At 48.0% G+C, this 144,179-nt stretch overlaps 8 protein-coding genes across 14 annotated transcripts; 7 read left to right on the top strand and 1 right to left on the bottom strand.

Annotated features, from left to right (window-relative positions):
- Positions 1-47,817: 47,817 nt before the first annotated feature.
- Positions 47,818-58,715, bottom strand: LOC125536941 (uncharacterized). Of its 5 annotated transcripts, none has more exons than XM_087544344.1 (3): positions 57,762-58,715; positions 57,594-57,668; positions 47,818-49,580 (listed from the first exon to the last, which is right to left on the bottom strand). In XM_087544344.1, the coding sequence occupies exon 3, from the start codon at positions 48,922-48,924 to the stop codon at positions 48,493-48,495; it is 432 nt and encodes a 143-aa protein (XP_087400470.1). In that variant the 5' UTR covers positions 48,925-49,580; positions 57,594-57,668; positions 57,762-58,715; the 3' UTR covers positions 47,818-48,492. The 5 variants fall into 5 exon arrangements, 1 of the variants encoding a protein (XP_087400470.1); XR_015616927.1 differs by lacking the exon at positions 47,818-49,580 and adding an exon at positions 51,578-57,018 and having other exon boundaries at positions 57,762-58,706; XR_015616925.1 differs by lacking the exon at positions 47,818-49,580 and adding an exon at positions 57,268-57,521 and having other exon boundaries at positions 57,762-58,706.
- Positions 50,697-51,450, top strand: LOC125536939 (heavy metal-associated isoprenylated plant protein 47-like). Its single transcript, XM_048700231.2, has 2 exons — positions 50,697-50,822; positions 50,972-51,450. The coding sequence occupies exons 1-2, from the start codon at positions 50,817-50,819 to the stop codon at positions 51,350-51,352; spliced, it is 387 nt and encodes a 128-aa protein (XP_048556188.1). The 5' UTR covers positions 50,697-50,816; the 3' UTR covers positions 51,353-51,450.
- Positions 55,295-55,845, top strand: LOC125536940 (heavy metal-associated isoprenylated plant protein 47). Its single transcript, XM_048700232.2, has 2 exons — positions 55,295-55,390; positions 55,510-55,845. The coding sequence occupies exons 1-2, from the start codon at positions 55,385-55,387 to the stop codon at positions 55,843-55,845; spliced, it is 342 nt and encodes a 113-aa protein (XP_048556189.1). The 5' UTR covers positions 55,295-55,384.
- LOC125541453 (heavy metal-associated isoprenylated plant protein 46-like) lies at positions 55,318-95,010 on the top strand. Of its 2 annotated transcripts, none has more exons than XM_087544346.1 (2): positions 55,318-55,390; positions 94,502-95,010. In XM_087544346.1, exons 1-2 carry the CDS (start codon positions 55,385-55,387, stop codon positions 94,832-94,834), a joined length of 339 nt encoding a protein of 112 aa, XP_087400472.1. In that variant the 5' UTR covers positions 55,318-55,384; the 3' UTR covers positions 94,835-95,010. The 2 variants fall into 2 exon arrangements, with proteins under 2 accessions (XP_087400472.1, XP_048560822.1); XM_048704865.2 differs by lacking the exon at positions 55,318-55,390 and adding an exon at positions 94,224-94,362.
- LOC125541455 (heavy metal-associated isoprenylated plant protein 47-like) lies at positions 64,611-65,416 on the top strand. The gene is made up of 2 exons (XM_048704867.2): positions 64,611-64,800; positions 64,946-65,416. Exons 1-2 carry the CDS (start codon positions 64,795-64,797, stop codon positions 65,321-65,323), a joined length of 384 nt encoding a protein of 127 aa, XP_048560824.1. The 5' UTR covers positions 64,611-64,794; the 3' UTR covers positions 65,324-65,416.
- LOC125541454 (uncharacterized) lies at positions 66,535-67,122 on the top strand. Its single transcript, XM_048704866.2, has one exon. The coding sequence runs from the start codon at positions 66,535-66,537 to the stop codon at positions 67,120-67,122; it is 588 nt and encodes a 195-aa protein (XP_048560823.1).
- Positions 94,224-129,294, top strand: LOC125533619 (heavy metal-associated isoprenylated plant protein 47). Of its 2 annotated transcripts, none has more exons than XM_087544345.1 (2): positions 94,224-94,362; positions 128,764-129,294. In XM_087544345.1, exons 1-2 carry the CDS (start codon positions 94,357-94,359, stop codon positions 129,142-129,144), a joined length of 387 nt encoding a protein of 128 aa, XP_087400471.1. In that variant the 5' UTR covers positions 94,224-94,356; the 3' UTR covers positions 129,145-129,294. The 2 variants fall into 2 exon arrangements, with proteins under 2 accessions (XP_087400471.1, XP_048552957.1); XM_048697000.2 differs by lacking the exon at positions 94,224-94,362 and adding an exon at positions 128,404-128,631 and having other exon boundaries at positions 128,764-129,293.
- Positions 121,067-121,856, top strand: LOC125533620 (heavy metal-associated isoprenylated plant protein 47). Its single transcript, XM_048697001.2, has 2 exons — positions 121,067-121,224; positions 121,357-121,856. The coding sequence occupies exons 1-2, from the start codon at positions 121,219-121,221 to the stop codon at positions 121,735-121,737; spliced, it is 387 nt and encodes a 128-aa protein (XP_048552958.1). The 5' UTR covers positions 121,067-121,218; the 3' UTR covers positions 121,738-121,856.
- Positions 129,295-144,179: the final 14,885 nt, after the last annotated feature.

The raw sequence follows: 144,179 nt of genomic DNA, 5'->3' as shown, positions 1-144,179 counted from the left end.
AGCGTATGTATACAAGTAGTGCAATAAGCAAAAATAGGACTATTTAACATGTCCTATCCAAAGGCAAGCTGCGTGTGGGTATGTAAAACAGGTATAGCGATCGTTATCAGAGACCACCTGGGGATTCCCTTGTACGTCAAAGCTGCTTGCTTCCTTGGTGTTTCCTTCCCGTGATGTGTCCGATAATCAGGCTACCGGAGAGGGCCTTCAGAGAATAGGGTCCTGAAAGGAAGAAAATGGTAAAGATATACGGGTCCTGAGGCGTTTGAGCCGCATTGTGGGTCGTGCCATAGCCGTGCCTCCGCCTATGCCCATGGTATCTTAAGTGCGTAATTATGTACGCGTGGCGTAAATTTCGCCACTTGACTCTGACTAGGACGGAGGCCGAATTGATAGGCGAGCTCTGAACGTGTCGGGCGATCCTGTTGCAGGGTACTCCTGACTCGCTTGAAGGTGTCCGGGGGCTTTATCACCGAATTGGTGGTTTGCCTCAGAAGGCTGCTTTGTACTTCTGTTGCGAGGGCCGCGATGTGCTCCTCCGTACGGAGCGAGCATTCTGTGTTTCCATTAACTTTTATAACCCTGCAAGGTCCTGGCATTTTGAGCTTGAGGTATGCATAATGCGGTACCACATTGAATCTGGCGAATGCGGTTCGTCCGAGCAATGCGTGATAGCCACTGCAGAAGGGGACGATATCGAAGATCAACTCCTCGCTTCGGAAGTTGTCCGGAGATCCGAAGACCACTTCCAGTGTGATTGAGCCCGTGCAACAGGCTTCTACACCTGGTATGACACCTTTAAAGGTGGTTTTTGTGGGTTCGATCCTCGAGAGGTCGATACCCATTTTACGCACTGTATCCTGATAGAGCAGGTTCAGGTTGCTGCCACCGTTCATAAGGACTCGAGTGAGGTGAAATCCGTCAATGATGGGGTCAAGGACCAATGCAGCAGAACCGCCATGACGGATACTAGTAGGGTGGTCCCTGCGATCGAAAGTGATCGGACAAGAAGACCATGAGTTGAACTTTGGGGCGAGTGGCTCCATCCCAAAGACGTCCCTTAGTGCACGCTTCCGTTCCCGCTTGGGAATATGGGTTGCGTATATCATGTTCACCGTTTTTACTTGGGGAGGAAATTTCTTCTGTCCTCCTGTGTTCGGCGGCCGGGGCTCCTCCTCGTCGTCGCTATGCATCCCTTTTTCCTTGTTTTCGGCATTCAACTTGCCGACCTGTTTGAACACCCAACATTCTCTGTTGGTGTGGTTGGATGGTTTATCGGGGGTGCCGTGAATTTGACACGAGCGATCGAGTATGCGGTCCAAATTGGACGGGCCCGGATTGCTTCTTTTTAACGGCGTTTTCCGCTGACCGGATTTAGAGCCACTGAATCCGGCATTGACTGTCGTGTCTTCGGAGTTGTCGCCGTTGTTGCGGCGCTTGTTTCTGTTGCGACGTGGCTTGCCGTTGCTATCTCTAGCATCTGAATTGCCAGGATTTCTTGATGTGTTGTTGCTGCGAGCCAGCCAGCTGTCCTCGCCCGCACAAAAGCGGGTCATGAATGTCATGAGGGCTGCCATGGACTTCGGCTTCTCTTGGCCGAGGTGTCGGGCGAGCCACTCGTCTCGGATGTTATGCTTAAATGCCGCTAAGGCCTCGGCATCCGGACAGTCGACAATTTGGTTCTTTTTAGTTAGGAACCGAGTCCAGAATTTCCTGGCTGACTCCCAGGGCTGTTGGGTTATGTGACTCAAGTCATCAGTATCCGGTGGTCGCACATAGGTGCCCTGGAAATTGTCAAGGAATGCGTCTTCCAAGTTCTCCCAACTGCCAATGGAATTTGCCGGCAGGCTATTCAGCCAATGCCGAGCCGGCCCTTTGAGTTTTAGTGGGAGGTACTTGATGGCATGTAGATCGTCACCGCGGGCCATGTGGATGTGGAGGAGGAAATCTTCAATCCATACCGCGGGGTCTGTTGTACCATCATATGATTCAATGTTCACGGGTTTAAACCCTTCCGGGAATTCGTGATCTATTACTTTGTCGGTGAAGCATAGGGGGTGTGCGGCACCTCTGTGCCGGGCTATATCACGACGCAGTTCATACGAGTCTTGTCTGCTATATTCGGCCCAGCTGGATTTGCTTTTAGTATATCCGGCGTGACGGTCATCGTCACGTGTTGGGGCGCGCCCCCGTGATCCGTAGATCGATTTGTATGTCCTGCTTTGTTTTCCAATACGTCTCGCAGGTCTTGCGTGTAGCCCCGGGCCTTGGTGTTTTTGTTTGACTGGTGACGGGGTGCGGGCTGGACTTCGGGCTGATATGCCGCTTTGTCTCGGCCACGAGGTGGCCGGTCAGCCGCATCATACGTTGGTAGTGTAGGCTTTAATGCTTCCTCCTCGAGTTGGGGTAGCAACATGCGCTTTGGGTAGCTTTTGGTTGGGCATTCGAGTTCGTATTCCTCGGCTACCAGGACCTCGGTCATCTATCCACTAGCAGATCTTGATCAGCTTGAAGCTGCTGCTCCTTTTTTTCAGGCTTTTTACTGTGGCTATAAGCCGGTGCTTGAAGCGCTCCTGCTCGACGGGATCCTCAGGCACGATGAATTCTTTGTCGCCGAGGCTCACCTCGTCTTCGGAGAGGGGCATGTAATTTTCATCCTATGATTCTCCGTCTGTCGCCTGTTCCTTAGGGCTATCTTGCCCATCCTCCCGCTCGAAGCCTGGCTGGAGGGGATTGTCTTCGTCTTCGGCACTATCCGCAGCGTTATTGTCTCTTGTGCCAGTATCGTTGCTTTTGCTATGGCGGGGCTTAGAGCGGCGTCGATGACGCCGGTGCTTACATTGCTTCTCGAGGGGATTATCCTCCGTTGCCTTATTGCCATCACTTTCTTTTGGGGTGTCCACCACATATATATATATATATATCATATGATGAGGTGGTTGTCCAGTTCCCTGTGGGCGGTGGTTCCAGTTCTTCTCCTGCATCGTCGTCCATACCGTAGATGTCTTCGGAGCCGAAATCAAGCATGTCGGTTAAGTCGTCGACAGTGGCTATTAAGTGGGTGGTGGGTGAGTAATGGATTTCTTCGTCCTCCGCTTCCCACTCAAGTCAGACATAGTTCGGCCAATGGTCTCCTAACAAGGAGAGAGACCTCAATGAATTTAGCACGTCGCCCAAGGGCGAGTGCTGAAAGATATCCGCAGAGGTAAACTCCATGATCAGTGCCCAATCAGATTCGATAGGCACGAACGCAAGCGGTTCGAAGCCTGTGGCCGAGGACGAATCCAAGGGTCCGATGACACAGGTCTCATAGGAGGTGAAATCAGTATTCACTCTATCGCCACTGAGTGTGCGGCCTCCGTGGCGGGGTCCACCCACCCGTCCTCGGACGACACGATCTGCTCCGGATTGAGGGCCAGAGTAGCCGCAGGTGTGATCTCCCAAACACCGTTCGACGGCAGGGCTAAGTCATGCTCGTCGTGATTGTGCGGCGCACCTGACAAGGGCTCGAATCCGTCGAAGATCAAGTCTCCCCGGATGTCGGCAGTATATTTCAAGCTTCCAAACCTGACCTAACGGCCAGGGGCGTAGCTCTTGATCTGCTCCAGATGGTCAAGCGAGTTGGCCCACAGTACGAAGCCGTCGAATACGAAGATCTGTCCGGAGAGAAAAACCTCACCCTGGATCGCGTCGTTGCCGATGATCGAAGGAGCCATCAAGCCATTATCGTGACGACACAGTGGAACTCTTAATGAAAGCACCAATGTCGGTGTCAAAACCGGCGGATCTCGGGTAGGGGGTCCCGAACTATGCGTCTAAGGTTGATGGTAACAGAAGGCGGGGGACACAATGTTTACCCAGGTTCGGGCTCTCTCGATGGAGGTAATAACCCTACTTCCTGCTTGATTGATCTTGATGATATGAGTATTACAAGAGTTGATCTACCACGATATCGTAGAGCCTAAACCCTAGAAGCTAGCTTATGATTATGATCGTTGTTGTCCTACGGACTAAACCCTCCGGTTTATATAGACATCGGAGGGGGCTAGGGTTACACAGAGTCGGTTACAGAGAAGGAGATCTACATATCCAAATCGCCAAGCTTGCCTTCCACGCAAAGGAGAGTCCCACCCGGACACGGGACGAAACTTCAATCTTGTATCTTCATAGTCCAACAATCCGGCCAAAGTATATAGTCCGGCTGTCCGAGGACCCCCTAATCCAGAACTCCATCACCCATCATGCAGGTGTGGCCTTCGTTGCCACGCGTCCTGTTTCAGGCGTCGTCTACAACTTTCCTTAGCCGGCCTTGGCGTGTCTTCCTTGGAGGCTCCGTCTTGTGAGCAAGGTCCTAGGTTGCTGGTTCCTGGGGTGAGTTTTGTGAACAACAACTTCTTGTTGTTGTGTGTCAGGTCCTTGCCTCGACGGTGGTGCTCCCGTGCGGAGCTAGGTTCGGCGAGGTGGTTATGCTAGAAGACCTCCCTTTGGTGTCCTAGCCCTGGTCCCCATCCGCGTTCTAGGGTGGTGAACACTCCATCGTCCGATGGTGCGGTGCCTCTCGAGCCGGGGGCTCCTTCGAGCGATGGAACAGGATGGCGCTAGTCTATTGGACGCCCAGGCGATGGCATTGTCATAACCCCCTCTGTCAGTTGATCTCTTTCTTGAGTTGGCTCCATTCGCAGCATTGGTCTTTCAAGTATGTGCGAGGGTTCCAGTATCTTCTCCTTTATCTTTTGATCCTTTTTTCTGCCTCTGGGCACCCATCTATCTTGCCGCAGCTCTTTCTTCGAGTTGTTCCTCTTTGTTGTACTATACCGTTGGTTGGTTGTAAGGACTATTAATTTAAAACTGAACGCCAGCCTTTTTTCTAAAATCTGATGAAAAGGTTGAGCCAGTAAATTTTAAGACTAACAAAATCACCTCAGACATTTGCGTCCTCATCTGTTCCTGCACAGTAAGGAATTTTTTGTCAACGCGTTCACTCTGAGAACAATTAAGTACTAGTATTAATTAGAACAAAATCATGACCGGTCTGCTCGGACAAATATTTTTGTTTATTTGCTCTCGTATATTCTTGTTGTTGTGTCCAACCCGTCGCCGAATCCGCAACCCATACGACGCAACCCCGAACTCGTACAAACACTGTCATTTCACACGGTGATCACCTCCCTAAACAGAATCTAAACAACTTCGACAGGAGGACACTCGACCTACTGAATGTACGTGACCCTTGGGACCTGGTTAACTACAACACGTGGCAAGGTGGTTTTCTGTCAACACGTCACTCTGCGAACAATTAAGTACTTCCTCCATTTGTTTTTATAAGACGTTCAGACAACTTGCTTTGTGCTGTTTTTGAACAGTGTCAACGTCTTATAAAAACAAACAGAGGTAGTACTTATCAAGTCGAGCAAAGCAGCTGCTGGTCTGCTCATCCATCGACAGGCTGAGGCCAACTCCATCGCACGACCCATTCTGTTCGGTCCCGTCTGTTTGGGATAAAACGGACAAACAGGTCGATGCAGCGCGCGACGGCTCGGATCCATCTGGTCCGTTTTGTGTCCGGACTGACCCATTTCGAGCGCAAACTTGCGCTGGGTTTGGGTCGTCGCGGACACCGAACGGACGCTCCGCTCGTCTGCGTCAGGCCGCGTGGCGGGGCGGCCACCTCTCCCACCCGCCAACATCAATGCGCATGGGAGGTCGGCCCCACCTGTCATCGGCCCAGTGGAAGGTCACCGTCCTTAAATGAGGAACCCGTGAACCGGTCGTCGTCCACACTGCCCCACTCCATCTCACGGCCTCCTCGAAACCCGACAGCGCGAAACCCTAGCCCTTCCCGTCCTCGAGCTTGCCGGCCGGCCACCTCGAAGCCACGGGCTTCTGGAACCGCAAGGGGAAGCACGACCGCGAGGCCGGCTCCTCGTCAGGGCGCCGCGCCGGCTCCGTGAAGAAGGAGGAGCCCGCATCACCACCACACCGGGCCCCCGCGCCGCCCGCGTTCTCCATCGCGCCCACGTTCGCTGGCGAGCGCGACCGGCACTACATCCGCGCGGATGGGTGTCGCCGTTATTGGAAAACGAGGACGCCGCTCCCCTGGAGCGACGTCCACCTCCCCAACAACTGGCACTTGTCCGCCGACTGTGTGCCCATCCCGCCGGCCCCGTTGAGCGGCCGTGCGCGCCGTGAGGAGATCGAGCACCACCGCCGACTCCTCCCCGACGACCTGTACTACGACGCCAGGTACGCCCCGGACTCACACCTCTGGGACACCTGGCTCAGGGACGAGGACGACGTGCAGTGTCGTGGATCTAAGACTGACAGTAGAATGGGGGGTAAGTATGAGGAGGCAAGATCCTAGCTATGGAGGAGTTGTACGCACGAGTTTACGAGTTCAGGCCCTTCTCAGAGGAAGTAACAGCCCTACGTCTCGGAGCCCTGAGGCGGTCGACAGAATATATGTGTGTGAATTACAGAAAGTGCGAACCCTTGTCCCAGAGGAGGGGGTGGCTTATATAGAGTGCGCCAGGACCCCAGCTCCCCTCCGTTACACAGGGTTCAATGCTCATAAAGGAAAGGCGTTACTAGTAACGTCTACAGTAAAGTGTCATGAATGCTCATAATTCTATGGTTTAAGTCCTGGCCGTTGCAGAGTGGAGGGTTCCTCATCTTCTGGTCGTCGAGTGTCTTCAAGGTGGTCGAGTGTCTTCAAGGTGGTCGAGTGAGCGCGCCTCCACGGTCGAGTGGATGATGGTTTCTCTTCGACTGCTTCTGATTCTTTGTAGAGATGTCCTTGGGGAGGGTATGTTGGACTGGTCCATGACCCTACCCCAGGTACATAGCTTCATCATTAGCCCCCGAATGGATCAGGGTTTGAGTGAGGAAGGGGTTGAGAACACTTCCGACCCACTCTTTGTGCTATGAATATGCCTTGTCCTGGAACAATGAGTTGAGGTGACGACGTCGACTCCTTTCTCAATCGCCTTGGTCCATTCTTGGTTGTTGTCGAGTGAATTTTCATGGTAAAATTCCGAATAACAATGTAGAGGGTGTTTGTCTTCAGTCTGACAGGTTGTTCTGCTCTCCGCGGATCTCGCGGGATTCAAATTTTGGGAAGTGCGCCAGACGGGCGGAACCGAGGTTATCGGGACGGATTAGGCAAGTCTCCTCGATCCCCGCGCCACCTTTTTCGCCACGTACTGCGCACGCGATTGTTGCGGGATTTGTTTAGATCGCTTGGGTCCACCAGTCAGACACTCGGTGAAAGGCCTTATAAAAGGTCCCGGGCTAGGCCTCAGCTCCACGTGCTTCCATTCTCTCTTCTCTTTCCCTCGATCTCTCCGCCACTCTCGCTTCTGCTTCGTCGCCGGACCTCTGTTCGAGCTCGATCCGTCACCATGGAGAAGGAGAAGACGGCGGTGCTGGAACGCGCGAAGAAAGCGACCGCGAAGGCGAAGGGCAAGCGGACCAGCCGAGGTGGATCCTCGTCAAGGTCCGGCCTGCCGGCGGGCTGGATCCAGGGCGACTGGATCCGCTCGGCAATCACGCAGGACGACCTCGACGACCTGGTGGAGGGGGATTGATCCCTCACAAGTCGGCTCGGCTCCCGGGGGACGAAACCGGGCCGCAGCCTAGAGAGGGTGAGTGTGTCCTCCTCGCAACCCACATAGATCGCGGATTCTCACTGCCTCCCCACCCTTTCTTCCGGGTTTTTTTGAACTTCTTTGGGGCTCAGCTCCACCATTTCACTCCGAACACCATAGTCTATCTGGCCGCTTTCATGTCCATGTGCGAAAACTTCTTGGGCTGTCGACCGCACTGGGGGCTTTTCAAACACATCTTCACTTGCCGCTCCCAGTCGGTCAAAAAGGCCAAGTCGAGTGACGAGAGGACGCGGGTGATCCAGATGTGCGGCGGTCCGGGGATCCAGATGAGGAGCAAGAGTACCTTCCCAGCCATGATCCTTCCTGACTCGGTCCGGGGCTGGCAGTCGACTTGGTTCTACTGCAAGGATCAGCCGACCCCTGGCCAGTCGACTGGACTTCCTCCTTTTTCCTTGGCTCGAGTGGAGAAGCCTGCTCCCCTGAAGGTAGTTCCAGAAGAGAAGGCATAGGTCAAGGTGCTGGTTGAATGGGTCATCCAGCTTGTCCGCGACGGAGTGACTGAGATGGATCTGCTGGAGGTCTTTCTCGGTCGACGCATCCAACCTCTTCAGGCGCGCGATCATCCGATGTGGATGTACTCTAGGCTCGAGGATACCACTCGGATCCACCCGGAGGAGGTCAGCGAGGATATCTTGGAGAACTGGTTGAGGGGCATCACTGGCAACAAAGACAACCCTCGAGGGTCCAGGAGGGCGATTCCATTCGACAACTTGCACCAGCCGGAGCAGGCATGTTTCTGTATTATCAAGTATCTTTCCGATTCACCATGTGATGTCTTGTTTGTGGTCGATTGAATTTCCTTTGATTGTTATCCTTTCAGGCCCTCACCAAAATGTACTCGATGCCCAACGGAGTGCATGACCCAGGCGCTGAGGAAGAAGGGAGCGGGGGCGAGAGCGGCGAGGAGCATTCGGAAGCCGAGGAGGACGAGGAGAGCGATGAATCGACTGATGAGGAAGAAGTCGACTCGCCTCCTCGCAGGGAGAGGAGGTCCAAGCACACTCATGACCCGGCAAGCGCTCCGGACTTGGTGGTTGTGCTGATCGGGCAGTCCTCGAAGCGCCCCAGGACGTCTTCCCCGACGCCGACTCAGAAGGCTCCAAAGCAACCCAAGGTCGCGCCGCTTCCAGCGCCGAAAGTGCCGAAAGCCATCTCTTCCAAACCGCCCAAAGCTTTGCCCCGGATCAAAGTGACCGTTCCTACTATCTCCGGGTAACCATCTGACTCGTCCTTTATGTGGATTCGATTAACTGGGTGTAACCGATTGAATGCGGGCCTTTGCAGTGCTGCTACGTCAGGGACCTCTTCATACCAGTACCGGGGCGAGGAAATGGAGGATGCGGTAACCTCCAACCCAGGTATAAACTCTTACAATTTTGATTCTTGATTCTTTTAGGGTCGAGTGGTTCACTTGGGGTCGAATGATCTGTCTTGCAGCTCCATGCAACATCATTGATCTTCCGGATGACGATGAAGATGTGGCTCCTAAGCCTAGGAAGAGCAAGAAGGTAGCAGCTGGCAGGGTGGCTCGGCAAGAACCAACTGCGACGCCTCCCGTCCGTCAAGATGAAGACGCGGGCAGGGTCACTGTGACGTTCGCTGCACCCTTGTCGAGTGGGCATCCCACACGGTTGACCGCACCTGTGGTTCCTTCGACTATCCAACTCCACGCCACGGAGCTTCAAACAGCCGCACCTGGGTCGTCTGCACACTTTTTCACCAGCTACCCCGTCCCAGACAACCAGTCGGAAGCGGCTGCGAAAGCCATCCGACAGGCTGATATGATGATGGAGCGGGTGAAGATAGTGCACGAGAGCAGTCAGGCTGCTTACGGCACTAGTGCCGCCCTTCGGGCCAATGTCCAGGTGAGTATACTTTCCGACTGCTTTTGTTCTCGAAAAATCTTCTTCTGCACAATCTTCTGTTGTTTGCGTAGAATTAGAGCACCCACTGGGTGTCGCTGTCATTTTTGGTAGCTTCATTCTTCCACTCGGTCTGGGCGAGTGGGACCAGAACTGGTGGGGGCACGCTAAGTGCACCCACTGGGTGTAGTCCCCGAGACCGCGGTCGACTGCTGGCAGTCGACTGTGGTCTGAGTTCTTCTTTCTTGACGGTGCAATTGTTCTCTCTTTTCCTCTTTTTTTTGCACTCGACTCCGGCGGGCCGGTCGAGCAGGATCAGAACCGGTGGGGGCACGCCAAGTGCACGCACTGGGTGTAGTCCCCGAGACCGCGGTCGACTGCTGGCAGTCGACTGGGGTCTGAACAGCTTGTTGCCCACTTCTTTAGGTTTTATTCACTCGGAAATGAACTGCCTTCGATCCTATCGGTTGATCTGTCTTTTGCCTTCTGCAAAAGTCTTGTACCCTTATTTCCAAGTTTGCTGAACTCGAAGAGAAGCAGAGGCAACTCAACTTAGACTTGGAAAATTGGCTCAGCAAAATCTGAAAAAGCTCAATACGAGGCCGCTAGTATGGAAGGTAACTGATTGTCGACTGAATTTCAATATATCTCTTTGACCTCTTCTTTGATTCGATTACTTCTTTTGCAGAGAAAATGAAGTTGGCTCTGGACAAGAAGGGCTCGGACCTCGCCGCCGCGCAAAAAGCAGCCCAAGACAAAACCGCTCTCGCAGACAAGAAGCTTGCTTCAATCGGAATGCTTGAAGGAGAGGTGAATAAACTGAAATCTTGTCTTAATGAAGCTAACCGAAAAGTGAACAGCCTGAAGAAGGACACGGTCGTCCTGAACGAAAAGTTGGAGTCTGCGATCCGCAAGAGGAATGACACAGAAGCTTATCTGAGGACCCTCGCCAAGAAGCTTTATCTCGCGTTGGAAGGTATTTCTTTTAATCCGACTATGCTGATGCTTGCAATCGGATTTTGCTCGGTTGATGAACTGACTTTTGGCTGCAGAACTTTGCCGAGACTTCGACGAAGAAACTGGAAGGGTCGAGACGGGTCTGGACCCTATCGCTTCCCCAGTCTGCGACGAAACTGCGATGAACATGCTCCGACTGGAGTCCCGTATCGCCAGCGCCACAAGCTACCTCGCACGCCTGAAGGAGGTTGTCTCTCGAATCGACTCGACGCTTTGGCCGGGGGCGACGCTTCAGAATGATCTGGAATCTCTGATGACTCGACTGAACGAGATCCCTGACTGAGTGCAAGAATGGAAGAAATCCTCCGCCCGATGTGGTGCTGATGTGGCGTTGTCCCTGGTGCGAGTCCATTGCAAGGAGGCTCGTGAAGACAAGCTGGCTGCGATCAAAGTCGCTAACACCAAAAAGCACGACTTCTAGTCCTTCATGGAGACTTTCATTGCTGCTGCCACTCGGATCGCTGATGGGATCGATCTGGACTCATTCGTGGAGCCTGCCAGCCCTCCTCCGGCCGAGTGAACAATCTTATGAAACTTGGATACGCTTTAAATTTGCCTCGAAATGCCGAGTGGTTTCTGTAACCGTTAAACTCCTTCAGGCTTGGTGCCCGAGTACTTTCGATTTGCTGCTTGAAACTTTTTTAGGATTTATCTGAATTTGGTTTATCTCTGAATGTGCTTGTGTTTGCCTTCGGATGGACTTTGCTTGCTGCACCTCGTCGTCCTTGCGGATAGGGATGGAGCGGACGTTGTATTTGTGCCGCAGCTCCGAAGGAGGAGGTTGCAGTCGACCTGCACCTCGTCATCCTTGCGGATAAGGATTGAGCGGATGTTGTATTTGTGCCGCAGCTCCGAAGGAGAAGGTTGCAATCAACCTGCACCTCGTCGTCCTTGCGGATAGGGATGGAGCGGACGTTGTATTTGTGTCGCAGCTCCGAAGGAGAAGGCTGCAGTCGACCTGCACCTCGTCGTCCTTGCGGATAGGAATGGGTCTCAAACTTAGGCGAGTACTGGACTGCAGCTAAGCCCCCGAGTGGGAGGATTGCTCTCCACTCGGTAGGATTTTTCCAAACTTAGGCGAGTGCTGGACTGCCGTTAAGCCTCTTAGTGAGAGAACTTAGGCGAGTGCTCGACTGCAGTTAAGCCCCCCGAGTGGGAGGATTGCTCTCCACTCAGAAGGGTTTTTTCAAACTTAGGCGAGTGCTGGACTGCCGTTAAGCCTCTTAGTGAGAGAACTTAGGCGAGTACTCGACTGCAGCTAAGCCCCCGAGTGGGAGGATTGTTCTCCACTTGGTAGGATTTTTCCAAATTTAGGCGAGTGCTGGACTGCCGTTAAGCCTCTTAGTGAGAGAACTTAGGCGAGTGCTCGACTGTAGCTAAGCCCCCCGAGTGGGAGGATTGCTCTCCACTCGGAAGGGTTTTTTCAAACTTAGGCGAGTGCTGGACTGCCATTAAGCCTCTTAGTGAGAGAACTTAGGCAAGTACTCGACTGCAGCTAAGCCCCCCGAGTGGGAGGATTGCTCTCCACTCGGTAGGATTTTTTTCAAACTTAGACGAGTGCTGGACTGCTGTTAAGCCTCTTAGTGAAAGAACTTAGGCGAGTACTCGACTGCAGCTAAGCCCCCCGAGTGGGAGGATTGCTCTCCACTCGGAAGGGTTTTCTCAAACTTAGGCGAGTGCTGGACTGCCGTTAAGCCTCTTAGTGAGAGAACTTAGGCGAGTACTCGACTGCAACTAAGCCCCCCGAGTGGGAGGATTGCTCTCCACTTGGTAGGATTTTTTCAAACTTAGGCGAGTGTTGGACTGCCGTTAAGCCTCTTAGTGAGAGAACTTAGGCGAGTGCTCGACTGCAGCTAAGCCCCCGAGTGGGAGGATTGCTCTCCACTCGGTAGGATTTTTTCAAACTTAGGCGAGTGCTCGACTACCGTTAAGTCTCTTAGTGAGAGAACTTAGGCGAGTGCTCGACTGCAGCTAAGCCCCCGAGTGGGAGGATTGCTCTCCACTCGGTGGGATTTTTTTCAAACTTAGGCGAGTGGTCGACTGCCGTTAAGTCTCTTAGTGAGAGAACTTAGGCGAGTGCTCGACTGCAGCTAAGCCCCCGAGTGGGAGGGTTGCTCTCCACTCGGTGGGATTTTTTCAAACTTAGGCGAGTGCTGGACTGCCGTTAAGTCTCTTAGTGAGAGAACTTAGGCGGGTGCTCAACTGCAGCTAAGCCCCCGAGTGGGAGGGTTGCTCTCCACTCGGTGGGATTTTTTTCAAACTTAGGCGAGTGCTCGACTGCCGTTAAGTCTCTTAGTGAGAGAACTTAGGCGAGTGCTCGATTGCAGCTAAGCCCCCGAGTGGGAGGATTGCTCTCCACTCGGTGGGATTTTTTCAAACTTAGGCGAGTGCTCGACTGCCGTTAAGTCTCTTAGTGAGAGAACTTAGGCGAGTGCTCGACTGCAGCTAAGCCCCCGAGTGGGAGAGTTGCTCTCCACTTGGTAGGATTTTTTCAAACTTAGGCCAGTGCTTGACTGCCGTTAAGTCTCTTAGTGAGAGAACTTAGGCGATTGCTCGATTCCAGCTAAGCCTCCGAGTGGGAGAGTTGCTCTCCACTCGGTAGGATATTTTTAAACTTAGGCGAGTGCTCGACTGCCGTTAAGTCTCTTAGTGAGAGAACTTAGGTGAGTGCTCGACTACAGCTAAGCCCCCGAGTGGGAGGGTTGCTCTCCACTCGGTAGGATTTTCTCGAACTTAGGCGGAACGGATTCGCGACTAAGCCCACCCACTGGGGGATTTGAAAAGCAAATAAGAACAACACAATCGAATGAGAGAACCATAAGCTCTTGTCTTTGATAAACGAATTATAAAAGGTGTTGCTTATTACATTTTATTCGAGCGAGTGTTTAAGTATAAAAGGGGCGGAGCAGCTCCGCGTTTCAAGCCCGTGACTCGTCTTTCTGATGCTCGATACTGTAAAGATGGTATGCTTCGTTGTGGAGAACTTTGGTGACGATGAAGGGGCCTTCCCAAGTTGGAGCGAGCTTGTGTGGTTTCTGCTGATCCACTCGAAGAACCAAGTCTCCTTCTTGAAAGGCCCGACCCCTCACATTCCTGGCGTGGAATCGACGCAAATCTTGCTGATAAATGGTCGAGTGGATCAAGGCCATCTCTCTTTCCTCCTCTAAGAGATCGACTGAATCTTGCCGGGCCTGCTCTTCTTCCGTTTTGGAGAAGAGTTCAACTCGGGGTGCATTGTGGAGCAAGTCACTTGGCAGAACAGCTTCGGCTCCATAGACTAAGAAGAAAGGAGTTCTTCCTGTCGACCGATTAGGAGTTGTCCTTAAACTCCACAGAACTGACGGAAGTTCATCAACCCAAGCACCTGTTGCGTGTTTGAGATCACGCATCAGTCGGGGTTTCAATCTTTTGAGAATTAGGCCATTGTCTCTTTCTGCTTGTCCGTTCGACTGCGGGTGAGCAATAGAAGCATAGTCGACTCGAGTGCCCTGAGAGGCGCAGAAAGCTCTGAACTCATCGGAATCGAAGTTCGATCCGTTGTCTGTGATGATGCTGTGTGGGACTCCATATCTGAATGTCAATTCTCTGATAAAACTGACAACGATGCTAGCGTCAAGGTTCTTGATAGGTTTAGCTTCGATCCATTTGGTAAACTTGTCGACTGCAACGAGGACATGAGTGAAGCCGCTTTTGCCGGTTCTCAGCGGTCCAACCATATCTAGTCCCCAAACAGCGAAGGGCCAGACGAGGGGATGGTCTTTAGGGCTGACACTGGCTTGTGAGACATATCGGAGTAAAATTGACAGCCTTCACATCTGTCGACTATATCTTTCGCCATCTCATTTGCTCGTGGCCAATAGAACCCAGCTCGGTATGCTTTAGCCACGATGGCCCGAGAGGACGCATGGTGACCACAGGTCCCCGAGTGGATGTCATTGAGGATCATTCGACCTTCTTCTGGTGTTATGCACTTCTGACCGACTCCAGTCACACTTTCTCTGAACAGCTGCCCTCTTATCACAGTAAAAGCTTTGGATCGACGGACGATCTATCGATCTTCTTCTTCATCCTCTGGGAGCTCTTTCATGAGGATGTACGCAATGTAGGGCACCGTCCAGTCGGGGGTAATGGCCAGAACCTCCATGATCAGGTCGACCACAGCTGGGACCTTGACTTCAGTCGGATCCGTGGCACTCTTAGGTTGTGGAGGCTCTTCGGTGAAAGGGTCTTCCTGAACTATCGGCGTGTGAATATGCTCCAAGAACACATTGCTGGGAATGGCTTCTCTCTTGGAACCTATATTTGCCAATTCATCGGCTGCTTGATTTTTCAATCGGGGGATGTGGTGGAGTTCTAACCCCTCGAACTTCTTCTCAAGCTTTCTCACCGCGTTGTAGTAACCAGTCATGGCTGGACTTCTGACGTCCCACTCCTTCATCACTTGATTAACTACCAAATCTGAGTCGCCATAGACCATGAGGCAACGGACGCCGACTGAGATGGCCATGCGCAACCCATACATGAGTGCTTCATATTCTGCTCATTGTTGGAGGAATCAAAGTGAATCTGGAGGACATATCTGAGCTTGTCTCCTCGGGGGGATACCAAAACTACTCCAGCACCAGAACTGTTCAACATCTTGGATCCGTCAAAGAACATGGTCCAGTGCTCAGAGTGAACTTGAGTCGGCAGTTGCTGTTCGATCCACTCGGCGATGAAATCTGCCCTTGCTTGGGACTTGATAGCTTTCTTTGCCTCAAACTTGATATCCAAGGGAAGGAGTTCAATCGCCCATTTTGCCACTCGACCAGTTGCATCCCTGTTGTGCAGAATTTCTGACAATGGAGCATCGTTGACGACTGTAACAAAGTGATCTGAGAAGTAGTGTGTAACCTTCTTCGTGGTCATGTAAACTCCATAGACAAGCTTCTGATAGTGAGGATATCTCTGCTTTGACGGGGTCAGGACTTCAGAAATATAATAAACTGGGCGTTGAACTTTGTACGCTTTTCCTTCTTCTTCCCGCTCGACCGTAAGTACTGTACTGACGACTTGTCCAGTGGCTGCTATATAAAGCAATAGAGGCTCTTTGCTGATTGGAGCAGCAACCACCGGCTGGGTGGAAAGCAGGGCTTTTAGCTCTGCAAATGTTGTATCAGCTTCTGGAGTCCACTCGAACTTATCTAATTTCTTCATCAGTCGGTAAAGAGGCAGCGCCTTTTCACCAAGGCGAGAAATGAATCGACTTAGGGCGGCCAAGCAACCGGTAGGCTTCTGGACATCATGCACACGCACAGGGCATTTCATTCGGAGTATAGCGCCTACTTTCTCTGGGTTAGCATCCATTCCTTGTTCGGAAACAAGAAAACCGAGTAACTTGCCTCCTGGAACTCCAAACGTGCACTTTGATGGATTGAGCTTAATATCATACCTTCGGAGGTTGGCAAAGGTTTTAGCGAGGTCGGTTAGCAGGTCGGAACCTTTACGTGACTTGACCACAATGTCATCCATGTATGCTTCCACATTCCGACTGATCTGAGTGAGCAGGCACTTCTGAATCATCCGCATAAATGTGGCCCCGGCGTTCTTCAAGCCGAATGGCATTGTGACATAACAGAAGCACCCGAACGGGGTGATAAAAGTTGTCTTTATTTCGTCGGGTCCGTACAGACGGATCTGGTGGTACCCGGAGTAGGCGTCCAAAAAGGACAAACACTCGCACCCAGCAGTCGAATCGACTATCTGATCGATGCGAGGGAGAGGGAAGCGATCTTTCGGGCAGGCCCGATTGATATGCTTGAAATCGATGCACATGTGGAGTGAGTCATCTTTCTTTGGGACCATGACAACATTGTCTAACCACTCGGAGTGGTAAATCTCTCGGATAAACTCAGCTGCCAAAAGCCGAGCCACCTCTTCGCCGATTGCTTTTCTTTTCTGGACGGCGGACCGTCGGAGATGCTCTTTGACTGTTTTCACTTTCGGGTCGACTCACAAACGATGCTCAGCCAGTCCCCTGGGGACACCTGGCATGTCAGAAGGCTTCCATGCAAAGATGTCCCAGTTCTCACGGAGGAACTGGATGAGCGCTTCTTCCTATTTGGAGTCGAGTGTGGTTGAAATGTGGGTCAGAGCTACGTTGGAGTCCGTCGGGTGAATGTGAACAGACTTCGTCTCGCCATATGACTGGAATGCTGAATCTGTGGCTGGCTTCTTGGCCCGCAGCAAGTCACTCGGGTCTGCATTTTTCTGGTATTCTTGCAATTCTACTATGGCCATCTGGGCATCAGCGATCTTTGAGCCCTTCTGGAAGCACTCTTCCGCCTTTTTCCGATTACCAGAGATAGTGATCACTCCTCTGGGACTAGGCATCTTCAGTTTGAGGTACATGTAACAAGGTCGAGCCATGAATCGTGCATAAGCTGGCCTGCCTAGAATTGCATGATACGCACTCTGAAAATCCACGACTTCAAACGCCAACTTTTCTTTGCGGTAATTTTTGGCATCACCGAAAACCACGTCGAGTGAAATCTGACCGAGGGACGCAGCCTTCTTGCCTGGAATGACCCCATGGAAACTCATATGGCTTTCGGCGAGTCTGGACATCGGAATGCCCATTCCTTTCAACGTTTCTGCATACAGAATGTTCAGGCCACTGCCACCGTCCATCAGGACCTTTGTCAGTCGAGTGCCTTCGACCACCGGGTCGACCACCAGCGCTTGCCTCCCAGGGGTGGCGATGTGCGCTGGATGATCAGACTGGTCGAATGTAATGGCAGTCTGTGACCATTTCAAGTAACTGGGTGTCGCCGGAGCGACCGTGTTCACTTCTCTGTTGATGACTTTCAATCGACTTTTGCTTTCAACATCAGCAAAAATCATCAGAGTGGAATTTACGTGAGGATAACCATCATCATCCTCTCCTTCACTCTCAGCCTTGTTTGCCTCCTTCTCCTTTTCCTTGGAATGTTTCTCTCGGAACTGCTGGATCAAGAGCCGACACTGTCGAGTGAAATGTTTTGGGTAAATGAAATTACCTTGTTCGTCTTTTTTGGTGTGGATATGGCACGGCAGATCCAACACGTCATTTCCATCTTGATCTTTTACTTTCTTGGGGTTCCACGGCCCTTTCGGCTTCCCCTTGAACTTTCCTTGAACCACAGCCAAGGCTTCACCCGGAGCAGCTGGTTCGGCCTTGCGTTTCTGTTTTCGACTGGAGTTCCCTCCCCCGGCTTCGTGGGCGACTGCTTTGTGTTTGCCACTCCGGAGTTGCTCTTCCTCTTCACCATTGGCATACTTGGTGGCAATTTCCATCATCCGAGTCAGGGTCATGTTTCCTGTCCGACCGAATTTCAGATTCAACTCTCGGTACCTGACTGTTGGAAATATGCCCTAGAGGTAATAATAAATTAGTTATTATTATATTTCCTTGTTCATGATAATCGTTTATTATCCATGCTATAATTGTATTGATAGGAAACTCAGATACATGTGTGGATACATAGACAACACCATGTCCCTAGTAAGCCTCTAGTTGACTAGCTCGTTGATCAATAGATGGTTACGGTTTCCTGACCATGGACATTGGATGTTGTTGACAACGGGATCACATCATTAGGAGAATGATATGATGGACAAGACCCAATCCTAAGCCTAGCACAAGATCATGTAGTTCGTATGCTAAAGCTTTTCTAATGTCAAGTATCATTTCCTTAGACCATGAGATTGTGCAACTCCCGGATACCGTAGGAGTGCTTTGGGTGTGCCAAACGTCACAACGTAACTGGGTGGCTATAAAGGTACATTACAGGTATCTCCGAAAGTGTCTGTTGGGTTGGCACGAATCGAGACTGGGATTTGTCACTCCGTGTAAACGGAGAGGTATCTCTGGGCCCACTCGGTAGGACATCATCATAATGTGCACAATGTGATCAAGGAGTTGATCACGGGATGATGTGTTACGGAACGAGTAAAAGAGACTTGCCGGTAACGAGATTGAACAAGGTATCGGGATACCGACGATCGAATCTCGGGAAAGTATCGTACCGCTAGACAAAGGGAATTGTATACGGGATTGATTAAGTCCTTGACATCGTGGTTCATCCGATGAGATCATCGTGGAACATGTGGGAGCCAACATGGGTATCCAGATCCCGCTGTTGGTTATTGACCGGAGAGTCATCTCGGTCATGTCTGCATGTCTCCCGAACCCGTAGGGTCTGCACACTTAAGGTTCGGTGACGCTAGGGTTATAGAGATATTAGTATGCGGTAACCCGAAAGTTGTTCGGAGTCCCGGATGAGATCCCGGACGTCACGAGGAGTTCCGGAATGGTCCCGAGGTAAATAATTATATATAGGAAGTGCTATTTCGGCCATCGGGACAAGTTTCGGGGTCATCGGTATTGTACCGGGACCACCGAAAGGGTCCCGGGGGTCCACCGGGTGGGGCCACCTGCCCCGGGGGGGCACATGGGCTGTAGGGGGTGCGCCTTGGCCTATATGGGCCAAAGGCACCAGCCCCAAGAGGCCCATGCGCCAAGAGAAGAGAAAAAGGGGAGAGTCCTAAAGGGGGAAGGCACCTCCGAGGTGCCTTGGGGAGGATGGACTCCTCCCCCCCTTGGCCGCACCCTTCCTTGGAGGAAGGGGCAAGGGCTGCGCCTCCCCCCTCTCCCTTGGCCCTATATATAGTGGGGAAAAGGAGGAGCAACCATACCTAAGGCCTGGCGCCTCCCTCTCCCTCCCGTGACACATCTTCCTCCTCCCGCAGCGCTTAGCGAAGCCCTGTTGGAATCCCGCTACTTCCACCATGCCGTCGTGCTGCTGGATCTCCATCAACCTCTCCCTCCTCCTTGCTGGATCAAGGCGTGGGAGACGTCTCCGTTCCGTACGTGTGTTGAACGCGGAGGTGCCGTCCGTTCGGCACTAGGATCATCGGTGATTTGAATCACGACGAGTACGACTCCATCAACCCCGTTCTCTTGAACGCTTCCGCGCGCGATCTACAAGGGTATGTAGATCCACTCCTCCCTCGTTGCTAGATGACTCCATAGATAGATCTTGGTGACACGTAGGAAAATTTTAAATTTATGCTACGTTCCCCAACACTGACGCCTTCCTTGAAAGCACAAATTGCCTGATGATCAGACACATCTTCTACCGTGTGGTGTAGGGTGATCCACCTCTGGATATAATCCCTCAGAGTTTCATTCGGTTTCTGGACGCAACATTGTAATTCTGTCAAACCTGCTGGCCGTTTGCAAGTACCCTCAAACGTTCTGACAAACACTCGGGCGAGATCTTCCCAAGTATAGATGCTGCCAGGTGCCAACTAATTCAGCCATGCTCTAGCCGAGCCCTCCAACATCAGAGGAAGGTGTTTCATGGCCACCTCATCATTGCCGCCACCAATCTATACAGCCACTCGGTAGTCTTCAAGCCAAGTGTCAGGCTTGGACTCTCCGCTGAACTTACTGACTCCAGTCGCCAACCTGAAGTTGGGGGGAATCACCGCAGCTCTGATAGCTCTGCTGAAGCACTCTGGGCCAGAGACATGCACCCTGTTGCTGGTTTGCAGGCCTCTGTCATGGCCATCTCGGTGAGCTCTGTTTCTGTCGACCAAGCCCTGCACGAGAATAGATCTCGCATCAAAGCCTGGCTCCCTGGGTCGACTGGAACACCTCTTCCGACGCTGTGAGGGCGTCTGTCTTCATGCGGCCGAGGCACGTATAACCCACTCCTGGGAGGAGGCGTGGGCACTCGACGGTGACCATCGCGATCGGCTCGACGATCATACTGCTCCTGGTTTTTGTACTGATCACGCCGCTCCCCACGTCCCTCACGCCTCGGGGGCGATCTCGGGCTATGGGCTGATTGAACTGTATCTGTGACCACGGATCTGCTATGGGTCCTATTCCGCGACTGAGACACGACCGTATTCTGCTCTCCCGCTGCCCGGAGCAAGGCCCTGATCTGCGCCAGACCTCGGCCAGCTTCTAACTGGGAAGGTTGAATCGACTCCGCTATCCGGGCAGCAGCTGCTAGGTTTTGGATCGGTGTTTGGTATACCAGAGTCGGAGGTGGAAAAAGTTGGCGTCGACTGGACTCAGGAGCACGTTGACGAGCGTGATCGTCGAGTGCGCGCTGGAGGTTCTCAAGCCGAGTGCGCTCAGCCAGATTGGCCAAGCGAGCCTGCTCCAAGGCCCGGGCCTCGGGTGTTTCTCCAACTATAGGAGTATGCAGGGCATCCACGTTTCGGCGACGAAGTTCCTCTCTCTACTGCGAGGAGAGAGGCTCGGGACGGTACTCCTCGTGAACGCGTGACGGATCGCCGTTCCCGTCACCTCCATCTTCACGATTGAAGCCAAGAGGACCGCGTGGTCCATTGACCATCAGGACTTCCGCTGCCGAGTCATTGCTGCCGCACTCGGATGCAATCTCTACGGAGCCAGTCGACAGATCGAACATGCCGTAGAGAGACTCGTCGGGCTCGATCGCCGCGACTTGATGGGTGGCCAACTGGCGGGCACCGCATGCTTCACCCACCGTAGAGGCTAAATCCTAGAAGCTAGTTTATGATTATGATCGTTGTTGTCCTACGGACTAAACCCTCCAGTTTATATAGACACCGGAGGGGGTTAGGGTTACACAGAGTCGGTTACAGAGAAGGAGATCTACATATCCGAATCGCCAAGCTTGCCTTCCACGCAAAGAAGAGTCCCACCCGGACACGGGACGAAGCCTTCAATCTTGTATCTTCATAGTCCAACAGTCCGGCCAAAGTATATATTCCGGCTGTCCGAGGACCCCTAATCCAGAACTCCCTCACCCATCATGCGGGTGTGGCCTTCGTTGCCACGCGGCCTGTTTCGGGCGTTGTCTACAACTTTCCTTAGCCGGCCTTGGCGTGTCCTCCTTGTAGGCTCCGTCTTGTGAGCAAGGTCCTAGGTTGCTGGTTCCTGGGGTGAGTTTTGTGAACAAAAACTTCCTGTTGTTGTGTGTCGGGTCCTTGCCTCGACGGTGGTGCTCCCGTGCGGAGCTAGGTTCAGCGAGGTGGTTATGCTAGAAGACCTCCCTTTGGTGTCCTAGCCCTGGTCCCCATCCGCGTTCTAGGGTGGTGAACACTCCATCGTCCGATGGTGCGGCGCCTCTCGAGCCGGGGGCTCCTTCGAGCGATGGAACAGGATGGCGCTAGTCTATTGGGCGCCCAGGCGATGGCATTGTCATAACCCCCTCTGTCAGTTGATCTCTTTCTTGAGTTGGCTCCATTCGCAGCATTGGTCTTTCAAGTATGTACCAGTATCTCCTCCTTTATCTTTTGGGCCTTTTTTTTTGCCTCTGGGCACCCATCTATCTTGCCGCAGCTCTTTCTTTGATTTGTTCCTCTTTATTGTACTATACCGTTAGTTGGTTGTAAGGACTTTATTAATTTAAAACTGGATGCCAGCCTTTTTTCTAAAATCTGATGAAAAGGTTGAGCCAGTAAATTTTAAAACTAACAAAATCACCTCAGACATTTGCGTCCTCTTCTGTTCCTGCACAGCAAGGAATTTTTTGTCAACGCGTTCACTCTGAGAACAATTAATTACTAGTATTAATTAGAACAAAATCACGGCTGGTCTGCTCGGACAAATATTTTTGTTTATTTGCTCTCGTATATAAAGTGATACAGACGTTGTTGCGTCCAACCCGTCGCCGAATCCGCAACCCACACGACGCAACCCCGAACTCGTACAAACATTGTGTCATTTCACACGGTGATCACCTCCCTAAACAGAATCTAAACAACTTCGACAGGAGGACACTCGACCTACTGAATGTACGTGACCCTTGGGACCTGGTTAACTACAACACGTAGCAAGGTGGTTTTCTGTCAACACGTCACTCTGCGAACAATCAAGTACTTCCTCCGTTTGTTTTTATAAGACGTTCAGACAACTTGCTTCATGCTGTTTTTGAACAGTGTCTGAAAGTCTAAAACCTTTATAAAAACAAATAGAGGTAGTACTTATCAAGTCGAACAAAGCAGCTGCTGGTCTGCTCATCCATCGACGGGCTGAGGCCAACTCCATCGCACGACCCTATTCTGTTTGGTCCCGTCTGTTTGGGATAAAACGGACAAACAGGTCGATCCAGCGCGCGACGGCCCGGATTCATCTGGTTCGTTTTGTGTCCGGACCGACCCATTTCGAGCGCAAATTTGCACCGGGTTTGGGTCGTCGCGGACACCGAACGGACGCTCCGCTCGTCCGCGTCAGGCCGCGTGGCGGGGTGGCCACCTCTCCCACCCACCAACATCAATGCGCACGGGAGGTCGGCCCCACCTGTCATCGGCCCAGTGAAAGGTCACCGTCCTTCTTAAATGAGGAACCTGTGAACCGGTTGATGAAGCTATGTACCTAGGGTAGGGTCATGGACCTGTCCCAACTGCCCTACCCAAGGACATCTCTAGAAGAAATCACATTTCAATCGACTTGGAGGTGTTCCACCCGACAGACTCGAAGGCACTCGTCCAAGAAGCAATCACTCGACCAAGATCCAACCACTCGACGGCCAGGAGACCTAAAGTCACTCCGCACGCTAACGATCGGTCATTAAGTAGCTTTTATGGTCATCATAGCACTTTATTAGGGGCGCTACCAGTAACGCCCGACCTTAATGTATTTAAAACGCTGCATAACTGAGGGCCGGAGGGATCCGGCGAACTCTATATAAGCTACCCTCCTCCTCAATGTAAAGGGTTCGCACCCCTGTAATTCATACACGCATAATCCAGTCGACTGCCTCCGGGCTCCGAGACGTAGGGCTATTACTTCCTCCGAGAAGGGCCTGAACTCGTAAACCTCGTGTGCTTACAACTACTCCATAGCTAAGATCTTGCCTCTCCATACCTACCCCCCTACATTACTGTCAGACTTAGAACCACGACAGTTGGCGCCCACCGTGGGGCCAGTATTTTAGCGATTTGTTGAAGGAGTTGCGATCTTTTCCGATCCAAATCATCATGGTTTCTGGCGGAGTCTTGGTGGAGGGCCGCGAGATCCGTCTCGGCGCGCTCACGTTCATCGCCGACGACTCCGCTTGGCTTCAGGAAGCTCCGCTCGACGTGGACGCACTCCCTGTCCGCGGGGCAACGCACTTTCGCGCGTGCGTCCGCGGCGTCCTCTTGCGGCAACCGTCGACCCATTATCGGTCGGCTCCTGTGTTGTCCTCCCTCCCTGTTTCCCGCCGGCGCAAGCGCTCCGGTCGGTCGAGACTTCAGCGGTGGGTGAGACACGCGGTGGCATGCCAGTCGGCCACCCCTCAAGTCGCGGCGATCGAGCCCGACGAATCCCTCTACGGCATGTTCGACTGGCTATGCAGAGACCGCATCTGAGTGCGACAGCAGTGATCCGGCGGCAGAGGTTCTGATGGTCGATGGACTGCCCAGTCCTCCCAGTTTTCCCCGCACCGACGGAGGGGCAGGTGGAGGCGACCCGTCGCGTCCCCATGAGGAATATCTCCCCGAGCCTCTCACGTCGCTGCAGAGAGAAGAACTTCGTCGCCAGAACACTGATGCACTGCACACTCCTATCGTTGGAGAAACCCCCGAGGCTCGTGCCTTGGAGGATGCGCGTCTGGCAAACTTGGCCGAGCGCACTCGACTAGAGAACCTCCAGCGAGCACTCGACGAGCGTGCGCGACAACGGGTTCCAGAATCCAGTCGACGTCAGCTCTTTCCGCCCCCGCAGGTATATCGAACTCCGATTCAGAATTTAGCAGCTGCAGCCCGTATAGCAGAGTCGATTCAGCATTCCCAGTCAGAGGCTGGCAGAGGCTTGATGCAGATCAGAGCATTACTCCGGGCAGCAGGAGACCAGAATTCCGCTGTTTCTCAGTCGCGGAACAGGATTCATAGCAGATCCATTGCTGCAGACACAGTCCAGTCGGCTCATAGCCCAAAATCGGCCCCGAGGCGTGAGGGACGTGGGGACCAGCGTGATCAGTACGGGAACCATGAGCAGTATGATCACCGATTCGATCGTGACGATCGACGTCGAGTGCCCACCCCTCCCCCGAGGAGTGGATCGTATGTGCCTCGACAACAGGATGACAGGCGCCCTCATAGTGTTGGGCGAATGTTTCCAATCGACCCCAGGGAACCAGGCTTTGATGCGAGATCCATTCTCGTTCAAGGTTTGGTCGACAGGAACAAAGTTCGCCGAGAAGGTCACGACAGAGATGCACCTACCAGCAGCAGAGTACATGTTTCGGGGCCAGAGTGCTTTAGTAGAGCCATCAGGGCCGCCGTTATTCCTCCCAACTTCAGGTTGGCGACTGGAGTCAGTAAGTTCACTGGTGAGTCCAAGCCCGATACTTGGCTCGAAGACTACCGAGTGGCTGTCCAGATTGGCGGTGGCAATGATGAAGTGGCCATGAAGCACCTGCCTCTCATGTTGGAGGGTTCGGCCAGAGCGTGGCTGAATCAGTTGGCACCCAGCAACATTTACACTTGGGAAGATCTCGCCCGAGTGTTTGTCACCACGTTTGAAGGAATATGCAAGCGACCGGCAGGGCTGACGGAACTGCGGTCTTGCGTGCAGAAGCCGAATGAAACTTTGAGGGATTACATCTAGAGATAGATCACGTTACATCACACGGTAGAGAATGTACCTGATCACCAAGCAGTCTCTGCCTTCAAAGAAGGCGTCAAGTACAGAGAACTGAATCTGAAATTCGGTCGAACCGGAGACATGTCTCTGAATCGGATGATGGAGATTTCCACCAAGTACGCTAATGGTGAAGATGAGGATCGACTCCGGAGTGGCAAACACAAGTCAGTCGCCCAAGAAACCGGAGGAGGAAATTCCAATCGGAAACAGAAGCGGAAAGCCAAGCCAGCTGCTCCTGGGGAGGCCTTGGCTGTGACTCAAGGAAAGTTTAAGGGGAAACCCAAAGGGCCTTGGAACCCCAAGAAAGTTAAAGACCAAGACGGAAATGATGTGTTGGATTTGCCATGTCACACCCACACCAAGAAAGATGAAGAGGGTAAGTTCATTTACCCAAAACATACCACTCGACAGTGTCGGCTCTTGATCCAGCAGTTCCAGGGCAAACAACCCAAAGATAAGGAAAAGGAGTCAGACAAAGTTGAGGACAAGGAAGACAGTGAAAATGGATACCCCCAGGTCAATTCCACCTTGATGATTTTTGCTGATGTTGAAAGCAAAAGTCGACTAAAAGTTATCAACCATGAGGTGAATATGGTTGCTCCGGCGACACCTAGTTATCTGAAGTGGTCTCAGACTGCCATCACATTCGACCAGTCCGATCACCCAAATCACATTGCCACCCCTGGGAGGCAAGCTTTGGTGGTCGACCCAGTTGTTGAAGGCACTCGACTGACCAAAGTCTTGATGGACGGTGGTAGTGGTTTGAACATACTATATGCTGAGACGCTGAAAGGGATGGGCATTCCGATGTCCAGACTCAGTACCAGCAACATGAGTTTCCATGGAGTCATTCCTGGGAAGAAGGCTGAGTCGCTCGGCCAAATTGCTCTTGATGTGGTTTTCGGTGATTCCAAGAATTACCGCAAAGAAAAGTTGATGTTCGAGGTTGTGGATTTCTAGAGTGCTTATCACGCTATTTTGGGCAGGCCGGCTTATGCACGCTTCATGGCTCGACCATGTTATGTGTATGTCAAATTGAAGATGCCGAGTCCCAAAGGTGTGATCACTGTTACGGGCAATCAGAAGAAACAGAAGAGTGTTTTCAGAAAGGTTCAAAGATCGCTGATGTTTAGATGGCAGTGGTGGAGCTGCAGGAATACCAGAAGACTGCAGACCCGAGTGATTTGTTGCGAGCCAAGAAGCCCGCTACAGAATCAGCTTTGCAGTCGTCTGGCGAAACGAAGCCGGCTCACATTCACCCGACTGATCCCAGTGCTGCTCCGACTCATATCTCAACAACACTCGACTCCAAATAGGAAGAAGCGCTCATCCAGTTCCTCCGTGAGAACTGGGACATTTTCACATGGAAGCCTTCTGACATGCCGGGTGTTCCCAGGGGGCTGGCTGAGCACCGCCTACGAGTCGACTCAAAACTAAAACCTGTCAAAGAACATCTCCGACGGTCCGCCGTCCAGAAGAGAAAGGCTATCGGTGAGGAGGTGACTCGGCTCTTAGCAGCGGAGTTCATCCGAGAGATCTACCACTCCGAGTGGCTCGCCAACATTGTCATGGTCCCCAAGAAGGACAAGTCACTTCGCATGTGCATTGACTTTAAACATATCAATCGGGCCTGCCCAAAAGATCATTTTCCTCTGCTCCGCATCGACCAGATAGTCGACTCAACTGCGGGATGTGAGCGACTGTCTTTTTTAGACACCTATTCCGGGTACCATCAGATCCGTCTGTATGGACTCGACGAGATCAAAACAGCTTTCATCACTCCATTCGGGTGCTTCTGTTATGTTACCATGCTGTTCGGCCTCAAGAATGCCGGAGCCACATTCATGAGGATGATTCAGAAGTGTTTGCTCACTCAAATCAGTCGGAATGTGGAAGAATACATGGATGATATTGTGGTCAAGTCACGAAAAGGTTCCGACCTGCTGACTGACCTTGCTGAAACCTTCGCCAACCTCAGGAGGTATGATATCAAGCTTAATCCATCAAAGTGCACATTCGGAGTTCCTGGCGGAAAGTTGGTTTTCTCGTTTCCGAATGGGGAATCGACGCCAATCCAGAAAAAGTCGGTACTATACTCCGAATGAAAAGTCATGTGCGAGTGCATGACGTCCAGAAGCTTACTGGTTGCTTGGCCGCTTTAAGTCGATTCATCTCTCGTCTCGGTGAAAAGGCATTGCCTCTTTACTGATTGATGAAGAAGTCAGACAAGTTCGAGTGGACTCCTGAAGCTGATGCAATGTTTGCAGAGCTCAAAGCTCTGCTCTCCACCCAATCGGTGCTTGCTGCCCCGATCAGCAAAGAGCCTTTGCTGCTTTACATTGCAGCCACGGGACAAGTCGTCAGTGCAGTACTTACAGTCGAGCGGGAAGAAGAAGGAAAAGCCTTCAAAGTTCAGCGCCCATTATATTATATTTCTGAAGTCTTGACCCCGTCGAAGCAAAAATATCCTCATTATCAGAAGCTTGTATATGGGATTTATATGACCACGAAGAAGGTTGCACATTACTTCTCTGACCATTCCATTACAGTCGTCAGCGACGCTCCATTGTCAGAGATTCTGCACAACAGAGATGCAACTGGTCGAGTGGCAAAATGGGCGATTGAACTCCTTCCTCTAGATATCAAGTTTGAGGCAAAGAAAGCTATCTAGTCCCAAGCAATAGCAGATTTCGTTGCCGAGTGGATTGAACAACAACTGCCGACTCAGGTTTACTCAGAGCATTGGAACATGTTCTTCGACGGTTCCAAAATGTTGAATGGTTCCGGTGCCGGGGTAGTATTGGTCTCCCCCCGAGGATATAAGCTCAGATGTGTTCTTCAAATCCACTTTGATTCCTCCAATAACGAAGCAGAATATGAAGCACTTTTATATGGGTTGCGCATGGTCATTTCACTCGGCGTCCGTCGCCTCATGGTCTATGGCAACTCAGATTTGGTGGTTAATCAAGTGATGAAGGAGTGGGATGTCAGAAGTCCGGCCATGACTGGTTATTGCAATGCAGTGAGAAAGCTGGAGAAGAAATTCGAGGGGTTAGAACTTCATCACATACCCCGACTGAAAAATCAAGCAGCTGATGATTTGGCGAAAATAGGTTCCAAAAGAGAAGCCATCCCCAGCAATGTGTTTTTGGAACACATCCACACACCATCAGTTCAGGAGGATCCCTTCACCGAACAAGCCCCGCAGCCAAAAAGTGCCACGGATCCGATTGAAGTTGAAGTTCCAGCTGTGGTCGACCTGATCATGGAAGTTTTGGTCATCACTCCCGACTGGACGGTACCGTACATCGCGTACATCCTAAGGAAAGAACTCCCAAAAGACGAAGAAGAGGCTCGACAGATCGTCCATCGATCCAAGGCCTTTACAGTCATAAAGGGACAGTTGTATAAAGAAAGTGCGACTGGAGTCAGTCAGAAGTGTATAACACCAGAAGAAGGTCAGATAATCCTTGATGATATCCACTCGGGGACCTGTGGTCATCATGCATCCTCTCGGACCATTGTGGCTAAAGCATACCGAGCGGGATTCTACTGGCCAAGGGCGAATGAAATGGCGAAAGAGATAGTCGACAAATGTGAAGGATGTCAGTTTTACTCCAATATGTCGCACAAACCCGCGTCGGCCCTGAAAACCATTCCACTCGTCTGGCCCTTTGCTGTTTGGGGACTGGACATGGTTGGACCACTGAGAACGGGCAGAAGCGGTTTCACTCATGTGCTAGTGGCAGTCGACAAGTTCACCAAATGGATCGAAGCTAAGCCTATCAAGAATCTTGATGCTTGCACTGCTATCAGTTTCATCAGAGAGTTGATATTCAGATATGGAGTTCCGCACAGCATCATCACTGACAATGGGTCAAACTTTGATTCTGAAAAATTCAGAGCCTTTTGCGCCTCTCAAGGCACACGAGTCGACTACGCTTCAGTCGCTCACCCCCAGTCGAATGGACAAGCGGAAAGATCAAAAGGCTAAATTCTCAAAGGACTGAAACCCTGACTGATGCGCGATCTCAAGCACGCAGCAAGTGCATGGGTTGACGAGCTTCCATCAGTTCTTTGGGGATTGAGGACAACCCCGAACCGATCGACTGGAAGAACCCCATTCTTTCTGGTCTACGGAGCCAAAGCAGTTTTGCCGAGTGACCTGCTTCACAATGCACCCCGAGTCGAGCTCTACTCTGATGATGAAGCAAAACAAGCCCGGCAGGATGCAGTCGACCTCCTGGAAGAAGAAAGAGAAATGGCCATGATCCGATCGACCATCTATCAGCAAGACTTGCGTCGATTCCATGCCAGAAATGTGAAGAGTCGAGCCTTCCAAGAAGGAGACTTGATCCTCCGAGTGGATCAGCAGAAACCACACAAACTCGCTCCTACTTGGGAAGGTCCCTTCATAGTCACCAGAGTCCTCCACAATGGAGCGTATCACCTTTATAATGTCGATCGCCAGATTGATGAGCCACGAGCCTAGAATGCGGAGCTGCTCCACCCCTTTTATACTTGAATTCTCACTCGGATGAGATGTAATAAGAAAAACTCCTATAGTTTATTTATCAAAGACAAGAGCGTTGTAATTTTCCCAGTGATTGGTATCGTTTTGTTTGCGTGAGAAATCCCTCAGTGGGTGGCTTAGCTGCGAATCCATTTTGCCTAAGTTTGTAAAATAATTTCCTACCGAGTGGTGAGCCAGCCTCCCACTCGGGGGCTTAGCTGCGAACCCGTTTCGCCTAAGTGTTTGAAAATCCTACCGAGTGGTGAGCCAGCCTCTCACTCGGGGGGCTTAGCTGCAGTCTAGTACTCGCCTAAGTATTTGAAAATCCTACCGAGTGGTGAGCCAGCCTCTCACTCGAGGGCTTAGCTGCAGTCCAGTACTCGCCTAAGTATTTGAAAATCCTACCGAGTGGTGAGCCAGCCTCTCACTCGGGGGCTTAGCTGCAGTCCAGTACTCGCCTAAGTATTTGAAAATCCTACCGAGTGGCGAGCCAGCCTCTCACTCGGGGGCTTAGATGCAGTCCAGTACTCGCCTAAGTATTTGAAAATCCTACCGAGTGGCGAGCCAGCCTCTCACTCGGGGGCTTAGCTGCAGTCCAGTACTCGCCTAAGTATTTGGAAATCCTACCGAGTGGTGAGCCGGCCTCTCACTCGGGGGCTTAGCTGCAGTCCAGTACTCGCCTAAGTTTGAAAAATCCTACAGAGTGGAGAGCGAGCCTCTCACTCGGGGGCTTAGCTGCAGTCCAGTACTCGCCTAAGTTTGAAAAATCCTACCGAGTGGAGAGCGACCCTCTCACTCGGGGGCTTAGCTGCAGTCCAGTACTCGCCTAAGTTTGAAAAATCCTAACGAGTGGAGAGCGACCCTCCCACTCGGGGGCTTAGCTGCAGTCCAGTACTCGCCTAAGTTTGAAAAATCCTACCGAGTGGAGAGCGCCCCTCCCACTCGGGGGCTTAACTGTAGTCCATTACTCGCCTGAGTTTGAAAAATCCTACCGAGTGGAGAGCAACCCTCCCACTCGAGGGCTTAGCTGCAGTCCAGTACTCGCCTAAGTTTGAAAAGTCCTACCGAGTGGAGAGCGACCCTCCCACTCGGAGGCTTAGCTGCAGTCCAGTACTCGCCTAAGTACGAAACACATCCTACTCCGCAAGGACGACGAGGTGCAGGTCGACTGCCACCTTCTCCTTGGCAGCTTCGCCACAAATACAACGTGCGCTCCATCCTACTCCGCAAGGACGACGAGGTGCAGCTCGACTGCCACCTTCTCCTTGGGAGCTTCGCCACAAATACAATGTGCGCTCCATCCTACTCCGCAAGGACGACGAGGTGCAGGTCGACTACCACCTTCTCCTTGGGAGCTTTGTCACAAATACAACGTGCGCTCCACCCTACTCCGCAAGGACGACGAGGTGCAGCTCGATTGCCACCTTCTCCTTGGGAGCTTCGCCACAAATACAACGTGCGCTCCATCCTACTCCGCAAGGACGACGAGATACAGGTCGACTGCTACCTTCTCCTTCGGAGCTGCGCTGCAAATACAAAAAGTTGTCTCGAGTGAAGAACGAGTTCCACTCGACGGAGAATTCATGAAGATATTCAACGATAAACCAAGTTCAGATAAAATCCTAAAGGGTCCAGACCACAGATCGAAGTGCTCGGGCATTCAGCCCGAAAGAGTTTAACGGTTACAAAAACCACTCGACATTCCGAGGCAAATTTAAGGTGGGGCATAAAAGTTTGTTCACTCCGTAGGAGAAGGACTGGCAGGCTCGACGAACTCGTCCAGGTCGACGCCGTCGGCGATCCGGGTGGCTGCAGCAATAAAAGTCTCCATAAAAGATCGGAAGTCATGCCTCTGGGTGTTGGAGACCTTGATTGCTTCCAGCTTATCTTGTCGCACCTCCTTGCAGTGGACACGAACCAAAGACAGAGCCACATCAGCACCACACCGGGCAGAAGATTTCTTCCACTCCTGCACTCGACCAGGGATCTCGTTAAGTCGAGTGATCAGGGACTCAAGATCATTCCGGAGCGTGGCCCCCGGCCAAAGTGTCGTGTCAATCCGTGATGTGGCGACCTTCAGTCGAGCCAAGTAGTACACAACACCGTCGATGCGGTATTCCAGTCGGAGCAGATTCATGGCAGTGTCGTCTTTCACGGGAGAGTTGATGGGGTCCAAACCTGGCTCAATCCGCCCAGTCTCCTCCTCGAAGTTCTGGCAAAACTCTGCATTCACGATCCAAGGATAAGTAAGTTTTCGTATGCTGAGTCGACAGAACAAAAAAATGTATACCTTCAAGCTTGTTGAACAACTTCTTGGCAAGGCTCCTCAGATAGCTCTCCAGATCGTCCCTCCTGCGAGCGATGCCTTCCATCTTCTCGTACAGGTTGAGATTGTCCTTCTTCAAGCGCGTGCACTCCTTGTTGGCTTCGTTCAGAGCAGATTTCATCTTGGTGTTCTCTTCTTCCAATTGGCCGACTGAAGCCAGTTTCTGTTCAGCCAGAGCGGTTCTGTCGTCAGCTTCCTTTTGAGCAGCAGCCAAATCCTGTTCCTTCTTTGCCAGAGCTTCTCTCAATTTTTCTGCAAAGAAATGGTGCTTGATTTAGAAAGAGCAGAAGGGTACTCAAGCCTAAGACAAACCAGTCGACAAGCTCGTCTTACCATTGGCGTCGTCCTTGGCCTTTTATAGCTCTGTCTTGGCCAATTCCAAGTCAAGGTTTAGTTGGATCTGCTGTTTCTCCAAGTCAGCAAAGCGAGCTCCAAGATCACAAGATTTCTGCAATCAGGGAGGAGAAGTTATTTTACAGCAAAAAACGACAAAGACAATAAATACTAAGACTACGGTCGACTGCCCGCAGTCCACCATAGTCTCGGGGACTACACCCAGTGGGTGCACTTTGCGTGCCCCCACCGGTTCTGATCCCACTCGATCGGCCCGCCGGAGTTGAGTGCAGGGAGTAAAAAAAGAGAGAAAGAAGAACTCTGACCATAGAACTCAGACCACAGTCGACTGCCAGCAGTCGACCACGGTCTCGGGGACTACACCCAGTGGGTGCACTTGGCGTGCCCCCACCGGTTCTGATCCCACTCGCCCAGACCGAGTAGAAGAGACAAACTACCATTTCGGTTTACACTCGACGTGGCCAGACCAGATCGAGTGAAAGAATCAAAATACAAAGACTATAGTCGACTGCTAGCAGTCCACCGTAGTCTCGGGGACTACACCCAGTGGGTGCACTCAGCTTGCCCCCACTAGTTCAAAAATTCAATCAACGCACCCAGTGGGTGTACAGATGCAAAGATTTTCGGAAAGAGAGTCTTCAGATAGCATATCCTAATAGAACAAGCGGTGACCAACTAACCTGAACGTTGCTATGGAGAGCTGAGCTGGCGTCGTAGGCGGCCTGACTGGCGTCCCGCACCGTCTTCATCTTCTCCATCATAATGCCCGCCTGGCGTATGGCTTCCTTGGCAGCATTCACTTCATCCTCTAGGACATGATGGGTCGCAAAAACTGAAGGTGGGTCGGCAAGGGCCTGAGCAGTCGACGAAGAAGGCAAGGCACTCGACAATGGTACGGCGAAGGTAACAGAACCCCGATTGGCATCACCAGCGTCCTGAACGACTGGTTCCGCCCTCGGCGTCGACTGTGGCACCTTGCTTGCAGGAGCTTGCCTATTTTTCCTTGTCAAAGGCCTCTCAGGCTCTTCATCATCATCATCGGGGAGGTCAATAATGTTAGGAGATGTTCAAAGATCAATCGCCAAAATCACATCACCCAATGGTACACATTGAAGTTGAGTCGACCAAATAAAGACAGAATGTCAGAAATCATACCCAGATTGGAAGTGACCGCATCCTCCATCACCTCATCCTCGTCCCTGTAAGCTGAGGTCCCGGAAGTAGCAGCGCTGCCAGTTCCAAAGTTCGTCTGGTTAAATTAAGAAAAAACAAACAGCACGGGGCGTCGAGTGAATACAAAGGGAGACACTCACGCAGAAGCGACGGGGATGTCAATCTTAATCTTCGGCAACGCCTTCCGAGGCTTCTGCTCTGCAACTTTGGGATGCTTTGACGCTTTTTCAGGGCGTCGCGCCAGCTCCGTGAAGGAGGAGCCCGCATCACCACCACACCGGGCCCCCGCGCCGCCCGCGTTCTCCATTGCACCCACGTTCGCTGGCGAGCGCGACCAGCACTACATCCGCGCGGATGGGTGCCGCTGTTATTGGAAGACGAGGACGCCGCTCCCCTGGAGCGACGTCCACCTCCCCAACAACTGGCACTTGTCCGCCGACTGTGTGCCCATCCCGCCGGCCCCGTTGAGCGGCCGTGCGCGCTGTGAGGAGATCGAGCGCCACCGCCGACTCCTCCCCGACGACCTGTACTACGACGCCAGGTACGCCCCGGACTCACACCTCTGGGACACCTGGCTCAGGGACGAGCACGACGTGCGGCGCGCCTCCTTCGCCGGCACGGCGTCTGGGCCACGGCGGCCACGTCGGGAGCGCACAGCGCCTGCTCCCCAGGAGCGCGGGCATAGGCGGGTGCGCGCCCTCACGCCGTCGCCTTCGCCATCTCCATCGCCACCACCACCTCCTCGCATGACTGCGGAGGAGGAGGCCTGTCTCATGGCGCGTGTCATGGAGGACTCCATGCACACGCATGATGAGCGGTAAATGGGAGGGCCTTGAGGAGATGATGTCCCACTCCGCCGCCGGCGAGGTCGCCATCCCCGAGGAGGTCATGGAGGAGGCACCGGTGGCCGCGTTCCACCCGGGCCTGGTGGGCCAGGGGTGGGGCTGGTCGTGCACTACGGAGGAGATGGCCGACGCCGTGGGCGTGAACTGGTGCGTCACGCCGCCGCGGTCACTGGAGCGGGAGGCGTCGCCTCGGGAGGAGGTGGTGCAGGCACCTCCCGCCTTCGTTTACCACGCACCGCCGGCCCAGCCGGCCCACCTCTGGACGCCGCCGGCCTACGTCGACCTCGTCAGCGACGACGACGACACCGGCGGCCACTGAAGACGGCGACGGCGACGGCATCGACGGGCACGGGCAGGAGCACGCGGGCGGCGGCCTTTTTTATTTTCTTTTTTATGTTTAATTATGGCACTAAGTTGGACGTGAAACTGGGTCGTTTTGTGGCCATGATCGTAACTTAAGTTTTAAGTTTTTTTAACTGCGTTTATTTATTTATTAAGTCATTTTATTTAAGTTTTTATGTTTTTTAATCACGTCCAACACGGGCAAGATTTGGGATGCGGCCGCGCTGGGCGCATCCACGACTCATCGGACAAACGCGGACATGGATGAATTCTTTACCGGCCCAAAGGAATAAAATCCGGCCAAACCGGACGTCTGTTTGGAGTCGTGCGATGGAGTTGGCCTGAGACGAGTTGCTCTCAACTACTGCTCAGCGTTGTTCGCCTACGCATGCCAATGCCACATTGCCAACCGTCACTCGGTTGCCCACTGGGCGCTACTGGCAGCGGCATGCGCGGCAGCCGAGATGAGACCGCACGAGGCGGACGCCATATTTCCACGGCCCCGTAGCTGTCTGCAGGGCCATGGAAGGGGGACTCCAAGGCCATGGCGTTGGCGCCTAGCTAGTAGAGGTAATGTTAGAACCAATGTTTTAAATAGCGGGCTATGGCATTTAGCGGCGACCCTTAAAAACAGCTATAGCTGGGTTATAGCGGGTTATAGTGGGGCTATAGCGGCAAATTGTACATGAAATCATTTAGCGACAACACCCTCAAACAGCTATAGCGGGGCTATAGCCGGCTATTTAAAACTATGGTTAGCACTCGAGTAATATTGTCATCACCCGTGGACCGTTGCTCTCCTCGTAGGGTCTCACAAAACATGCTCAACTCAATACTCAAATGCATACTGTTACTAGTTTCTTAAGCAAAATAGCAGGAGTACTAGCGGAGGCAGATTTTGGTCTATGGGCTATGGGGCATCTACACCCTATATGGAATTTTTTTAGTAATTTAACAAAAAATCAAAAAATCCTGAAAATATTTTTAAAATAAACTTGACCTTTTATTGTACTTGTGAGAAAAAATCCACAAAAAGAAAGTCTTCCTTTGACTTCTTTTCAAAAAAGACAAAATTTTGACTAAAATAGTGTGAATAGTGATCTATAATACAAATAAATTTTGTCTTTTCTGCTGTGAGGTCAACTTTGATTTTATTTTCATGAAATTTATATATTAGTGCAAAAGTAAGTCAAGTTTTTTTTTCAAAATAGTTCTTACCTATTTTGACTATTTATTAAAATATTAAAAAAATCCCCATATATTATGCATATACAACTAGAAACCAAAGTGCATTTCCCGAGTACTAGCAGTTGATAGCTACTTCTCTCCGCACGCCTATATATAAGAGTAATCTGAGGATATCACACGACACAACCTTTTTGGTTGCACTGCGTCTGTGCAAACGAGCCGATCAACATCTCCCAAGTCGCAACAAACACCACTCAGCATCTTTTTTACAGATGAAGGCAAGGCGCTTCGGTTTACTTACTGTTTGTAGAATTTTTTTTTTTTTGAAGCTGCTACGGCGGGCAAAAGCCGGCCTGAACCATTTTCATTTTCATAAACCAGAACAAGATACAATGCAACGACTACAAGATGTAGCACACGACACCCACAAGAAGGTACAAGGGAACAGAGAGAGAGAGAGAGAGAGAGAGAGAGAGAGAGAGAGAGAGAGAGAGAGAGAGAGAGAGAGAGAGAAAGAGAGAGAGAGAGAGAGAACCGAAACGAACTATGCCTAGCAGTACAAGTCTTGAACCTGGCCTCCAACAGAACTGGAACAAACCAAGAAGAGAAGGGAAGAGTCTTGTTGGATCAATCGAACGGATACTCAACGTCGAGACGATGGAGAGGAAAAAGTCCCTGGCCTACCCAGCGATCACTCTTGAACTTGAAGACCTAGGAGAGTCACAACACCGTCGAAGGGCATCCCATCACCGAGGTGACATCGCGAGAACGAAAGTCGCTGATGCCACCGAAGGGCAATGTTCCACCGAGACGAGCACTGCACCTCCTCTTGGTGTCACATCGACCACCTTCACCAAATGAGCAAACCTGGGCACCAAACAAAGCAACAAGAGCCTGCAACATCTTCGAAGGATGACGAACACCGAGACCTCATCGCCGCCACGAACATCCCTGAGAGGAGGCCAACCAGAGCTAGAGAGGGAACCAGAACTTAGCATGCACCGAATCAACACAGCACTTCCATCACCACCACCTACAGAACACATGCCCCCGCCGGCCACCCACGAACCCAAACCTCCCCCTACAGCCAGCCCCATAGTGACAGCCCTCCACAAGAACTCCACAAATGACGTCTCCAAGGAGAAAGTGATGGAAAACCAACACCGTCATCCGATCTGGCAACGCCCGATCTAAGGTTTTCACCCGGAGTCTGGATCAAAGTGTTGTGGGGTTGCAACATGCTCCTCGACGGCACCCCCAAGGAGGGAAGCGACGTCCACAGACGCCGTTGCCGCCGACATCGACAAGGTCTTTGCAAGATTTTCATCCGGATCTGTGCAACCCACCCCATCAGCTCCCAATGCAGCCGACGCCACCAAGGGAAAGCCGGAGCATACCGGTTCGCACAGCCGCGCAAATCTGGGCAGACAGCACGAACCCATGTTGCACTCGCTACAAGGGAACGCAGGCAACTCGCAGAACTCGCTGAAGGGAAGATCACTACCCACCGCTGCCTGCCTCCACCACCAGAGCCGGACGTGAGCAGTACATCCCCGCCGCCGCCGCCACAGGCCCGCCGGACCCAGATCCAGCCCGCTCGGACCCCAGGATGATGCCCTGCCGCCGCCCGCTCTCCACTCCACGACCTCACGCCCACCACCGCCGGGGATCCGCGCTGACTGCGGCCGCCGCCAACCTATGCCAGATCCACCGCCCCGCCCGCGCCAAGTTCGCGCAGCCACCCCCACATCTTCCACCGCCCGGCGACAAGTGCTGGAAGGGACAACCCCGCCGCCGCCGTCCGCTGGAGAGGGCTTTGCCCGCCTTGCATCCTTCGGCGGCGGCGAGGGAGCGACGAGGAGGAGGGGTCTCGGGTGGCGGCTAGGGTTTCGCCACCCGAGTCGCCCTGGGAGCGATGCAGGTGTCGGGGGGGGGGGGGGGGGGGCTACTGCTTGTAGATGAGCATGTTGAGCAGTCAGTGACTGACTAGATGTGCATGATTGATTAACCGGTTGTTGCTTAGCCTGTCCTTATTGTTGTTCTTGTCGTCCTCGTTGTTGCAGCAAAGGATGGTCATCAGGGTGAGCATGCCTTGCGACAAGTGCAGGTCCAAAGCCATGGAGCTTATTCGCAAAAAGAAAAAGAAAAAAAAAGCCATGGAGCTGGCCGCCAAGACAACCGGTATGCATTTGCACACGTTTATGTGCCGTTACTTCTCGTTGAGACGGGACTATATGGCTCTCGTAAATGCGCTTGTTTTGCTTCTGATTGAAGTTAAGGCTGCGTTTGATATTGCCGTTGATTATCATAATCCCGTTTGCCTCGTCTGTTTGCATATTTTAGGGTTTGTTGCACCACTTTTGACAGTTTTTATGGCTAATTTTATACGCATCACAGCTCAGCAACCGTAAATTGGGCCTAACTCAGCCTAGGAAACTTTATCGGGATTACTAAATCTCAGTCGATCAAGATTTAACCAAGTCTCAATTGATACTATATTCATGAAATTTTACATGAAAATCCGTGCAAAAAATTTCTTTTAGTTTTTTTTTTTACATGTTATATCATTTGACTTAGACTTGGTCAAGTCTCAGTTGACTGAGATCTAACCACACATAAACTTTATATTTTGTGGGAGTGCGACAGAACAGATGATCTAGTCTTTACAATAATGTTGTGTTAGGTTTGCTTTGTTATGCCTAAGTGCCAGGCATTACAATAATCCCGTCCCCTGGAAAAAGTTTACAAATTTATATGCAATCAACGATAGGGATTAAAATGTACCTTTTTTATAAAGAGCCTAGTTTAGTATGTTTCTACATGATCTTGTAAGACCTAATCGATTTCCCTATTACATGCGTCACACAAATCTCGAAGTCAACTTAGTGCTATCATGCTCAGAAATAGCAACTTGTCATGCCATGGCCGAAGAGCATGCCAGTTCGAGTGGCCCTACTTCTTTTCTCTGTAGGAAAAGACGGCACCTAGGAAGCGCTGAGGCACGCTTAGGCGTTAGGCAACGACCAAATGTCTCGTCTAGGGATAAACAAATCTCTAGACAAGGCAAGCAAGAAGTTGTCCTGAAGAAATCGTGTAATATTGCACATACAAGGCAAATGGGTCATATTCCAATTCAATAGATGGTAGTTTACTCACCTGTATTCTTAAAATTAATATTGATACACCTTGATAGCCAAACTCATAGGTCCACCTACGTTGTGCCTAGATTGCCTAAGTGCCAAGTGCTAGGCCAAGGCCAACCGTCTCGCTTATTTTTTTAGAAAGAGCCTTGGTTATGTCTCGGGATTTTTGAAACTACTTCTCCCCGACCCCCAGATTTAAACCATTACATGAACTCATCAATTGTTCATGGCCTTTTCACATACAATTATTTTTCCCCTTAAAAATGTTGGATAATTAGGCAAATTCATGATTAATTTCAAAACATAAATCATGATCTAAACTATTATTAGCACACAACAATCTAGCATACACTAGACCAATAGGAAATTATGATTAAACCATGTAGAATTCCTCGGTGCAGGATCACAAGAGCGACATGTTTCGAAAACCTGCTCTCTCGCTCTATATATAAGCGAACTCACATGTGGTGTTCTCTTTCTCTCTTTATACCGAACATTTAGTGGAGTGGTAGATTTCGTTTCTCACACCTCCTTCACTTTCAGGGTGGGACTAAAGATTGCACCTTCATTTGCCATTTATACATGGGCCTTTGTGATTTACATTAGGAATTTTAGAAAATCTTCATGTAGCAAGCCAAGCCCATTTATTCTAACAAAAAGACATATGATTAGCTTTTCCCGTGAACTACATTGTAATGTGCGCAACTCAAAATTTGACAATGTTACTTGTTTCTTTCTCTGCTCCGCCACCCCCCCCCCCCTCCGCGCCCAGAATTGCTTCTCGCTCAAACGGATGTATCTAAATGTATGAAGCTCATTAGTCACGATATTAATTATTGGTTGCTTGAACAGGGGTGATATCGATAAAGATAGCCGGTGATTATACTGACCGACTTGAGGTGGTCGGTGATGGCATCGATGTGGTCTGCCTCGTCAACCGCCTCCACAAGAAGCTTGGACGCGCCATGATTCTGGAGGTGGGGGAAGTGAAAGATAAGAAACCAGATCCAGATGAGAAGAAGCCTGAGAAGTGTGAGAAGAAGTTGCATGTACCTGCCCCACAGTGTTATCCTGGTTGCTACCACTACCACTGCCCGCCGGGGCCACAAGTGGTCGTCTATGAGGAGTCTGGCGCTTGCTCTGTCATGTAATTTTCCAGAGATGGTCTTGCCAACCAAACAAATCTAGCAGGTGGGAAGGGAAAAACATAATTATTGAATACTTCCTCCGTCTCAAAATAAGTGTCCCAAGTTAAGTATAATTTTCTACTAAAATTAATACAAAGTTAAGACACTTAAAAAAATAAGTTGACACACTTATTTTAGCACTGGCCATGTAAAACGTGCAAACTTGAATTGGAAAAGAAGGTATTTGATTCCCTCGTCATGAGTTCAAAAACTACACTTCTTACTTTCTTGCCAATTGCGATGGACGAGGTTTTCTTTGGTTAGGATAACTCCTCTTCAAAGATACCACATGAAGATTTGAACTTTTAGTGAAATCTTTTACTTCCAATTTTTATGTTATTATCCGCTGGAACCTCTGAATGCATTAGCACATTGTACATGGAGTCGACTGTAAAGGGCTTAGATGTAATTATGTTCCAACGAAACACATCCCGTCTTTGTGTCAATTTAATCCATTCCAATCGGCGTAAAAGATTTTACAATGACCTAAGATGAGGGCAAATAAATCCAGCCTAAAAGAAATATCCGATAGGAATGAACTGAGCACCTGCGCAAGAGTACCATTCTTATCGTGAACAATATGGACCAAAGCTAGATATGTTCTCGGAGGATGACATTGCCTAGTCAATTGCCCTTCTAGAAACGAATTTTCGACCCGTTTTTTATCGCGAAGGATCCAAAATGAAAAAGATATTCCTTTGTCGCCGTCGAGGCTGGATCGGGCTGATCCCTCGGTAGGGAATCCTAGCTAGATGACTTGGCTGGATCCTTGCTTCTGATACCATATAGCCAAGTCGCCTAATTAGGATCCCATATCGAGGGATTTGCCGGATCCAGCTCTGACACTCCCCTAATTAATAGCATGCCTACTATGAGCGCTTCTAATTAGTTTTGTCCTATCTAACAACAACATATAGTTAATATCTCATCAAATATTAATTTGCAATGTAATTAATATATTGGCTTAATATTAACATACATTGCATGTACACGATTATACTAGTATAAATAACATAAAAAGTTGAGCCACTGAAAGACATCACCAGTCACGTACATGGCCAGATGTTTTTTCTTTTTGACCCGAGGACCTGGCCAGATGTTTGGACCAACAACTATGGGTTTGTGCTTTGTGGGTTGTGCTCATGAGATGTGTCCATGTTGTTTTTAAGTCACGTGGGTAACTAAGAAGGCCCCCTATTCCGCAAAAAGGAAAACTAATAAGGCCCTCTGCCTTCTTCCTCAAAGAGAGGAGGGATGAGAGGGCATCGCTTTATCTATCTTACAAATGTATGTATTTTTTTAAATCTTTCACATGTTTAAAAATATGATGAAAACTAAGAAATATAAACAAAGAAACCCGATGAAAACTAAGCAATATAAAAATAAAAAATAGAATAGAAAAAACAAATAAAAATGAAGAAAGCAACAAAAGAAATACTAAAAACAGGGAAAACGAAAAAATAGTGAAAACAGAATAAAACAATGGAGAAACAAAAAACAAAAAAACATGAAGATATAAAAAATGGAAGAAAAATGAAATAAATCCATAAAAACGAGCAAAACGCAGCGAGTGAACGAGCCGTGAGTGCGCAGAAACAGGCCGGCATGTTAGGGCATGTACAATGGTTGATAAAACAGTCTTATCTTAAGTCTTGCATGTAATTTAAAGATGACAAAAGAGTATGTCTACAATGGGTTATATCTTAGCCTTATCTTCAATAACTAGCAATTCCTTAAAACATGGTGAGACAAATTGTGCTAAGAGATCATCTCTTGTTTTATCTTAAATAAGAGAAAAACAAGCTTTTTTTATGAGCTCTCTCTCCTCCACATCATCATTTATTCTACGTGGCACTCCTAAAATAACATCGCTGTACATACCCTTACTGTAAATACAACGGGAAATCCTACAGCGAGGCAGAAGCTAGTCTTGGACTAAGCGAGATATAGCTCTCGCGGAAGACATGCTGGGAGCACCTATTCAGCGTTTGAAGCGTTTGGCGCTCGTGCACATGTGGGCTGCAGTCCTTTAAATTTTGTGTCTTCTTGGTTCTTGGCGCTAGTCACTGCTCGCTCATAGCAGTTTTATTTTAAAATACTGCACGGTTAAGTAAAAAACATATTTTATTTTTTCTGCATTTAAAAAATTACATGGTAAAATTTTAATAGCACAGAAAATTATGAAAATTTTATATATTTAAAAAGTTAATAATTTTGAAAATGTCGGCAGATCTGGGAAAAGTTCACAAATTAAAAAAATCATGGATTGAAAAAAGTTAGTGCACTTCTAAAAAACTTTGTGAATTGGAAAATAAAAAAAATGCCGCTAAGAAAAATAAACACGTATTTGATAAAAGTCCGTGCATTTCAAAAAAAGTTCACAAATTTGAAGAGAATTCACAGATTTTATAAATATTCCTAATTTTTAAAAAATAGTACACTAATTTATAAGAATTGTAAAAATATTTAAGAAGTTGAAAGAAATCATGAATTCTGAAATGAAAAAAGCGAAAGGAAATAAAATAAAAAAATAAAAAAATAAAAACCACAAAAACAGAAAGAACCAAGAGAAAAAATAGAAAGAAAAACAAAAAAACGCTCATAGAAACTTCTAGAAACTTCAGAAAACCGGATTTTAGCTCCACAGTACACTTCCTATTACTGGGCCGGTCTACTTCTTACTTTAGTGTGCCCCGCGCTATATAAGTGCCAACTACTACTTCCTCCGTTTCAAAATATTGTGCACCCGCACTTCTCAAGGTCTAACTTTGACCATAAATTTAACCAACGAGACTGACTGCAATGGGAGAAAAAATTAGATAATTGAAAACTTCTTTTAAATACGAATTCACTGATATAACTTTTGCTCCCGCCGCAATTGGTCTTGATAGTTAAATTTACGGTCAAAATTAAAGCACGAGGATAGAGGAAGCACTACATCATGAAATGGAGGAAGTAGCATTTACCGCTTCGCTAAAAAAAGAAAGCATTTATCGCTTGCAGTTGTGGGACCGTGGGAGTACTTCGAATCCTGACGGACACATGGGCGCTAGCGAAGGCCAATCCTCTACTGGGAAGCCAGCGCCAAGCATCATCCATCGGCTAGCAGACGAAAATCTTTGCCGCAATCCAGCCGAATTATAGCTTCATCGGGGACTTGAACAGCAGAGCGAATTGGCTCTGTTTGCGCTGACCCCATAACCATTAGAGCAACTCAAACCCGACCTAAATGAACGGCGAATTTGTTCGTTTTTTGTTCATTTGGCTTGACCGCCTGTTCATCGTCTATCCTTTTAAAAAAAGGTAAATACATTAAAAGTCACAGAACTTGCACGCAATGTTTAATTTAGTGCATAAACTTGTAAAATACATGTTTCTGGTCATCTAACTCGTCATTTCGTGCATATACGGTGCTTCCAACCGTATCCTTACGAGTGCCAACGTGGCAGGGCCACCATCAGTGGCTGAGGCTGTTTTTTTTTAAGAAAGGACCCATACATTCTATTTATTTTTACACAAACAATCCTCAAATAAAATGAAAAAAGCTGCAGCGCATGATGGGATTCAAACCGATGAGCTAGCACGATCCGCCTAGCATAGAGAGCGACTAGACCAACTAACAGTTGACGCTTCCTCAAAAAAGAAAATCTAACAGTTGACCGCTAAAATGCACAATTAAACCTATTTAACACGTACTGCATAAAAAAATAGAAATTAAAACGACAAAAGGATTTTCTGAAAAGGGAAAGCCCCAGTTTGATACTATGGCATCGTGTACAAGTGCCAACCATCAGGCCACACTGACACTTAGTAACACAAACAAATTTTATCTTGTATATTGTTTTTTCTATGTAAGATAGATTTGATTTTAGTTTATCAGTGATAAATAGAGATAAAAATGATAAAAGTGTTATGTATTGTATAGTATAAAATTTATGTATTCCAATGGCAGTGAGCTATGTTTAATTTTTTTTACGCAAAGATAGATCTTTTTTTGCACATAGTACCTAACTTTAAATATATATTCCCGCAGAAAATAGTGCAGAATGAATGAATGCAAATTCTTTTGGACAAACCAACGAAAATTTTGGTTGAATTTGATTTTTTAAAATTATAAAATCTGGATAAAGGAAATAAAATGTAGAATGAATATACGTAAATTCTTTTGGACAAATCAACAAAAAATTTGTTTGAATTCGAATAATTCCAAATTTAAATATTTATATAAAAGGAAATATAGTGCACAGTGAATGTACGTATGTTTTCGGACAAATAAACTCAATTTACGTTTGAATTCGAATAAATGTAAATTTAAAAATCTAGATAAAAGAACGTACAGTGCAGAATGGATGTACATAAATTATTCTGGACAAATCAAATATTTTTTGTTTGAATTCGAAAAAAATTAAATTAAAATCTAGATAAAAGAAAATATAGTGTAGAATGAAAGTACATCCTCGAGCCCGAGGTCTGAACTTTTTCATAATAGTAGTCCAAGTAACTTTGGTTTTAGTAATGAAAAAATTCGGACAAATCGACGGAAATTTTGTCTGAATTCAAATAATTTTAAATTAATAATCTAGATAAGAGAAAACATAGTTCAGAATGTGTACTTTTACTTTTTGATATATATCTTAAGAGTCTCAAATAGGGTGCTATCTAAAAAAGTGCATGCGGATTACCACCGTCTCAGCCACTGACAGTGGGCCCCTCTATGTAGCATGCATAGGGATACGACTGGATACCGTAGAAAGCACCGTATATGAACAAGAGGACAAGTTAGATGACCAGAAACACGTATTTTACAAGTTTATGCACTAAACTGAACGTTACGTGCAAGTTCTTTGACTTCTAGTATATTTACCTCTTTTTAAAATTTGGAAAAAATTTGGATCGACAGTGCGCCCAATCGCCACGGCCCATTTCATGCCGCACGCAAATTTTAAAAAAGGCTTGCAGTCATACATCATGGTACCGGCACAATGCCAGCGCCGGCATACAATACCAGCTTTAGAAAAACACCACGCAGTTCAGCTGGCGCACTTGCAGCGACCGGCACACATGTCAGCACAGAAAAAATGTGGGAGTTCGACTATGCCATCACGGTCATGGTCATGCCAGCACACTTGCTGACATACAAAAAAGAATGACACTCATAGCCATAGATCATTCATCGTCAAACTTGAGCATGTCGGCCTGCATCTTCTCAAACCACGAACCCTTTCTTAGCGACACGGTATTGAGATCCACCTTCATGATCTTCACCCTGTCATCATGCTTAAGAGAGCCACTTCTTTCGCCTTGGTCTTGGCGTTGGCGGACTCGACCTCTAGCATCTTGGCTTGCTTCTCCACCTCCATCTCAAGCATCTTGGTTTGCTTCTCCGCCTTCATGTCAAGCCTCCTTCTTTTGATCTCCATGAAGTCGTTCATTTGTTCTTCCTTGTATCGCCAACGCTCCTCCTCCCTCGAATCCTTCTTGGTCATCATGCCCTCCACGCTTGCGATCAAGGCGTTCAACGCCGCATCCCGCTTGCCCTTCTTCTTGGAGTTGGTCTTCCCCTGCGGTCGTGGCTTCTCGCCGTATTTCTCCTCCACGGCCTTCTCCCCCCACTCGACTTGAGAGCGGCATATTGCGCCTTGAACTTATCCTCGTCTTTGATGACCCTCCAATAATGGAAGAGGTTGAAGCACTTGCCATCGTGTTGGACCTTGAATGCCTCCAAAATTTGAAATGTCTACAAATGAATTGCATGCAAGCATATTGGCAAATGGATATAGAAATGGACATGCAAGCATAAACGGAATGACACAAAGAGGGTCGCTTGCTAGCATACCATGTCTTGCATGCCGATGCCGCTCATGGGGCATGCCTTGATGCTCTCAAGAGTGGCACAAAACTTGTTGCACTCTTGTTGGATCACCTTCTAACGCTTCGAAATGGACACCCATCCGTGCGTGTTTTGCATTTAGTATGGTGGAAACTTCTTGCGCTCACGGAACTCACGATGGACACGAGTCCAAAAGGTTGATGCGTTTTGTTCGGCGCTAGTCTTGGGGTCTTGCCCAATGTCCCTCCAACACTCACAAAGAAGTTTGTCCTTGGCCGCCGTGTATGCCTTCGTCCGCCTGCTCTTGCGCCTTGGCTTCCCCCCAGCGGCTTCGTTGGCGAGCTCGTCCTCGAACAAAGACTCCGTTTCAATGTCCAACTCATCCTCTTCCTCGAGACCGTAATCCCCTGGAAACTCGTGGTCGAGCGGGAAGCCGTCCAGGTCCACGCTAACCCGATCATGCATGAAGGCGACCTGATCTTGATCAAAGGTGGATGGCATGAATGGTCCTCGGCCGTCCTGGCTTTCTGTTTTGTCGGGATTGTAGCCAACCCCGGCGGCACCGCTAGTGATACGTCTCCAACGTATCTATAATTTTTGATTGTTCCATGCTATTATATATTCTGTTTTGGATGTTTAATGGGCTTATTTATACAATTTTATATTATTTTTGGGACTAACCTATTAACCGGAGGCCCAACCCAAATTGCTGTTGTTTTGCCTATTTTAGTGTTTCGCAGAAAAAGAATATCAAACGGAGTCCAAACAAAATGAAACCTTCGGAAGCGTGATTTTTGGAACAAACGTGATCCAGAGGACTTGGAGTGGACGTCAAGAAACAATCGAGGAGGCCACGAGGCAGGGGGCGCGCCTACTCCTAGGCGCGCCCTCCATCTTCGTGGGCCCCTCATTGCTCCACCGACCTACTTCTTTCTCCTATATATATATTCATATACCCTGCAAACATCCAGGAGCACCATGAAAACCTAATTCCACCGCCGCAACCTTCTGTACCAAAGAGATCACATCTTGGGGCCTTTTTCCGGAGCTCCGCCGGAGGGGGCATTGATCACGGAAGGCCTCTACATCAACTCCATGGCCCCTCCGATGATGTGTGAGTAGTTTACCTCAGACCTTTGGGTCCATAGTTATTAGCTAGATGTCTTCTTCTCTCTTTTTGGATCTCAATACAAAGTTCTCCTCGATTCTTTTGGAGATCTATTCGTTGTAATCTTTCTTTTGCGGTGTGTTTGTCGAGATTCGATGAATTGTGGGTTTATGATCAAGACTATCTATGAACAATATTTGAATATTCTCTGAATTCTTTTATGTATGATTGGTTATCTTTGCAAGTCTCATCGAATTATCAGTTTGGTTTGGCCTACTAGATCGATCTTTCTTGCAATGGGAGAAGTGCTTAGCTTTGGGTTCAATCATGCAGTGCTCGATCCCAGTGACAGAAAGGGAAACGACACGTATTGTATTGTTGCCATCGAGGATAAAAAGATGGGGTTTATATCATATTGCATGAGTTTATCCCTCTACATCATGTCATCTTGCTTAAAGCGTTACTCCGTTCTTATAAACTTAATACTTTAGATGCATGCTGGATAGCAGTCGATGTGTGGAGTAATAGTAGTAGATGCAGGCAGGAGTCGGTCTACTTGTCACGGACGTGATGCCTATATACATGATCATACCTAGATATTCTCATAATTATTCGTTTTTCTATCAATTTTTTAACAGTAATTTGTTCACCCACCGTAATACTTATGCTATCTTGAGAGAAGCCACTAGTGAAACCTATGCCGCCGGGTCTATTCTCTATCATACAAGTTTCCAGTCTATTTTATTTTGTAATCTTTACTTTCAACCTATATCATAAAAATACCAAAAATATTTATCTTATTATTATTATCTCTATTAGATCTCACTCTTGCAAGTGGCCGAGAAGGGATTGACAACCCATTTATTGTGTTGGTTGCGAGGTTCTTATTTGTTTGTGTAGGTATGAGGTGGCTCGCGCGTGGTCTCCTACTGGATTGATACCTTGGTTCTCAAAAACTGAGGAAAATACTTATGCTACTTTGCTGCATCACCTTTCCTCTTCAAGGGAAAACCAAAGTAGTGCTCAAGAGGTAGCAGCCAGTGGCCGCCGCACCACCCTCGAAGATGACGCTCTGCATGTAGTCATCGTCACCGGAGGCCGGCATTTCGTCGAACAGGTTGCGTGTGCCCGGCAACACGTCCGTTGGCATCTGCCGCACGCGTTTCCTCGCCCCCCAGATGAAGAGCCACATGCCACCGATGTGGCGTTGAGGTCGATGGGCGCATACACGGGAGTGGAAGGCGCCACCACGCTCATCTCGGGCGAGCACTTCCCGGAGAGTCGGGAGGCCTACGGGTAGACGTGGAAGCCGGGCGTCGGCTGCGTCGCCGACGCGCGGGGCGACTCTGGCAGCACCATCCGAGGAAACGCATATGAGCCGGTGTTGGCCGCGGCCACGGCGGCGTTGACGAGGCTGTGCTGTCCAGGGTTTAACCCTAGGTACAACATCGCCTCCTTCGTTGCCGTCGCGACACGGGCGTTGGTGGCCTCCTGCGGCGCGGCCGCCGCGATGGCTTTCTTCCTCGCGTCCGCCGCGTGCCTCCGGTCTTTTCTCTTCGCCGACTCTCTTGCCCGCTCGTCGGCCGTCAGCTTCTTCTTCGGCTTGGGCGCTGCGGCGGTCTTGCGGGGGGTGCGAGGCTTTCCTTTGTCGGAGGGGGCGGACGCGATGCCGGACGAAGCGAGGGAGGCGAGGCCGACGGCGGCATCGAGGTCGGCGTCCATGGTGAGTGACGGGAGCGCGCTGGTTGGGGGGGGGGGGAGTGGACGGAAATGGTGGAGGCTGCCACCGACCAGTGCGCCATAGGGAATAGGCGGGAGCGCGCGCGTCCGCCTCTTGTCTACGCCAATGCAAATCCGACTAAAAAATGGGCCGGAAATGAGTCGGCAGATGGACAAAAAGCGGACGCGCGTCCGTTTAGGTCGACGCGTTGGACCGAATTTTCTGCCCGCGCCGACCAAAACGAACGAAATGGGTCGCCACGTTGGAGTTGCTCTTAGTGTTTAGTGAGTTTATTAATTAGTTGGAGGAAATATGAAAGGTTTTTTTTGAAAGCAAATATGAAAGGTTTCAGTTGGAAATCGAGGCAAAAACCGAACGCGTTTTTCAGTTTCTCGGTCGCCTCTTTCTTCGGCAAGTTCGTACATGTGACCTTGCGCTTGCGCATGTGCCGATCTCATGACCACTTGAGTCAAACCAATGTACTAATAACGATGTGATGTCCACTTGTGCCGATCTAAAGACTTTCCTGCTGTTATTGATATGGCCAGGTTGGCTCCAGTATAGAAGCGGCGATAGTGATGCGTTGACGGCTTGTTCTGGCGACGACAATGGTCGTTTAGTAATCCATGTATCTCCTGTAATTTTTATTATGTTTGACCTGCATTTTTTTATTTCAGATAAATCTTTATAATAGATCTGATCCTTTAAAAAAATAATAGTAGTAACAACATAACAAAGTCACGGAGGAGAGACGCATCATAACAAGAACAGGACGCTCAATATATGTAACATGAGTTTTACTGGGGCTATTTGTGCAGGTCAATGGCAACGTCTATGTCATGTCGATCGCTAAACTGACCCTGTAGGTACGTACGTACGACTCTTGTTGCATGGTACTAGTTATAGGTACATCCTTTCTTATTCATTTTAATAATAAGTACTAGCTTAGCACAATGTCTTTGGACTCATGAGCTCTGTGGACTAGCTTAACTACGGCCGAATTCTGTATGGTCATCATGTATTGATTATTTCGTAGGTTTGACTACTGGCTAAATACCCGCCCAGGAGTCCATGAACAGTCCCCTTTCAGCTTTGACAACGCGACGATTACTTTCGAAGGTTCAGTGGTTGAAAATAGCACAATACTATATAATTAAACACACACGGCGATATCGAACGTGTACACAAAGAATCTAAGAATAAATTACGACGAAATGTACAAAAGCGCAACTATATCTATCAATGCATGCATCCAGATCCAGGTTACCTGCTCAAAATAATTAATTAATTCGATTTGGTTCCACTTTTATTTTTGCGGGAATTAGTTTAACCTGATTCATTAGGTCAGATGTCACCTGTGAACGAGCTTTACATGGCGAGACCGGGCCGGGTCGCTGATATCGTTCACACCACCTGGTCATGGAAATAGGGCACCACATAAATCATTGAGGTCTTGCTAAAAGTTGATACTCTCTACTGTCTCTCCATGGGTAGGCTGCCGATGAGGAATATTCAACCGAGAGCTTGTGTATGATGAGGACGCGTTTACATGGATGGCTAGTACTACTTGCCCAGTTGCGCAGTTGTTTACTCACTGAGAGAGCTCAACTGCTGCCTGTCACCGTTGCTGCTACGAATCTTCTTACAGCTCGTTAGATAGTGTGTTGGGATCGCTCCTGATACTGACATGGCTCTACTTCTCCGCTCCCACACCCGCGCCCACTGCGAGCGTGTATATAAGGCGGGCAGGCGGCTATCCCCTTCACAAAATCATCACAGGCTAGACACTTGCATCTGCCGAAGATTGATCAGTAGCTACTCAAACCAATCTAGCCTCGCTCGAACACGAGCATCTCCCCTTGGCAGCTAGGCATCTAACAACCCAGTGGCAGCAATGAAGGTGAGGAACCCTACTCAGTTTCTGCTCCTAGCTAGTTTTTGTTGACTTCTCGTGTTGCTTCGTTTAGCAGCTCAATTTTGAGTCATCGATACAGTACTCTGAAGCTGGAGCATACGACTGATCCATCGTTTTTCTCTTTGGTGTTGCAGCAAAAGATTGTCATCCAGTTGAGCATGTCGTGCGACAAAAGCCGGTCGAAAGCACTGACGCTGGCCGCCAAAGCAGCCGGGGTGACGTCCATGGGGATAACCGGAGACGCCAGGGACCAGCTGGAGGTGGTCGGCGATGGCGTCGACCCGGTGTGCCTTGTCTGCTGCCTCCGCAAGAAGCTCGGCCACGCCCAAATCGTCAAGGTGGAGGAAGTGAAGAAGCCGGAGGAGAAGAAGAAGGATGAGCCGAAGCCGGCGCTTGCTGTGCCCGCGTACCCGCCGCCGTACTACTTCTACCCGCCCAGCTACTACCACCACCAGTACCAGGCCCCGCACATGCTAGTCTGCGAGGAACAGCCCGGGAACTGCCGGACCATGTAACTGCCAGAGATCCATTTTGACGTACTATTATACGCGTGTTTGTTAATTCATTGAAGGAAATGGAAATTAAGAAAAAACGAGGGATACTCGTATCTATATTTACGAACTCGCTTGGCTAATTTCCAGTGTGAAATCAAAGCAAACGCTATGGTTATATGAATCTCAGTCCTCACGCACTTGCTTCTTGGTGAAGGTGGTAGTTCCTAAACTACATGTGCGTCAAACAGGATAGAAAGATAGATAGATAGACAGTTCGTCACCTGCAAGAAAAGGTGGGACGTCGCACCATATGATGTCCTCAGCCCCACATTGTGACGCATGTCCTCCAATCATATGATCGGGTGACAATTCGAGTTGATCCATATATATATAAGCACGGTCCGTAAGAACTGGATAAGATCTGCACCGTCAAGTATAGTTAAAGGTTTGTATTCTCAAATTATCTGGATAAACATAGCACCGTGCAATGGTTGTCTCCAGTGTCAAAACATCAGGTGAAGGTCTGATTTCCTTTGTCGTTTTACATTCCATTTCATTTGGTTCCCGAACCAAACGCACGACTTTCTTCGTCTTACTACATCAGTCCACGACGGGAGTAGAGTAACCAAACTGCTGACCAGGAGTTTGTGACAATAACAAAAGTAGGAGTACAAGACTGTTGGTATCAGGCTGTCTACATCCCCACAATTCCCAATTCTAAACAAATGTATTGGCCACCAACTGCACAGATCGAGCACGGCAACCAGACTGGTGTATCGATCGGGATTTATGATCTGTCTAATGAATTGATTGTTAGAATTCTCTTGGACATTTGCACCGATATTTAAGTTTTTGCATATGAATGTTCACTCTGTAGAGTAAACTTCGAGCTCTTAATAGTACTAGCTTCACTGGTTAGTTGGAAATCCAAATACAACCAGAGCAACCAATTCCACAACACAAGGAGGAGCTGGAAAATGACAGACCGCACAATAATTAGAGTGCTACGCAGTTGGTCTAGGTTTACATTTACAGCAAAAATATAACTACATCCCAACAAATTAACCGTCGAAATGTCAGATTCTAAACCAGTACTGAAGTAGTCTCTAGTGACCTAGTCTGCATTTTTTTTTGTATAATCCTAGTAGTCTATTTACAACCGTATCAAGTAAGATGGTCAAAGTTGTGAATCAGCCAACTAACCTCAGAGCCTAAAGAAGAATTAATTCGATCATGCGTTCATGAAAATGACACCGCTGAACACAACGGCCCGCACAAAGGTCAATTTAATGGTATAGATGGCGTGAGATGGCAACGTTTCCTATTGTTTGATAACAACGTACCGCTGTTTGAAAAAGAATTGTGTTTCTCGACTATCAGAATTTGCAGATTATGACAGGTAGGTCATCGATCATATATTGATCATTTACAGACTATGACCGCTAAGTCATCATATATTGATTGACAATATCAGTGCCACGAGTCCAAGAACGGTCCATGCATGGTTATCTCACCGGTGATAACACAATTGCTTCAACGCTTAAATCATTGAAATAACACAATGATAGATAACTACACATGACACAATCCAGCATACAACAATGAATTGACGAATAGGTACTGGGGTATATGTACCCCATATACCCATGTACGAAAGGAAATGGCTTTTTTTAAGAAATGAGCTGCGGTATTTGTTTAACCAGATTTGTAAGATATATATTTATTTCTACGAGGATACGTGTTGATAATGCCGCTCTCTGAAAACAATATTCAGCTTTGTAATGTATTGCTCATGACAAAAATCATATGCTTGCGCAATTTTTGAGCACATTGCCGCTTAGGCCCCGTTCGGATGTCCTCCAGCTTCCAGCTTCGCGAGAAGCCAGCGAGAAGCTAGCCGAACGGTGCAGCTCCCAGAATCCTGCTCCTGGAGAACGAGCGGCCTGCAGTGCAAAAACGAGAAGCTGGTCGAACCCAACTCCCAAAATCAAAGGAGGAGAAGTTCGACATAATTACCCGATATATGCGACCTCCAAGTGACCCTGAGGCAGTGCTTCCTGGGCTGCCAGCCCATGCAAACGGGAGCTGGAGCAGCCGCTGCTGCCGAATGCAGCGCTGGCTCCCGCGAGAAGCCAGATCGCCCAGCTCCATGAGAAGCTGACTCGTTTCGGAAGCTGGAGAGCTTCGGAACGGGCCCTAATGTTCCTTTTCGGCGGAATTTGATCAAACTCCGCCTTGCGTCATGGCACACCCTTTTGGGGAGACTAGCGCGGTCCAGTTGACACAAAGCCAGGATGAATCCCGGTGGAACCTTTACTCGGAGATTTCAATATACTACTATTTCGGTAGATTCTACGTACATTCTATGTACTACTATTTCAGTAGATTCTGCGAACTTCGAGATTTCAATGGGCAACAGTAAAAAAATAAAAGTCAAAGGTAACAATATTTTTTTTAAATATGTGGTACCTTTGTCGAGGTGTGATCGTAAAGAAGGACAATCTCGCACGCCAAACTATTCTTAGGTGACTAGGGTTTCTTTTCCTTCCATCGGCGCCGTCGCCGGTCCACCTCGCCTCCCATGTCCTTGGGCCGTGGTGGAGCGGAGGACCTCGGCCCCTCGCCTGCGAGAGGGATCCCGCTCTCATTCTTGTTCGTTTCAGTGTCTCGGTTGAGGCTGTGTGGTGGCAGCGCTGTCCCCTAGTAGGAATAATATCTCCCACACCCAATCCCTGTCCCGATGGTGCGTCTAACGTCATCGGAGGGCATGTGGTGGCGTGTCTCCGTCAGATCTCGCGGGATTCAATCGGTGCTAGTCTTTGGTGATCTGCTTGGATCTTGTTATCATTATTTAAACGAATTCTCAATTCATAAACAAATTGTACTTTTGAATTGTGCCAAAACTCAAAAATGAGCAAAGGCCATGTCAATTTTTTATTTGAATCTGAATTCAACGATAGTATCGGTGATGTGGCAGATATGCACGAAGTTTCTTTTAAAATTAGCCCAAAGTTTGTATGCACGAATGCAACGCACATTCGAAAAAAATTTATTCCCGCTCTCGTCTAAACTATGGGTCATGACAGCCTCCACCCCTTAAAGAAATTCCATCCATGGAATTGTTGATGGCCTTTCCTTCCTGAAGACATCGTTGTGGTGCTCCTCTACGTGTCTGGGTTCCGGGTGAGAACCTTTGTTCATTGTGGACTTGACAGTGCCGATGTTTAGCACCGTTCTCCTTCCTGAGGCGTTATCATGAAGCTTAGGTGTTATAGAGCGTAGTATGGTGTTGTAATCAATTTCACATGTGCTTTCCCTGGACGGCATAGTCGCGTGCATCTTACATGGTCCGCTTGTCCTCGGAGGGTTATCATATATATGACCCTGTATCATTCGATCGTGTACTTCATTCGGTTGTTGATTTATATTTAAAAAGGGGCAAAAGCCTGTTTCAAAAACTAAGATAAAAAATGGTACTAGTAGCTGATCGAGGACCGCTGATCAGTTGAATTTGACGTATTGTATCCAGGTATTTTGTCTCGTTCATGCTGATATTGTTAACGAATCGATCGACTGGGTCTACGTGGGTATCTCCGCAGCCGCGTCTTCGGAGAAGACTGCAACATGGCCAATCGACAATAATTGGGTTGGTCGCGTCGTCCTGGAATTCAGATCTCGTCACAAGTCATTGTTTAATGTCTCTCCATTACTGGGTAGCCTGCCCATCGGAAAATTCAAGGAGCGCATGTGATTGTGATCAGGACGCGCTTACATCTACTTGCCCATTAGGGCACTTGTATTAGTCTACTCACTGCGAGCTCAACTGCCGCTGCAACGAATCTTCTTACGACTAGCTTCGTTGGGATCGCTCCTGATACTGATGACTCTGGTCTCTGCTTGCACACCCGCACCCACTGCGTGCGTGTATATAAGGTAGCATTGCATCTACTAAAGATCGATCAGTTGCTACCCCAACCATTCTAGCCTTGCCTCGAACACCAACATTTCCCCATTAAGTTCCCGGCCGTTTCTCCTTCACAGCAGCAGCAAGCAATGAAGGTGGGTTTCTGCTCCTGCAATTTGTTTACTTCTCGTCTTGTTTTGTTTAGCAGCTCATCGTCTCGTCTATGTACTACTCTGAAGCTGGAGCATACGATTGATCCTCCTTCTTGTTGCAGCAAAAGATTGTCATCCAGTTGAGCATGTCGTGCGACAAGCGCCGGTCCAAAGCATTGACCCTGGCTGCCAGAGCTGCCGGGGTGACGTCGATGGGGATTACCGGCGACGCCAGGGACCAGCTGGAGGTGGTCGGCGACGGCGTCGACCCGGTGTGCCTCGTCAGCTGCCTCCGCAAGAAGCTCGGCCACGCCCAAATCATCAAGGTGGAGGAAGTGAAGAAGCCGGAGGAGAAGAAGAAGGATGAGCCGAAGCCAGAGCCCGTGCACCCGCCGCCCTACTTCTTCTACCCGCCCAGCTGCTCCTACTACCCCCACCAGTACCCGCTCTACTTCTGACCATGTAACTGCCGGACCATGCATGTAGCTGCGAGAGAGCGATTTTTACGTGCTTTAATTTTGATTTTTGTCAGCAACTACAAATAGCTACATGCGCGCGTGTATATTAATTCATTGAAGGAAACTCTATCTATTTACGATCTCGCTTGGCTAAATTCCAGTTTGAAACCAAAGTAAACGCCATGGTTATCTAAATCTCAGTTCTCAGGCCGGCCGGTGCTTACTTCTTGGTGAAGGTGAGGTTCGTAAACTACATGTTGGTTTGGGGCTAGGGCATGTGCCGATGAGGCCGAGGAGCCTAAGAAAACAACACCATAGATAAATAGTAGCGAACCAACATGCGGAGCGCATTTTCAGTGCACGGCGTCAACGGTGCACTTTATCTGCCGCGTTCGTTGCGTGCATCGAGATGTAACTAAAGTCTGTCAGCCTGTTATATAGCTACTGCAACTGACAATATAGTATTCGTCCTACCGAGCATAATACCCGTGCCTTGGTCCAGTATAACATGCGCAGCTATATGTGTGCCGCCGTGCTTCTTAACCTATCCTAGGTTTGGAACTGGTTCGGGCTGAGAGTGGTATCTGTTCTTCGCACACATTGTGCCGGAGCTTAAATGCTGATATCGCACTGGAGACTGGACTCTGATAGACCCCACTAGTTTCGGGTGAGCAGTGGCACCGGTTCTCTATCTTTAGTGTGTGTGGTGGTGGTCATCGTCACAACACAAATAACACGCGAGGAGCGCCGATCTGACATTCGACAAATTTCAGATGTTAATGGAGTTTGTCGCCATGGAAGGAAATCTGAAGTACATATTGAAATTTGCAGTTGCTTAGTTTATAGTCCCAAACGTACTATCGATTGTCAATGATATGGCTTTTGTAGATCTCCTTCAAGCTTGATCCCGCACAGATTCACATCGTGCGATCGTGATCTGGATGTGCTCGCCACCCCAACAAAGTGCGCGTCCGGATCATCACGAGCATGCTCAGTTGCTGGAGTTGTTCTAGTCCGTGAAGAAATTTGCTGATTGATGGTGGAGAGGGTGAACTAGATGTCATGCGGGTAGCAATATCCAGGCTGCAGCGGCAACATAAGATGATGCTGTTCGCACTGCTAGCGTTTATAGTGATCAGCGCTAGCGTCCTCATCCATCTTGGAGACTGAAAGCTGATCTGGTGAATTTGTTAGAATATGTCTAGCCTGAATGCAATCGAACACGGTTGTTATCATGGGACTTGCTTGCTGTAGTGTATGCTTGGATTATATTTCTCAAGCATTGTATCCGTTTGAACAAAGCGTACCAATATGTATGTGTATGGCCCGTGGGGCTTGCTGGCTGTAATGTCTGGTTGAGTTATATTTTTTAAGCATTGTATGCGTTTGAACAAAAATCGAATATTGCACCGAGTTCACAGCTGGAAGAAAATGCAAGAAATCTTGAATGTTGTCAGGGACGGGCGTGACCAAAAATAATTCTGAAAAATATATCAAAGCCGACTAGGGTACATTCCTCTCCTGAATACTGACATTCTGAACTCCGAAAAAATGACCACAGAGTGTTTATAGATGATTTGATATGCTGCATTGCTGTGTTATGTGCATCGGATCGGTTCCGTTCAAGCTTCAGAATTTTGTGCAGGGTGGCGATGCGTGCCAATGCTATGTGTTTCCTATTGGAATGTATAATGAACGTGAATACTCTGTGGTATGGACATGTTCCAGTACAAAATTCATCTACATACCTTTGTGGTCGGGCTCTGAAGATTGTCGCCGTCGTATTTCCTCTGATGTAAATCGAACAAATGCCTGACTGCTCACTGCAGAGCGAGCAAGCTAACGTAAGTATATTCCTTCTTGTTTTATGAAGCTTGGTTAAATCACAAGATCAAAATGGGGGGTCTTGATATTACCTTGAGAACTTTTCAGTCATTACCGTGGGGTATGCTCTAGTCCATCCAATAGAATTGCAAGGCAAGCTAGAGTACATTGATTCCGCACATTTGAAAAATGCCCTGGGGGAATAATCCTACTACCTTGAAGCATTCGCAATTGACTCTGCTTGAATTCTCGTCTAATGGCTTCGATACTATGAATTCAGCGGCCTTCAGGTTGTGTACCCCTTTTGTACTAATGCTTGAGGCCTGTCTGTTGAACTCTATGCATACTTCCGATAAGTCTGTATGTCCTGGGGGAGTAATCCTACTACCTTGGGGCAGACCAAAGGCATCATTTATTTCTTGTTCGCGTTTGAAATTGCTAAACTGTATGCCCGCGTTTGAAATTGCTAAACTGTGAGACTACACAACAAAATTTCTGGATCGATATGCGAGAGGTAAGAGTTGCATCAGCAAGAACATTCCTGCCATTGATACCGGTCTGGGAAAAGGGGGGGGGGGGGGGGGGGGGGGGGCTGTGTTGAAATATTTTTGATTGAATCAAATTGGTTCAGAAAAACGCATCTATTCTAACAGATCGCTGGGTCAGCAAACCCAAGATTGTGATATTGTTGGTTGGCGGCCAGTGATAAAGCCATGACTAGGCACATCGATTTACAGATCTAGCAAAACAAATCTTTACCCAAAAAGAAACTACTCCATCTAGACTTCCACTTACCTGGTGGATGTGGAGCGGGACGGTGTGGGAGAGGTTGAAGGACTGTTGTTGGGAAGCTTAACGAGCCCACACAGGTTGCGCCCGTGGGAGATGCGCGCCGGACCTGCCGCTCAGCATCTGGCACCAGCTCGATCTGTCCTTCGGCGAGGCGAAGCAGTTCTTTGGGTAGGTGAAATGCAGGTGAGGGGGGAGAAGAACAGTAAATGGTTGGATAGCCGTGGGCATGGAGTTATCTGGAGCAGGCCCGGGCCATAAAAAGTGCTACAGTACGCACACCCATAACTTACAACAAAAATATGTGCCTTATCATGAGCTGTGTTAATTAAAAAAAATAGTGTTACGGGTGGGTTTATTAATACATTCACCATCATTAATGGTGGACAACGATGAGAGCCTGTGTTTTTTAGATTTTGAGAAACAAAAGGACGCATCCCCTGTTCTGCCAAAACAAATGAATGCAATGCTAAAGTGGCAAAGAAAAATGATGAATACATGCTCGGTAAGGGCACGCTTTCATGGTACAAAAAGTTACCTGGGGTGGCACTTGTTGCAACCAGTTCCAAAATGCTCCCCCTTAAGGTGCGAGCTATGCACTCTACAACATGGACGACCGCGGGGTCCAGGACCAAAATCAGGGCAATACGGTGGAAACCACGTGAGATACTGCAACGTGGAATGAACTGCAATGTTCTTATACACAGGCGCAGTTAATGCTTGGGGATGATCCACAGGGCCGTACCTCCAAAACTTGGGGCCCTGTGCAAATTCCCATGGATGAAAAAGCCTAAAATGTATTCTTTTTATGTTTGCCTACGTTTTTCAAGAATTGCTCCTTGCCAAATAAAAAATTTAGTACTATGACATATACTGTACTATCTTTCGATCCGAACATCTTTCTGTTGTACTGATTAAGGGTTCGTTACACTTTCATTGACCATTTTTTAGAATCAATTAACCCTTAAGTAACAATAGTACTACTAGCTTTTTAAAGGAAAATAATAGTACTGGTACTTAGGAAAAATTTGGGGCCCCTAATTTTTTGAGGCCCTGTGCCATTGCTCCAGTTGCACCTGTCCAGATACGGGCCTGGTGATCCACCTGCAAACAGGAGGTGCGGATACATACCAGTGGACGCCGTGCACTGAAGTCATTTTTCGACCAACATGTGGTTAGATGTATAGGATGACACAGCCCACCAAGTTAGGTTTAAATCCTGATGACCGCATTTATTCTGGATTTATTTCAGTATTTGCGGCGATGCGTATTTAGTGGAAGAAGACGTTTCCGTCGACTACGAAGCGGCAACGATGACTTCGTAAAATCTCAAAATGATACGACTCAATATCTGAGAGGTGCTTATAGGGATTGGTTGTGTGTGTTCATAGGGATACGTGTATGTGCGTATATGTAAGCGCTTGCGTCTGTACTGTGTTTGAAAGAAAGATAGATAGTACATTACCTGCAACAAAAGTAGGACGTCACACCATGATCGATACCCTTTGCCCCAAATTGTGACAAATTGTTGGGGAACGTAGTATAAATTCAAAATTTTCCTACGTGTCATCAAGATCTATCTATGGAGTCATCTAGCAACGAGGGAGGAGCGGATCTACATACCCTTGTAGATCGCGCGCGGAAGCGTTCAAGAGAACGGGGTTGATGGAGTCGTACTCGTCGTGATCCAAATCACCGATGATCCTAGCGCCGAACGGACGGCACCTCCGCGTTCAACACACGTACGGAGCAGCGACGTCTCCTCCTTCTTGATCCAGCAAGGGGGGAGGAGAGGTTGATGGAGATCCAGCAGCACGACGGCGTGGTGGAAGTAGCGGGATTCCAACAGGGCTTCGCCAAGCGCTGCGGGAGGAGGGAGATGTGTCATGGGAGGGAGAGGGAGGCGCCAGGGCTTAGGTATGGTTGCCCTCCCTTCCCCCCACTATATATAGGGCCAAGGGAGAGGGGGAGGGCGCAGCCTTGCCCCTTCCTCCAAGGAAGGGTGCGGCCAAGGGGGAGTCCCTCCTCCCCAAGGCACCTCGGAGGTGCCTTCCCCCTTTAGGACTCTTCCTTTTCCTCTTCTCTTGGCGCATGGGCCTCTAGGGGCTGGTGCCCTTGGCCCATATAGGCCAAGGCGCACCCCCTACAGCCCATGTGGCCCCCGGGGCAGGTGGCCCCACCCGGTGGACCTCCGGGACCCTTCCGGTGGTCCCGGTACAATACCGGTGACCCCGAAACTTGTCCCGATGGCCGAAATAGCACTTCCCATATATAATTCTTTACCTCCGGACCATTCTGGAACTCCTCGTGACGTCCGGGATCTCATCCGGGACTCCGAACAACTTTCGGGTTACCGCATACTAATATCTCTATAACCCTAGCGTCACCGAACCTTAAGTGTGTAGACCCTACGGGTTCGGGAGACATGCAGACATGACCGAGATGACTCTCCGGTCAATAACCAACAGCGGGATCTGGATACCCATGTTGGCTCCCACATGTTCCACGATGATCTCATCGGATGAACCACGATGTCAAGGACTTAATCAATCCCGTATACAATTCCCTTTGTCTATCGGTACAATACTTGCCCGAGATTCGATCGTCGGTATCCCGATACCTTGTTCAATCTCGTTACCGGCAAGTCTCTTTACTCGTTCCGTAACACATCATCCCGTGATCAACTCCTTGATCACATTGTGCACATTATGATGATGTCCTACCGAGTGGGCCCAGAGATACCTCTCCGTTTACACGGAGTGACAAATCCCAGTCTCGATTCGTGCCAACCCAACAGACACTTTCGGAGATACCCGTAGTGTACCTTTATAGCCACCCAGTTACGTTGTGACGTTTGGTACACCCAAAGCACTCCTACGGTATCCGGGAGTTGCACAATCTCATGGTCTAAGGAAATGATACTTGACATTAGAAAAGCTTTAGCATACGAACTACATGATCTTGTGCTAGGCTTAGGATTGAGTCTTGTCCATCACATCATTCTCCTAATGATGTGATCCCGTTATCAATGACATCCAATGTCCATGGTCAGGAAACCGTAACCATCTATTGATCAACGAGCTAGTCAACTAGAGGCTTACTAGGGACATGGTGTTGTCTATGTATCCACACATGTATCTGAGTTTCCTATCAATACAATTATAGCATGGATAATAAACGATTATCATGAACAAGAAAATATAATAATAATCAATTTATTATTGCCTCTAGGGCATATTTCCAACACAAATGTCATCCAATCATATGATCGGGTGATAATTTTAGTCGACCCATATATACAACCACGAATATAGCATCAACTAAGACATAGCTAAATTTTACTGGACTAAGATTTAGCAACACTCTACACTTGGCACTTGAAGCATTTAATCAAAGATTGGTGGGTGATATATCCGACACTTGAAGTGTTTAGTCAATGGCTACATCTATGTCCTGTTGACCGCTAAACTGACCTTGTACGTACGTATGACTCGTGTTGCATGGTACTACTGTACTATGTAGGAGTACTAGTTTAGTACTCCCTCCGTTTCATATTAGTTGTCTCTGAAATGAATGTATTTAAATGTATTTCAGTGCTAGATATATCCGTTGAAGCGACAACTAATATGTAACCAGAGGGAGTACAACGTGTGGACTAGCTTAGCTACGGCCGAATTCTGTATGGTCATCATGCATTGATTATTTCGTAGGTTTGACTACTGACTAAATACCCGCCCAGGAGTCCATGAAAGGTCCCCTTTCAGCGGACAACGCGACGATAACTTTCGAAGGTTCCGCGGTTGAAAATAGCGAACGTGTACACAAAGAATATAACAATAAATATGTACAAAAGCGCAACTATATTTATAGATGCATGCATTCAGATCCAGGTTACGTATGTGCTCTAAACTGGTGGAGTATTTAATTTGATTTGATTCCACTTTTACCATTGCGGGAATTAGTTTAACCTGATTCATTAGGTCAGATGTCGATGTATGACATGTGAACGAGCTTTACATGGCGAGACCAGACCGGGTCGCTGATATCATTCATACCGCCTGGGCACAGAAATAGGGGACCACATGAATCATTGGGGTCTTCTTGAAAATTGATGCTTGGCCACATAATAATCTTATAAATTTGATAACGCTCTCTTCTACCATAAGATTTATATATTTGATACAAATATGTATTGTTTAACCGTGCTTTAAATTATTGTTTTTTGGTGTTTTAGTAAGGACTCGCCCCCGCGCCACCTTCCTCCGGCGACTCGGGGGTTAGCAACCCTTGCGCCGCCAGTTCATCTTCCTTGTCCCTCATCTTGCCGCCGCTGGAGGGCGCCCACCAGCGAAGCTCGGGCCGGCCCTGAGGAAGGTGGCGACAGGGCTCTAGTTCTCTACGGGTGTGGTGTGGGGCACGACATCGAGGCGGTCCTCTGCATCTTGGTGACTTCCGGGTCGTGATCACGCTAGGCATAGCCGGATTCTCGCGCTGGCTCAGGCGGGCATGCTCGAGGTGCCACAGTGCTTCGGTCAGTAGACGCGGTGCCGATCTAGTTTGTGCACTCTTGACCTAGCAGCTGTTGTGCTCCGCACGGGCGTACATTGGTGATCGTTATCAACCTATTGTGCTCCAGCTTTGGCCATATCAGCACCAGGACTGACGCGACTGGGTAAAGTTTTCTCTAGCGAGGTGGTATAGTCCGTGTTGTGTGCTCTGTCGGCGGTGTTGGTCCTTGTGGTGACTACCCCTGTAGGTGGTGGCAGACTCGTTGCAGGTTGTTGTGGCCATCAAAAGGTCTTTGTGAGGGTCCGTCTCTCCAGATCTGGTGGCTGGCTTTAGTGCGAAGATGCAAATTATGTATGACGACATGACACAGAGGGATGGTTGTGCTGCAACAGTCTCACATCGCATCTAGGTACTGGGATCGTGGAAAGTGTGATGGCAACAACACATGAGTTAGCCACATCCATGACAAATGGGTGGCACAGTCGTGAATAAAAATGCTAGATCCTCCACAACAATCAAGATTTTTATGGCAGATAACTATTTTTGCTCATTTCCAAAGCATAAAATCTGTTATTTGTGCTCGGAGCCATGGAGGAGACGTGGAGAAAGAGATTGTGTTGAGCGGTGTTTCGGGAGAAGATTTCTCGGATGGAGAGAGATTCAGTAGAGGACATCTTACCATGGTTCTCACTCCATGTCGATTTCGCACGAGATTTGTGAAATAAAGTGATTCAATTTCCTTAGTTTGAGATGGAGCCTTCTGCCTTCTCTACTTCTAAGTGCGCAACCGGGAGATGGTGATGGGCTAGAACCAATTAATTACCACATGCTAATTACTCGTGCCCACTACTTAATTAAATCAACTACTCAGGTTTATTATACTATATCCTTACCTTTCATGAGGTAAGGTAAAAGGGGCCATGTTAAAACTGCTCGTGCATATGCGGTTTGCATAGGTAGCAATGCCGATTGGAAAGAAAGAAATGTGTTACTATGTGTTATACAAGATAACAAATGAAATATCCTAAAATACTAACTTATAATATAATGCTATTGTACGCTAATATCATAGACACGATATATGCGGGGCACTCCCCACTACGAGCAGCATTGCAACACTCTCTTTTCTTGAAAAATCAGAAGAATTGCTTATTAATTGCGTGCGGTTGTGAAAAAGTTGGGTGTGAGCGTGTGAGCCCCCTCTCCTCCCGCGTGTTCCTAAGACAAAACTATTGTTGAGTGAGCTGATCGAGGACCGCCGATCGCTTGAACCTGAGCTGCTATTGTATCCATGCCATTTTTGTCCCGTTTCATGCTAACCGATCGACCCGGCCTACATAGTTATGTCCGCAGCCGCGTCTTCGGTGGAGCGTCCAAAGTGGCCAATCAGTGATACAATTGGGCAGATCATTGAAAAATGTCTCTCCATGTGTAGCGTGCCGATCGGGAAAATTCAACTGAGAGCTTGTGATTGCGATGAGGACGCGTTTACATGCATGGAACCCAGACACCCAGTTGGGCAGTTGTTTACTCACTGAGAGAGCTCAACTGGTGCCACCGCTGCTGCTACGAATCTTCTTGCAACACACAACTTTTTCACTCCTCATACTGACATCGCTCTAATTCTCTGCTCCCACACCCGCGGCCACTGCGTGCGTGTATATAAGGCGGGCAGGCGGCTATCCCCTTCACCAAATCATCACAAGCTAGATACTTGCATCTGCAGAAGACCGATCAATAGCTACCCAAACCAATAGCCTCGCTCGAACACGAGCATTTCCCAAATCTCTATCTCTCCTTGATAGCTAGCCATCTTACAACCCAGCAATGAAGGTGAGGAACCCTATTCAGTTTCTTCTCCTAGTTCCTGTGTACTTCTCGTTTTGCTTTGTTTATCAGTTTAGTTTTGAGCAATCGATACATTACTCTGAAGCTGAAGCATACGACTGATCCATCGCTTTCCTCCTTGATGTTGCAGCAAAAGATTGTCATCCAATTGAGCATGTCGTGCGACAAGAGCAGGTCCAAAGCCCTCACCATGGCCGCCAGAGCAGCCGGGGTGACATCCATGGGGATAACCGGCGACGCGAGGGACCAGCTGGAGGTGGTCGGCGACGGCGTCGACCCGGTGTGCCTCGTCAGCTGCCTCCGCAAGAAGCTCGGCCACGCCCAAATCATCAAGGTGGAGGAAGTGAAGAAGCCGGAGGAGAAGAAGAAGGAGGACCCGAAGCCGCCGGCGCCCATGCCCGTGCCCGTGCACCCGCCGCCGTACTTCTACCCGCCCAGCTCCTACTACCCCCACCAGTACCCGCCGCACTTCTGCGACGAGCAGCCCGGCAACTGCCGGACCATGTAATTTAATTCTGTCGGCGACTAGAAATAGCTACATGCGCGTGTTTATTAATTCATTGAAGGAAATGAAAAGGACGAGAGATACTCTACCTATTTACGAGTTCGCTTGGGTAATTTCCAGTTTGAAATCGAAGCAAACGCCATGCATGGCTATATGAATCTCAGTTCTCAGGCGCTTGCTTCAGTCCATTCATAAACCACATGTGGTTTGGGGCTGGGCCATGCGGTGAGGGCGAGGAGCCAAACAGGACAGCAATATAGATAGATAGTGCTGCGTCATCTGCAAGAAAAGGTAGGACGTCATACCATGATGTCCTCAGCCCCACATTGTGGCGAATGCCATCTAATCATGTGATCGGCTAATAATTCGAGTTGATCCATATAACCACGGTCCCGTAAGTACTAAATTAGATCTGCACTGTCAAATATCAGGAGACGGGAAATGACAGACCGCACAATAATTAGAGTGCTACGCAGTTGCTCTAGGTTCAAATTTACAGTAGAAACAGAACTACATCCTGACAAATTAACCGTCAGAAGAGTCAGACTGTAAACCAGTACTAGTAGTCTCTAGTGACCTAGTCTGCGTTTCTTATTGTATAATCTTAGAGCATCTTCAATAGATGGTTCAAATGTAAAAAAAATCAATTTTTGGATCGTCTAAGACAAAAAACACTGCTTCAACAGACGGTCCATATGCAAAAAGAATTGAAACGCGGCCTCCTCGTGATGTAAAATGCAACACCTCACGATGCAAATATACATCACGAGATGCATCTGGTCCAAAACCAGCCGCCGACCGCAAACGCCCAACCGCCACTTCATTTCCGTTCCCGCCCGCCCGCCGGCGACCTCCTGCCCGTCCGCCGCTGCCCCGCCGCCGCCCCGCCGCACGCTGTCCGCATCAGATGCAGCGCCGCCCCGCCCCCCGCCGCTGTTTCCACGCCGCCCCGCTGCCCGCCCGCCACGGATCCGGCCCAGCCACCCGCCGCTGTTTCCACGCCGCATCGCCGCCCGCCCGCCGGCCGCCGCGCCACAGCTCCGCCACCGCCCCGCCCGCCACCGCCGCCCCGCAGCTCCGCCCCGCACGCTGTCGCCGCCCCGCAGATCCGCCCCGCCCGGCTCCGTCCGCCACCGCCCCGCCCGCCACCGCCGCCCCGCAGCAGCGCCCCGCCCGGATCCATCCGCCACCGCCCCGGCCGCATGCCGCTCCCGATGGCGCCGAAGAAGACGCCGAAGGGCAAGTCGGGCTTCTTCGGCGTGAGGCAGAAGCCCTCCGGCAACTGGGGAGTGGAGTTCTCCGACACCGGAAGGCGTTGGTGGATCGACACGTACCCCTCCGCCCACGAGGCCGCGCGTGCCTATGACATGGCGGTGTGGCGTGCCGAGAGGCCTCGGTCGCACCTCAACTTTCCAGAGATCGAGAGTCGGGCGGAAGCGGAGTTGCTTGTGCCGCAGGGCATCAACATGAAGGAGATCACGATGAAGAAGAAGACAAAGAAGCCGTCGGTTGTCGTCAGTGCTGGCAAGACCGATGAGGAGGCGATGGCGAGGTTTGCTAGGGAGAATCCAGAGTACGTCCAGGCCGAGATGGAGTACTACTGGAAGCGTGAGGCGGAGCAGAAGAAGAAGAAGGGGCCGAAGAAGGAGGATGAGGCCGGTCCCTCAACGGTGATCCCCATCGAGTCCTCTTCCGAGGAGGACTGGGCAGACTTCTCAGAGGAGGAGGAGGAGGAGGAGGGGTGCGACGACCCGACGAAGGAGGAGTTCTGGGAGCAGTTCCGTAGCTCCGATGAGGAGTAGTTTATCTAGTAGTTTGAATAAGTAGTAGTTGAAGTTGATGTATGAAACTATGTTGAATTTGATGTTTGAACTATGTTGAATGGACTAGTAGTATGTCGTTCTACATCTTTATTTTAGACCATCTATTGGAGTTGCTTTTTTAGACCATCAATTTAGATCATCTGTTGGAGTTGAGCTTTTTTCAGAGCTCCAAAACGCACTTTTTGACGGTCCAAATTTTACATCTTCGGTTTTGGACGGTCAAAATTTGGACCATCTATTGAAGATGCTCTTAATAGTCTATGTACAACCGTATCCATGCAAAGAAGTAGTTAGATGGTCAAAGTTGTGAATCAGCCAACTAACTTCAGGGCCAAGAATTAAATCATGCGTTCATGAAAATGACACCACTGAACACAACGGTCAATTTAGTGGTGTAGATGGCAACGTTTCCTATTGTTTACTAAGGACGCACTGCTGTCTGAAATAGAATTGTGTTTCTGGACTATCAGAATTTGCAGATTATGGCCGGTAGGCCATCGATCATATATTGATTATTTAGAGATTATGACCGCTTAGTCATCATATATTGATTGACAATATCAGTACCACGAAAGGTCCATAGTTGTCTCACTGGTGATGACATGGTTGCTTCAACGCTCAAATCATTGAAAAGAATATTGTTGGAAGCATTTCGGAGCATCGATTTTTCTCCCAAGACCTCATTTCGAATGAAGATTTGCAGGCAGTTAAAACATTCGTCAATGTTTATCACGAAACTAATCAAAATCTTTTGAATTTATTTACCATTTTTCATATTTTACTCACCAGGGAGCATCAGAGCTTTTTTTGAAAAAAGAGGATGACCTCTAACCTCTGCATTAGGGCGATGCATTCAACAATTTTATTAATTAATTCTCAAGACCTTACAAATTAATACATTAATAAGTCTGAAGTCATCATCTTGACAACATTCGTCGCTACTCCTATCTACTTGATGGAGTGCAGATTGTCGAGGCCGTATATCCAGACCTCACAACAAAGCCCAATATCTAAAGTCGGAGGGCCCAACCAAGCCGAATTGCCGGGTTTGACTCACACACGTCTCCGGCGCACTCTCAGCAAGCACCGCACGCGCACGATGCAGAGCCATCGCCCCCGTCTTTCACCAATCCATCTTCAGAGCAGGTATTGACGCATCCATCTTGCCAGGCTCGCCGTCGATGCCACGACGGCACCAGACAACGCCACCACCCTATGTGCATGTGCATGTGCAGCTTCGTATGGTGAGGACGAGGAGTCAAACATCACAACTTTAGTGAGCGTATGTCATCTAGTCCATGTGATGATCTTTAGATGAACCTAATCATATGATGATTTGGCAATAATAGTGGTTGTATATCCAGTAAACAACTACTCTTTTGTGTTTGCGGTAGAGTTCACTTCTCCTCTCCCTCCCGAGGCGCTCCCGTGGGCGCCGTCGGGGGGCAACCCTAGCGCCTCCTCCTCCGGCCCTCCGCCCCGCCTCCTCCTCCCTTGCCGCCGCCAAGGGCGCCGCCGGCCGAAGGCCGCGTGGCCGAGGCGGCGGCGGGTCGGTTCTCCCCTGCGCGCAGATGGATGGCATCGCGGGCTGCCTCCCTCCTGCCCGCGGCGTCGGGTCCTGGCCGGCTCCTGCTCTGGCGCTCCACCCCGCGCCCTTGTGGCCCGCTGACGGCTCCTCCTCCCCTCTCCCCCCTGCGGCTCGTGGGGTCTGGTGGACTCGTGCATGCTGGCGGCGGATCTGGGCGTCCTGGCCCAGATCCGGTGGATGTAATGGTCACCGGTGGCGGGGGTGGCTGGCGACCTTGTGGAGGTGGTGGTGTTGCGGCCGGTGTCCTTGCTGCTCCGGTGCGGGGTGGCGGGGCTTCGGGTGGTTCTGACTAGGGCGTGGAGGCACAAGTGATGTGGTGGTGGCAGGTTTATTGCGGCGGCGACCAGATTGTTCTAGCGCCGGCTCGTCTGTAAGTTGCTTGTGTCGGCCTCCGACCCCTCTCCTCGGTGTCCGTTCGCTTCTCTCGCCGGAGGGTTGGCCTTCTCCCGACTGCGGTCCATCGACCGTCTCGCACCCGGTGCCGTAGGACCGAGCTGGTCTCGCGCCCAGCAGCAGGACCGGTCCCGTCTCGCGCCCGACAGCAGGACTGCGCTCATCTCGCGCCCGGCAGTAGGACCGGCCCGTCTCGCGCCCGACAGCAGGATTGCGCTCCTCTCGCGTCCGGTGTAGCAGGATGGTTCGATGGAGGCTTGTTGTGGCCGGCCTATTGGGTCTCGGCGCTGGGACCGGCCAGGGGTGCGGAAGGCCGATCCTTTCCGCCCGTCTCTGCGGTTGGGGTAGCGGTGGGGCTCGGGGGACTTGGTGTCAAGATCTTGGAGTCCGGGGCGGTGGCCCTGGTGGTGGTGGCACAGTGCTCCTGGGCAGAGCTCGTGCCTCGGTGCTGTCCGGTTGCCACGGCCATGTGGGCGGCATGGTAGCAGGGGTGTGGCGTTCGGTGGCGGTGAGGGTTGGCCGGTGTGAAAACCTACTCTATATTCGGACGGACTGGCGACGACATAGATCGCTCCCTTCTTGAAGGCGTCGTCGTTCCTATCATTGCCCGTCGTGTTGCTCCAGGGGAAACTCTGATCCTTGGATCGGGCGGTGGCGGCGCTCCGGTGTCGTATCCTTCTTGAAGGCGCCGCCTTGGAGCCCACGGTTCGTCATATGCGGCTTCACTTCTTCGCGGTGGTGTTCACGGCTGAAGCCCTCGGCGGCTCTTGTAGTGCTAGGGAGTGTGTTGCTGCTTTAGCGCCTATGTATCCAGCCTTGGTTGTGTGTGCGCGTTTGTGTTGGGTGAGTGTGGTTGTATCGGGCACTGTTGGTCTATACTTTATATATAAAGCGGGGCGAAAGCCTTTTTCGATAATATCCAGTAAACGCGCAAATAGAAATGAACAGTCAAACGTGCTACCCCAGTAAGACCCAAATATTATTTGAGCTATGTATTCTCAAAATATCTGAATAAACATATGGGATCACCATAGAATAAACATTTGGACAGGACCATGAAATTTTCTGATGAGAAAATATACACAGGGTTGAGTGGAACTCCTGCTACACTAGTAGAAAAAGGGTCAAATATGAAGCAAATTAGTGCCGGTTTGAATTTGAGCCGGCACTAATGTGACCATTAGTGCCGGTTCCAACGGCTAGGCGGACGGGCATCATTAGTACCGGTTCGTGGGCAACCTTTAGTACCGGTTCATGCCATGAACCGGTACTAATGAGTCCAGTGCGGTTGTGGTCAGGCTGGGGCCCCCACGAAGACCTTTGGTACCGGTTCATGGCATGAACCGGTACTAGAGTTTCTTAGTAAGCTGATTTTTAGTCCCACCTCGCCAAGAGAGAGGCAGTATGAGCGGTTTATAAGCCGTGAGTGCAGAGATAATGACGAAGAGGCGCAATGCTCACATGCACGTTGATTAGCTTCAAGCCTTTTGGAATAGCATAGATTGCACTGAGCTATGTGCAGTGCAGTCTACACTATTCCGAAAGGCTTGAAGCAAATTAACCAGCATTGCACCTCTTTTTTATTTTTAATAACTTATTTGAACTCCGGACTTCTTTTGTGTTCAGTATGCAGCATTCAAAGCGACGTCGTTAATTTCCAACATGTTCTGACATCGTTTGTTGTTTTTCGGTCATTTACCTAATTGTTTAGAGAGCTAAATGACCGTGAAATTAAAAATCACTACAAAATGAATTCTGAAAATGTTGAAAATTGGCATGGTATCATCATTTCATCCGCATAGCATGTGCGAAAGAGTAGAGAGGGTCACGGCAAAAACTGGACGCACTTCGTGTACAAACTGGACAAACTCTTTCGGAGTATCAGGGTTTCGGACGAGAACTCATCTGTTACACGGGAATTTCAATGTTTTTTAAACTTATTTAAACTCCGGACTTCTTTTGTGTTCAGTATGCAGCATTCAAAGTGACGTCATCAATTTCCAACATGTTCTGACATCATTTGTTGTTTTTCGGTCATTTACCTAATTCTTTAAAGAGCTAAATGACCGTGAAATTGAAAATCACTACAAAATGAATTCTGAAAATGTTGAAACTTGCAATGGTATTATCATTTAGGAGTATCAGAGTAGAGAAGGTCACAAAAAACTACTCAGAAATAAATAGAAAAAAATAAATAAAGCAGAAAAGAATAAAACTATATAAAAAATTACTCAAAAATAAATAGAAGAAAATAAATAATGCAGAAAAGAAAAAACTATATAAAAATTACTCAAAAATAAATAGAAGAAAATAAATAATGTAGAAAAGAAAAAAACTATATAAAAAATTTGTTGGGGCGCTGTCCAGTGGGCCTGCCAGACCTAGAGTGTGCAAATGCAGGCTCAGAAGGGCCAGCAGACTCACAGGGCAGCGCGCCCTAGTTAGGCCCAGAAGACAGATATATAGAGAAGCTCGAAGGAGCAGCCGCGGCTGGGTTTATAAACCAGTGCGGCTGCCCTTCGCTCGGCGAGGTGGGACTAAACATTGTGCACCGCCGGTGGCAGCGCACAACCATTAGTACCGGTTGGTGGCTCCAACCGGTACTAATGATTGGGCCTTTAGTACCGGTTCGTGGCATGAACCGGTACTAAAGGGTCCGTTTCCCGCCCCTTGGCCTGGCGAAAATTGGCCTTTAGTACCGGTTGGTGGCTCCAACCGGTACTAAAGGCCCCTCCTATATATATGGCACTTATGAAAAATTCAGTTTCATCGACCACTTCTTCTCGATCCAACTTCTTCGTCGCGCCCGCCGCCCATCGAGCGCCGCCCTCGCCGCCCCGCCGCCCGTAGTCGCCGTCACCGCCGTCGCCCCCGCCACCCGTCGTCGCCGTCACCGCCGTCGCCCCCGCCACCCGTCGTCGTCACCGCCGTCGCCCGTCGCCGCCGCCTCGCCCGCCGCCCGTCCCCGTCGCATCGCCCGCCGCCGCCCGTACGCCGCCGCCCCTTGCTCGTACACACACACACACACACATTGTTTTTACTTATTTTCTATTTCCTGTTGTTTAGATTAATGTTAGATAAATTACGTAGATGATAATGTTAGAATGTTAATGTTAGCTAGATGAATAATATGGAAAAGATGTTAAATATTAATGTCAATTTTAGATGAATTTGCTAGATATTAATTAGGTATATATATGAGATTTGAAGTAGTTGAATTAATATAACTAGTTTATTTTTAGTATGAAAATTAATACAACAAGTTTATTTTTGGTAAGAAAATTTAGGTATATGAGATTTGATGATCTAATCAAAATATTACTATATAGAACTACCTACTTTATTTTAGTAAGAAATTAATAGAACTAGTTTATTTTTAGTAAATGTTTTGTTGAATTGATAGAACTAGTTTATTTAGTTGAATTAATAAACTAGTAAGTGTTTAATGTTTCACCTATATATGAACATATGTTAGATATATATTTAATTTAGTTATATGAGATTTCATTATCTAATTAACATTTTATTATATAGAACTAGCTACCTTATTTTTAGTAAGAAAATGAATAGAACTAGTTTAGTTGAATTAGTTGAATTAATTAGTTGAACTAGTTAGTTGAATTAGTTCAATTAATTAGATATATTTTCCATAAGTGCTTAGTTGAATTAGTTCAATTAATTAGTTGAACTAGTTGAATTAACAGAATTAGTTGAATTAATAGAACTAATAAGTGTTTAATGTTTCACCTATGAACATAGGAATGTCGTCTGACGACGAACACGATTTTATTATGTGCGAATACTGCGAAGACCAGCACGGTCTGTGCGGCAGAAATTTTCTAGTTGATGATAGACGCTTCAGCATCAAGCTGGATGAGAACTTCGAAGTGGATACAGTAAGTCACAACGACAAGTCTTTTTTCGTAATTAAGCATGACTTATGCTTCATTTGCTTCAGCTTTTAATTTTAATTTTTCACTATTCTACTAGCGTATCCTTGCCATGCAAGAATTTTTGTGTTGGATAAGATAGGTTTCAATCCTAATGAAACTATGGAGGTAAAAAGAGTTTACTTCAAGACCGAGCATGGTTATACCTTCAACGTCAAATTATACAATGCAGACACATACACCTATTTTGAATGCAAAACTTGGCAAATACTATGCAAGGCTTATGCATTTGAGCCTGATATGGTTATCACCTTTGATATTCGTCAGGAAGATGATATTGAAGGTAATAGAGACATCTGGGTCGGTGTGCAGACGCCTCCAGTTCTACCATTATGTGAGTTTCTCAACCATATTTATGTCTTCGATATGAGATTATTTGAACCAGTTGAATAATTAATAGATCTTAATTTATATTGACAGCTTACTTCTAATCAAGCAAACATGTCCGGCGCTTGATAGACAGGACCGTCCACTGTCCCGGGGCTGAACTAAACTGCGAGGAGACAAGTCATTATGTTTCATGGCTTGAGGATCTTGATGCTGTCAAGACAAATTTCTTTCCTGCACTTAGAAATGTTAGTACTCAAAACGTGTGACCAATAGTGTTCGTATTGAACTACGGTCACATATATTTAGGAAAGATGGTAAGATTTCTACAATTTCTCCTCAGTGCATCTTTTGCATACATTATTTTTTTAAGCTAAACTTCATTGCTAAGTATGTTACTATACGATGTTCTTCAACAGGGACTCCCGATGAATGTTGTGCCTGATTGGATCGAGACTAAAGGTACCATGAATATTGTTAGCTTACGGCCAAGATATCGTACAATGCACTTTAGTGCATTCAGGATTTCTAATAGCGAGGAATGCTTAATAGTAAAAGACTGGAGCAAAATTGTGAACGATCACAGAGAAGTACTAGGGGGCAACAATCAGAAGCGCAACCCACGATTAGGATACAGGTTCATCTGCATGCTCCAATATGATGAATCAGCAAAGTTATACATGTTTTATGCTATTTTACCTGAGAGAGAGCAGCAGGAGTGATTAATTAGCTAGTTCATGCTCTTAGTACTTGTCCTCTCATGTCCGTGTTCTTCGTCCTGAACTTAATCTTAAAGAGTGATTTGCTTTTGTGGTGTTATGCACGCTTATAATATCATTACCATGTTGAACTCGATGATATCTTTGCTATGAAAACCGTTGGTGATGATATATATGATGCAAGAGTTTTTATATTAATATGATGACGATGATGATGAGTTATTATATCATTTATGAAAAAAAAACTGCATATTAGTTTCAACTGGATGGATTCTAGCTAAGTGATCAAGTATATGCCATATCCATATTACCTCGATCACTTAAGTAGGTGACCAAGTATATATAATATGGATATGACATATACTTGATGACTTAGCTAGGATCCACCATCCAGTCAAACTAATATGCGGTACATTCACCTAATGATTTAACAACTCATTATAATGTAAAATAATCACTAAATTAAATTGAAAACACAAAATTAAAGTAAAAATAAAAAATAAAACCAAAACACACCCAAACATTTAGTACCGGTTGGTGTTACCAACCGGTACTAATGTCCTACGCGCACACGGAGCTGGCTCGTGCCACGTGGTTGCCCTTTAGCACCGGTTCGTGCTGAACCGGTACTAAAGGGGGGGGGCTTTAGTGCCCACGATTTAGTGTCGGTTACCGAACCGGCACTAAAGGCCCTTACGAACCGGTGCTATTGCACGGTTCTGCACTAGTGCTATCCTTTTCTTTGATTTAGAGTGGCCATCTTCCTGTCAAGGTTCTTAGAGCATCTCTAGCAGATCCCATATAATGCTCCGACACGTAAAATAAAGGCCAAAATACAGGTTCGCGCGAAAAAAGCCGTCCGATCAAACACTGCAAACGCATTGGACCTGTAATTTTTTGGAAGGGCACTGAAGACATCCCCTTTGAAACTGTGAAAATAAATATTTCGGAGCCAAACCAAAGAGGCCCTATATAAGTGAAAGACCGTTGGCGGGAGTCTAACTAACACTGGAACCTTCATGGCTCGCTCCTGTACGCCCATTCCAGACGCTGGCCGCCCGCCCCGGTAGCCGCGCTTGCCCGCCGGCCCATCCCCGACGCCAGCCGCCCACCCCGGCCACCGCGCTCGCCTGTGGCTCCACGGTTCTCGAACGAAGCTAGCTAGCTAGCTAGCTAGATGAATCGATTCAAACAACTAGCTAGCTCGATGTGTGTCTCTCCCGATGGTCGTTGGTCCTCGGAGTCCGGCCGCCGCCTGTGCCGCCCCGGCCGCCTTGGCTTCTGCCCGCACGCCGCGGCCATTCCGTGTCTTCCTCGTCCGCCGCCCGTCCGCCGGCGGCCGCGCTGGCCTACGCTATGTGCCGATTTCAAATTGGCTTGAGGAAGTGGACGACCAGAAAGAAAAAAGTGAGCTAGTTGTGGGCATGTTCGGTATATTCAGAAAATATTCGTTTTTACGGGATCTGTTCCGTCGCGGCTAAAATCAACCCTTAAAACACGTTTTTCTCAACGCACACAATTATTCCACGTCCAACAAACATCACATCGTTTTCCTCTCGACGTCTCTCGTTCCTGGCGGCTGGAACCCTAACTTCCGCCAGGAGAATCCAATCTTCCAGCGCCATTCTCCGGCGACTCCCCTCCGCTGGTGACCTCGGTCGTCGGTGGTGAGGGGGGTCGCCGGATCCACGCGTGTGGATCGTTTTTACTCTCTCGTAGTCTAGATTTTTAGGTTGTTCATCGTCTTGGCTTCGACGACGACGATAACCGTGCTGAATAAAGATTCTTCGGATCATTTCCTGACAAGGCCACCGATCCTATAGTTGGGGATGGATTTGGAAACCAGTCTGTTCAAGTAAGAATGCCGTGGCGGCGGCATCCTCATGGTGGACTTGTGTCCTCGGGCTCCTTCGTTGCGACGGCGTGGAGCTTGAGAGGTAGCCCAGGAGCGGATGCAGATTGTGGTCTGCATCGATGATATCTGAAAGACGGAACGTGTGCTGGGTTCGTGGCTTGTGGATGGTAGGTATGATTTTCTCCTTCGGCGTCTTAGACGTGGTGGGGTGACAGATCTGGAGTTCGATGGCGTGTCTAGGGTGTTGACTTGGTCTGATTCGTTCAGCGACATGGGCTTCACTTTTGGTGAGCCATCTTAGAGCTCCGTAAAGTTGCATATCAACGATGGAGTCACGTCGAGCTCGGGTGAGGAGGTGATCCATCATTCTTTTCTTCGGTGGCTGCTATGGTGGTGCTGGAGACAGGTGATGGGCGTTGGTGTCAAGCTTAGAAATTTTCTGCAATCTTTTCAGTTTTATCGTGTCCGTCCTTACGTGACTTGTATTTTGATCTCGATGATATGAATGAAACACATATTACCATGCAAAAATTATATTTTTCTCAGTCCTTATAACAATTTTAAGGGTCCGCGATATATGGGGTCTATTAGAGATGCTAGCTCTAAGAGTGCCCTGGTTTCTTGGTTCCTCGCCTGGTCTTCTTCGTTTTACATTAATTAGTGCCTTCGTGGGGTATGCGAGGGCGACCAGCGGAGTAACCAAACTGTTGACCATAAATTCAGAACAATAATAGAAGTGCAAGACCGTTGGCATCAGATTGTCCCCATCTCCACAATTCCTAACTGTAAACAAAAAAAAATTAGCCACCTGCTGCGGAGATCGAGCACGGCAATCAGAGGGGTCTATTTTTTATAAGAAAGTGTACAACTTCTGTCCTAGCTACCCCATTTCTGCGCGTTTTATTTTTTTATAGGAAGCATCGTCTAGTCATCACATAGGAAGGCTTTTCTTATAGGAAGCATCGTCTAGTCATCACATAGGAAGGCTTCAACGCAAGCAATATATATGTATGTATTTAAGCTCTATAAAGTGTTTGCCTTTTCTCCTGAGTGCTGGCAAAGTCATCATCGTACATATAGGACTCACTGATTTATCATGTACGAATCAAGAGTTTTACGTCAAGTTTTTTAATCGGACACGCTAGCATTCACCTCACTGATGGAGCTGTGTACGTCCACTGCCTCCACTTCCGTCAGATCCGTTTCTGATCAGACATTCCGTAACCATCTACACACCATTGCAACTTGTCCCCTGTTGCAAAGCAAAGAATGCAACATGACCATTGTTGCAAAGGCTTCTCCTCAACGGTTGATTCCAGCATTCTCTTAGCAGTCGTTTTACCACCGCCGCTGCTTTCCAAGCATCCACGACCACCTATGTGAACCCGGTGAGCCGCGCTCTTGTCATATTCCGTCGCCGTAGGCCTTGCCCCGCTCGGAATCAAGGGCGAGTGCCATGACTGCTATGGAATGGATCTGACAGCCTACATCGACAGTCACCAGTTGTGCCTCGTGTTTCATGCACACCCACCTGGCCTGACACATGCCCATCTGCTGCCTCAGTGCCCTCGCGTGTGCTCGTTTGATGAGTAGTTGTGCGCTCCGTTGCAACGACGGTGTTGCAAACGGCAGCAGTGAACAAGGGCAGCGATATAGCTGAGATGATTTTTTGCTTTGCACAAGAGCCATGTTGGTTTTTTGCAACAAGGATCATGTTGTAGGATGTTTTTGCAACAAGGATCATGTTGCAATCAATGTGTGTGCAAATTGGATCGGATGGCTCGCGACCGAGCCGATCTTTAAAGAGACTAGCCGGCCCATGCATAGCATGCCCCTTTTAGTTAGCACATAGGGAATTCATGTATGAGGCGATACAAACATGTGGAGATATTTGAGCACGTAGGGGGTTGATACAACGAGCGAAGAGGCTCCCATGTCACTCCTAGTGGGAGACCCAGGAGCAATGCAAAACCTATACTAGTGTCATTGCGGCGGTAGTGCTTTGCATTCAGTGGTGGCTGGTGGCATCACTACATCAAGGTGGCTTCTGGGTGTTGACCTATCGAGCAGTGTGGTAGTAACTCCAGCCGGGAGATCATGGCGGCACGACAAATTCCAGGGCGCAAGACAGAGCGATCGACATCTCCCCTAGTAGGGTTCCCTTGTGGGGACGTGCCACTCTCCTAGATCTAAGGCAATGCTTCTATGGTCTGGCCTCATATCTGCTTCATGGTGGCTTCGTGATTTTGTCGTTTAAGCTTAGCCCTGAGTAGGAGAAGGGGCTTGTCCTTTTCCTATGTGAAAAATGCCCTCGTTAGGAGAAGCGGCTTGTCCTTTTCCCTCCGTGAAAAATGAGGCATATTTGCGTGGACCGTCTTTGACATTCTAGGGTCTATGGACATGAGTATTTCGTGGATGTTCTAAAGGATGCTAAGCCCATCAAGCTACACCTATGCTGCTTAGGTTGAGACCGGTACAAGGTCATTGGTGAAGAGATAGTGTGACTTCTGGTTTCATGCTTCATCATGAAAGTGTATCATCCCGAGTGGCTGGCTAATCCGGTTCTCGTTCTAAAAAATGGGAAGTGCAGGATAGGCTTCAACTATATTACTTTGAACAAAGCATGTTCAAAAGATCCCTTCATCCTGGTGTGAATCGACCAGGTGATTGACTCAGTCGCAGCTTGTCAAGCGCTCAGCCTCCTGCGAACCTACTCGGGCAATCACGAGATCAAGATGAAGTAAGGGCATCTCTGACGGCAACCCGCAAATTTCCTCCTGCATCCATCCGCAGATAGGGGAGACTAGTCCGCGGACACGGATGCGGGAGGCCGCCATCCAACCATAGCCGCATACATTTCAATAACATTTCGAACCAACCGGACGAAATTCATGCGAACAAAACGCTTTTCATTAAAATTCAGACATAATTTACATAAAATGGTCGATACGTTTAACTAAAAAACTAAAAAACACTAAACCCTATATCGGACGACCACCTCATATGCGTGGCCGCCCTGCCCTGCCGCACCGTCATTGTCGTCTGTGCCGTCGTCCCTGTCGTGGTTCTAACTCTGACAGTGATGTAGGGGGGTAAGTATGGAGAGGCGAGGTCTTAGCTATGGAGAGGTTGTAAGGACGCAAGGTTTTACGAGTTCAGGCCCTTCTCGGAAGAAGTAAAAGCCCTACGTCTCGGAGCCCGGAGGCGGTCGACTGGATTATGTGTGTATGAGTTACAGAGGTGCGAACCCTTGTCTTAGAGGAGGGGGGTGGCTTATATAGAGTGCGCCAGGACCCCGGCCGGCCCACGTTACGAAGGGTTCAATGTACATTAAGGTAGGGCGTTACTGATAACGCTAGTAATAAAGTGCTATGATGACCATAAAAGCTACTTAATGACCGACCGTTAGCGTGCGGGGCGCCTTTAAGTCTCCTGGCCGTTGAGTGGTTGGGTCTTGGTCGAGTGTCTTCGAGTCTGTCGAGTGGAACACCTCCAAGTCGATTGAAAGGTGATTTATTTTAGAGGTGTCCTTGGCTAGGGCAGTTAGGACAGGTCCATGACCCTACCCTAGGTTCATAGCTTCATCATTAGCCCCCGAATGGATCGAGGTTTGAGTGGGAAAGGAGTTGAGGACCTCTCCGACTCGTTTTTCATGCCGTGAGCATATCTTGCTTTGGACCAACGGACCCGAGTGATGACAACAACTTCCTTTTCAGTCGCCTTGATCCATTCTTAGTTCTTCGTCGAGTGAGTTTCTTGACCTGTAAGGCTCCGAGTGACGGTGCGGAGGGGATCTTTTAGTCTGACAAGTTTGTTTGCTGCCCGCGGATTTAGTGGGATCTGAATTTTGGGAAGCGCGCGGGACGGGGGAGGCCGCAGTAATCGGATGGGATAGAGCGGAATCGCCTCGATCTCCGTGCCACCTTTTTCGCCACGTATCGCTCGCGCGGTTGTTACGGGATTTGACGGAGCCGTCTGGGCCTACCAGTCAGCCACTCGGAAGCGGCCTCATATAAGGCGTTGGACCAGAGTCCCCCGAACAGTGCGCCCCATTACTTCTTCTCCTCCTCACGCCTCTCTGCTGCGCTCGCTCTCGCTCCAGCGCCACCGCACCGCACGCGTCTCGTCGGCAACAATGGTGAAGGAGAAGACAGCGGCTCTGGAGTGGGCGAAGAAGGCGACGGCGAAATCGAAGGGGAAGGCGACGAGCCGAGGCGGATCTTCCTCGCGGACTGGTCTGCCGAAGGGTTGGATCCAGGGCGACTGGATCCACTCGAGGATCTCCCAAGAAGACCTCGACGACCTGGCCAAGGGAGGGCTGATCCCCTACGACTCGGCGCGGCTTCCGGGGAAGGAATCCGAGCCGCAACCCCGGGAGGGTGAGTGCGTTCTTCTTGCCACCCACGTCGACCGTGGGTTTTCCTTGCCTCCTCATCCTTTCTTCCGAGGGTTTCTGAATTTCTTTGGGGCTCAACTCCATCATTTTACCCCCAACTCAATCGTTTATCTTGCCGCGTTCATTTCCTTGTGTGAGAACTTCTTGGGTTGTCGACCTCACTGGGGTCTTTTGAAGCATATTTTCACTTGTCGCTCCCAGACAGTGAAAAAGGCTAATCCGAGTGACGAGAGGACCCAAGTGATCCAGATGTGTGGGGGTCTTGGCATCCAGACGAGGGGAAAAAGCTCCTTTCCGGCCATGATTCTTCCCGATTCAGTTCGCGGATGGCAGTCGACCTGGTTCTACTGCAAAGACCAGTCGACGCCAGGGCAATCGACTGGCCTCGCTCCCTTTACCATGGACCGAGTGGAAAAACCCTCCCCTTTGAAGGTGCTCCCGGAGGAGAAGGCACACGTGAAGGTGTTGGTCAACCGAGTGGTCCAGCTCATTCGTGACGGGGTCACTAGTATGGATCTCTTGGAGGTCTTCCTTCAGCGGCGCATCCAGCCTCTCCAAGCCCGAGACCACCCGATGTGGATGTATTCGGGTCTAGAAGACTCCACTCGGATCTACCCGGAGGAGGTCGATGACGACACGCTGGAGAAGTGGCTGTCGAGCATTACCGGGAACAAGGACAATCCCAGAGGAGCCAGGAGAGTTCTCCCATTCGACCAGTCGCGTGCACCAGAGCAGGTCTGATTCTGAGTTTTTGCTTGTAATCCGAATTCACTCGCGCTGCTGTCTGTATTGCGTCGACTGACTTTGTTCTCCTTGCTTTCTTTCAGGCCATTACTGAAATGTATTCGATGCCCAACGGGGAGCAAGAGCAAGCTCTGGAAGGCGAGGCGAGTGGTGGCGAAAGTGGCGAGTGGACTTCTGATGGTGAAGGGGATGGTGGAAGTGACGACTCAAGTGATGGGGAAGAAGTCAAGTCGCCTCCTCGCATAGAGAGACGATCCAAGCTTGACCAAGAACGGTTGAGTGCCCGCGACAAGGAAACTGCTCAGGCTGGACAGTCTTCGAAGCGTCCTCGGGTCTCTTCACCAACCCTGACTGAGAAGGCGCCAAAGCACCGCAAAGTTGCAGAGCCGAAGACTCGGAAGGCGCTGCCAAAGATCAAGATCGATATCCCTGTCGCCTCCGCGTGAGTGTCTCTCCTTGTATTCACTCGACGCTCCGCGCTGTTTGTTTTTCTTGTTTTAACTGGACGAACTTTGGAATTGTTAGCGCTGCCACTTCCAGGACCTCAGCTTACAGGGATGATGATGAGGTGATGGAGGATGCGGTCACTTCTAATCCAGGTATGATTTCCGCCATACTATCCTTCTTTGGTCGATTCGACTACATCGTGCATCATTGGGTGACGTGATTTTGGCAATTTGAACTTTGCACAGCTCCCAACATTATTAACCTCCCTGATGATGATGAAGAGCCCGAGAGGTCTTTGACGAGGAAGAGTAGGCGTGCTCCTGCAAGTGAGGCGCTACAGTCGACGCCGAGGGCGGAACCAGTCGTTCAGGGCACTGGTGACGTCAATCGGGGTTCTGTTACCTTCGCGGAGCCCCTGTCGAGTGCCTTGCCTTCTTCTTCGACTGCTCAGGCCCCTGTCGACCCGCCTTCAGTTTTTGCGACCCATCATGTCCCAGAGGACGAGGTGAATGCTGCTAGGGAAGCCATACGCCAGGCGGGCATTATGATGGAGAAGATGAAGATGGTGCGGGACGCCAGCCAAGCCGCCTATGATGCCAGCTCGGCTCTCCAGAGCAACGTTCAGGTTAGTCGGCTATCTGAAGATTCTTTCCGAAAATCTTTGCGTCTGTACACCCACTGGGTGCGTCGATTGAAGTTTTGGACTAGTGGAGACTACGGTGGACTGCTGGCAGTCAACTGTAGTCTTTGTATTTTGCCGAATGTATAAACCGAACTGGTAGTTTGTCTCTTCCACTCGACTTCGGCGGGCCGGTCGAGTGGGATCAGAACCGGTGGGGGCACGCTAAGTGCATCCATTGGGTGTAGTCCCCGAGACTATGGTGCACTGTTGGCAGTCGACTGTAGTCTGAGTTCTACTTTCTTTCTCTCTTTTTTTTTGAACTCGACTTCGGCGGGCCGGTTGAGTGGGATCAGAACCGGTGGGGGCACGCTAAGTGCACCCACTGGGTGTAGTCCCCGAGACTATGGTGGACTGCTGGCAGTCGACCGTAGTCTTAGTATTTATTGCCTTTGTTGTTTTTTTGCTGTAACGATAACTTCTCCCCTTTGATTTCAGAAATCTTGCGATCTTGGAGCTCGCTTTGCTGACTTGGAGAAGCAGCAGATTCAACTGAACCTTGATCTGGAGCTGGCCAGGACAGAGCTGCAAAAGGTCAGAGACGGCGCCGCAGGTAAGACGATTTTGTCGACTGGTTAGTTTTTAGGCTTGAGTACCCTTCTGCTATTTCCGAATCAATCATCATTTCTTTGCAGAAAAACTGAGAGAAGCTCTGGCGAAGAAGGATCAGGACTTGGCTGCTGCCCGTAAGGAGGCCGACGACAAGACCGCTCTGGCCGAACAGAAGCTGGCTTTGGTCGACCAGTTAGAAGAAGAGAATACCAGGCTGAAGACCACTCTGAATGAAGCCAACAGGGAGTGTACACGTTGGAAGAAGGATAACCTCAACCTGAACGAAAAGATGGAAGGCATCGCTCGCAGGAGGGACGATCTGGAGAGCTACTTGAGGAGCCTCGCCAAGAAGTTGTACATCAAGCTTGAAGGTGCACATTCAGTTCCGACTGGTGTTTTTTTGGTGTCGACTCAGTGTATGAAAATTGACTTATCCTTGGATCGTGAATGCAGAGTTTTATCAGAACTTTCAAGAGGAGACTGGGCGGATCGAACCAGGTTTGGATCCAATCAACTCTCCCGTGAAAGATGAAACTGCCATGAATCTGCTCCGACTGGAATCTCGCATCGACGGTGCCGTGGACTACTTGGCTCGACTGAAGGTCGCCATGTCACGGATTGACCCGGCACTTTGGCCAGAGGCTACGCTCCAAAACGATCTCGAGTCTCTGATGACTCGACTTAACGGAATCCCTGACCGAGTGCAGGAGTGCAAGAAGTCTTCTGCTCGGTGTGGCGCTGATGTGGCTCTATCCTTGGTTCGTGTCCACTGCAAGGAGGTGCGACAAGACAAGCTGGCAGCAATCAAGGTCGCCAACACCCAGAAGCATGACTTCGGAACCTTTATGGAGACTTTCATCGCTGCAGCCACTCGGATAGCCGACGGCGTCGACCTAGATGAGTTCGTCGAGCCTGCCAGCCCTCCTCCCGTGGAGTGAACAAACTCTTATGTCCCACCTTAAATTTGCCTCGGAATGCCAAGTGGTTTTTGTAACCGTTAAACTCTGTCGAGCTGGAGGCTCGAGTACTTTGATCTGCGGTCTAGGACCTTTGGATCTTATCTGAACTTGATTTATCGTTGAATATCTTCATGAATTATCTGTCGAGTGGAACTTGTTCTTCACTCGAAATAACTTTGTATTTGTGGTGCAGCTCCGAAGGAGAAGGTAGCAGTCGATTTACACCTCGTCGTCCTTGCGGATTGGGATGTGTTCCGTACTTAGGCGAGCACTGGGCTGCAGCTAAGCCTCCGAGTGGAAGGTCTGCTCTCCACTCGGTAGGATTTTAAAAACTTAGGCGAGTACTGGACTGCAGCTAAGCCCCCGAGTGGGAGGTCTGCTCTCCACTAGGTAGGATTTTTTCAAACTTAGGCGAGTACTGGACTGCAGCTAAGCCCCCGAGTGGGAGGTCTGCTCTCCACTCGGTAGGATTTTTTCAAACTTAGGCGAGCACTGGACTGCAGCTAAGCCCCCGAGTGGGAGGTCTACTCTCCACTCGGTAGGATTTTTTCAAACTTAGGCGAGTACTGGACTGCAGCTAAGCCCCCGAGTGGGAGGTCTGCTCTTCACTCGGTAGGATTTTTTCAAACTTAGGCGAGTACTGGACTGCAGCTAAGCCCCCGAGTGGGAGGTCTGCTCTCTACTCGGTAGGATTTTTTCAAACTTAGGCGAGTACTGGACTGCAGCTAAGCCCCCGAGTGGGAGGTCTGCTCACCACTCGGTAGGATTTTTTTCAAACTTAGGCGAGTACTAGACTGCAGCTAAGCCCCCGAGTGGGGGGTTTGCTCTCCACTCGGTAGGAGTTTTAAACACTTAGGCGAGCACTGGGCTGCAACTAAGCCTCCAAGTGGGAGGTTTGCTCTCCACTCGGTAGGATTTTTAAAAACTTAGGCGAGCACTGGGCTGCAGCTAAGCCTCCGAGTGGGAGTCTGGCTCACCCCTCGATAGGATTTTTAAACACTTAGGCGAGCACTGGGCTGCAGCTAAGCCTCCGAGTGGGAGGTTTGCTCTCCATTCGGTAGGATTTTTAAACACTTAGGCGAGCACTGGGCTGCAGCTAAGCCTCCGAGTGGGAGGTTTGCTCTCCACTCGGTAGGATTTTTAAACACTTAGGTGAGCACTGGGCTGCAGCTAAGCCTCCGAGTGGGAGGTTGCTCTCCACTCGGTAGGATTTTTAAACACTTAGGCGAGCACTGGGCTGCAGCTAAGCCTCCGAGTGGGAGTCGGGCTCACCACTCGGTAGGATTTTTAAACACTTAGGCGAGCACTGGGCTGCAGCTAAGCCTCCGAGTGGGAGTCTGGATCACCACTCGGTAGGATTTTTAAACACTTAGGCAAGCACTGGGCTGCAGCTAAGCCTCCGAGTGGGAGTCTGGCTCGCCACTCGGTAGGATTTTTTTTACAAACCTAGGCGAAACGGATTCGCAGCTAAGCCACCCACTAGGGGATTTCACACGCAAACAAAAGCAACAACAATTATAGGAAAATTTGTAACGCTCTTGTCTTTGATAAATAGACTACATAAGTTTTTCTTATTACATCTCATCCGAGTGAGAATTCAAGTGTGAAAGGGGCGGAGCAGTTCTACATTCCAAGCTCGTGGCTCATCGATCTGGCGATCGACATTGTAAAGGTGATACGCTCCATTGTGGAGGACTATGGTGACGATGAAGGGACCTTCCCAAGTAGGAGCGAGCTTGTGTGGTTTCTGTTGATCCACTCGGAGGACCAAATCTCCTTCTTGGAAGGCTCGACTCTTCACATTTCTGGCATGGAATCGACGCAAGTCTTGCTGATAAATGGTCGATTGGATCATAGCCATTTCTCTTTCTTCTTCCAGGAGGTCGACTGCGTCTTGCCGGGCTTGTTCTGCTTCATCTTCGGTATAAAGCTCGACTCGGGGTGCATTGTGAAGTAGATCACTTGGCAGGACTGCTTCCGCTTCGTAAACCAGAAAGAACGGAGTTCTTCCAGTCGACCGATTCGGGGTAGTCCTAAATCCCCACAGAACCGACGGAAGCTCGTCGACCCAAGCGCCTGCTGCGTGCTTGAGATCAAGCATCAGCCGAGGCTTTAGTCCTTTGAGAATCAGACCATTTTCCCTTTCTGCTTGTCCATTCGACTGGGGGTGGGCGACCGATGCGTAGTCGACTCGTGTGCCTTGAGAGGCGCAAAAAGCTCTGAACTTGTCTGAATCAAAGTTTGACCCATTATCAGTGATGATGCTATACGGGACTCCATATCTGAATGTTAACTCTCTGACGAAACTGATAGCAGTGCAAGCATCAAGATTCTTGATAGGCTTAGCTTCAATCCATTTGGTAAACTTGTCGACTGCCACAAGCACATGTGTGAAACCGCTCCTGCCTGTTCTCAATGGGCCAACCATGTCCAGTCCCCAAACAGTGAAGGGCCAGACGAGTGGAATGGTCTTCAGGGCTGATGCAGGCTTGTGCGACATGTTGGAGTAGAACTGGCACCCTTCACACTTGTCGACTATCTCTTTTGCCATTTCATTCGCTCTTGGCCAGTAAAATCCCGCTCGGTATGCTTTAGCCACAATGGTCCGAGAGGACGCATGATGACCACAGGTCCCCGAGTGGATATCATCAAGGATTATCTGACCTTCTTCTGGTGTTATACACTTCTGACCGACTCCAGTCGCGCTTTCTCTATACAACTGTCCCTTTATGACTGTAAAGGCCTTGAATCGACGAACGATCTGTCGAGCCTCTTCTTCGTTCTCCGGGAGTTCCTTTCTCAGGATATACGTGATGTACGGTATCGTCCAGTCAGGGGTGATTGCCAAAACTTCCATGATTAGGTCGACCACTGCCGGAATTTCAACTTCAGTCGGATCTGTGGCACTCTTTGGCTGCGGGGCTTCATCTGTAAAAGGATCTTCTTGGACTGATGGCGAGTGGATGTGTTCCAAAAACACATTGCTGGGGATGGCTTCTCTCTTGGAGCCTATCTTTGCCAAATCATCAGCCGCTTGATTTTTCAGTCGGGGGATGTGATGAAGCTCTAACCCCTCGAATTTCTTCTCTAACTTTCTCACTACATTGCAATAACCAGTCATAGCTGGACTTCTGACGTCCCATTCTTTCATCACCTGATTAACCACCAAATCTGAGTCGCCATAGACCATGAGGCAACGGACGCCGAGTGAAATGGCCATGCGCAACCCATACAAAAGTGCTTCATATTCTGCTTCGTTATTGGAGGAATCGAAGTGAATCCGGAGAACATATCTGAGCTTATCTCCTCGGGGGGAAACCAATACTACCCCAGCACCGGAACCATCCAGCATCTTAGATCCATCGAAGAACATGGTCCAGTGCTCCGAGTGAACTTGAGTCGGAAGTTGCTGTTCGATCCACTCGGCGACGAAATCTGCAATTGCTTGGGACTTGATAGCTTTCTTTGCCTCAAACTTGATATCTAGGGGAAGAAGTTCAATCGCCCATTTGGCCACTCGACCAGTTGCATCTCTGTTGTGCAAAATCTCTGATAGTGGAGCGTCGCTGACGACTGTAATGGAATGATCAGAGAAGTAATGTGCAACCTTCTTCATGGTCATATAAATCCCATATACAAACTTCTGGTAATGAGGATATCTTTGCTTTGAAGGAGTCAAAACTTCAGAAACATAATATACTGGGCGCTGAACTTTGAAGGCCTTTTCTTCTTCTTCTCGCTCAACCGTAAGTACTGTACTGACAACTTGTCCTGTGGCTGCAATGTAAATCAGCAAAGGCTCCTTGCTGGTTGGGGCAGCAAGCACCGGCTGGGTGGAGAGCAGAGCTTTGAGCTCTATAAACGCTGCATCAGCTTCTGGAGTCCACTCGAACTTGTCGGACTTCTTCATCAGTCGGTAAAGAGGCAATGCCTTTTCACCGAGGCGAGAGATGAATCGACTTAAAGCGGCCAAGCATCCTGTAAGCTTCTGGACGTCATGCACACGCACAGGACGTTTCATCCGGAGTATAGTACCAATTTTTTCAGGATTGGCGTCGATTCCCCGTTCGGAAACGAGAAAACCGAGTAACTTCCCACCTGGAACTCCGAATGTGCACTTTGACGGATTGAGCTTGATATCATACCTCCTGAGGTTGGCAAAGGTTTCAGCAAGGTCAGTCAGCAGGTCGGAACCCTTCCGTGACTTGACCACAATATCATCCATGTATGCCTCCACATTCCGACTGATTTGAGTGAGCAAACACTTCTGAATCATCCTCATGAACGTGGCTCCGGCATTCTTGAGGCCGAACGGCATGGTGACATAACAAAAGCACCCGAATGGAGTGATGAAAGCTGTTTTGATCTCGTCGGGCCCGTACAGATGGATCTGATGGTACCCAGAATAGGCGTCTAGAAAAGACAAACGCTCACATCCCGCAGTCGAGTCGACTATCTGGTCGATGCGGGGGAGAGGAAAATGATCTTTCGGGCAGGCCCGATTGATATGCTTGAAATCAATGCACATGCGAAGTGACTTGTCCTTCTTGGGGACCATGACTACATTGGCTAGCCACTCAGAGTGGTAAATTTCTCGGATGAACTCCGCTGCTAAGAGCCGAGCCACCTCCTTGCCAATGGCCTTCCTCTTCTGGACAGCGGACCGTCGAAGATGTTCTTTCACAGGTTTAAATTTTGGGTCGACTCGTAGACGGTGCTCAGCCAGCCCCCTGGGAACTCCAAGCATGTCAGCAGGCTTCCATGCGAAGATGTCCCAGTTCTCACGGAGGAACTGGATGAGCGCTTCTTCCTATTTGGAGTCGACCGTCGTTGAGATGTGAGTCGGAGCAGCGTTTGGATCGGTCGGGTGAATGTGAGCTGCCTTCGTTTCACCGGACGACTGAAAAGCTAATTCTGAAGCAGGCTTCTTAGCTCGTAGCAACTCACTCGGATCTGCAGTCTTCTGATACTCTTGCAGCTCGACCACCGCCATCTGAGCGTCAGCAATCTTTGAGCCTTTCTGAAAACACTCTTCTGCTTTCTTCCGATTGCCTGTAACAATGATCACACCTTTGGGAACAGGCATCTTCAATTTGAGATACACATAACATGGTCGAGCCATGAAGCGTGCATAAGCTGGCCTGCCCAAAATAGCGTGATAAGCACTTTGGAAATCCACAACTTCGAATGTCAACTTTTCCTTGCGGTAATTCTTGGAATCACCGAAAACCACATCAAGAGCAATTTGGCCGAGTGACTCAGCTTTCTTTCCAGGAATGACTCCATGGAAACTCATGTTACTGGTGCTGAGCCTGGACATCGGAATGCCCATCCCTTTCAATGTTTCTGCATACAGTATGTTCAAACCACTTCCTCCATCCATCAGGACTTTGGTCAGTCGAGTGCCTTCGACAACTGGGTCGACCACCAGAGCTTGCCTCCCAGGGGTGGCAATGTGCGTAGGGTGATCAGACTGGTCGAATGTGATGGCAGTCTGGGACCACTTCAGATAATTGGGTGTTGCCGGAGCAACCATATTTACCTCATGGTTAATAACCTTCAGTCGACTTTTGCTCTCAACATCAGCAAAAATCATCAGGGTGGAATTGACCTGGGGGTACCCATCGTCACTGTCTTCCTTGTCCTCAACTTTGTCTGACTCCTTTTCCTTATCTTTGGACTGCTTGCCCTGAAACTGCTGGATCAGAAGCCGACACTGTCGAGTGGTATGCTTTGGGTAAATGAGTTTACCCTCTTCATCTTTCTTGGTGTGGATGTGACACGGTATATCCAAAACATCATTTTCATCTTGGTCTTTAACTTTCTTGGGGTTCCAAGGTCCTTTGGGTTTTCCCTTAAATTTTCCCTGGGTTACGGCCAGGGCCTCCCCAGGAGCGGCTGGCTCGGCTTTCCGCTTCTGTTTCCGACTGGAATTTCCTACGGTTTCCTGGGCGACTGCTTTATGCTTGCCACTCCGGAGTCAATCCTCATCTTCACCATTAGCGTATTTGGTGGCAATCTCCATCATCCGATTCAGAGACATCTCTCCGGTTCGACCGAACTTCAGATTCAATTCTCTGTACTTAACGCCTTCTTTAAAGGCACAAACTGCTTGATGATCTGGTACATTTTCAACTGTGTGATGCAATGTGATCCATCTCTGGATGTAATCCCTCAGAGTTTCATTCGGTTTCTGCACGCAAGACCGCAATTCCGTAAGGCCTGCAGGTCGCTTGCATGTTCCTTCAAATGTGGTGACAAACACTTGGAAGAGATCCTCCCAAGTGTAAATGCTGCTGGGTGCTAACTGATTCAGCCACGCTCTGGCCAAGCCTTCTAACATGAGAGGCAGGTGCTTCATGGCTACCTCATCGTTCCCACCGCCAATCTGGATAGCCACTCGGTAATCTTCGAGCCAAGTATCGGGCTTGGACTCACCGGTGAACTTACTAACTCCAGTCGCCAACCTGAAATTGGGAGGAATTACAGCGGCTCTGATGGCTCGACTGAAACACTCTGGCCCTGAAGCATGTACTCTGCTACTGGTAGGCGCATCTCTATCGTGGCCTTCTCTGTGAGCTCTATTCCTGTCGACCAAACCTTGAACGAGAATGGATCTTGCATCAAAGCCTGGTTCCCTGGGGTCGACTGGAATTCTCCGCCCAACACTATGAGGGCGTCTGTCCTCCTGCTGTCGAGGCACATATGATCCACTCCTCGGGGGAGGGGTTGGCACTCGACGTCTATCATCACGATCGAATCGGTGATCATACTGCTCATCCCTTCTGTACTGATCATGCCGGTCTCCACGTCCCTCACGCCTCGGAGGCGATCTTGGGCTGTGAGCCGACTGGACTGTATCCGCTGCAACGGATCGACTGTGGATCCTGTTCCGCGACTGAGAAACAGCGGAATTCTGGTCTCCCGCTGCCCGGAGCAACGCTCTGATTTGCAACAAGCCTCTGCCAGCCTCTGACTGGGAGGGCTGAATCGACTCTGCTATACGGGCCGCAGCCGCCAAATTCTGAATCGGAGTACGATATACCTGCGGGGGCGGAAGGAGTTGACGTCGACTGGATTCTGGAGCCCGTTGACGCGCTCGCTCATCGAGTATTCGCTGGAGATTCTCCAGTCGAGTGCGCTCGGCCAAGTTAGCCAAGCGCGCGTCCTCCAAGGCTCGGGCCTCGGGGGTTTCTCCAACGATAGGAGAGTGGAGTGCATTCATGTTCCGGCGGCGAAGTTCCTCCCGTTGCAACGACGTGAGAGGCTTGGGGAGATACTCCTCGTGAGGACGCGACGGGTCGCCCCCATCCGCGCCTTCGTCAGCGCGGGGGAAACCGGGAGGACTGTGTGGCCCATCGATCACCAGAACCTCTGCAGCTGGGTCACTGCTGTCGCATTCGGATGCGGTCTCTGAGGAGCCAGTCGACAGGTCGAACAGGCCGTAGAGGGATTCGTCGGGTTCGATTGCTGCGACTTGTGGGGTGGCCGACTGGCGGGCCACCGCATGCCTCACCAACCTCTGAAGCCTCGACCGACCGGAGGGCTTGCGCCGGCGAGAAACAGGGCGGGGAGATGCCATGGGAGCCGACCGATACTAGGTCGATGGCTGCCGCAGGAGGACACCACGGAGCATGCGCGAAAGTGCATCGCCCCGCGGACGGGAAGCGCGTCGACGTCGAGTGGAGCCTCCTGAAGCCAAGCGGAGTCGTCGGCGATGAACGTGAGCGCGCCGAGACGGATCTCGCGGCCCTCCACCAAAGCTCCGCTCGAAACCATGATCAAGGAGATCGGAAAAAATCGCAACTTCTCAAACTAGGCGCTAAGACTCCTGGCCCCACGGTGGGCGCCAACTGTCGTGGTTCTAACTCTGACAGTGATGTAGGGGGGTAAGTATGGAGAGGCGAGGTCTTAGCTATGGAGAGGTTGTAAGGACGCAAGGTTTTACGAGTTCAGGCCCTTCTCGGAAGAAGTAAAAGCCCTACGTCTCGGAGCCCGGAGGCGGTCGACTGGATTATGTGTGTATGAGTTACAGAGGTGCGAACCCTTGTCTCGGAGGAGGGGGTGGCTTATATAGAGTGCGCCAGGACCCCGGCCGGCCCACGTTACGAAGGGTTCAATGTACATTAAGGTAGGGCGTTAATGATAACGCTAGTAATAAAGTGCTATGATGACCATAAAAGCTACTTAATGACCGACCGTTAGTGTGCGGGGCGCCTTTAGGTCTCCTGGCCGTCGAGTGGTTGGGTCTTGGTCGAGTGTCTTCGAGTCTGTCGAGTGAAACACCTCCAAGTCGATTGAAAGGTGATTTATTCTAGAGGTGTCCTTGGGTAGGGCAGTTAGGACAGGTCCATGACCCTACCCTAGGTTCATAGCTTCATCAGTCCCTCCAGCGTCGGTACATTGCCGGAGGTTCGCGATAGCCTTGTCCGGCGGCTGCCTGCCACTCGCGGAGGAGCCTCTCTGCCTCCTGCTGCGCTATGCGGAGGGCCGCCACGACCACTGCTCACATGGCCTTTGGAGCCATGGCGGCGGTCTTGCCGCATCCGGCGTTCACGGAGCAGTCGCTAAGCGACCACTCCTCACCGATCTTAGCGAGCTCGCCGTGAAGGCGGCAACGACGCCTGGTGGCCTTCTTCGCGGTGGTCCGGAGCGGTCAAGTGCCCACGCGGCTGCGAAGTCTGGGTCGTTCTGGACCCATTCTGGCGCCACATCACTCTTGGCGAACGCGGAGCGGCGACCGGCAGCGCACCGGTCGTACCTCGTCTGCCGCCTCGCCGCGCGCTCCGCCTCGGAGACCACGGCCTGAGAGCCGGAGGCATCGCGGTAACCGTCTCCTCCGAGGTAGTGGACGATGCGGCCATGCGCCTTCGCGATCGCGGGCTGCAGCTCCTCCTTCACGCCACGATGTTGGAGGCATGGCGGAGCGACGTACCGCAGGGAGGACGCTGGCTCGTCCTTGATGTGGCGCCTGGTTTGGACACCGCGGTTGCGCGGGGGCAGGGGCGACGATGGCTCGTCTTTGACGCGGCATCCAATGTGGATGTCGCGGTTGCACGGGTGCGAGATGGGCTCGTCGTTTACCGGATGGAGCGGGGACGTCGGCTCGCGCTTCACGTGGTTGTGCGGCGGGGACGATAGCTCCAACATGACGTGCGTTGGTGATGGCCCCATCTGACGGAGCGAATGCTCCGTCAGCAACTCGATCCGACGGACGAATTCTTCGTCTGTCACCGTGGCCTCATAGAGGAGGCGGGGCCGATGCGACAACGACTGCTCCGGTTGTTCCTGCGCGGCCTGGTCCTCGTCCTCGCTGGAGGAGATGCCGATCTCCTCTTGGGTGGAGGAGCCGACCGCTGTGGATGCCGAAGGGCCCGGAGAGCGATGGCAGCGGCGCCGAGACCCACCGGAGGAAGAGCTTCCGCCGACGCCGCCTGCCGGGGCAGAGCACCATGACTTCGGCATCGCTTCTGGCATCGGAGAGGAGGAAGGGCTCGGTGAGGTGCGTGACAGGGAGGCGGAGCGGGGCGTTACTCGGGGAAAGGGTGTTGCGGCTCTGTGCTTCGCCGGAGCACGGATTATATACCCGTGGCCAGGCTAGGTGAAGGGGCAGTCAGCCGGTTTCAATGCGGCGCAACAACCAGAGTTGATTCCTCAGGAAGCTGCGCCCGCATTGAAGCGGCGGTTGCCAAGAAGTGACGTCGGTCAGCGCCGCCCTCCCTCCGGTCACATCGCGCGGCATCAATGTCAGCCGTTGCTTGCTCTGGGACGGCATGAATGTAGGACGGTAAGCGGCGTGTTCATCAAAAGAAAAGCGCGTGAGAGGCGGGTGGGGGGTTTGGATGGGTTAGGACGGTCAGACGCGGGCTTGAGAACGGTCCAAAGCACCCTACAGACGATACATATCCATGTTGAATGATTTTTACGGTCCGAATAGATGTGGGTGGTTTGCCGGTCAGTCTTGAAGATGAAGTGAGGCCAGATGAAATCAAGATTCCCTTCGCAACCCCTTCGTTGCACCAGTGCATATTTCAGAAACAAAAATATATATCATTGATGAGCAGTGCCATTCGTACGTAAAAGTTGTACGTACTTTTTACGCACACTACACCCAGCACCATCAGCGTATGGTTAGCAAAGATCACGGGTTGGTTGCAATCTACTCCGTACAGTTTGCGTAGGAATAGCATTACCGATCATTGATGGATTCGGTCTACGCCGGTATTGTCTAATGCCAGTGTGATCGGAGGACTCGACCGAGAGCATGTGACGAGGACGCGCTTACATGCATGGCTACTTGCTCAGTTGGTGGGCACTTGTTTACTCACTCGGAGCTCAACTGCTGCAGTGCTGCTGCTGCTACGAATCTGCGTTGGATCGCTCCTACGCCCACGCCCAGTGCTTGCTTGTACAGTATATAAGGACAGGGGCTGCATCCATCCCCTTCACAAAATCATCACAAGCCACTTCCTGCCTCTAGACACCCACGCCAACTGCGGAAGATCGATCAGTAGCTACCCAAACCGATTTCGATTCTAGCCTCGCTTCAACGCGAACATTTTTCTCATTGATAGGGAACATCTGCCGAACCAGCAGCGCCCAAAATGAAGGTGAGGAACTTATTCAGTTTCTGCTCCCATTCTCGTGTTGCTTTGTTTAGCACCTAGCTTAATTTTGAGCAAGCAATACATTACTCTGAAGCTGAAGCATACCACTGATCGATTGTTTTTCTCCTTCTTCTTGTTGCAGCAAAAGATTGTCATCCAGTTGAGCTTGTCGTGCGACAAACGACGGTCCAAAGCACTGACAATGGCCGCCAGAGCAGCCGGGGTGACGTCGATGGAGATTACCGGCGACGCCAGGGACCAGCTGGAGGTTGTCGGCGACGGCGTCGACCCGGTGTGCCTCGTCAGCTGCCTCCGCAAGAAGCTCGGCCACGCCCAAATCATCAAGGTGGAGGAAGTGAAGAAGCCGGAGGAGAAGAAGGATGAGCCGAAGCCAGAGCCCGTGCACCCGCCGCCCTACTTCTTCTACCCGCCCAGCTGCTCCTACTACCCCCACCAGTATCCGCTGTACTTCTGACCATGTAACTGCCGGACCATGCATGTAGCTGCAAGAGAGCGATTTTTACGTGCTTTAATTTTGATTTTTGTCAGCAACTACAAATAGCTACATGCGCGCGTGTTTATTAATTCATTGAAAGAAATGAAAAAGACGAGAGATACTGTATCAATATATTTACGAGTTCGCCTGGGTAATTTCCAGTTTGAAATCGAAGCAAACTCCATGGTTATATGATTCTCAGTTCTCAGGCGCTTGCTTCTTGGTGAAGATGAAGTTCATTCATAAACCACATGTGACATGTGGTTTGGGGCTGGGCCATGTGCCCGATGTGTAGGGTGACTGGTGAGGACGAGGAGCCAAACAGGACAGCACGATAGTACATACGTCATCTGCAAGTGCAAGAAAAGGTAGGACGTCACACCATGATGTCCTCAGCCCCCCATTGTGACGAATGCCATCTAATCATATGATCGGCTAATAATTCGAGTTGATCCATGTAACCGCGGTCCCGTAAAAACTGAATAAGATCTGCACTGTCAAAACCCATAGTTTCAGGTCTGCAGCGATTTCATAGAGTTTCATAGGAAAAGAGACTCAAAATTCTTCACCGATTTCACAGCAGTCGAGTGGCCCTCTACCTTCCTTTCAATGTTCTTACAGTGGCCTGGTTTTCTTCGGCCCGGTTTTCTTCGTCTTGCTGCATCAGTTAGTGGGGTGGGCCGGGTCAACGACGAGAGTAGAGTAACCAAATTACTGACCACAAGCTCGTGACGGTAACAAAAGTACAAGACTGTTGGCATCAGATTGTCCACATCCCCACAATTCCCAATTCTAAACAAAAGTATTGGCCACCAACTGCAGAGATGGAGGGAGCACGGCAACCAGACTGCTCTATCGATCGGGATTTAGGAATGTTTGCTCTCTAGAGTAAACTTCGAGCTCCTAATACTAGCTTTACTGAATAGTTGGAAATCCAAATACAACCAGAGCAACCAATTCCACAACATAACTATAGGAGCCCGGAAATGACAGACCGCGCAGTAATTAGAGTGCTGCGCAGTTGCTCTGGTTTTACATTTACAGCAGAAATAGAACTACAACCTAACAAATTAACCGTGAGAAGAGTCAGACTGTAAACCAGTACTGAAGTAGTCTCTGGTGACTTTGTCTGAATTTCTTACTATTGTACACACCTAGTAGAGTAGTAGTAGTATCTTCAACCGTATCTTTGCAAAGAAGTAAGATGGTCAAAGTTGTGAATATGTCGACTAACTTCAGGGCCCAAAGAAGAATTGGATCAAGCGTTCATGAAAATGTCACCGCTGAACACAATGGCCAATTTAATGGTGTAGACGTGTAGTTGGCAACGTTTCCTATTGTTTGCTAAGGACGTACCGCTGTCTGAAATATAATTGAGTTTGTGGACCATCGGAATTTGCAGATTATGACAGCTAGGCCATCATATATTGATCATTTGCCGATTATGAACGCTAGGGCATGTTCAACGCCGACCCTCAAACCGTCCATATATATTCGGATCATGATGCCTGTACGTGTTGTGGCATCCAACGCGTGCATGTATTGATTCGCAGGGCGACCAGACGCAATTTCTCTCGCATACCGAAGAAAAATATGTGTAGGTGGGTGGGTAGGTGGGTGGGTGGGGGGGGGGGGGGGCTTTGCTGGCTTCTGGATCGCTGCCACATTGAAGCAGCACGCCGACCGAGAGAACCACCCGCGCCGCTTCACGGTGCAGGCGACTGCTCCGCGTTCAAATAACACCACGACTGTCCATCTGTTCCTCTGCCGCCCACATTAATGCATGTGGTTGCCGACAATCCTACTCCGGAGCCATCCGTCCGTTCCTCTGCCGCCCACCATTACCATTCGCCCGGTATATACTAAACTGCATCCCAGCCATAGCCGCATTCATCCTCCTATGGTCCCTTTGTCCTCTTCCGCACCACTCCAACCATGCCCTCCTCGCGCTCCAAAGCTCTCTAGGACAGACTGTCGTCGGAGCAGAAGGAGATGGCCGCCATTTACATGGACATGGTGTGCGAGGAACGGGAGGAGCAGATCCAGGAGGCGTAGGCCGACGCCGCCTACAACCTCCAGCTTCTCCAGGAGCACCAGCATGCGGAGGAGCGGCTCAATGCCGGCAGGAAGATCATGCCGGGCGGACATGGCGGAGCAAGCGGAGCTACTCGAGTCGTGGCGCTCCGCCCGTGAGATCAGCCTCGCCAGCTGGCGGTACCGCTAGCGTAAGGCGAAACTCGAGGTTGCTTACAAGGAGTTCAACAAGGCGGCGGACGAGGTGTGGAGCAAGACCGGCAAGGAGGAGGACATCGTCGGCTCCGCCCCGGTCGCGCCCCACCGCCACGACCACAAAGCCGTCACGTCCGTGGGCGTCGCCGGCAACAAGGAAGAGTAGTGCATGGTAAGTCACTGCTGCTCGGGTCCCAAGAAGGCCACCACTCCTTCCCTCCCATTGAAGCCAAGTTTGGTGGGCCGAACATCGTTGGCCGATTAGCCGCTTGGTGGCAAGGTGGAGGCGGACAACTTCACTTTCCGGGGCTCTGGACGCAGAAGTTAGGGAGGCGGAGCTAGAGAGCGCCGAGGCGAAACTGAAGAAGGCGAAGTTTCAGTTCTCAGGGCTCATGGCTCATGGCTGGACACGGGGAACGGGCACCGGTAATCATTTAGATTATGTAAATTAATTATACCTCCAGAGTCGGGCTCATTTTTAGTTGAAGTATGTCTAAAATGTGATGAATTGCATCATGTTTATATGAAATCCGTTGTGTTTGCACGATTCTCTTCCGGTTTACATGAAAATCCGGCCCTGTTTACACGAATTTTGTCCGTTTAGTCCGGATAGTATTTGAAATGTGTGCGGACATCGTTGGATGACCGCCTCCGCATTCATGCCCGTGGACCGGTCTTCCTTGTCTATAGACGGATGTAGGAGAAAATTTACGGGTTGGCGTTGAAGATGCCCTAAATCATCATATATTGATTCACAATACCGGCGCCATGAGTCCAAGAAAGGTCCATGGTTGTCTCAATAATGTCACGGTTGCTTCAATGCTTAAATCATTGAAAGAACACAATCATATGTAAGTACACATGACACAATGATACATATAACAATAAGTTGATGAATAGGCACTATCCCATATATGAAAAAGAAATGATTTTTTTAATAAATGAGCTACTCCCTCCGTTCGCAAATATAAGATGTTTTGGATATTTTAATATTGACTGAAATGAGTAAACAAAGACACTACAACATGTGTATGCACATCTAATTCAGAAAAAATTAGAACATCTTATATTTGTGAACTGAAAGAGCAACATATTTGTTTAACCAGATTTGCCAGAATATATATTGTCTATGTGAGGATACGTGGTTGGGTAATGCCACTCTCTAGAAACAATATTAAGCCTTGTAATGTATTGCTCACGACAAAAAGTGATATGCTCGCGCAATTTTTGAGCACATCATCGCTTAACATTCATCTTCGACTGGATTTGGTCGCCCCCCGCCTTGTGCCATGACATACCCTCTTGGGGTGTGACTAGTTGGGGTCCAGCTGACACAAGACTGTAAAAATTTACAAGCAGTTAAAACATTCATCAATGTTTATCACAAAAGAAGTTTAGAACCTTTTAAATTTGTTTACTATTTTTTCAGATGTTACTGTTCAGATGCGCCGCTGGAAGTCCTGAAATAAATTTAGAAATAAATACGAGTACGAGGACTTAAACCCTGATGGACTGAGATACCACAGTCCCTCTAACCATTCAACCATGATTACCGTTTCATGCTAATATGTTAATGTTAAGTAACCGATCCATCGACTGGGTCTAGGTGGTTATGTCCGCAACCGCGTCTTCGGAGAAGCCTGCAACGTACGTGGCCAATCGACAATAATTGGGTGGGTCGCCTCATCCTGGAATTAAGATCTCGTCATTGTTTAATGTTTCTCCGATTGGAAAATTCAAGGAGAACATGTGACTGTGATCAGGACGCGCTTACCTCTACTTGACCATTAGGGCACTTGTATTAGTCTACTCACTGCGAGCTCAACTGCCCACTGCGTGCATGTGTATAAGGCAGCTATCCCCTTCACCAAATCATCACAAGCTAGACACTTGGCTCATTTGCATCTGCAAAAGATCGATCAGTTGCTACCCAGACCATTCTAATCATATTGTATTAGGTTATAGCTTGTGATCTGCAAAAGTGTGATAATATACAAAACTTCATTTATTAGGTTATAGAATCATATTGTATTGAGACATGTGATGTTACAGTAACTAGCTAAGTTACTGAAACTACATCTCTCCTCATTAAATCATTGCTACATAAGCAAAATTGCTGAGTTGGACTTGATGTTATTGCTGAAGTTACTTCCATTGTGGCTAGTCTTACATAGTTAGATGTACACGTGTTTATTGATTCATTGGAATTGGAAGAAATAAAAAGGCAAACGCCGAGGTTATGTGAATCTTAGTACTGAGTCGCTTGAGAAACAAAATCAGGGATTTCAATCGCTTACTTCTTGGCGAAGGGTGAAGTTCACAGATGAGATGTGGATTGGGGGTTGGTGCCTGTGCATGTGCAGCTTCGTATGGTGAGGACGAGGAGTCAAACATCACAACTGATAGTGCGTCGGCCCCACATAGTGTAGTGACGGAGTATGTCATCTACAGTCCATATGATTATTTTTATATGAACCTAATCATATGATGATTTGGCGATAATACTGGCTGTATATCCGGTAAACCAGCAAATGGAAATGAACAGTCAAACATTCCATCCGAGTAAGACCAAAATATAGTTTGAGCTATGTATGCTCAAAATATCTGAATAATCATATGAGATCGCCATTTGGACAGGAGAATGGTTATCTGAACAAACATTTCGACAGGACCATGGATTCTTCTGATGAAAAAAGATACACACTGTTGAGTGGCCCTCCTGCTGTCCTTTTCTTTGATTTACAGTGGCCATCTCTCAAGGTTCTTAGAGTGATCTGGTTTTCTTCGTTTTATGTTAAATTAGTGCCTTTGTCCCCTCTTTTTGAAAAAAATTAGTGCCTTTGTGGGTATGCGAGGGCGACGAGCGGAGTAACCAAACTGCTGACCAGAAATTCATAAGAACAACAGAAGTGCAAGATTGTCGGCATCAGATTGTCCCCATCTCCATAATTCCCAACTGTAAACAAAAAGATTAGCCACCTGCTGCAGAGATCGAGCACGGCAATCAATCAGACGGGTCTATTTTCTATAAGAAAGTGTACAACTTCTGTTCTAGCTACCCCATTTCTACGCGTTTTATTTTCTTATAGGAAGCACCGTCTAGTCATCATATTTTTTTCTTCAATAAAGGACTTTTCATTGAATAGATATATCGAGGTGATACAATCGTATTGAAAGAAAGCCCGGCCTCTACATAGCTAGATGCACACAGCCAAAAAGTCCAAAACACCCTAAAAATAAGCGTATATATTTAAGCTCTACAAGGTCTTTGCCTTTTCTCCTGAGTGCTGGCAAAATCACCATCGTACATATAGTATCTATCGAGAGATTCATCATGTACGAATCAAGAGTTTTACGTCAAGTTTTTTAATCGGACATGCTAGCATTCACCTGACCAATGGAGCCGTGTGCGTCGACTGCATCCACTTCCGTCATATCCGTTTCTGATCGGACGGCCCGTAACCATCTCCACACCATTGCAACTTGGCCCCTGTTGCAAAGCAAAGAATGCAACAAGATCATTGTTGCAAAGGCTTCTCCTCCGCGGTTGATTCCAGCACTCTATTAGCAGTCGTTTTACCACCACCGCTGCTTTCCCATCGTCCACGACCACCTATGCGAGCCTGGTGAACTACGCTCTCGTCATATTCCGTCGCCGTAGGCCTCACCCCGCTTAGAATTAAGGGTGAGCGCCACGGCCGCTGTGGAATGGATCTAACGGCCTGCATCGGCAGTTGCCAGCCGTGCCCCGCGTTCTGTGCACGCCCGCGTGGTCCGACACATGCCCATCCGATGGTTCGGTGCCCTTGTGTGTGCTCCTCCGATGAGGCGTTGCGCGCTCCGTTGCAACGACTGTGTTGCAAATGGCGGCGGTGAACAAGGGCAGCGATAGCTAAGATGATTTTTGCTTTGCACAATTGCAAGACGGCTCTTGTTGCACGAGCCACAGAGCTTTTTTTGCAACAAGGATCCTGTTATGGGATGTTTCTGCAACAAGGATCATGTTGCAATCAACGCGTGTGTAGATTGAATCGGATGGCTCGCGACCCAACGATCTTTAAAGAGACCACCCGGCCCATGCATAGCATGCCCCTTTTAATTAGCACATAGGGAATTCATGTATGAGGCGATACCATCATGTGGAGATATTTGAGCACGTAGGCGGTTGATATAACAAGCGAAGAGGCTCTTGTGTCACTCCTGGTGGGCGACCTGGGAGCAACGCAAAACATATACTAGTGTCATTGCCGCAGTAGTGCCTTGCATTTGGTGGTGGCTAGTGGCATCACTACATCGGGGTGGCTGCTGGGTGTGAACCTAATGAGCAGTGCGGTAGTAACTCCAACCGGCAAATCATGGTGACACGATAAATTCCAGGGTGCGGGACAGAGCGATCAGCAGCTCCCCTAGTAGGGTTCCCTTGCGGGGATGTGCCGCTCGCCTTGATCTGAGGCAATGCTTCTATGGTCTGGCCTCTATCTGTTTCATGGTGGCTTCGTGATTTTGTCATTTAAGCTTAGCTTTGAGTAGGAGGAGGGGCTTGTCCTTTTCCTCCGTGAAAAACGAGGCACATTTGTGTGGACCATTCTAGGGACATGAGTATTTCCTGGATGTTCTTAAGGATGCTAAGCCCATCAAGCTACACCTATGCTGCTTAGGTGAAGACCAGTGCAAGGTAATTGGTGAAGAGATAGCGCGGCTTCTGGTGACATGCTACATCATGAATTGTATCATCCCGAGTGGCTGGCTAATCCGATTCTCGTCTTCAAAAAATGGGAAGTGGGGGATTGGCTTCAACTATATTACTTTGAACAAAGTGTGTTCGAAAGATCCCTTCACCCTGTCATGAATCACCAGTTGATTGACTCAATCGCAGCTTGTGAAGCGCTCAGCCTCCTGAGAACCTACCCGGGCAATCATGAGATCTAGCAATTTTCCTCCTTCATCCGTCTGTGGAGAGGGGTGGCTAGTCCATGGACATGGAAGTGGGAGGTTCCATCCAGGCGTAGCCGCATACATTTTAATAATAGTTCGAATCAACCGAACGAAATTCATGCGAAGATGACACTTTTCATTAAAATTTGGACATAATTTACGCAAAATGGTGGCGGTCTTGCCGCAACAGGCGTTCGCGAAGCATTCGCTAAGCAATCACTCCTCGCCGATCTTGACGAGCTCGCCGTCAAGGCGGCGACGGCGCCTGACGGCTGTCTCCGTGGTGGTCCGGAGCGGTCGAGCGCCCACACGGCAGCGAAGTCCAGGTCGCTCTGGACCCATTCCGGCGCCATGTCGCTCTTGGTGAATGCGGAGCGGCGACCAGCATTGCGCCGATCATACCTCGCCTGCCGTCTCACCGCGCACTCCGCCTCGGAGACCACGGCCTGAGAGCCAGAGGCATCGGCGTAACCGCCTCCTCCGAGGTAGTGCAGGATGCGGCCACGTGCCTTCGCGGTTGCCGGTGGCAACTCCTCCTTGACGTCGCAGCGTTGGAGGCATGGTGGTGTGCCGTACCGCGACGAGGACGCTAGCTCGTCCTTGACGTGGCGCCTGGTCTAGACGCCGCGGTTGCGCGGGGGCGGGGGCGACGAAAGCTCGTTCTTGACGCGGCGTCCGATCTGGATGTTGCAGTTGCGCGGGGGCGAGACGGGCTCGTCGTATACCAGATGGAGCGGGGACGGTGGCTCGCGCTTCACGCGGTTGTGTGGCGGGGATGACGGCTCAACCTTCATGCACGCTAGCGATGACAGGATGGCCCCATTTGACGAAGGGAATGCTCCGTCAGCAGCTCGATCTGACGGACGAATTTGTCCGTCACCGCGGCCTCTGAGAGGAGATAGGCCACTACGGCGGCTGCTGCTCCAACTGTTGTGGCGGGGCCCGGTCCTCCTCCTCGCTGGAGGAGATGGCCCAGAGAGCGCCGGCGGCGGTTCCAAGTACCACCAGAGGTAGAGCTTCTGCCGACGCCGCCTGCCGGCGCGGAACACCATGACTTCGGCATCGCTTCTGGGATCGGAGAGGAGGAAGGGCTCGGCGAGGTGGGTGACGGAGAGGCAGAGCGCGGCGTTGCTCGGGGAGGGGTGTTGCGGCTCTGTGCTTTGCTAGAGCACAACTTATATACCAGCGGCTAGGCCAAGCGAAGGGGCGGTTAGCCTGCTTCAATGCGGTGCAGCGACCGGAGTTGGTTCCTCGGGAAGCTGCGCCAGCATTGAGGCGGCGACTGTCGAGAATTCACATCGGTCAGCGCCGCCCTCCCCCGGTTATATCGCGCGGCATCAATGCCGGCCGCTGCGTGCTTTGGGGCGGCATGATTGTGGCGCGGTAAGCGGCGCGTGCAGAACTTTCTTTGTAGTCCTTGTGATAGAGGCTAAGGTGTCCCGATGTTTCGATGAGATGGTGGCTATCGTTTTCTATGGGAGTCGACCTTGACGATCCGACTACGAACGTGCGAGACGTCGCGCCTTAGCAATCGCTAAACCAACTTCCGAGGGTTATTGACCACGCCGGAGCACGATCAACCTGACCACGAGGGTCTGTTTCCTGCGAACAAACGAAGAACACGCAAGAAACTGAGATTGCAATCGGGATATTGCGAATATAAGATGAAAGCTTTATTGATCAAGGTGGGGTTCTGTGACGTCTTGGTCTGGTCGTTGGACACAAACGAAGTACGCGAAGTTGCAGCTATGGCGAACTTTTAATCTAAACAAAACCCAAAGTCTAAACGATGCCCTAAGGGCTGTATATATGGAGGAAGAGGGGGGAATTTCGTGGCCCTTGAGGGTGGGGTCCGAAACCAACCCTAACTCTTGTTTCCCCACACATACGGACTCTAAAAATAGCCTATACTTAAGTATTTCGAAATTACATGGGCCTGGCCCATTAATAAGGTGACGCAGCACCTAGAATAGCCTATGGACGAATATTATGAAGTGTCATCTTGTATATTTCGTCCAAGGCTTCATGCACTCCTTATGGCGGCTTCAAAGTCCTGAAATCATCACTTGTAACTTCGTTCTTGATCCCCTTGCGCATGCCATCAACTCCATGCGTGTTCTTGCTCCAATGTTCATCCTTCTCCAAGTTAGGCCCTTCATTTGTAAGCAAAACAAATGTATCCAATTTAGGCAGCATCATAATCTCATGAACATTAGAATCATTACCAAGAAACGAAAGTACCTGGTAATTTAATTGGCGTGCGCGAGCTCTAGTAATTGGTCCAGTATATGTAACAGTAGGGGCTGTGGGTGTAACAATGGTATTGATGTCCTCATCATCCTTCCCTTCTTGAAATAAAGTCGTCCTCGACGGAAGCGCATCTTCCTCACCCAAATAATGTAGGGTTTCGTAGTAATTTCAAAAATTTTCCTACGCACACGCAAGATCATGTGATGCATAGCAACGAGGGGGAGAGTGTTGTCTACGTACCCAACGCAGACCGACTACGGAAGCGATGACACGACGTAGAGGAAGTAGTCGTACGTCTTCACGATCCAACCGATCAAGCACCGAAACTACGGCACCTCCGAGTTCGAGCACACGTTCAGCTCGATGACGATCCCCGGACTCCGATCCAGCAAAGTGTCGGGGAAGAGTTCCGTCAGCACGACGGCGTGGTGACGATCTTGATGTACTACAGCAGCAGGGCTTCGCCTAAACTCCGCTACAGTATTATCGAGGAATATGGTGGCAGGGGGCACCGCACACGGCTAAGGAATAGATCACGTGGATCAACTTGTGTGTCTAGAGGTGCCCCCTGCCTCCGTATATAAAGGAGTAGAGGGGGGAGGCTGGCCGGCCAAGGAGGAGGGCGCAGGAGAGTCCTACTCCCTCTGGGAGTAGGATTCCCCCCCCCCCCAATCCTAGTCGGAATAGGATTCGCGGAGGGGGAAAAGAGGAGGAGGGGGCCGGCCACCTCTCCTAGTCCTAATAGGACTAGGGGAAGGGGGAGGTGCGCAGCCCATCTAGGGCAGCCCCTTCTCTTTTCCACTAAGGCCCACTATGGCCCATATAGCTCCCGGGGGGTTCCGGTAACCCTCCCGGTATTCCAGTAAAATCCCGATTTCACCCGGAACACTTCCGATATCCAAACATAGGCTTCCAATATATCAATCTTTATGTCTCCACCATTTTGAGACTCCTCGTCATGTCCATGATCACATCCGGGACTTCGAACAACATTCGGTACATCAAAATGCATAAACTCATAATATAACTGTCATCGTAACCTTAAGCGTGCGGACCCTACGGGTTCGAGAACAATGTAGACATGACCGAGACACGTCTCCGGTCAATAACCAATAGCGGGACCTGGATGCCCATATTGGCTCCTACATATTCTACGAAGATCTTTATCAGTCAGACCGCATAACAACATACGTTGTTCCCTTTGTCATCGGTATGTTACTTGCCCGAGATTCGATCGTCGGTATCCAATACCTAGTTCAATCTCGTTACCGGCAAGTCTCTTTACTCGTTCCGTAATACATCATCTTGCAACTAACTCATTAGTTGTAATGCTTGCAAGGCTTATGTGATGTGCATTACCGAGAGGGCCCAGAGATACCTCTCCGACAATCGGAGTGACAAATCCTAATCTCAAAATCCTTTATAATCACCCAGTTACGTTGTGACGTTTGGTAGCACCCAAAGTGTTCCTCCGGTAAACGGGAGTTGCATAATCTCATAGTCATAGGAACATGTATAAGTCATGAAGAAAGCAATAGCAACATACTAAACGATCGGGTGCTAAGCTAATGGAATAGGTCATGTCAATCAGATCATTCAACTAATGATGTGACCTCGTTAAACAAATAACAACACTTTGTTCATGGTTAGGAAACATAACCATCTTTGATTAACGAGCTAGTCAAGTAGAGGCATACTAGTGACACTCTGTTTGTCTATGTATTCACACATGTATTATGTTTCCGGTTAATACAATTCTAGCATGAATAATAAACATTTATCATGAAATAAGGAAATAAATAATAACTTTATTATTGCCTCTAGGGCATATTTCCTTCAGTCTCCCACTTGCACTAGAGTCAATAATCTAGATTACATCACCATGTGATTAACATCGATAGTTCACATCATCATGTGATTAACACCCATAGTTCACATCGCCATGTGACCAACACCCAAAGGGTTTACTAGATTCAGTAATCTAGTTCACATCGCTATGTGATTAACACCCAAGGAGTACTAAGGTGTGATCATGTTTTGCTTGTCAGAGAATCTTAGTCAACGGGTCTGCCACATTCAGATCCGCATGTATTTTGCAAATTTCTATGTCAACAATGCTCTGCATGGAGCTACTCTAGCTAATTGCTCCCACTTTCAATATGTATCTAGACCGAGACTTAGAGTCATCTAGATTAGTGTCAAACTTGCATCGGCGTAACCCTTTACGACGAACCTTTTTTCACTTCCATAATCGAGAAACATATCCTTATTCCACTAAGGACAATTTTGACCGCTGTCAAGTGATCTACTCCTAGATCACTATTTTACTCCCTTGCCAAACTCAGTGGTAGGGCATACAATAGATCTGGTATACAGCATGGCATACTTTATAGAACCTATGACTGAGGCATAGGGAATGACTTTCATTCTCTTTCTATTTTCTGCCGTGGTCGGGCTTTGAGTCTTACTCAACTTCACACCTTGTAACACAGGCAAGAACTCTTTCTTTGACTGTTCCATTTTGAACTACTTCAAAATCTTGTCAAGGTATGTACTCATTGAAAAAACTTATCAAGCGTCTTGATCTATCTCTATAGATCTTGAAGCTCAATATGTAAGCAGCTTCACCGAAGTCTTTCTTTGAAAAACTCCTTTCAAACACTCCTTTTATGATTTACAGAATAATTCTACATTATTTCCGATCAACAATATGTCATTCACATATACTTATCAGAAATGCTGTAGTGCTCCCACTCACTTTCTCGTAAATACAGGCTTCACCGCAAGTCTGTATAAAACTATATGCTTTGATTAACTTATCAAAGCGTATATTCCAACTCCGAGATTCTTGCACCAGTCCATAGATGGATCGCTGGAGCTTGCATATTTTGTTAGCACCTTTAGGATTGACAAAACCTTCTGGTTGTATCATATACAACTCTTCTTTAATAAATCTATTAAGGAATGCAGTTTTGTTCATCCATTTGCCAGATTTCATAAAATGTGGCAATTGCTAACATGATTCGGACAGACTTAAGCATAGATACGAGTGAGAAACTCTCATCGTAGTCAACAACTTGAACTTGTCGAAAACCTTTTGCAACAATTCTAGCTTTGTAGACAGTAACATTACCATTAGCATCAGTCTTCTTCTTAAAGGTCCATTTATTCTCAATTGCTTGCCGATCATCGGGCAAGTCAACCAAAGTCCATACTTTGTTCTCATACATGGATCCCATCTCAGATTTCATGGCTTCAAGCCACTTTGCCGAATCTAGGCTCACCATCGCTTCTTCATAGTTCGTAGGTTCATCATGATCTAGTAGCATGACTTCCAGAACAGGATTACCGTACCACTCTGGTGCGGATCTTACTCTGGTTGATCTACGAGGTTCAGTAGTATCTTGATCTGAAGTTTCATGATCATTATCATTGGCTTCCTCACTAATTGGTGTAGTAGTCACAAGAACAGATTTCTGTGATGAACTACTTACCAATAAGGGAGAAGGTACAATTACCTTATCAAGTTTTCTACTTTCCTCCCACTCACTTCTTTCGAGAGAAACTCCTTCTCCAGAATGTTTCCGAATTTAGCAACAAAAGTCTTGCCTTCGGTCTTGTGATAGAAGGTGTATCCAATAGTTTCTTTTGGATATCCTATGAAGACACATTTCTCTGATTTGGGTTTGAGCTTATCAGGTTGAAACTTTTTCACATAAGCATTGCAACCTCAAACTTTAAGAAACGACAACTTTGGTTTCTTGCCAAACCACAGTTCATAAGGCATCGTCTCAACGGATTTTGATGGTGCCCTTTTAAACGTGAATGCAGCTGTCTTTAATGCATAACCCCAAAACGATAGTGGTAAATCGGTAAGAAACATCATAGGTTGCACCATATCTAATAAAGTACGGTTATGACGTTTGGACACACCATTATATTGTGGTGTTCCAGGTGGCGTGAGTAGTGAAACTATTTCACATTGTTTTTAACTGAAGACCAAACTCGTAACTCAAATATTTGTCTCCGCGATCAGATCGTAGAAACTTTATTTTCTTGTCACAATGATTTTCCACTTCACTCTGAAATTCTTTGAACTTTTCAAATGTTTCAGACTTATGTTTCATCAAGTAGATATACCCATATCTGCTCAAATCATCTGTGAAGTTCAGAAAATAATGATACCTGTCGCGAGTCTCAATATTCATCGGACCACATACATCAGTATGTATGATTTCCAACAAATCTGTTGCTCGCTCCATTGTTCCGAAGAACAGAGTCTTAGTCATCTTGCCCATGAGGCATGGTTCGCAAACATCAACTGATTCATAATCAAGTGATTCCAAAAGCCCATCAGCATGGAGTTTCTTCATGCGCTTTACACCAATATGACCTAAACGGCAGTGCTACAAATAAGTTGCACTATCATTATTAACTTTGCATCTTTTGGTTTCAATATTATGATTATGTGTATCACTACGATCGAGATCCAACGAACTATTTTCATTGGGTGTGTAACCATATAAGGTTTTATTCATGTAAACAGAACAACAATTTATTCTCTTACTTAAATGAATAACCGTATTACAATAAACATGATCAAATCATATTCATGCTCAATGCAAACACCAAATAACACTTATTTAGGTTCAACACTAATCCCGAAATTATAGGGAGTGTGCGATGATGATCATATCAATCTTGGAACCACTTCCAACACACATCGTCACTTCACCCTTAACTAGTCTCTGTTTATTTTGCAACTCCCGTTTCGAGTTACTAATCTTAGCAACTAAACTAGTATCAAATACTGAGGGTTTGCTATAAACACTAGTAAAGTACACATCAATAACATGTATATCAAATATACTTATGTTCACTTTGCCATCTTTCTTATCCGCCAATCACTTGGGGTAGATCCGCTTCCAGTGACCAGTCCCTTTGCAGTAGAAGCACTTAGTCTCAGGCTTAGGACCAGACTTGGGCTTCTTCACTTGAGCAGCAACTTGCTTGCTGTTCTTCTTGAAGTTCCCCTTCTTCCCTCTGCCCTTTTTTTTTGAAACTAGTGATCTTGTCAACCATCAACACTTGATGTTTTTCTTGATTTCTACCTTCATTGATTTCAGCATCACGAAGAGCTTGGGATTTGTTTCCGTTATCCCTTGCATATCATAGTTCATCACGAAGTTCTACTAACTTGGTGATGGTGACTAGAGAATTCTATCAATCACTATCTTATCTGGAAGATTAACTCCCACTTGATTCAAGCGATTGTAGTACTCAGACAATCTGGGCACATGCTCACTAGTTGAGCGATTCTCCTTCATCTTTTAGCTTTAGAACTTCTTGGAGACTTCATATCTCTCAACTCGGGTATTTGCTTGAAATATTAACTTCAACTCCTGGAACATCTCATATGGTCCATGACGTTCAAAACGTCTTTGAAGTCCCGATTCTAAGCCGTTAAGCATGGTGCACTAAACTATCAAGTAGTCATCATATTGAGCTAGCCAAACGTTCATAACGTCTGCATCTGCTCCCGCAATAGGTCTGTCACCTAGTGGTGCATCAAGGACACAATTCTTCTGTACAGCAATGAGGATAATCTTAGATCACGGATCCAATCCGCATCATTGCTACTAACATCTTTCAACACAATTTTCTCTAGGAACATATCAAAATAAACATATGAAAGCAACAACGCGAGCTATTAATCTACAACATAGATATGCTAATACTACCAGGACTAAGTTCATGATAAATTAAAGTTCAATTAATCATATTACTTAAGAACTCCCACTTAGATAGACATCCCTCTAATCCTCTAAGTGATTACGTGATCCAAATCAACTAAACCATGTCCGATCATCACGTGAGATGGAGTAGTTTCATTGGTGAACATCACTATGTTGATCATATCTACTATATGATTCACGCTCGACCTTTCGGTCTCCGTGTTCCGAGGCCATATCTGCATGTGCTAGGTTCGTCAAGTTTAACCTGAGTATTCTGCGTGTGCAAAACTGGCTTGCACCCGTTGTAGATGGACGTAGAGCTTATCACACCCGATCATCACGTGGTGTCTGGGCACGACGAACATTGGCAACGGTGCATACTCAGGGAGAACACTTCTTGATAATTTAGTGAGAGATCATCTTATAATGCTACCGTCAATCAAAGCAAGATAAGATGCATAAAAAGATAAACATCACATGTAATCAATATAAGTGATATGATATGGCCATCATCATCTTGTGCTTGTGATCTCCATCTCCGAAGCACCGTCATGATCACCATCGTCACCGGCGCGACACCTTGATCTCCATCGTAGCATCGTTGTCGTCTCGCCAATATTATGCTTCCACGACTATCACTACCGTTTAGTAATAAAGTAAAGCATTACATCGCGATTGCATTGCATACAATAAAGCGACAACCATATGGCTCCTGCCAGTTGCCGATAACTCAGTTACAAAACATGATCATCTCATACAATAGAATTCAGCATCATGCCTTGACCATATCACATCACAACATGCCCTACAAAAACAAGTTAGACGTCCTCTACTTTGTTGTTGCATGTTTTACGTGGCTGCTACGGGCTTAAGTAAGAACCAATCTCACCTACGCATCAAAACCACAACGATAGTTTGTCAAATAGACTCCGTTTTAACCTTCGCAAGGACCGGGCGTAGCCATACTTGGTTCAACTAAAGTTGGAGAGACGGTCGCCCGCAAGCCATCTATGTGCAAAGCACGTCGAGGAAACCGGTCTCGCGTAAGCGTACGCGTAAGGTTGGTCCGGGTCGTCTCATCCAACAATACCGCCGAACCAAAGTATGACATGCTGGTAGGCAGTATGACTTGTATCGTCCACAACTCACTTGTGTTCTACTCGTGCATATATCATCAACATAAATAACCTAGGCTCGGATGCCACTGTAGGGTTTCGTAGTAATTTCAAAAAATTTCCTACGCACACGCAAGATCATGTGATGCATAGCAACGAGGGGGAGAGTGTTGTCTACGTACCCAACGCAGACCGACTACGGAAGCGATGACACGACGTAGAGGAAGTATTCGTACGTCTTCACGATCCAACCGATCAAGCACCGAAACTACGGCACCTCCGAGTTCGAGCACACGTTCAGCTCGATGACGATCCCCGGACTCCGATCCAGCAAAGTGTCGGGGAAGAGTTCCGTCAGCACGACGGCGTGGTGACGATCTTGATGTACTACAGCAGCAGGGCTTTGCCTAAACTCCGCTACAGTATTATCGAGGAATATGGTGGCAGGGGGCACCGCACACGGCTAAGGAATAGATCACGTGGATCAACTTGTGTGTCTAGAGGTGCCCCCTGCCTCCGTATATAAAGGAGTAGAGGGGGGAGGCTGGCCGGCCAAGGAGGAGGGCGCAGGAGAGTCCTACTCCCTCTGGGAGTAGGATTCCCCCCCCAATCCTAGTCGGAATAGGATTCGCGGAGGGGGAAAAGAGGAGGAGGGGGCCGGCCACCTCTCCTAGTCCTAATAGGACTAGGGGAAGGGGGAGGCGCGCAGCCCATCTAGGGCAGCCCCTTCTCTTTTCCACTAAGGCCCACTATGGCCCATATAGCTCCCGGGGGGTTCCGGTAACCCTCCCGGTATTCCAGTAAAATCCCGATTTCACCCGGAACACTTTCGATATCCAAACATAGGCTTCCAATATATCAATCTTTATGTCTCGACCATTTCGAGACTCCTCGTCATGTCCATGATCACATCCGGGACTTTGAACAACATTCGGTACATCAAAATGCATAAACTCATAATATAACTGTCATCGTAACCTTAAGTGTGCGGACCCTACGGGTTCGAGAACAATGTAGACATGACCGAGACACGTCTCCGGTCAATAACCAATAGCGGGACCTGGATGCCCATATTGGCTCCTACATATTCTACGAAGATCTTTATCGGTCAGACCGCATAACAACATACGTTGTTCCCTTTGTCATCGGTATGTTACTTGCCCGAGATTCGATCGTCGGTATCCAATACCTAGTTCAATCTCGTTACCGGAAAGTCTCTTTACTCGTTCCGTAATACATCATCTCGCAACTAACTCATTAGTTGTAATGCTTGCAAGGCTTATGTGATGTGCATTACCGAGAGGGCCCAGAGATACCTCTCCGACAATCGGAGTGACAAATCCTAATCTCGAAATACGCCAACCCAACATCTACCTTTGGAGACACCTGTAATGCTCCTTTATAATCACCCAGTTACGTTGTGACATTTGGTAGCACCCAAAGTGTTCCTCCGGTAAACGGGAGTTGCATAATCTCATAGTCATAGGAACATGTATAAGTCATGAAGAAAGCAATAGCAACATACTAAACGATCGGGTGCTAAGCTAATGGAATGGGTCATGTCAATCAGATCATTCAACTAATGATGTGACCTCGTTAAACAAATAACAACACTTTGTTCATGGTTAGGAAACATAACCATCTTTGATTAACGAGCTAGTCAAGTAGAGGCATACTAGTGACACTCTGTTTGTCTATGTATTCACACATGTATTATGTTTCCGGTTAATACAATTCTAGCATGAATAATAAACATTTATCATGAAATAAGGAAATAAATAATAACTTTATTATTGCCTCTAGGGCATATTTCCTTCAAATAAGGCTTCAAATCTGCAATGTTAAAAGTGGGACTAACCCCAAAATCTACAGGTAGCTCAAGTTTATATGCATTATCATTTATTTTCTCTAACACCTTAAAAGGACCATCAGCACGTGGCATTAGCTTTGATTTGCGCAGATTAGGAAATCTATCTTTACGCAAATGTAACCAAACAAGATCTCCAGGCGCAAACACAACATGTTTTTACCCTTATCTACAACAAGTTTATATTTAGCATTCATACGCTCAATGTTTTCCTTAGTTAACTCATGTATTTTTAAAATCAATTCAGAACATTCTTTAGCATCAAAATTAACCTTCTCTGAAGATGGAAGAGGCAACAAATCAATAGGTGCACGAGGTAGGAAACCATACACAATTTCAAAAGGGCACATCTTAGTAGTAGAATGCAATGAACGATTATAAGCAAATTCAATATGAGGCAAGCATTCTTCCCACATTTTCTTGTTATTCTTCAAAACAGCCCTAAGCATGGTAGACAAAGTTCTATTGACTACTTCAGTTTGTCCATCAGTTTGGGGGTGACAAGTAGTACTAAAAAGCAGCTTAGTCCCCAACTTAGCCCATAAACATCTCTAAAAGTGGCTAAGAAATTTAGTATCACGATCTGAAACAATAGTATTTGGCACACCATGTAAGCGAATAATTTCACGAAAGAACAAATCAGCAACATTAACAGCATCATCGCTTTTATGACATGGTATAAAGTGTGCCATTTTTGAGAACCTATCTACGACAACAAATATGCTATCCCTCCCCTTCTTTGTTCGAGGTAAACCTAAAACGAAGTCCATAGATATATCCTTCCAAGGAACACTAGGTACAGGCAAAGGCATATATAAACCATGAGGATTGAGTCGTGACTTAGCTCTTTGACATGTAGTGCAGCGAGCAACAAAACGCTCAACATCCCGTCTCATCTTTGGCCAAAAGAAATGTGTAGTAAGTATATCCTCCGTCTTCTTGACGCCAAAGTGTCCCATTAACCCTCCTCCATGCGCCTGCTGCAACAACAAAAGACGAATGGAGCTAGCTGGAATGCATAGCTTGTTAGCACGAAACACAAATCCATCGTTAAGAACGAACTTGTTCCAAGTTCTCCCTTCCTTACAATTCTGCAATACATCTTTAAATTCAGCATCATAAATATATTGATCTTTGATGGTCTCCAAACCAAATATTTTAAAGTCAAGTTGTGAAAGCATAGTATAACGACGAGACAAGGCATCAGCAATAACATTTTCTTTACCCTTCTTGTGTTTAATGACATAAGGGAAAGTCTCAATGAATTCAACCCATTTAGCATGTCTACGGTTCAGTTTTGCTTGACTTTTAATGCGTTTCAAAGATTCATGATCAGAATGTATAACAAATTCCTTGGACCATAAATAATGTTGCCATGTTTCTAAGGTCTGAACAAGAGCATATAATTCTTTATCATAAGTAGAATAGTTCAGACTAGGCCCACTCAATTTTTCAGAAAAGTATGCAGCAGGTTTTCCATCTTGTAATAACACACCTCCTAATCCAATTCCACTAGCATCACATTCAAGCTCAAAAGTCTTATTGAAATTAGGAAGTTGGAGTAAAGGAGCATGTGTCAACTTATCTTTCAATACCGTGAAGGCTTCTTCTTGTGCGGTACCCCAAACAAAAGGCACATCCTTCTTCGTAAGCTCGTTGAGAGGTGCAGCAATGGTGCTGAAATCTCTCACAAAACGCCTATAGAAACTAGCGAGGCCAAGGAAACTCCTCACTTGTGTGACCGTTTTGGGCTGCAGCCAACTCTCAATAGCTTCAATCTTGGCTTTATCAACTTCAATTCCCTGTGGAGTAACAACATAGCCAAGAAAAGATACTCGGTCGGTGCAAAAGGTGCACTTTCCAAGGTTTCCAAACAAACGTGCATCACGTAGAGCAATAAAAACAGCACGTAAATGTTTCAAATGTTCCTCCAAAGATTTGCTATAAATCAATATGTCATCAAAGTAAACTACCACAAATCGTCCAATGAAAGCACGTAAAACTTCGTTCATTAACCTCATGAAAGTACTAGGTGCATTAGTTAACCCAAAAGGCATGACTAACCACTCATATAATCCAAACTTAGTTTTAAATGCTGTTTTCCATTCATCTCCCAATTTCATACGAATTTGATGGTATCCACTACGCAAATCAACTTTGGAGAATATTGTAGAGCCACTCAATTCATCAAGCATATCATCTAACCTAGGAATAGAATGACGATAACGAATAGTAATATTATTAATGCCTCTACAATCAACGCACATACGCGACGTACCATCCTTTTTCGGCACTAAAATGATAGGAACAGCACAAGGACTAAGGGATTCGCGTATATAACCTTTGTCGAGCAGTTCTTGTACTTGACGCATAATCTCCTTCGTCTCCTCTGGATTGGTACGGTATGGTGCACGGTTGGGTAGCGAAGCACCGGGAATTAAGTCAATTTGATGCTCAATCCCTCGAATAGGTGGTAATCCTGGTGGCACGTCTTGTGGAAAGACGTCAGTGAACTCCTGCAAAATGTTAGTGACAGCGGGGGGCAAAGAGGAAGGCACGTCCTCGAATGAAAATAATGCCTCTTTGCACACAAAAGCATAGAAAACAGATTTGCTAAAATCTAGCTCATCAATATCAGATTTGGTGGCAAGTAAACATGCACTTTTCAATTTAATTTCAGAAACAACAGTAGATGGTTTATTATTAGGCTTCATTTGGTGCTCAAATTCTTTTGCCACAATCTGATTTTCACTCTTATTTGTCTCCTGTTTTGCTTTATTAGCTCTATTAATATCATCTTTCAAAATGGAATCAAGAGTCATAGGAAGCAAAGTAATATTTTTATCGTTATGAACAAGAGTATACTGATTGTTTCTACCATGGTGTACAGAATTTTTATCAAATTGCCATGGTCTACCAAGTAATAAGGAACATGCTTGCATAGGTACCACATCACAATCAACATAATCAGCATATGTAGAGATACTAAAATGCACACGAACAGTACGTGTTACCTTAATCTTGCCGCTGTTGTTGAACCATTGGATATAGTAAGGATGTGGATGTGGTCTTGTGGTGAGAGATAGCTTCTCCATCATCTCCATGCTAGCCAAGTTATTGCAGCTCCCTCCATCTATGATCACGCGAACAGAACGTTTCTTCACAACTCCCTTTGTATGGAACAAATTATGCCTCTGATTTTGCTCAGCTTGTGTAACCTGCACACTCAAAACACGTTGAGCAACTAAACATTCATACCTGTCAGCATCTTCAGGAGCCATGTATTGCGTCTCATGATCAGAATCGTCTCCACCGTGTTCGTCACGTGTAATAAGAGCCAAAGTCTCCTCATCATAGTCACTAGCAGACTCATACCCACCATCCTCAGTAACAATCATCACACGCTTAGATGGGCATTCTCTCGCATAATGACCTCCACCCTTGCAACGTCGACAAATAATATCATGTGTTTGCCCTGTTGATGCCATGGATGAAGAAGAGCTCTTTGCAGGCCCAGAAGGTATGCTCTTGGCAGATAGTGGTGATTGTGCCTGCTTTATTGTATCACGGTTGGAGGTGGCAGCCGACGGAGGCGCCGGTGTAGCAGAACGTGTGGAAGTAGATGATGCACGTGGTGTCCATGATGAAGGTCGACCTGCGGAAAAGTTAGTCCGCGCCAATGCCTGTCGATCCTGCACTTCACGTTCAGCTTTACAAGCAAGATGGAATAAACGAGTGATATTAATATACTCCTTATACTCTAGAATCGTCTGAATCTCTCTATTTAATCCACCCATAAAACGTGCAAGCATAGCTTCATTCTCCTCAACAATACCACATCTAATCATGCCAGTTTGTAATTCCTGATAATATTCTTCTACAGAATTTTTTCCCTGTCTTAAGCGCTGCAATTTTTGAAGTAATTCACGTTGATAATATGGTGGAACCCAACGAGTACGCATAGCAGTTTTCAAAGCAGTCCAAGTAGCCGGAATAGGATATAATCTACAATGCTCAGACCACCACACACATGCAAAACTAGTGAAAGCACAAACAGCAGCAGGAACACGTCTCTCCTCGGGATATTGTAAACATGTAAATCGTTGTTCAGTTTCTAACTCCCAAGTAAGATATATATCAGGAACATATCTACCCTCAAATGGTGGAATATTCAATTTTAGTTTAGGGAGATGGTCATGATCTCATACCTGAGGGTGAGCCCTACCATTGCCACTATTTGCATGTGGACGACCTGGTGGTTGCTGTGCTGGTGGTGGCACGTAGTTCTGATTTTGATCACCTCATCCTCATAATCTCCCACATAATCATCCTCCTCCACATTAGCAGTAGGAGCCACAGAAGTATCAACAGCAGCACCAGCAGTTTGGCCCGACTGAAGAGGGACACGGCTCGCTCGGCAGAGGGCTGTTTCCCGACGTGGAGGTAGTCGGTGTTGTTGCTGTTGTTGCAGAGGTGCGGCAGGAGCAGCCGGTGGTGGTGGTGGAAAACGCGAAAGCAATTCAGCAAACTTGTTATCGAGCTTTGTTTCAAACGTCTTCTCCATGCCATCTATCTTCTCCATGGCCTCTTCAAATCTGTTTATCACATCTTGCACCTGTCCACTCATCATTTGCTGAAACGTATCATGAAGCTCCTTGTTCGTCAAGTTCTCCCAGTCAGTCTCGTCGACTTGTGATCCTGGCATGGTTAGCAGCAATAGAAACACACAAGAATATGATCCTACAGACTACTAACAAGTGGTGGTGGTGGTGGGTGTCACAAATCCGTCAAGCAAATCTCAAATTCTTACCAGTTCTTACCCAGCAGCAGGCGGTGATCGGCAACTGTTGTAGTCAAAACTCTCAAATGCTTGGATAGAGCGATTGCCAGGGAGAGTCAAACGCACGATGTAGATGTATGTGGAGCTGGGAAGGCTTATAGTATGGTAGCAAAAAGGGTCAGCAATAATCAATTCAGAGATGCAAAGTTGAATAAACGCTCAAACGACGGTACTGTGCTGGTCCTAGGCTAGACCGTGCTAGAGACGCGAGCCTAGAACACTAACAAAATCACGGCGCTGCACGTAAATAAGGGAAAAGCACACTCTGGAACTCTCTTTTTTTTCGCTCTTTTTTTTGCGCTCCTTTTTTTTGCGCTCCTCTTTTTTTTGCAAAAAATCACTATAATGGCGAGTGTCTCAAAACTCTTCCCTCGTCAAACTGATAGGATGGGCACGGAATTTTTTTTTTCACTTTTTTTTCGGAAATCAGGGCAGTGACGATGAAAAAGTGCGACAAAAAATCACTATGATGGCACGTGGCTCAAAAGACTCAGAAAAACCTAAAAATAGGATAGGGAAAAAAAATTTGCCCGTGAAAATTTTGGCCTAAAAACTGCCCGGGGGTCTCCAGACTTTTTTTTTCGAGACCTACGCAGGCAAGGAAACACGAATCGGAATTTAGATTGATCTCAAGAACAAACCTAATATGAGAAGAACTCGGATTGGTGGTGGATATATGGTTGTGGTATATGGCAGCATTGGTGGTATATGGTAGCGGTGGTGGTATATGGATAGAGATTGATGGTGGTATATGGATACGGATTGGTGGTGGATATGGATTCAGAGCGGTGGCGGATAAGCAAAAGTGGTAGATGGGCGATGATGATGGTGCGGCGGCGGCGTGACAACTTATGACCAGAACTCGAAACTCTAAAAGACTAGACTCTAAGACCAGCAACTTGACACGACGATGCAACCGCAAATTCAACAAAGCAAAAACCCTAAAAAGATTATGCAAAGGATCAGATTGGTTCGGATATGCTGAACTAACCCTAATTTTTTTGTGGCTTTTTCGTGGACTGTAGGTATGAAGAACAGGCTCGATCTAATCTACGAAAAACTGTAAAAATCTCACCGAGCAACCTGAAAATCTGATACCACTTGATAGAGGCTAAGGTGTCCCGATGTTTCGATGAGATGGTGGCTATCGTTTTCTGTGAGAGTCGACCTTGACGATCCGACTACGAACGTGCGAGACGTCGCGCCTTAGCAATCGCTAAACCAACTTCCGAGGGTTATTGACCACGCCGGAGCACGATCAACCTGACCACGAGGGTCTGTTTCCTGCGAACAAACGAAGAACAAGCAAGAAACTGAGATTGCAATCGGGATATTGCGAATATAAGATGAAAGCTTTATTGATCAAGGTGGGGTTCTGTGACGTCTTGGTCTGGTCGTTGGACACAAACGAAGTACGCGAAGTTGCAGCTATGGCGAACTTTTAATCTAAACAAAACCCAAAGTCTAAACGATGCCCTAAGGGCTGTATATATGGAGGAAGAGGGGGGAATTTCGTGGCCCTTGAGGGTGGGGTCCGAAACCAACCCTAACTCTTGTTTCCCCACACATACGGACTCTAAAAATAGCCTATACTTAAGTATTTCGAAATTACATGGGCCTGGCCCATTAATAAGGTGACGCAGCACCTAAAATAGCCTATGGACGAATATTATGAAGTGTCATCTTGTATATTTCGTCCAAGGCTTCATGCACTCCTTATGGCGGCTTCAAAGTCCTGAAATCATCACTTGTAACTTCGTTCTTGATCCCCTTGCGCATGCCATCAACTCCATGCGTGTTCTTGCTCCAATGTTCATCCTTCTCCAAGCTAGGCCCTTCATTTGTAAGCAAAATAAGTGTATCCAATTTAGGCAGCATCATAATCTCATGAACATTAGAATCATTAACAAGAAACGAAAGTACCTGGTAATTTAATTGGCGTGCGCGAGCTCTAGTAATTGGTCCAGTATATGTAACAGTAGGGGCTGTGGGTGTAACAATGGTATTGATGTCCTCATCACCTTGTGTTGTCAAGAGATGGTTTGGTGCCGATGGTCACTGTTGTATGCTGTCAAATCATTGTTTTTATCGCTTTCGGGGTTTTTATTTTCTTTTTCTTTTGCCTAGGCATAACTTTGGTCTTGTTGACTTTGCTATTTGCCGACGTGATTTTTCATATGCGTGTGTTAGTGTTGGCTGTGTGCATCCTAATTATACAGAGGCCGGGTGTGTACTCATTATAATTGTATCCCTCGATGCTATATTTTGAGTCAATAAAAAACACTCTTTATCGGAAAAAAGCGGCGCGTGCAGAAAACGGTCCACACTGTCTCGCAGAGCGATATAGGCCCGTGTGTGGGTGGTTTGTGTGGGCTAGGGCGGTCAGACGCGTGCTTGAGAGCGGTCCAGACTGCCTCGCAGACCGATATAAACCCGTGTTGAATGATTTTCGTGGTCTAGACGGATGTGGGTGGTTTACGAGTTCGCCTTGGAGATGCCATAAGAAGATGAAATCAAGATTCCCTTTGCAACCCCCTTCGTTGCACTAGAGCATACTTCATTGCACTAGAGCATACACATTCCGTCCTAAAATAAGTGTCTCAAGTTTAGTATAACTTTGTCCTAAAATAAGTGTCTCAAGTTTAGTATAACTTTATACTAAACTTAATACAAAGTTGAGACACTTATTTTGACACGAAGGGAGTATTTCAGAAACAAAATTATATATCATTGATGTGCAGTGGCATTCGTATGTAAAAGTTTTACGTACTTTTTACGCACGCAGCACCCTAAAGATCACGGGGTGGTTGCAATCTAAAAATCAACTAGTCCCTAAAGTTTGCGTAGGAATAGCATTACCGACCATTGCTTGAGCTGATCGAGGACCGCTGATCAGTTGAACGTGAGCCATTGTATTGTATCCATGTATTTTGTCTTTTCATGCTGTTAACTAACCGATCGACTCGGTCTACGCCGGTATGTCCGCAGCTGCGACTTCGAAGAAGAGTGCAACGTGGCCAATCATTGTCTAATGCCAGTGTGATCGGAGGACTCGACCGAGAGCATGTGACGAGGACGCGCTTACATGCATGGCTACTTGCTCAGTTGGTGGGCACTTGTTTACTCACTCGGAGCTCAACTGCTGCAGTGCTGCTGCTGCTACGAATCTGCGTTGGATCGCTCCTACGCCCACGCCCAGTGCTTGCTTGTACAGTATATAAGGACAGGGGCTGCATCCATCCCCTTCACAAAATCATCACAAGCCACTTCCTGCCTCTAGACACCCACGCCAACTGCGGAAGATCGACCAGTGGCCTCGCTTGAACGGCAACATTTTCCGAGTTTCTATTTCTCATTGATAGGGAGCATCTGCCAAACCGGCAGCACGCAAAATGAAGGTGAGGAACTTATTCAGTTTCTGCTCCCATTCTCATGTTGATTTGTTTCGCACCTAGCTTAATTTTGAGCAAGCAATACATTACTCTGAAGCTTTTACGACTGATCCATCGTTTTTCTCCTCCTTATTGCAGCAAAAGATTGTCATCCAGTTGAGCCTGTCGTGCGACAAACGACGGTCCAAAGCACTGACGATGGCCGCCAGAGCTGCCGGGGTGACGTCGATGGAGATTACCGGCGGCTCCAGGGACCAGCTGGAGGTCGTCGGCGATGGCGTCGACCCGGTGTGCCTCGTCAGCTGCCTCCGCAAGAAGCTCGGCCACGCCCAAATCATCAAGGTGGAGGAAGTGAAGAAGCCGGAGGAGAAAAAGGAAGAGAAGAAGGATGAGCCGAAGCCGGCCGTGCCCGTGTACCCGCCGCCGTGCTACTACCCGCCCAGCTACTACCACCACCAGTACCAGCAGCCGCACATGGTCGTTTGCGAGGAAGAGCCCAGCAACTGCCGGGCCATGTAACTGGCGGAGAACGATTTTGACATACTTTAGTTTTGTCAGCAACTATACTTGCATACATACATGTATTTTATAAATTGATTGGAGGAAGAAATAAAAAGGCAAAAGAAGTATATTTATGACTTCGCTTAGCTAATTTTCAGGTAGAAATCTTCAATATTCAAGACAAACGCCATGGTCATATGAATCTCCGATTCTCAGTCGCTTGCTTCTCGGTGAAGTTGGTAAGCTACATGTGGTTTTGGACCGGGCGCATGTGCCGATTTAAATTTGGGAGTACCTATAACTCATTTAGATGAGATATAATTTGGTCTCATTCACCTGAAAAACAAGAACAGATACAACCCACATCAGCACACACACATCTTATAGCATCACATCCAATGGCTATAAAAAGTGAATGAGACCAAATTATGTCTCATCTAGATGAGTTCTAGCAAAACTGTTTAAATTTTGTATGATGAGGGCGTGGAGTCAAACAGAGCCGCACGATTTAAACCTTTTGTACGTCACCTGCAAGAAAATATCGGACATCACACCATGATTTGCTCGGCCTCACGGTGTGACGCATGTCATCTGATTATATATACTCCCTTCGTTCCTAAATATAAGTCTTTCTACAGATTTCACTATGGACTACATACGGATACGGATGTATATAGACGCAGTTTGGAGTGTAGATTCACTTATTTTGCTCCGTATATAATCTTTTATTGTTTTTTATTGAAATATTTATTCAGATGTTAAAAAAATAGTCTTTTATTAAATATTTATAAAGATCTATATTCAGAAACAGAGTGAGTACGAATGTATATGGGTAGATCCGTATATTCACGGTCCGTAAACCCGGAAATGGAAACAAACAGTCAAAACAACTATCTTCTTTTTTTCAAATGGTCAAAACATCTAGCTGAATAGGATTCATATATAGCCTTGTGGTCTGTACGCTCAAATTAAATCCATTAAACGTCGCGTGAAGGGTGGCCAACCAGTTATGCCAGGTGGCGCAAGCTGGTTGGCCGTGGTAAGAAATCTTTTGAATTTGTTAAAATGAAGGTGAGGATTATTTTTTAAATGTATTTTTTTATTTTTAGATGGAGGTGAGGACCTCCTGTATTTTTTAAATGGAGGGTTATGCAAAGTGGCGCTTGATGGTAGGCTGCGGTGGTAAGTTTTTTTATTTTTTATTTTTTACTTTCCTTTTAGATGAAGGTCAGGATTTTTGTTTCTGAGATGTTTTTTAGACCAAGGCGAGGACTCTATTTATTTTTTTAAATGAAAATATGTGCACATCTTCCTCAAGCGGCGCCACAGGGTGACGCTCCAATCACTAGTATCTAAATAAACATAGCACCATGGAATTGGTTATGCGAATAAACATCTGGATAAGAGCATGATCTTATGCTTGTCAAGCATAGAACCAAAAGGAAGCACATTGCCTGTCTAGAGCAATGGATTACCTCCTCTCCCTAGTAAGTTCTCAGTTTCATATTCATTATGTTAGAGAAAACTGGAGTTGGTTAGGCTCAGAGGCAACCTCTTTTTTTTTTGCTTTTCTTTGCATAATTAATTTTATTAATGAAAATTTACTGTAGAACAATTTCAGGGTAAAAGAAAAACATCCAGATAAGAGCAGGACCATGTGCAGCGATGTCATCACACACTTGGATGTCATAGGAAAAGAGACTTGCTGGAGCCTCAAAATTCCGCAGCGATTTCATAGGAGTTTAGTCTGAGTGGCCCTCTTTCTGTCTTTTTTCTCCTTTTTGGATTGAGTGTGGCCCTCTTCCTGCCAATGTTCTTACAATTGCCTAGTTTTCTTCGTCTCGCACTAGTGGGGTCTACGACAAAGCTGAACGGAGTCACCAAACTGCTGACCACTGACCTGAGATTCAGAACAATAACAAGAATATAAGACTGTTGGTACCAGATTGTCCCTACCTCCACAATTCCCATTTACAAAGAAAAAGATAAGCCACCTACTGCAGAGAACGAGCACGGCGACCTGACTAGTTTATCAGGATTCAGGGATCGTTCTAATGAATAGACAGTTAGAATCTCCGCACTGGTGTTTAAACTTCGAACTCCTGATTTTAAACACCAGTTTTCAAATCAATACTAGAACCCTGTTTGTTCCCTTCAGGGTCCAGAGTCTGAAACTATATGCGTGAGAGATGTAGGACAGACAGTTTGTCATTTCTGTCATTTGTGCACATTCTATTTTCTTACGGAAAAGCTAACCAGCGAACGTCAGATCTTCTTATCAATGGCTAGTCACAAGATAGGTCAAGGCTTCAACGCAAATGATACATGCGTATATAAAATTCACCCTTTGTCGAAAAAAGTGATACATGCGTATATATTTAAGCTCTAAGATTTTTGCCTTTTGGCACTTCAGCGCTGGCCAAATCTCCATCGTATCTATAGAGAGATTCATCAAGAGTTCTACAAAGTTTTAAAATTAGCAGAGAAGGAATTCAGACACAAGTGGTAACGTCATATGAAGATAAAAATGGTAACCTTTCTAGAGGAGGGACATGCATGCACCAGGTTGCTATCTTCATACTTTGCTGATTCGGAAAGTATCCTAGCTAGGCTTAAGTGTATGGACTTTTGAGAGAAAACATCACAAGAACAATCTACTGAATGAATAAACTAACAAATGGGTTTATGTATGTCTAAAGAACAAATCGATTACGTGCTAGGTCCGGACACACATGCATAGCAACCCTCCTTGTGTTTCTGTCTTTTTTTTCGAAAAGGGGGACTCCCCGGCCTCTGCATCAGAACGATGCATACGACCATCTTAATAAAACGAACTTGTGTTTCTGTCTTTGCTTTGCACAAAAATTCTAAGTGGAGAAGTCATCTATTGGATATGTGTTTCGTATTGTTTGACAAGCACGTTTGATTCCTGCATATATATACACCCTATATGCAAAAAAAAGTAAGTACAAGGAAATTCAAAAAGTCTGAAACTTATTTTAAATAGACTTGACCTTTTGTTGTATTTGTATAATTAAAAAGTTTGAGCAAGGAGAACATTTCATGGTATTGTTGGTGGGAAAAATAAAATCAACAATATATAGAAGTTACTCCCTCCGTCCCATAATACACTAGTGTAAATAAACGCTCTTATATTATGGGACGGGTGGAGTCACACCTTTTGTCCTTGAGATTTTATTTTATTTTTTACCTGAAGTCGTCGGGAATTTTTTCCATCACGAAACATTTTATGCGAGCGTGTCAAGTTTTTTTTTAATGTTTTGGACTTCGAGATCCGGAAGGTGTTGTGCACCAATGCAATGTTGGCAAAACATTGGCAACTCTCTAGACATTCCCTGCAAAAAGAAACATAGCGTGAGACAATTCACGAGCAACACAATGCAATGTTGCATTGGCTAAAACATGCCACACATCAAAAAGCCAATCAATTAACACATGCATACACATATAATGCATTTCATCAATTCATAGGTACAGACATAATGCATTTCATCACAATTATATACACACTAGAACAAATCTATATGGAAAATATTGGTAGAGAAGGTCTTACCGTTTGAATTGAGACGGGCACGAGAGGGGGGGGGGGGGGGGACCGGCCATGAGGAGGGCGTGAGAGGGCGGCCGGATATGAAGCCAGAGGGAGAGAGTGGTCGGACACGATGAGTTAGGTCGTCGGGCGGACGGTTGTGGGGTGGAGGTGCAGTGGCCACGGCGGGGGCACGACGGCGAGGGACGACGGCGAAGTGTCCATGGGTGGCTCGATATGGGGGAGGAGGCTCAAAATGAGTTCTTCTTTTCCCCAAAAAACGCTAAGTGTTGGTTAATTGTTAGCGGTGGCGCTAATGACATGGCCAATGCGAGCAGGCATTTTGAGCGACGACATGTATATTACGTATAATTAGAATGATACAAATTCTTGTGGTGGTTCAAAGTATATAAATATGATACAGTTAATTAATTCAAAGTACACAATTTAGGAGGCGCACACAAATCAAGTACGACATCGTTGGACAATCCTCTGGCCGTGCTATCACTCGTTCTCAAGAAGGGACGTCCTTTCGTAGGCAACATAGTTCTGCTCCTTCTGGTGGTGTAATCTTCGTCATCCTCATAGTTTTTCACTAATGTGTGCACTCTGTTGAAGTCGTCTCGGCGGTTTTGTATATCCGCATTTAAATCATGTTTCAACCGTGAGTGGCCTACTCCTTCGAGCCTACCTGCATGCTTCTTCAAGGACAAACCAAGAGATTGATCATCATCTATATAATTCTTGTAGAAGGATATACACTCCTTGGTCAGATAGGCATGCACGATGCATCCCTCCAGACGAGACTAGTGACGAACGTACCCCTTCATGGTTCCGTTCATCTTCAATCGGAAACATGGTATGCAAGAATGTCGGTCCAAGGTCTTTAACCTCAGGAACAGTATGAACTAGCAGATGCACCATAACATTAAAGAATGAAGGTGAAAATTATATCTCAAGCTCACATAGTATTAAAACGATCTCCTCTTGTACTCGTGTGAGATGTCGCACACTGGTCGACTTTTGAGACATAATGTCAAAAAAGTGGCAGAAGTCAAGAAGTGTGTTGTGGACGTGATGTTCCATTATCCCTCTAAGAGCTACAGGAAGTAATTGTGTCATGATCACATGACAGTCATGGGACTTCATTTTGCTAAACCTTTGCCTTATTGAGTCAAGATATCTACATATGAGGCCCAAGTAACCGGAAGGAACTGTGATGCCGTCAAGGTAGTTAAAAACTTGAGAAAGCTCGTCCTCGTCAAGTGTGAAGCAATTGGGGCAATAACCATCTTTGTTTTTTGACACAATTTTGCCCTTGTCTGGCTCGTTGGCTTTGGCTTTTTTTGCCATTGATTGTCTCCTTGTTTTTAAGGGATGTGGGTTAAAGCTCTTCCCTAATACCAATATCTTTCAAGTCTCGTCTCGCCCTCAGACCATCTTTACTCTTTTCTGGCATGTCAAACAGTATGCCAAGCAAACTCTCGCACACATTTTGTATGATATGCATCATATCAATAGAATGTGGCATACTAAGTAGTTCCCAATACTTCAAGCCCCAGAAAACATACTTCCTTTTTCATACTTTTAGCATCATTTTCTCCTCTGCCTTCTTTCTCTTCTTTCCTAGCTTCGGGCAATCTTTCGAATTCGTTAAACATCTCATGGATTTCTGGTCCAGACCTCTTATGTGGTGGCCCTCGGGTCTCAAAGGGGCACGAGAGGGGGGGGGGGGACCGATCGTATGTAGGTTGGAGGCGCCGTTAATGAAGTGTGGTGGAAAATTTAATGCAAATATGTGATTGAGTGGGTGGAGGAGAGAGCTAGCTTAGGGTGTGGGTGTGTGGAGGCTAACAAGCTTAATTAATCCATGACCTAGCTAGATCTAACTACCTAATTAAGAATCATGAGAAAGAATTTGGTCTTTTCTTAAGAAGAGAAGGTAGAAAGATAATGAGAAAGAGGAAGAGGAAGAAGGAGGAAAATATATAGATGAATGGACAAGGCGGTCATACGTAAATCGTGCTGCGATGTAATTAGTGGTGTACCTAAACCAGCGAACGCCATTAATAATATGAATATCCCTGGCACGGCGCTAATTGTGACGGTGTTATGCGAGCCCCAAAGTGGACCTGCAAAATATATTGTTGTCGTCTAGTAACCGGCTATGCCATAGCTATATGAATTAGTGTTGGCGTAGCATTCTTTTCCTACGCCACCACTAAGTTAGGCCCAATCAGAATGTTGGGACCCATATACAAGTAGATGATGTATGAATTATGCCGAACCAACATTATTTGAAAAAAATAGTGTTGGCTTTGATGGAAATGGCATGCCACCAATGAAAATTGTGGCTAGCTAATTTTCCACTAGTCCCATGAGAGCCTGGAATATATTTTATGACTGGCTAGGGATGCAATTGGACATACCTTCGTGGGGTGACCTACTGTCAAACGATGGTGGTCTGTTAGCGAGGGTCGACCTGGTTACTCTAGAAAGGCGACCAAGTAGTTGCAAATGCTCATTTGTTGGGAGATTTGGAATGAGCAAAACACCCAGGGTTTCTACAACAAGGCCTTGCCCACGACAGTGGCGGGGACGATTAAGGAGGAGGCCAATACTTAGGTTCTAGCGGGGGCTAGATTCTTGGGCAACTTAATTCCAGTTGAGTGATCCCGTTTGTTCGGGTCTGTGTGGCCCTGTAAAATTGGAACCTTGTCTTACTTATTGATGAATCTAAGCTTTTGCTGTTGCTTCAAAAACAAAGTCGTTGTATCTGTCCTGTAATCGAAACGATCGTCAGTTAGTCCAACCCTGATTCAGCTGAACGAGGACCGCTGATTAGTTGAGTAGCAGTGTACTTCGCCTTTTCATGCTGTTAAGTAACCGATCGACTCGGTCTGTTAGTTATGTCCGATGCCGCGTCTTCAGAGGAGCGTCTCTAAAGTCGCCAATCATTGTCCGCTGATCGGAGGACTCGACCGAGAGCATGTGACGAGGACGCGTTTACATGCATGGCTACTTGCTCAGTTGGTGGGCACTTGTTTACTCACTCGAAACTCAGTTGGTGTGCTGCTGCTGCTACGAATCTGCGTTGGATCGGTCCTGATACTGATAACTCTGCTTCTCTGCTCCCACACCCACGCCCACTGCTTGCGTGTGTGTATATAAGGAGAGGGGCTATAGCTTTCCCCTCACAGACAAAATCATCGCAAGCCACTAAGCACCAAGACAAGCCCTGGTTGCATTACGTGCATCTGCTGAAGATCGATCAGTAGCTACCCAAACCAAATTCGATTCTAGCCTCGTTTTGTATTTCCAATTGATTGGCATCTACCAAACCAGCAGCACGCGAAATGAAGGTGAGGAACCTATTCAGTTTCTGCTCCCATTCTCGTGTTGCTTTCTTTAGCTTAATTTTGAGCAAGCAATACATTACTCTGAAGCTGAAGCATACGACTGATCCATGAATTTTCTCCTCGTTGTTGGTGCAGCAAAAGATCGTCATCCAGTTAGGCATGTCCTGCGACAAAAGCCGGTCCAAAGCCCTCACAATGGCCGCCAGAGCAGCCGGGGTGACGTCGATGGAGATTACCGGCGACGCGAGGGACCAGCTGGAGGTGGTCGGCGACGGCGTCGACTCGGTGTGCCTCGTCAGCTGCCTCCGCAAGAAGCTCGGCCACGCCCAAATCATCAAGGTGGAGGAAGTGAAGAAGCCGGAGGAGAAAAAGGAGGAGCCGAAGCCGGCCGTGCCCGTGCCCGTGCCCGTGAACCCGCCGCAGTACTACTTCCCGCCGGCCGGCTACTACCACCACCATTACCCGACGCACATGGTGGTCTGCGAGGAACAGCCTAGCAACTGCCCGACCATGTAACTGCCGGAGAACGATTTTGACATACTTTAGTTTTGTCGGCAACTATACTTGCATACATGTACTACTTATAATAACAGTTTATAATAAATTGATTGGAGGAAGAAATAAAAAGGAGAAAGAAATATATTTACGGCTTTGCTTGGCGAGTATCCAGGTAGAAATCATCAAGATTCAAGACAAATGCCATGGTCATATGAATCTCTGATTCTCAGACGCTTGCTTCTCCGTGAAGTTCGTAAGCTACATGTGGTTTTGTATGATGAGGGCGAGGAGTCAAACAGAACAGCACGATTCAAATCTTGTACGTCACCTGCAAGGAAAGGTCATACGTCACACCAATGATGCGCTCGGCCCCACATTGTGACGCATGTCATCTAATCATATGAATGTATACGGTTGGATCCGTATATTCACGGTCCGTAAACCCCCAAATGGTCAAAACATCCATTTTTTTCGAATTGTCAAAACATCTGTATCTGAAATTCTGAATAGGATTCATATATAGCCACAAGGTCCGTGCGCTCAAACATCTTAATAAACATAGCTCTATGGAATATGGTCATGCAAATAAACATCCGGATAAGAGCAGGACAGGACCATTGAATTTTCCGAAGAAAAATCAATAACACGGATGCTCTCCGCAGCAATGTTATCATATCACTCACTTGGATGTCATAGGAGAAGAGACCCGTTTCAACAAAAAAAAGAGGAGAAGAGACGTCCTGGAGCCTCAAGATTCCGCAGCGATTTCATAGGACTTTAATTTTAGTATTTGAATGGCCCTTTTCCTGTCTTTTTTCTCCTTTTTTATTGAGAGTGGCCCTCTTCCTGCTGCCAACATTCTTACAGTGGCCTGGTTTTCTTCGTCTTACAGTGGGGTCTACGACAAAGATGAACGGAGTAACCAAACTGCTGACCAGAGGTTCAAAAGAATAATAAGAATATAAGACTGTTGGTGCCAGATTGCCCCTACCTCCACAATTCCCATTTACAAAGAAAAAGATAAGCCACCTACTGCAGAGAACGCGCACGGCAACCAGACTGAATGAATAGACTGTTAGAATCTCCTGGACCCTGTGGCACCGGTATTTTGGTCTTGCATGTGTATGTCTGCTCTGCAGAGTAAACTTCAAACTCCTGATTTTAAACACCAGTTTTCAAATCAATACTAGAACCATGTTTACTCTCTTGGACCATGTGGCACAGTTTGTCGTTTCCATCATTTGTGCACGTTCTATTTTCTTACGGAAAAGCTAACCAGCGAACGCCAGATTTTCTTGTCTGGCTAGTCACAAGATGGGCCAAGCCTTCAACGCAAGCTCTAAGATTTTTGCCTTTTGGCACTTCAGTGCTGGCCAAATCTCCATCGTATCTATCGAGAGATTCATCAAGAGTTGTACGCAGTTTTTTAATTAGCAGGCCAGGGAAGGAATTCACGCGCAAGCGGTAACGTCATATGGAGATAAGAATGGTAACCTTTCTAGAGGAGGGACATGCATGCACCACGTTGCTATCTTCATACTTTGACGAGGAATTGGGGGCTCGTGGGTTGTTGTTCACCCGGAAAACGATCATAGTTACGTGCTACACAGTTGGTCTAGGTTCACATTACGGTAGAAAGTAGAAACAGAACTGCATTCTGGTCTTCGGACAAATTAACCGTAACCTATAGTCTTTAGTGACCTAGTAGTCTGCATGTCGTATAGTATCTGTGCAAAGATGTAAGAGTGTCGAAGTTGTCAATCATGCAACTAACTCCCCGACCTACAGGAGAAGCGAGCACGCGTTCATGAAAATGACACGGCTGAATTCAATGGCCCGTAGGAAGGCCAAATTACTGGAGACGATGACGTTTTCTATTGATTGATAAGAACGTGCTGCTGTCTGGAACAGAATTGTGTCTCTGTACTATCAGTATTTGCTGCTTATGACCGCTAGGTCATCAGATCTGCACCCGGAGTCCAAGAAAGGCCTGTTGTTAAAGCATCTACAATCGGACCTCTCAAACCTGCCTCATACGTATGGACGGGTCGCCCGACCACTGTTCGGTCATGATTTTTTGACCCAGGCGGGCTTCTTAAACGATCCTCAAACGTGCGGGTTGACCGGCACCACCATATCCAGCTCGAATATAGGATGGATATGGGGGCACTCGGGCACAACCGCCACGTCCGACCCGACAGCCCGACCCCACCCCAAATTCCACCAAATCCATCAAACCAATCCTCCTCCTCCTCCTGCCGCCCTCCAATCATTCTCGCGCCCGGACCCTCGCCATCCTCCACCCTTGCTCCCAATCCTCACCTTCGGTCCCTATCCACCGCCGGAGATGTCGTCCAGCCCGACCCACACCGTGCAACGTAGACGCAGTCCGCCTCGTCCGTCGACGGCGTGAATTCGTCGGCTGCAACTTGCAAGGCGCAGAACATCGCCCGCAAGTTGTGGCGACGCCGACAGCAAGAGAGAGGCGGCGGCGGCGCAGGGAGGTTCAGACGTGGTGGAGCAGTTGTCTCCTCCGCCGCGTAAAAGGAAATGATGGAGTGGGACCGGAAGAGGGCGGAGAAGAAGCTGGAAATTGAGAGGGAGAATATTGAGTTGGAGAAGCAACAAGCGGTGATCAAATGGGAGCTCAAGAAGGCCAAGACATTTTGCGACACAGAGCTTGAAAAGGAGAGGTTGCAACTCCCACGGGACGGGGAAGATGCGAGAATTATGTTGGCGGACGAGACCCTCTTGGATGAGCATGCGAAGAAGTGGCTTGCAGACAAGAAGAAGGAGATCAACGACCGTAGGGACTATGAGGCGGCGAGGGTGGCTGCTGCCCGGATGCAGGCGGAGGAGGCGTCCTGGATGCAGGCGGAGCAGGCAGCCCGACTGCAGGCGGAGGAGGCTGCCCGGATGCAGGTAGAGCAGGACGAGCAGGACGCTTTCCGCCTGGAGCAGGACGCCTTCCACTCGGAGCAGGCGCCCAGCCAGTGATCCGAGGCCATCCATCACGCTCAAACATTGATTTCATTTTGCCATGTTCGGTTTATTGAACTATGATTTGCTTTGCTTTGTTTCGAACTTTGGCATTCAGACAGTTTGTACCATATGATCGACGTGCATGGATTGTATGGATTTGAGGGTCAGAATTTGTGGTATGTGGATGTGCAACGCCACATTTGAGTGGTGCCCGGTCAGTGCTCATGGACGCGCCCGGGCACGTCTGCAGGCGTTTGAGGGGCCGGATTTTCCAAGTCCGACTGTAGATGCTCTTATCTATCCAGTGAGGAGACGATTGCTTAGACGCTTAAATCGTTGAAAAGAGAATGGTGGTATACAACCATATAAAAATAGATTAATGAATAGACACGGTCAACCCACACATGAAAAGTGTTAGAGTTTTTTCAAGAAAAAATGTTAGTATATATTAGTATATTGTTGTATTTGGTAGAATATGATTTGTAATTTATCTTCGTGTTGAAACTTGGCATCACGAAGGCTTTTAAATCGGTCTCATTGTTGTTTTCTGCTTCAGATGTTGCACCATGGTTTTCTTGGGGGGGGGGGAGGTGGATTCATCGCTTGACGTTGTTCCTCTCCTCCTCATGCAGTCCTTGTCAGTGGGTGCGCGGGATAGAACTTTTGGCATGTAGGGGATCTCCTGTACCCACTCTATTCATCATCAGCATGCATCTTGACAATGCTATTCCACAAGGCGGAATTGGCGAACCTCTTCCTCCACTTGCATCAATGGGGATATCAACATAGGCTATCTCTATACGCCAACAACGTTATGCTTTTGATCAATCCTACCTTGCATGAGGTGGAGGCAGCATAGGGATTGCTCCAATGCTTCAGAGATGCTTCTGGGATTGTTTGCAACTTTGCCAAAATCTTTATCTCGCTCATAGATGTAATGCTGATGAGATGCATGTTGTAGTTGGTAGAGTCGACCACCCAATTCATCCATTCCTTATAACCTACCCGCGGCTGCCGCTATTGCTGAAGGCCCTCACGAAGGTGGAGCTCCATCCGCTTATGGATAGAATTGCCACCCATCTGCGGACGTGGAAAGCTTCGCTACTTAGGTGAGCTAGACGGTTATCCTTGTCAGCTCCAAGCTGTCTGACATGCCCATTTTTCACATGATGGCCTTAGACCTTCATCTATGGTTCTTCAAGAGCATCAACAAATTTAAGGTGGGTATTCTTCTGGCATAGTCTCGAGGACGCACATAGTGGATGTTTTATCGTGACATGGAACATTGTGTGCACGAATTCTCTCAAGGCTCGAGTGAAGTGACAAGCACATATTACCGGAAGCTATCTCGTCCGGCCAGCTCAGCATGCTTTAGAGCTCCTTGATTGGTAAGAGGTAGTTATAGCAAGAGGAAACTCTCAATTGCCTTGCCCACTAACTGAAGAAGCTCCCTACAGTGTCCAAATCGAGGGATCAATCGCCTAAGTTGTATGATGGCCTTGGGTGATCAATCTTGGGCTGTTAAATTAAGCTCTTCACATCAGGTGGTTATGGGTGGAGAAGAGGGTGCGTGACAAACCATGTAGGGCTTGTGTCTTACTCTTTGGCTAGAAGGGGTTGAGCTTGCGCATGCGGACATGTGATGCCAACTTCGAGATGGTAAGCTCATGAACTTCTGATTCGATCGGTGGAATAATGGTAGGAGCGTCGAGAAAATCGCACCTAACCTCATGAACTTCGTGCACCTGGTTGCGCGACGCCTATTGGTGGCTGACGCTGTAAGTGCATCTAGTGCCACCCCTAATTGGTTTTGGAATATTGACGACAAACCTAGTTGAGGGACTAATGTGTTTGTGAGAATTGCAGGATAACACAGGTAGAAGTCCCTCATTGATTCGGTTTTCCTACCAGAGATGACCCCTAAAAATGTATGAAGACATTGATGTCAAAGGTGGTATATGAAGATATTCACATTGAAGACTATGACAAGAGAATACATCGCATGAAGCCTATGGAGGTCGAAGACTTAGGTCTTTCATAGTTCTTTTTCTTCTTTGTTGAGTCATAGGAACCACCGTACTGTTAAGTGGGGTCCAAGAGAACCAGTCAGAATGATTGAAGTGATGCTTAACCAAAACCTATGTCTTCGAGTGAAGACTATGAGAGCGAATCTTGTCCAGAGTCAGACAAGTCAGCTTTGCTTGTAGCCCAAGTAAAGTTGCCGTGTGTGTTTGAAATCTGACCGTTGGAACACGTGTCAGTTCCTTAGTGACCCAGGGTCATTTCGGACAAATCAGGCCGGGTTGCCCAGTGGCTATAAATAGCCCACCCCCTACAACCATAAATGGTTGGCTGCTCAGAGTTAGAGTACGGCTTTTGTCGTTTGAGAGCAACCCACCTCGAAGCCTTTGAGAGAGAATTCCTTGCGAGGATAAAGCCCTAACCACCTAGAGCCAAAGAGTGTTAAGGCATCACATAAGTCTTCTTGTCTGTGTGATCTGAAGACTTATTACACTTGAGGACTGTGAATCCTTCAGCCGGTTAGGCGTCGCGTTCTGAGCATCCAAGAGACATTGTGGATCGCCGATGAACGAAGTCTGTGAAGGTTTGGGAGTCTACCTTGAAGACTTACCAGAGTGATTGGGCGAGGTCTATGTGACCTTAGCTCAAGGGGAATACGGTGAGGACTGGGTGTCCTAAGCTGCGTGTTCAAGACTGGGTGTCCGGGACTGTGTGTCCTCAGATTTAAATACCTAGCCGCCCTAACCAGACGTACAGTTGTCACAACAACTGGAACTGGTCCAACAAATCATTGTCTTCAACGAGTCACTGGTTTCATCCTTCCCTTCCCTTCACTTACTGTTGGTCCTTGTGAAGTCATTGTATGATTGCACTATCTTTTGTCTTCACTGACTGACTGCGTGTTTCGTTTGGCTTCATAATATCTTCCTACCTGATCCTTACTACCTAGTTGCTATTGGTCATTGTACTTTCACTTCGTTGAATACTTGACTATGGTTTGCCTAGTGTAGTCTACCTTCCGCTGCATGGTAATAGGTTTATTTCTATCGTTTGTCTTCGAAACACTCACGTTTTGAAGTCTTTCATAAAATCGCCTATTCAACCCCCCTCTAGTCGATATAACGCACTTTCAATTGGTATCAGAGCAAGGTACTCCCTTGTTCTGTGTGATTCGGTTTAACCACCTGGAGTTTTAGCTATGTCGACTGCAGGGATAATTAAAGTCTCCGCTGCGTGCCCCGTCTTCGATGGAACTGAATATCCCTACTGGAAGAATAAGATGCGCATGCATCTTGAAGCCATTGACGTCGACCTATGGTATGTCGTCAAGAACGGCGTTCCCAAGGCTGGAGAAGGTGTCACTGCTGCTGATGTCAAGAAGTTCATTCAACTGGACTTTACTGCCAAGAATATCATCTGTGGTCATCTGACCAAAGGACAGTATGGCCGTGTGAGTGCTTTGGAAACATCTAAACTAGTCTGGGACTGGCTCTCCAAGGTCAACGAAGGCGTCTCAACCCAGAGAGATCAGAGAATCAGTGTCCTTCGCAACATCTTCAACCGCTTCAAGAGAAATGACAATGAGAATGTCCAGCTCACGTTTGATCGACTCACTGACATCACAAATGAGCTTCAAGCCCTTGGTGCTACTGAGATCACCAAGCATGAAGTCGTCAAGACACTACCGAGATCACTTGACAGTTCGTTTGACACCCTAGCACTGATGATTCAAGAACGTCCTGATTTCAAGACACTCGATCCGTCTGACATACTTGAGAGGCTCAACACACATGAGTTCCAGCTTTCTGAGAAAATAGATATCTACGGTCCAAACTATGGGCGAACTCGTGCCTTGAAGGCAAAAGCTGTCTCCTCATCTGAAGAAGAATCTGACAGCAGTTCTGATGATCCTGAAGACATTGAAAAGGAACTTGCTATGCTTGTGAAGAAATTCCAAAAATTCACCAAGAAGAAAGGCTTCAGAAAGTCTTCACGATCAAGCTCAAGGAATGATGAAGCTTCTGCTCATGACTACAAGAAAAGATCATGCCACAAGTGCAAGAAACCTGGCCACTACATCTCTGAGTGTCCGCATGGGACAATGAGAACAAGAAGAAGAAGAAGAAGAAGAAGAAGAGCAAGGAGTATGACTCCGACGACAAGAAGAAGAAGAAATACTCAAAGTCTTCTTCCAAGTCTTCCTCCAAGTCTTCATCACACAAGAAGAGCTCATCTGGCAAGGCACGTGCGTTTGTTGGCAAGGAAATGGATTCAGAGGAGGAATCCGCTTCTGAGGAGGCGGAGGTGGAGTCTGAGGAGGAGTCCGATTCTGGCGTTGCGAGTCTGGCTACAGCATACGTTGCCAAGTCCATCTTCAACACTGAAGACAATGACTCCATCACCGACACCGATGCAAATGACAAGGACTACTCCGCTCCTACCTACTGCTTCATGGCACGCGGTGCCAAGGTAAACACACGCACTACTCACTATCAAACATCTAGTGACGATGACTCTGACTGTGGTTCCAAACCCAGCTACAAAACACTCGCTAAAATTGCAACTGAACAACAAAAAACCATGGAACACATTCAAAAATTGTTAGACAAAAGCGATGATCTGTGAGACGCTGAAATGACTCGATCTCAGTCCTTAATTGAAGACATAAAAAATCTTCACGTTAAGTATGAGGAACTTGAAAGTCGTCATGAAACGCTCTCAACAGTTCATGAAAGGCTTTCCTATGATTATCTTCAAAGGAAGCAAGATCTTGAGAAATTGAGAGCGGCTCATGAAGATCTTCAGAAAGAAAACGAGTCGCTTCGCGCCAAACAGATCAGTTCAGCTCAAGAAGGATTTGAACCACCATGTCTTAAATGCATTGAGCGTGATAATGCTACTTCTGTTGCTGAATGTTCTACTGCTGCTACTGTTGCAATATCTTGAACTGTTGATGTGGGAACTAACCCCTCTGCTGAGGATACCACTGCTATTGCTGATGAGAATGCTAGGTTGAAGACATTGCTTGAAACAGGGATGTAGAAAAGTCTTAAAGGGCATCAGACACTATGTGATGTCCTCAAAAGGCAGATCCTGAACTGAAACCCGAGGAAAGAGGGTGTTGGGTTCGTAAGGAAAATGAATGCTGATGGCTCTTACTGGAAACCTGAGCAGTACCCCAAAACCACATGGGTTGGTGCAAAGGAACCTTCAGCAGATCCATCCGCTCTATCTGGCTTCACTTGTGCTAACCCCATTGTCATTGATGAATCCTTTGATGCAAACTATAAACTGTTTAAGAATCAAAATGGTGAAGGGTTTGCCAGGTACATTGGTACTAACTGCAGGAATGGACCGCCTATGAAGAAGATTTGGGTGCCGAAAAAGTGTTTGGAGAATCTTCCTGTGAATGTCATCATGACACCACAGGTGAAGAAGACAAACCCCAGACCACAGGCTTCATACGGTCCAAAGGCTTCATACAGACAGAGGACTCACCTGAGTCGCACTAACACAAATGTTTTGCAGGGAAACCATACTCAGGCCTATAAATGTGAGCGCGGTTCATCAAACCGCCATGTTCATAAGACCAAAAACTATTCTGCTTATTCTTATGAGTACTATTGTCCGGCTGCAAGACTTTTTGCTAGGGCTCTAAAGCCAAAGTGCTCAGACGCTGCACTTAGATTTATTGCTTCTAAGCCACCCTTGAAGATGTGGGTGGCTAAGAAAGCTTAACTCTCTTTTGCAGGGAAGGGTCTCCAGCAGAAAACCAAAATCGTCTGACGCTATTGCTGGGGACCTTAAACATCTTGTAGGGCGCAAGATCAAATGTCCGAATGGTCTTATTATGTACTTCGTTCCTGAATCGCTTGCTACTCTTCCTATCAGTCCTAATCTGGATCTAAACTTTCATAACCCACTGGTTCCTCAAATGTTTTTGCTTCACAATTCTCTTCGTGAAGCCTATCCCCCTAACTGCACTGTAGGGTACGACACCAGCGTCTTCAGAATGGATTATTGATAGTGGGTGTACCAATCACATGACTGGCAAAAGAAGCCTTCTTATGGACTCAACCTTACGTCCATCCGACAAGAGTCACATCACATTTGCTGACACTGGTAAAAGTAAGGTATTGAGTCTAGGTAGAGTTGCAATCTCAAAGGATCAACACATGGATAAAGTCATGCTTGTTGAATCCCTTGGCTTCAACTTAATGTCTGTCTCAATGCTTTGCGATTTGAACATGATCGTAATGTTTGGAAAATATCGCTGCCTTGTTCTAATGGAATCTGACAAGTCTCTAGTGTTTGAAGGGTATTAGAAAGATGATTTGTACGTGGTAGATTTCTCAGCAGGACCACAGCTTGCCGTATGTCTTCTAGCAAAAGCTTCAGAATGCTGGCTCTAGCATCGGAGGCTAGGGCATGCTGGCATGAGGAACCTCCACACCCTTGCAAAGAAGAAGCATGTCATAGGCATCGAGGGCGTCAAGTTCAAGAAAGATCACTTATGCGGTGCCTGTGAAGCAGGAAAGATGACGAGGGCCAAACATCCCTTGAAGACAATCATGACAACAACTCGACCCTTCGGACTGCTCCACATGGATCTTTTCGGTCCCACCCATTACTCAACTCTTACTACTACTGCTTGTCTCTATGTCTTTGTCATTATTGATGATTATTCTAGATATACTTGGGTGCACATAATCCTCTACAAGACTGAGGTGCAGGATGTCTTCAGACGCTTCGCCAATCGAGCAATGAACAACTATGGTGCCAAGATAAAGCACATCAGAAGTGACAATGGCACTGAATTCAAGAACACTGGCCTTGATACATATCTTGATACTTTGGGCATCACACATGAATTCTCAGCTCCGTACACGCCACAGCAGAATGGTGTCGTCGAACGCAAGAACAGAACACTCATTGAGATGGCCCGAACGATGCTTGATGAATACAAGACTCCAAGAAAATTCTGGCCTGAAGCTATTGACACTGCATGCCATACAATCAATCGTGTTTATCTTCACAAGCTTCTGAACAAGACATCTTATGAGCTCCTTACTGGCAAGAAGCCAAATGTCAGTTACTTCAGAGTATTTGGCGCCAGGTGCTGGATCAAGGATCCACATCACACTTCAAAATTTGCACCAAAAGCACATGAGGGTTTTATGCTTGGATATGGAAAGGATTCACACTCCTACAGAGTCTTCAATCTCTTTCATTATAAAGTGGTTGAAACAGTGGATGTCCGGTTCGATGAGACTAACGGTTCACAAAGAGAGCACCTGCCAAATGTGCTAGATGAAGTTCCATTCAGTGAATCAATCAAACTAATGGGAACTGGAGAAATCATACCCTCTGAAGCTCAACCTGAAGAGGAACTTATCATCTCCGCACCTGATCAACCTGAAGACAATGCTCAGCCCGAAGACAATTCCTCTAACAAGGACAATGATCAACAAGAGCAAAATATTCGCCTTGTACATCCTCGTGTTGCCAATGAAGTACAGATTGAGAGAATAATTGATAGCATCAATGCATCCGGTCCGCTCACTCGTTCAAGGGCAACACAGCTAGCAAATTTCTGTGGGCACTTCGCATTCGTCTCAATAACAGAACCCAAAAAAGTTGAAGAAGCCTTCATGGAACCTAAATGGATTCAAGCTATGCAAGAAGAGCTTCAACGGTTTGAGCTGAATAATGTATGGGAACTGGTTAAGCGTCCTGATCCTCGGAAGCACAATATAATAGGCACCAAATGGATATACCGCAACAAGCAAGATGAGCATGGTCAAGTTGTCAGAAACAAAGCTCGTCTCGTTGCTCAAGGATATACTCAAGTGGAAGGAGTTGACTTCGATGAAACATTTGCTCCTGTGGCTCGACTTGAAGCCATACGCATACTGCTGGCCTATGCAAATCATTATAACATACTTCTATATCAAATGGATGTGAAGAGCGCTTTTCTCAATGGCAAGATTGAAGAAGAAGTGTATGTTGCACAACCGCCTGGCTTTGAAGATCCAAAACATACTGACATGGTATACAAGCTCAACAAGGCACTGTATGGCCTCAAACAAGCCCCTCGGGCTTGGTATGATACACTCAAATACTTCCTGAAGAGCAAAGGCTTCATACCTGGTTCCCTCGACCCCACTCTCTTCACGAAGACATATGATGGTGAACTGTTTGTGTGCCAAATATATGTGGATGACATTATCTTCACTACACCAATCAAAAGTACAGTGAAGAGTTTGGATACATGATGCAAGAGCAATATCAGATGTCCATGATGGGAGAGCTGAAGTTCTTCCTCGGTCTTCAAATACGACAGCAACGCAACGGCATCTTCATATCTCAAGAGAAGTATCTCAAAGATTGCCTGAAGAAGTTCGGTATGCAAGACTGCAAAGGCTTCACGACGCAAATGCCAGCCAAACATCATCATCTGGGTCCCGACGACAATGGTAAAGAGTTCGATCAAAAGGTATACCGCTCCATGATTGGTTCTTTACTTTATCTATGTGCATCTAGGCCAGGTACTATGCTTAGTGTTTACATGTGTGCTCGATTCCAAGCGGCACCAAAGGAGTCGCATCACTTAGCTGTGAAGCGAATTCTTCGATATTTGGCTCACACCCCAACTCTAGGATTATGATATCCAAAGGGCTCAGAGTTTGATCTGGTTGGATTCTCGGATGCTGATTATGCTGGTGACAAGGTGGATCGCAAGTCTACATCAGGCACATGTCATTTTCTGGGATGATCACTTCTTCTGTGGATGAAGCAAACACTCAAGGACTATGGCATTCATCTGAAGCAAGTGCCACTCTACTGCGACAACGAAAGCACCATCAAGATTGCCAACAACCCAGTTCAGCACTCGAAAACAAAGCACATTGAAATTCGTCATCACTTTCTCAGAGATCATGTTGTGAAGGAAGACATTGATATCATACACGTCAACACTGAAGAGCAATTGGCAGATATCTTCACCAAGCCCTTGGATGAGAAGAGATTTTGCAAGTTACGGTGTGAACTAAATATCTTGGAATCCTCAAATGTCCTGTGATCAGGCACACATTCTAACACTTATGCATATTGATGACTTAGATGTGCAACACACAAAGTAAAGTATATCTTCAATCAATGAAGACATACATTCTAAGTGTGAATACATTAATGTGGAATTTGACTTCGGAGCGCCATGAAAATTGTGCACCGTGTCTGGGTCTAATACTTCCTATACGGTGGGTAACGCCATCACCAAAGGTTCTGTTTGAAGTGTTTCACTCATGACATTACATTTGCTATGTCTTCACATTTGGTTTGACTTCAATCTCAACATGTCTTCATGATTATCTTCACTATGTTGATTATATATATACTAGTGTTCTGTCCTCTACAACATTCACTTATAGCTATGTCTTCGTATTGAATCTTTTGAACTAAGTGAATGTGATCGGATCCTAACCTTTCTATGCTTTCTATCTCAAACTCTATCTTTCCAAATCATATGCATTCTATTGAAACTGTCGAATGTCTTCTCTGCGTCCTTGTCAGCAGAAGATACAGAGACAAACATTAAGTCCGTTTTCAATGCTCATTCCTTCACCTGAAACCCGGAGAAGTGGGAACGACCACCCGACAATCCAGGCGTGCGTGGGACGTGGAACAACCTCCGACATGCTGCATGATGGCCACGTGTTTCTCAGATGTGAATCGTCAGGGGCACCTGTGTAATAACACTGAGCCGCCCCTGTCCCTATAAATACACGCCTCACCGCAGTCATTATCTCTTCTTCCACTCTCGCACGAACCCTAGCGCCACCGCTAGCCCTCGACGACGCTGGCGACGAAGTGCTTCGCTGCCGCAACCTCTCCGACGCCGTCTTCACGCCGACCGCGGACATCGTCTTCTCCGCCGTCGCCGTAGGTGTCCTCCGTCGCCAAGTTAGGGCACGGACGATCGAACTGCTCGGCCTCCTCTTCCACTCCGTCTACCAGTTCCTTGTGTGGTAAATAAAACTTCCTTTGTACGGCCCCTTTGATCCTACAGATTCGTCACTTTCTACCACAAGTAGTTTATGTTCACACATGTTGGATCCACTTCATACTGCATCTCATATTATGCCTAGTATGTTCACTTATGCTTCACAAAGTAGTTAGATTCCTCACTTGTACTGGTCTCTAGATTCGTACAAATCTGGAACCAACTCCTTATTTATGAGTGAATGTCTTCGCACGATGAGGTCAATGTCTTCTAAACTGATTTATCTTCAAAATCTTCTAAGAATGCATATGACCTCTTCCCCTTCCCTCGCACCTTAATGTTGTCATATGTACATGTTCGTGGGAGAATCCCTTGGTTCTCATAGTCTGCATTCATTTGCAGAATTCTTACAGCATCATATAAATTCTCCCGAAGCCAGTTCCTGTTTATCCAGCAAGCGAAAGCCTCTGAAGCCTTTGAACGTGTTGAAGCCATTCAGGTTAAAGTTCATGGCTATAGAGAAATCTGCAAGGAAGGGAGGCAGATAGCGTCGTGGGGAAAGATCAAGAGATTTGCCTGATGACCTCTCAGAGCTTTACAAGACAGATCCTGAAGAGGATTACAATCAGCGCAAGACCCGAATCCAATGGATTCGAAGATATTGGGCAGAACAATGGTTCAAATACCGGTTTGTGACCCAAGAATATGCTGAGAAAAATGCCATCAAGCAACCGTGGGGAGACATCCTATACAAAAATCTTCAATCCAGGTCTAGAGAAAAAGCCATTGAACAAGGCTTCTATCCCTGCATGGTCCGTGGGCCACAGCCTGCAGATGCACACCCATCATCACTACTATGGTGTCGTGACAACAATCTGTTCAAGCGCAACTTCCAGTTTGCCAAGAACTCAACGAAGCAGAACAAGAAGTCTTTGGGATTAGACTTCAACCCTGGTCCCTCTGCTCCCAGTGCCGATGGAACTCGCGAAGCTGAACCCAATCTTCTTGGGCCCTTCTACAACTTGGAAGGTCTCATCACTCATATCGTGGTTCAAGGGACAGCCGTGAATGAGCCTGCTGATGACGCTGAATCAGATGAAGTGCCTGCAGCGCCGAAGCCAAAGAAATTGAAACAGCCAAAAGCTTCAAAGCCTGCCTCTGCACCAAAAATCTCACGGGCGAAGCCACTGGCCACTGCACCTCCTGAAGACAGTGTGCAGTCTGAAGACTTGTCACGCATCTCCAAGCCCCAGAAGGTCAAGATGCCTCTGCCACACACCGACCAAGAACTGACAGCTGCTGCTATTCTGCGCAACGATGCCATTGATCTGTCCAGTGATGAAGATCTTGCAGATGACGCTCTTGAGCAACTGATCAAGAGCAAAGAAGAAGCAGAAATCTTCAACAATTTCCTCTCTTTGACGTGGCAATCATCCATGACTTCATTGATGAGTGGTTTGAAACGCCCAACCTCAGCTTTGAAGACCTGCAACTTCCCATTGGTCTTAGTGTCGCCTTCCATGGAACCATTGCTTTAGAGCTAGCTCTAGCTCAGCGCATCGTCGAACTGAAGCAGAAGATTGACTTTGAGAAAGCTCAGTTCAAGAAGCATATGGCCAAGCTCAGCGTGCAAGAGGTTAAGAACTTCAAGATCATGCTGCACGAGCTTAGAGAAGCCTTTATCAAGAAGCGTGAAGAAGCTCAAGGTTCTCGTGAGCGCATGAAGAGCCTGGCTGACAATTGTGTGCAAGCCTACAATGAGGCTGAGAAGCGCAAGGCCCTTGGGCGTCCTGGCATCGACCCCAGGATGGCTGCAAAGAAGAAGAAGAAGCCCGCTATGGCCGAACCCGCCGCACCAAGGCAGGAAGCAGATCCCATTGTCTTCCCAACTAGCATGACTGGCTCGAAGCCAAAGGCCAGGTCAACCGCTTCAGAAATGAAGAAGACGAGGACTGCTGAGGCTGAAGCTAGAAAAAGGAAACATCCTGGAGCCTCTGCTAGTGCTCCCTCCAAGAAGAAGCGGAAGACCAAGAAGGAACGGGCTGCT

The sequence above is a fragment of the Triticum urartu genome, chromosome 2A, assembly GCF_056163025.1.
Source record: "Triticum urartu cultivar PI428250 chromosome 2A, HENAU_Tu73, whole genome shotgun sequence".
Taxonomy (NCBI): domain Eukaryota; kingdom Viridiplantae; phylum Streptophyta; class Magnoliopsida; order Poales; family Poaceae; genus Triticum; species Triticum urartu.
Note: the sequence above shows the minus strand (reverse complement) of the source record. Positions and strands in the feature narration are given on the sequence as shown.

Excerpts from the sequence above, each read along its gene's own strand:
- LOC125541454 (XM_048704866.2), top strand. The coding sequence starts at position 66,535 with ATGGCGCCGAAGAAGACGCCGAAGGGCAAGTCGGGCTTCTTCGGCGTG.
- LOC125536941 (XM_087544344.1), bottom strand. The coding sequence starts at position 48,924 with ATGGACGCCGACCTCGATGCCGCCGTCGGCCTCGCCTCCCTCGCTTCG.